We start from the raw sequence: 138,491 nt of genomic DNA on the forward strand, positions 1-138,491 counted from the left end.
TGGAGATTTGGGCAAGGTACAAAAGGTCCCACTAGGCTCCCATAGCCCCCCTTCATGAGTCAGTACTTTCATAAGAGGAGTTAATTAAATTAGAAGAGGAAGACTAGGGGCTAGATCCTCCCTGGTTGCGGGTAATGTGCAAATCGGGTGCAAAAGGCAGGAAAATGCGGCAGAGAAGGTTTGTACCAAGTCTCCACCAGTCCTGGAGGGTTTTCTGATTTTCCTCCGCTCTCATCGCAGCACCTGCCAAAAACCCACTGGCAGCATTAAAAGTGTAATGAATGTGCAATGTGCAACCTTCAATTTCACTCCCCAACACTGGGTTACTGTCCTCAAAAATCACGGCTACTATAAAAGTGCCATTGCAGTTTGTTTGAGGGGCCAGCAAACTGGGAAATGCTTTTTGGTGGCCATTTTGGTTTTTATTTGCTTTGTTGAACCATTTACTGTGGTAATTTATTGGCCTGGAGATTCATTAAACCTAATTTAAGGAATTGCTGGTTTGTTGCTGATTTTGGTATCTTTACTGTAGCAACCAATGCCTCACCTCCAAAAACATCCTTTCCGCTAAGCATTCCTCTGTTTTGAGGAGGAGAATGGTGAGGATCAGGAGGAAGCACTCGAGAGATGCCAGATTGATAGGGCACCATAGGCACATTCCGGCACTAATCCACGGGTACTCACCGCACAATGTCTGCAGACCTAGGTGCCCCTTTCTGACTTTCTCATTAGCAGAGCTGTAATTCCTACAGGAGCCCATCACAGAGTCTGCCAGCTGCTTGCCCAGACATACATCAACCACGACGCTACCAGTAGCAGTGAAATTGACAGTGACATTCAATTTCTCCTCCATAGGCTTGTTTCAGTCAACATGTGATATGCTTCACCTTAGCCAATTGACAGTTCACCTCTGCATAAAGCAAATCATGGATGCCCTGTTTCAGAGAGGGGCCCAGTTCATTTCCTTCTCACTGATGATGATGCAAACAAGGCAAGGGAATACACAATAAATGGGAGGATACTGAGAGGCGTAGCTTGGAGTGCATGTCCACAGACCCCGAAAGGTATCAAGACAGGTAGATAAGGTGGTTAAGAAGGCAGACAGGATACTTTCCTTTATTAGCTGAGGCATAGAATGTAAGAGCTGGGAGGTTATGCTGGAACTGTATAAAACACTAGTTAGGCCACAGCTTGAGTACTGTGTACAGTTCTGGTCACCACATTACAGGAAAGATGTAATTGCACTAGAGAGGGTTCAGAGGAGATTTACGAGGATGTTGCCAGGACTGGAGAATTTTAGCTATGAGGAAAGATTGGATAGGCTGGGGTTGTTTTCTTTGGAACAGAGGAGGCTGAGGGATGATTTAATTGAGGTGCACAACATTATAAAGGGCCTAGATAGAGTGGACAGGAAAGACCTATTTCCCTTAGCAGAGGGGTCAACAACCAGGGGGCATAGATTTAAAGTGATTGGTAGAAGGATTAGAGGGAAGCTGAGGAAAACATTTTTCACACAGAGGGTGGTGGGAGTCTGGAACTCACTGCCTGAAAGGTGGTAGAGGCAGAAACCCTCATCACATTTAAAAAGTACTTGGAAATGCACTTGAAGTGCCGTAACCTACAAGGCTACGGACTAAGTGCTGGAAAGTGGGATTAGGCTAGGTAGCTCATTTTCAGCCGGTGCGGACATGATGGGCTGAATGGCCTCCTTCTGTGCCATAAATTTTCTATGATTCTGTGATTCTATGGCTTGTCCATCCTTTGTCCATTGTTGTTGATGATGACAGCCTAGGATCACATAGAATTACATAAAATTTACAGCACAGAAACAGGCCATTCGGCCCAACAGGTCTATGCCAGTGTTTATGCTCCACAAGAACCTCCTCCTACCTTACTTCATCTAACCCTTTCAACGTAACCTTCTATTCCTTTCTCCCCCATGTGTTTATCTAGATTCCCCTTAAATGTATCTATGCTATTCGCCTCAACTACTCCTTGTGGTAGCGAGTTCCACATTCTCACCTCTCTCTGAGTAAAGACATTTCTCCTGAATTCCTTATTGGATTTATTAGTGACTATTTTATATTTATGGCCCCTAGTTTTGGACTCCCCCATAAGTGGAAACATCTTCTCCACGTCTATCCTATCAGAATTTTAAAGACCTCTATCAGGTCACTTCTTAGCCTTCTCTTTTCTAGAGAAAAGAGCCCCAGCCTGTTCACTCTTTCCTGATAGTTGTACCCTTTCAGTTCTGATATCATCCTTGTAAATCTTTTTTGCACTTTCTCCAGTGCCTCTATATCCTTGATTCATTTCCTTTCCTTTCCAATACATGTAGCCCATTAGCAGGAAAGGGCAACACGGTTTTAAAGAGTGGCAGGATTTCCCCAGGTCCAGGGAGCCATTGTCAGGACACACACCACTATACGTGTGCAATTGCAGAATCCAATGAACGATGCGGACAGAAGCGTTTCATTCCCTTAATGTACAGCTCATATGTGATGCCAGACACATCATCATACATGTAAATCCCTGATACCCAGGGAGCTGTCACAATTCATTCATCTTAAGACAGTCAAGAATCCCAGCACTGTTCACTGCCCCAGGCCAAGGGTCCAATTGGCTGCTCAGGGATAAAGGCTACACCTTGTAGCAGTGGTTCATAATCCCACTGCAAAATGCCAGAGCCCCCCAAACAGATAAGATATAATGAGGCTTATTATACCACAAGGATAGCTATGGAGCAGACCACTAGCATCCTAAAGGATCGATTCAGGTGCCTTAACCAATGAAGGAACACCCTCCAATATAGTTCTGCCAGGGTCACCAGGGTCATTGTCTCCTGCAGCATACTCCACAATTCAGCCATCAGAAAAGGACTTACTCTAACAGATTCAAGAAGAATTTAACCAAGATGGCCCAGGTCCAACCAATTTTTGGGACAAAATTAATTTTCACTTGGGAAAACATGGGTTAATTAATAACAGCCAACACAGATTTGTTAAAGGCAAGTCATGTCTGACAAACTTGATTGAGTTCTTCGATGGAATAACGGAGAGGGCTGATGAAGGATTTAATTCCCTTGGTTACCAAAAATCCAGCTTCGCCATCTCCAAATTTCTACCAGTGGGAAATCCACTGATGGAGTCCATAAACCTTTGTACGCTCTGGCCCGATGAACCCAACTCTTGACATTTTTTTTCTTTTTTCGCATGATGAAACTGGCTGGATCCTAATAAAGGGCACTGATAGTGCTAGGAGCCATCCCAAAATCAAGCAAGGGGTGGAGCACAGGACAATTGGACAGAGTTATCATAGCCCACAGAAGTCCAGTCTAGACGTTATTTTGACACTAAACCCCACGCTGAGAAAAATCTAGCACCACATGCAGTAATAGAGGCTGTCTTATAGAAGAGAGTTTGTGAGGGGCTGAAGTACAAGCCATTATTACACTATGGGCTGAATTTATGAGTTTTAAAGGACGGAAAATCATGGGGAGTGCGCCCAGAATTTCCCGATATATGCTCCTGTCAGGCAAGGTTCGGACACCAGGAGTACAGATTCAGATAATCAGCCCTTTGTGGGCTGTGGCACTCCAGTAAGAATTATACTCAACAACACTCTTTGTTAATAGAAGTAATGCTGATTCCAGATCTTGAGGGTCATGAGTGTTATAATCCATTTTATATATATATATATATATATATATATATATAACATTAATGTTTCCTGCAAAACAACAGTGACTACACTTCAAAAGTTCTTAATTGGCGGTAAAGCACTTTGGGATGTCCTGAGGTCATGAAAGGTGCTACATAAATGCAAGTTCTTTTTTTTATTACATTTTCTGAAATAATACAAGTTTTAGTACCACTCTGTAATATAGTTTAAATAAAATGACTGATTTGGAACCTATTGTACATATTAATGGCAACACAGTGAGTGAAAATATTCCAGTTCCACCTTACCCTTTGGCCCCACCTTGCCCTTTGGACTGATTGGTTATGTCTTCTGGATGTCATTTGCTGTCCAATTTTTGCGTGTCCCACCTATTGCCCATCAGTTACTCTACTAAAGCTAAATGGAATCTGTGTGAGAATCAACGTATGACACTTAAGAGATGACTGTGGACTGAGATAGCTTACATCAGATCTAGCAGATCAAAGGAGCAGAAACCTAGATGTTTAATCACAGATGAAACCCCCAAGTTTGAAAATATTTTTCTTTCCTATCATATTGTCATGTTCGTTCAATTAATACAAATTCTATCTGGTAAACTATTTATAACCATTGATTGCGAAATCATTAAAACGCCCCTTATTTTTCCTGCTTTCTTTTTTTTTTGAAGGATCCATTAATGGCGCATTCTATAAAACATACTTCAAATGTGTTATTTCTTTTGCAGTGTCTCGTAACACCACCTTTTTGGATCAATGGAATTTTTAATTTTCAGTGGGATCTTTTTCATATAATTCAATCCAATTTTAAATTTCCTTGATCTAGAAAAAAGTGTGTCATGTTGGATAAGGTACCCGACAATGGAATGAAAGCACACCTTAGCAATTAATATAGTTTTTACAGCAGGCAACTGCCTAATGAAGACTACAATACGCTTGAATTTAAACTAATTCCAACTGTACTTGCAGAGCTCTGATTTTAATATGTATTTTTTTTTTAACTGGCATTCATTCAGCATCGCACTGTGTCTTATAATTTAAGATAGATATCTTTGACAGCTTTCCTTGACTTGGGCATTAAATTGTTGCCCCAAGGAATTCTTATCCTTGCCATTCCTTACTCATGCACTGTCATCACCCTCTCACATTAGCTATCATTCTTGACATGATTGAATCAAAATTAATCATCACATGCAAACATAAATTCTTCGACAGTGAAGAAGAATAATGAGTTGTAAAAAAAAAATGCCCAAATGTCATAAAAAGAGTTTTGCCGATGCACCCTCTCACATAATTCTGATTGCAATGATAAGGGGCAGAAGGCGTTTATTAAACAAAGTAATAGGCAGGGATGAGCTCCAAAGTCTCTCTGAATCCGAATCAGCCCAATTTAAATCTGCTAGGAATACAGAGTGCCTGGTAGTTTCAGGTTTTTGGAGCACAAACGTAGATTATTGAGTAACTCGAAGCTGTAGAAAGTTCACAAAGCAACCTGGTCTGTAAAATGGAGCCGAAGTGTCATATCGTCGATGAATGTTCCATTCATCGACGATTTGACACTTCAACCACTCCTTGATCGGGTATAACTTGGGTTAAGTGCAAAGTAAAGCTTTCTGTATTCTCCCACAGGAATATGCCTGAACCCCAATCTCAAAGTAGCACCCCTGTGGCATTTCCATTGCTAGCACCAAGCATCCATGTAACCTTGCTGAGTGAGATTGCCAATTTAATACCCATTTGCACCAAACTATGGGCAGTTTTGTGTTCTTTGCCTCAATTACACTAGGACGTTCTTGCCACCTTTTAGCTTGCAATGGCATAAATGTAGTCCAAAAATCCCAAAACAAAGTCATTAAATTCAAGTAACTCTGTTGACTCCACCAAGACCATGGCTGTGGTCTGACAGAAGAATAACATTATTTCAGCACCTGAGTTCCACATAACTTCCAACAAGCACCATGACATGCAAAGGAGCTATTTACTGGCGTGAGGCCAACCATTTAGGATGGGAAGTGATGAACCATTCAGTAATGCCCTTGACCAGGTTATGTTGGCTGCACAGCCTGATACTCTGGCTTCCTCCCAAACATGAGGGTGGGGGGGTCGGGGGGGTGGGGTGCCTGTCTACATTTGCATAATTGCACACTGGTGTTTGGAGTAAAGCTATTATAACCGAACTAATGCAACGCAGGCAGCACTATTCAATACTCCACACTCTCAGCTGTAGGTTAAATATTACACGGGGAAATGGATTGAGATTGCCCACTGGGTTCAGACTCCCTTAAACACTTCTCTCCTGGGACTTTACAGCCATCTGAGAAGGGAGACTTTCTTCCTTCAGTCTGGAACAGATTGAACCAGAACCTAGAGGTATAAAAAAAGAGACTGTGCCACAATGCTCCCCAACGAGCTCCAATTCAAAGTTGTGCGACGTAGTCAAGTCTACAAGCAGCAATTTCAGCAAATGTTGTTGTAAAAGGAACAAATTCAGTTAGTGAAACAAAATCGTAAAACAAACCAACAAAAAAGATACACATCAGGAAACATGCAGGAGGAGACAAAGTGCCAGTTATCAGTGCAGTTAAATTAGATCTACCGAGTTGTCTTGTCATACCTGTGATTAAAAAAAGTCCTATTAAAAACAAAAAATCTATGACAGCAGCTATCATTGTTAACCTCAAGGGGCATAGCAGGTAAACTATATTCAAGAATAAATTTAAGAAACACAATCCATATAAGCAGGAATTATTTTCCCAAGGCCCAAATAAGATAATTGATGTGTGCATTTTATTAACTGTTGAACAGCTGCCGTTTCATAAATTATTAAAATTCCATTGTAACATTTCTAAAATCCGTTTCATTGCAAGAGTCTTTTCTTTTATCGGAGCCTGAAAATGCAACAAGTTAGAATTTGTTGCAAACAAATACTTTTTTGAAAAATTATTTTATTTCTAACAATACGTTTCCACAAACCATTGCAGTCTCAGCCCAGATCTTAGTGGGCTAAGTACACAGCATTAAAACTGTTCCTAATTCAGCTCTAAGTTGACATTAAATTGTCATTCACACAGATGGCTGCTGTGGGAAATGGAAATGTCGCACTGGTGTAATAGGGGCGAGAGCGCATTGTTAGGGTATTGTAGAGAAAGATTTATTCTGTATCTGCCATGTCAGCCGAGGCTCAGCGGTAGCACTCTCGCCTCAGATTCAGAAGGTTGTGGGTTCAAGCTCCACTACAGGGCGGTCAATCCACGCTGACACTCCAGTGCAGTACCGAGGGAGTGCTGCACTGTCGATGGTGCCGTCTTTCAGGTGAGACGTTAAACCAAGGCCCAGTCTGCCCTCTCAGGTGGATGTAAATGATCCCCGTAGCAAAGCAGGGGAGTTCTCCCTGATGTCCTAGTCAATATTTATCCCTCAACCAATATCATCACTAAAGCAGATTTTCTGGTCGTTAACTCATTGCTGTTTGTGGGACCTTACTGTGCACAAATTGTCTGCCACGTTTCCTACATTACAAGAGTGACCACACTACAAAAGTACTTAATTGGCTGTAAAGGGTTTTGGGATGTTCTGAGGTCATGAAAGGCACTATATAAATGCACGTCTTTCTTTCTATCTAGCTTGGTCTATATCTGTGTTGTCCAATAGAAATTGCTGACTAGTCACAGATCTGGCTATAATGACACCATTTTAGCCACATGCACTAATTTTAGTAGAAAATGCCTTACATGCACTCACACAATACAGGTAAATGTACTTTATATGTGTATATTTACTTCACAAACATATACCACCATTCAGTAACCAAGGAAGTAAATCAATCACAACAATCAAAAAGCACTTGCACACACTAGTTTTCATCATTCCCTTTTACCAACAAACGCACAGAAAGGTTAAAGTTCACATGCATACGCCATGTGAATATGAGTATTGAGATCACATGCCCAACGACTGTGTCTATTACCCATCTTTTATTTACTAATCAGAAATACAATTAGCCATAGCTCAATTCCCAATTAGCCGCATGTGGCTAGTGGCTAATGTATTGAACAACACTGGTCTATACAAGGTGCCAATGAGGGTGATTGCGTTATGTGAGGAATTGGTTTAGAGAGTTATTGAGGTTATCAGTACAAGGAAGCTGAACTAATATGAACTGCTGAAGTGGTAACTTTATTAAATTCCTGACTTTAATCGTTACCTTTATTGATGTTAACATAGCTCTTCTTTTGTCCTGCTGGGCATTTCCAAATTATTGACCAATGATGAGGGAAAGTTCCACTGTTTCTAGTGAATTCATAAATATGCTGGTGTTTACATTTTTGCTACAAAAAGCAAACAGAGGAAAACTTCCTCCAATGTCACCAACACTCACTGTTTAAACAAAAGCATGCTAAAAATGGACATGAAAAAAAATGATATAGGAAATCATACTCCTTTACGTTGCTGTCAATTTTAGCAAGAATCTTGGTAACAACGCTCCACTTTAAATGTAAGTGAAATCATCAGAGAATCAAGGAGTGTAAAGGTCAAGATGAAACATGACTGATCTGGGAAAAGGTACATTTTTTTCACACTGTATATAGAGACCAAGACAGTAGTAAACACTCCTAGGTTATGTATCACATAGATCATCAGTGATACTGCATTGACCTGCATGGCGCTCAATGATATAACCTCAAGTTTAAGTTCAGTAATGGTTTTTCTTTTCCACTGTTGTTCCGGTTGATGGCTTTCATGATTCCCACTGACAGTCTTGGGCTTGTCAGAGATGACATTGCTAAGTGAGTTGCTGCAACTTTATGGTGTTCTCTAATATATCGCTAGGGTCCTCTAGTAATTTGTAATAGTTCCCAGCCATTGGAGAAAGGATATGTTCACCTGCTTCCTTAATCTGGATTTAAATTTGGGTTGCCAGAGATGACAGCAATGATTCTGATTAGTGCCTTCTCCAACCGAGCCAAAGGTATGGAATTTATAAACAATTAATTTGGATTATATTTCAATTCGATCCTAATTTTGCATGAAAATACAACACTAATCGGTTTCTGGCATTTGTGGGTAACACCAAATCCTTGATAATTAAATGGGAGATTAGAAAAAAAATTCTTTACCAAGAGAGGGATTAGGATGTGGAATTCTCTGCCACAACCCATTGTTCAAGCAGAATTCTGAAACTCTTTTCATAAAGAATCGTTGCTCGAAAAATAGATTATTAAAGGGGGATGAGCAGCGAGCTGGAGAGTGGGATTAGATGAGGTGGTTTACGTGCACAAAAATAGAGATACAGCCTTGATGGGATATCGCCTATTTCCATGCTGTAACATTCAATGTTTCTATAATTCTAACGTATTGATAGCTAAAGGAAGGTTTTCTCGAAAGGAAAGACGGTGCATTCAGTTATGAGCGTCAGCTTGGGTCAATTGGTAGCACTTTCGCCTCTGGGTCAGAACATTGGCGTTCAAGCCCCATTCCAATAATTAAATACAACGTCTCAGCTGAACTCCAGTGCAAAAGGAGTGCTGCATCATCAGAGATGTGGTACTCGGGATGAAATGCTAACCTCAGGTCTTGTCTGCTTGTTCAGATGAACAAGTGTAGTAGGAAGGCATTAAGGATTGGCATTCTGGAAGGATGAGATCAAATGGGCCAGAGGTCCTCCTTCATCTGAATTGATGTCCCATCTTAATATGTGCACAGTTAGTAATTTGTGGAACACATAACATCCACAGATTACAATTGGCATGATCAAAGCCCTGTGATGGAGTACAGTTACCTCCATAAGTACTTCACTGCTTCTTCTACTGTATTTGATGATCTATTCTATTGTGTGTCAAACATGCAATGATGGTGCCAAGACCATTTATTTTATAACTTAAAGTGTGGCATTGAAGAAAATATTATAAACAGTTGCCTTAGGAGTTAGGCAACACAGAAATTCATTGCATATGTTTCCATGCAATGCCTTCCTAAATTTTACCAGCTGTTATCCAGATATAGTCTCAACTATAGAAAACCAAGAAATAGGGTGTTTTTTTAAAAATTCTGTTAATAATCCATGAGATTATCAATAGAACCACTTCACATAATCAAAATCATTCATTGCAAAACAAGCCAACATACAGGAAACAAGAGTGATTCTAATTAGATCTGTTAACTGATGCAAAATATTAACCTTTTAAGTGTTGAGTGTCCCTGGAAGATTTCCATGAATCTGTACCTGTGATCCCCTACAAGGTGGGTTGCTGAAAAGTGAAGACGAGGAATTTCTTTTCGGTAGTAGTGATGTTCAAAGGGCAAATCAGCCCATGCAAATCTTGACTACTGCACAGAATATAGTTATTGCATAGTATTGGCACAGTCCTGGGAAAGGTGTGCTCTTGATCACAAAATGTTATCTGGGACTTAGGAATGCAAGACTGGGAGGTGGGGAATAAATAAAAAGAGTAACAATTTTTATAATGGGGCAGCAATTTTCAAAGCATAACAAATCTTGTGAAGTAGAACTGAAGATATTTTGCAGAACTATGGAATATTTTTGACTCACACAATTTTCTGAATAGCCAGAGATGCGATACTGATAGAAATCATTAACTCTTCATTGTTTTTTATTTCTGTTCTGACATTTGGTCCTGTCCAAAAATGGATTCAAGAAAATTAGCTATTTTTTATCCAAGACACACATTTTTGCTTGTTATGGCTTTGTTAGGGGCTAAGCATGAACAACTCCTGCATAACTCTGCAAGGGAGTGGGGGATAGGAACCAAAAGTGAATTCTGAACTCCAAGTCAGACCTGGGACCCCGGTTTTAACTCACGGCAGGTTTTGGATGGGTGTGTAGCATGGTAAATTGGAACCTCACCTGCTGCTGCAGAAATAAGGATGCCCTAACTCTATACATATCCTGACACCTATGGAGGAAGTGGCCGTCATTGGCAGAGAGAGCATTAGAGATGACTAGGCATGACTTCATCCAGGGTCCCCAGATTCTCTGATGCGTCCATGGAGGTGCTCATAGTCAGCAACAAGAAGGAGGTGTTCCTTCCCTCCAATGGATGACAGATGCCCAGACAAATGGCTTAGCAGCAATGGAGAGAAGTAACAGAGCAAGTCAATTGTTCCCAGGAACTGGCTGCGGTGAAGGAAGAAATTTAATGACCTGACCAGGACTGTCAAGGTAATACTCCCCTTCACATCTCTCTTACTCCCTACATAGACCTGCACCACCCTACTTTAGCCCCAACACTATCAATCTTCACCTTCCCATGCCTGTCCTCCAATCAGAATGGGACACTTCAATGCACCTCCTTCTAATTGTACTCACACCTTCAAAACCTCCTACTGCCCTCACAATTACTTGCCTCTCCTGGCCACACTCGTTGCTTCTCCCTCTCTTCAGACACACTATGCTAAGCTGCCTCAATCAACTTGAAAATCCTTCAACGGGGCACATGCGAACCCACTTCCACTCTTTTTGCAGGCGATGTTGTCGTACAACAGAAGGGAGAGTACCAAAGAGCAGGAGGAGTCCTTGCCTCTATATATATCCTGACACCAATGGAGGTCATGGCCACCATTGGGAGAGAAAGCATTAGAGATGACCAGATTGGAAGCCATACACAGCAGCGTGTTTGGGAATCTTCCTTTGCTTATTTCTTTCTACTTAACTCTCGCTCACACACTCAACATGACAATCTGGTGATGCATTGCGCTGGCACTCATCTGCCTACTAGATGCTAACTCTTATCCCTCTCCCGATTTTCTAGATCCATTAGACATCTCAGGCCTTGCAGCAACACTGACTGAGGGGAATGAACCCTGCTGAAGATGCTTGCTCTCACCCTTCCAAGAGCAAGAAGAAAAAAAATTTGCACCCTGCTAAGATAGAGCTAGAGGGGTCTGCAATGGGTAATTCACCAAGCAAATGTGATCAGCATCAAATGCCGGTGGAAAGGACGGCCCAGTAAACAGCTCACCAGAAGATGGCTTGTGTACTAGCTCTGCTGAAGAGTATAGAGATTCAGACTTCAGGGGCCCAGCTTTTAAAGAGGCTTTTTTGTGCATCAGCAATTGTTTATTGCATTGGACTGCCTGCCAGGGAACTTCCAAAACATTCTGGAGAGTGTCCTCTGGTATCCACTACCAACTCGTGTGGGGTTCTGGTGCACAGCATCGACACTCTGCAGGCAACCATGGAGCTCGACCTCAATAAGCATTGCCGTTGGGCCCTCCCTGCAGGAGTCTGTGGCAGCAGTAAAAGCCGTTCTCAGGGAAACTCGTACTGGCCCGATGCAGGTTCTGAGCTCCACTATCTTCAACAGTCCAGGAAACCGCATGGATAGGGGCTTCAGTCGGATTATGGATCTGCAACAGTCCGCTGTCCCGCGCATCAGTGGGAGTGCTGAGTCGCAGCCCGATAACAGGGGCGATCGTACAGTGGGAAGTCAACGTACTGCCATCTCTCGGGATGACAGTGCATATGGGCCCCTCACCCCCCCCCCCCCCCCCAACCAGTGCCTGCCCTGGTGCCAGAAAACCAGCTGGGCCAGATTGCCCCAGCGCCCGTCGAATTGCTGCTGTCTACAGCCAGGCCCTCTCAGGCCCGAGCTCCTAGAGGTTGTCCATCACGAGCAGCTCAAAAGTTCTTGATTGAGCCGCAGCAGCCTTCTACCTCTCAAGTTACAGTCACTGGGGGACCACCTCATAGGAGCACTAGACTAGGTAAGAGAACACTTAAGACAGGCGCTAGGCTGATAATTAGTGTTACGCATTTGTATAGGACTCTAAAATTATAACCCTTTTGGAAAACTTTTGTGTGCCGAGAATGTTTGTGTAGTAGCTGGTGACCCTAGAATGTTAATTGACATGAATATCAGTGTTGGGCCGATACAGTTTATTTGAGGGTAGAAGGATTAGGAGGGATGTTGGACATGACTGTTAATGCAGGGGAGCAGGGATTGTTCAGCTGAAGCGCTCTTTAATGAGCTGTATCACGAGCTCTGGCGGCAGGCAAGTGTTGGAGATCTCCCACTTCCTCACCATGCTCAATATTATCTCCCTCATCATGCTAAAAGTCCTCATCTAAAGGTAGTTCCGGGTGTTAGCCCTGTTGCAGAGCAAAGTTATACAGCATGCAGCAAATCACAATCATATGAGACATTCTTTGTGGGCTGTAATGCAGGAAGCTACCAGGCCTGCCCAGCACCTGGTGGCTTCCCACAATACAGCCCACAAAGAGTGTCAGGCAGCTATTTGCTGTGCAGGGGAAAAGAGTGGGGGAAATGGAGGATTGCTGCAATGTAAAAGCATCATTAAAGCTACCAGGAAAGTGGTCAGAGACCTGTGTGACGCACTGCTGGTTATCACGCACCAGTTGTACATTAAAGGACCAGAAGCTCTTTTGAATCATCAAGGCAGTGGCACCGTGTTAAAGAGCCCACAGGGCGTTGTGGGTGCAGTCAATTAGGCCCAGGACTTGAGGGGAAGCTTTCAATCCGTGTGAACCCCAGAGCCCTATCCTGCTGCTTCCGGGTGTCCATGGGGAAAGTGATGAAAGTGCTTGCTCTAGCAAACATGGCATCAGTCACATACTTAATGCAAGCATAAACTGAATACTGACTGATGTTACTGATATCCCCTCTGGCAGCCTGGAAGGAGCTGAAGACAAAGAAAGTTGAGGGCAGCGGTGACGTTGATTGTAACAGGTAATGCTGTGCTAGCTGTCACAGTTGGCAATAGGTGACACAACTCTGTCACTGCCTCCCTAGAGAAGCAAAGCCTCCTTATGCGCTGCTCCTCAGGTATGTTGTCCTGGGTCTATGAAATCTGTCAGGAGGTTAAGGATTCCTGCGAGCATGCCTCCTTGAGTTTGCTCCTTCCTCCTCCTGCTGCTCATCCTCCTCCTGCCACAGTAAAATTGCCAGAAGGACCTCTGTGACAAAAAAGTGCGTTGTTTCTTAAGAGTTCAGATCATTCGGTAAGCACTACAAGCACTCAGAAGTGGTCTAAGTAGCAAAAGTAATACATGCAAAATGTCTCCCAAAACTTTCTAGCATTTTACTTGAGGGCAGCTGAGGGTCCCTTCAAGTACCAGAAAGGCCCCTCTTGACTTGCACCACCTACAGTGGGCAGGATGAGGGACTGGCACCAAAGCATGGGTAAAGACAAAAATGGTGCAGGGATCTCCCAAGAATCAGAACAGGTGGACAACCAGCAGTAACTTGGTGGTTGTTCTCCACATGATTTTCATCTGACTACTGCCACATTTTGAGGCATAAACAGGGCAGTAGCGAGACAAAAATCGCCTTGAGCATAATGTCAATGGCGCTATGGCTGATGGTTGGTACGCCTGAAGAGACCAGGCACACCAGGCTGTCAACCAGCTTATGTGAGCCCCACCTGCGGGTACAGGCCTGAATCATGGCCTGGGCTCTGAAGAAAAAAAATGAAGACATTTTTAAGTTGTTTTAAATTCATTACTCATAATGGAGGCACACTGTATCACTTTTGTGCAGAGTCCTAGACCCTTCCCTCATTCCCCCCACCCCCCCAGACCAGGCTGAGATGGCTGATTTTCTTTTCTCTGGGGGCAGGCAGGTACCCTTGATATGTTTCCCAGGTGGTGTAAGCCACTGCTATTTGGAAGCAAATCAAGAGTCCTCCCCTTGGAGCTTTGGTAGGGTCAACAGTGAAGGTCCAGAGTGGGCACATCCCAGCTGGGTTTTGCCCCCTCCCACCACCCTATGGATTGTCTTCCCCCATATATTCTGTTAGCTTTGGACAACTGCTGTTTTCTTTTCTGCATAATAAAAGAGCAATAGGTTGACAACGACCTGGATTCAGAAACACAATGTAAGTTGGTCAGATTCACAGGTGACACTAAACTGGGGGTTGGGGTGGGGAGGGGACAACAGAGTCAATTGAAGCAGCTAAAGAATTGCAGAAAGACCTAGGCAATATTTGCAATTGAGCAGAATTATGCCACATAGAATTCAATACAGATACGTGCGAGGTCTTCAACAGTGGAAGAAAAAATGGGGGCCATGGTTATTTAATAAATGGCGTTGAACTAACTGAAAGATATCTGGGCGTGGTATTGGATTGAAATATGACCATGGTCTATCATTGTAGAGCAGCAATGAACGATGGAAACAGAATGCTGAGCTGTAGTGATTAATTAGTAGAGTTTAAGTCTGAGGACGTCCTGCTGAAGCTGTATAATGCCCCGGTCAGCTCAGATCTTGAATACTGCATTCAGTTCTGATAACCAAGGCACAAAGAAAACATTCAAGCCCTGGAACTGGTGCAGAGTGATGAGACTGATCACTGATGTCAGAAGAATAAGCCAAGGGGAGAAAACATTCAAAATACTTGGAGGTGGATTCTTGTCTTAAAGGGGAGGGCCGGACAGATCGAGGGGGAAACCGTGGAGGACATAATTTAAGGAGCTGAGGACTTTGCAGAAGGAGCATGGAGTGCAATTCAAAAAATCCTGAAGGCTCAAAATTGCCCAGTCAATGAATTAATAAAATCCCCAGACCAGCTTCCAGCGCTCCCTTTAACTTATGTTGGACCTGGCCATTTCCTGCCCTGTATTCCCATGGATAGTGGAATGCTTTACCACTGAACAGGCACCTCGCTGCTGACAATGAAAATGGCATCAGAACCCTAAAGATGTCATTGGACCCCATTTTACATGGAATGATGAGGTTCCCACCTGCTTTCCAAGGGAGCGCTGGCTGCTTAAATCGAGGCCCTCTTGACAATCGCATTGGACGGGCCTCAGGCTGTTGGTCAGCTGTAAGTTTATTTTTACTGTTTACATCTCGCTACCACCCCATTCATGCTGAGAAACGGGTTGGCAGAGAGACAAAAATGTCGCCCCATAATGTGCGGGTTTTAGTTTTAACATAAGAACAGTGTGGATTAACAGAGGGTGATTTAACCAAAGAATTATAGAATGGTACAGCACAGTAAGAGGCCATTCAGCCCATTGTGCCTGCACCGGCTCTTTGAAAGAGCTGTACAATTAGTCCCACTTCCCTGCTGTCTCCCCATAGCCCTGAAAATTTTTCCCCTTCAAGTATTTATCGAATTCCTTTTTGAAAGTTATTATTGAATCTGCTTCCACCACCCTTTCAGACAGTGCATCCCAGATCATAATAACTCACTGCGTACGGTGCGAGTTGCCATTATTCGTGAACGCTACACTTAAACACTGGATAAATAACACTGACATTTGAAAAATTGTGACTTATCAATTTCAGTAAACAGATAGCGGATTTAAAAAACAAACTTCTGGACACAGGTAAAAATGGCACTGCTACAGTCTTAAAACACCAAAAGCATGATTTTAGCCTGGAAATACGGGTGGGTTGGGGCAGGGGGGCATTAAAAATTGCAACAATTACAAACACGCCCCCAACCCGCCTATTTCTGGTTTTCACGGGGGTGGGTCGAGGGGTAGGCAACCAACCCACTCTCACGAGGCGGGTTGGTCACTAAAACCTTCCAAGGAGGCTGCAGGCCTCCATTTTTTCAGGTTTTGTGATTTTAGCCCCTGGGGGCCGGGATTCCCGGGCCTTCTCATTCACGCCACGTGAGAGGAGGCGAGAAGGCCCGAAACTTTATAGCACTGCTTGTGGGCCCGGAGGAGAAGGAGTGCTTCCCCCAGGCCCAACAAGCCTACCTGCAGCGACCTCCCCAAAGATCGCCAATGCCCCCCCAATGATCGTGACCCCCCCCAACAATCGCGACCCCCCCCCCCCCCCCGGCAATGATCGCGACCCCCCGATGACCCCTAATCCCGACCTCCTCCCTCGGTGACTGACACCCCCCAGTGACTGACCCCGATCCCCCAAATGACCCCTGATCCCCCTCCCGATGACCCCCAATCCCCCTCCCGATGACTAACCGCCCCTCCGATGAGTAACTGCCCCTCGATGACTGACCCCCCTCGATGACTAATTCCTCCCACAATGACTGACCACCCCCGATGACTAACTCCCCCCAATGACTGACTCCCCCCCCAGCTGACTAACTCCCCTCCGTTAACTAACTCCCCCAATGACTGAACCCCCGATGACTGACCCCCCCGATGACTGACTTCCGATGACTGACCTCCGATGACTAACACCCCCCGTGACCCCCATGCCTGTCAATGCCCCCATGCCACCCGATGCCCCTTAGCCCCCCCTCACACCCTGACCCCTCCCCCATCCATCCAGTCTAAGACTTAACTGAACACTTACCTTTTCCTTGTTCTTCTCCCGTCTGACTGAGACCAGCCGTCAAAAAATAAATTAAAGACGACGTTACGTCAAAATCGTCGTAAAGACATCCAGGAAACCCGTACTACTGGGATTCCCATCCTCAATTCGACCCCCCCGACCCCTTCCCAGCTCCGGGCTAAAATTACCCCCCTAGTGATAGTCCTGTAATTTTTGCCTTTGCTCAGGAACCAAATATTATATTAATGTGTCACTGTTCAGCTTATTGGCAATTACCTGGACAAATACTGCAAATTTTTCCTTGAAGCAAATTAAAATTAATGAGATAGAGGGATAGAATGCAGTTTTTTTTTAAATGTACTGTTGCTGCAGTCAGACTCTATTTGGAGTATCGTGTTCAATTCTGGTCACCTAATCAGGATGTAGGACTTCACATTTCTAGTAACATAGGAACACAGGAACAAGAGTAGGCCATTTAGCCCCTCGAGCCCGTCCTACCATTCAATGAGATCATGGCTGATCTGTGATCTAACTCCAAATACCCACCGTATATCCTAGCCCTATATCCCTTCATTCCGTTAGTTAACAAATCTATCATTCTCAGATTTAAAATTAACAATTAAGTAGCATCAACTGCCGTATGCGGAAGAGAGTTCCAAACTTCTACCACCCTTTGTATGTAGAAGTGTTTCCTAACTTCACTCCTGAAAGTCCTGGCTCTAATTTTTAGACTATGTCCCCTCGTCCTAGACTCCCCAACCAGCAGAAATAGTTTCTCTCTATCTACCCTATCAGTTCCCCTTAATATCTTGAAAACTTCCATCATATCACCCCTTAATCTTCTAAATTCCAGGGAATACAACCCTAGTTTGTGTAATCTCTCTTCGTAATTTAACCCTTGGGGTCCAGGTGTCATTCTAGTAAATCTACGTTGCATTCCCTCCAAGGACAATTTATATTCCTTCCTAAGATGCGGTGCCCAGAACTGAATACAGTACTCCAGGTGTGGTCAAACAGGACTTTGTATAGCTGTAGCATAAGTTCTACCCCCTTGTATTCTACTCCTCTAGATACAAAGGCCAGCATTCGATTAGTCTTTTTGATTATTTTCTGCACCTGTCCATGACATTTTAATGATCTGTGTACATGGACCTCCACTGTCTGAAGCTTTTCACCATTTATAAAGTACTCTGATCTATACTTTTTGGTCCAAAGTGGATGATCTCACACTTGCCTACATTGAAATCCATTTGCCATAGTTTTGCCCATTCACTTAATCTATTAATATCTCTGTAATTTTATGCTTCCATCTACGCTGCTTACAATGCTGCCTATCTTTGTGTCATTGGCAAATTTGGATATGTGGCTCTCTATCCCGTCATCTAAGTCGTTAATGAATATAGTGAATAGTTGAGGCCCCAACACAGATCCCTGTGGGACACCACTAGTCACATCAATTTGAATACCTGCCCATTATCCCTACTCTCCGTCTCCTGCCGCTCAGCTAATTTCCTAACCAGGTCAATAATTTGCCCTTAATTCCATGAGCTTCAACTTTAGCTGACAGTCTCTTATGAGGGACTTTATCGAATGCCTTCTGGAAGTCCATATAAACAACATCCATAGCATTCCCCTGTCCACTACTTTAGTCACCTCTTCAAAAATTCAATCAGGTTCGTCAGGCATGACCTACCCTTTACAAATCCATGCTGGCTCTCTCTGATCAGCTGAAAATTTTCAAGGTGTTCAGTCGCTCTATCCTTAATTATAGACTCTAGTAATTTCCCGACAACAGATGTTAGGCTGACTGGTCCATAATTCTGTGGTTTCCCTCTATCACCTTTCTCAAATAATGGAGTGACATGTGAAATTTTCCAATCTAAAGGAACGGTTCCTGAATTGAGAGAACTTTGGAAGATTATAGTTAGGGCATCTACAATATTCTCACCTACTCCCTTTAAAACCCTGGGATGGAAACCTCTTTAGTGCCATTATTTTCTTCATTACTGTTAATTTGCTGATGTTAATTACTGTGTGTCCCCATCCCTGATTCAAAATTAGTTTCCTTGGGAGAACGGCAAGCTATCCTCTTACTCTACTGTAAATACTGAGGCAAACTAATTATTTAATATGTCCACCATTTCCTTATTTTCATTTACAATATCACCATTATCAGTTTTTAAGGAGCCCACATTGCTCTTGACCACCCTCTTTTTCCTAATATAATTGTAAAAATTTTTCTGTTGATTTTGATATCCCTTGCAAGTTTCTTTTCATTCTCCCTTTTTGCAGCTCTAACTATCTGTTTTGTCACCCTTTGCTGTTCTTTCTATCTCTCCCAGTAACCAGGATCTGTGCTATTTTTTGCATTTTTCTATGCTTTTTCTTTTAGTTTTGTGTTGTCCCTTTCCTCTTTTGTCGTCCATGGCTGTTTTTTTTTGACAAGTCGAGCTCTTGCCCCTTAGGGGTATAAATTGGTTCTGTGTCACATCAAATACTTTTTTGAACACCTCCCACTGATCTTCTGTCATTTTACCCATTAACAGATTTGCCCAGTTTACTGTGGGCAGTCTCTGCCTCATCCCGTTGAAATCGGCCTTACCTAAATTTAGAATCTTAGTAGCTGTTACAGATTTCTCCCTTTCAAACATAAGGTTGAACTCGATCATATTATGGTCGCTGTTAAATAAATGTTCACGCACTATTAGGCTGTTAACTAAATCTGGCTCATTACTCATTATTAAATCTAATATGGCCTGCCCCGAGTTGGATCCAGGACATATTGTTGCAGAAAGCTATCCTGAACACACTCAAGAAATTCACTGCCTTTCTGACATGAGCCCGTCTGCTTATCCCAATCTATATAAAAGTTAAAATCCCCCATTAAAACCACACTGTCTTTGCTACATGCTTGTCTAATCTCTGCATTTATACATTCTCTCACTTCACTGCTGCTACCAGGGGGCTCGTACACAATTCCCATTACAGTCTTAAATCCTTTTCTATTTCTTAATTCTACCCATAAAGTCTCCACTGTCTGCTTACCTCTCGTTATATCCTCTCTTATCATTGAAGCAATTTCATCCTTAATCACTAAGGCTACTCCTCCCCCTGTACCAGTTTCCCTATCCTTCCTGTACACTTTATAACCTGGTATATTCAGTTCCCGGTCCTGACCTTCTTGCAGCCATGTCGTACCCTCTAGGTTGAATTTGCACCCGCAATTCATTCAATTTGTTCCTTATACTCTGTGCATTTGTATATGGACCCCTTGTTTGGGCCACACACCCTAACCTGTCCTTCTGCTCCAATGCTATTTTTCTCACACATTTCTTATTTCTCTCTCCTGATTTAATTACTATACATCTTTTAGTTTTCCCTTTACCTATAGTGCCTAAAGCATAATTTCTGACTATCACCCTATTCTCTTCCTTTTCATTTGTTTTAGAATTATTATTTATACTACCTTTTCCACCTGAACCCTCCATTTACTAGTTTAACGTCCTTGTGACCCCCACCTTATTTATCCTTTCGCTAGGATCCTGGTCCCAGCCCAGTTCAGGTGGAGCCCGTCCCAACGGTACAGTTCCTCCCTGTCCCAGTAATGGGTACCAAAGTCCCATGAAATGGAACCCCTCTTTCCCACACCACTCCTTCAGCTATGTATTCACCTCCCAAACCTGCTTATCCCTACACCAATTTGCATGTGGCTTGGATAATAATCCAGAGAATAATCCTTGAGGTCCTGTTTTTTAATTCAACTCCTAGCTCCTGGTACTCTCTGAACAGGACCTCTACCTACTCTTTCCTGTGTTGTTAATCCCAATATGGACCACAATGACTGGATCCTCCCCCTCCCTCTCCAATATCCCTTCAAGTCGGTTCACCCTGGCACCAGACAGGCAACATACCATATGGGACTCTCGATCCTGCTTACAAAGGATGCTATCTGTCCCCCAAATTATTCAATCCCCTACAACTACATCATCACACTTCCCCTCATCCTCCCTTTGGACAGCCTCCTGCTCCTGTCCTTCCGACAGTCTTTATCCTTATCCTCACAAGTAGCAAGTACATTGTACCTGTTGGATAGGATCAGTTTCTGAGGATCCTCGTTCTCTATCTCACCTGGGTTCCCCTTACTCTGTACACTATCGGTCACACCAACCCCATTCTGATCCTGTATCTCTCTACGAGGTGTGACCGAGATCTGGAGTAAACTGTCCAGATACTCCTCCCCCTCCCTTATGTGTCGGAGTGTCTCCAACTCGCACTCCAGCTCAATGACTCTGAGCTGGAGAGATTCGAGGCAGAGTCATCTACTGCAAATGTGTTCACTTGGGACATTCTCGCTGTCCACAAACTCCCATGTACTGCAGTCCAGACACACAACCTGCTCTGCCATATCATACACTATATTTATTTATAGATAATTACTTTTTAGTCTGTTTTGGGTTTTTATGGCTTTTAAAAAAAAAATTAGCACCTCCTTCCCCCTCTATGCCTAATTCCCACTCTCACCAAATTCTCAAGCTCTCACTCGGTTCACGATCCACTCTGACAGCAATGCGCTTTGTACTTCAGCGTTAAATTTCATCTGCCATGTGTCTGCCCATCTCACCAATCTGTCTATGTCCTCCTGAAGTCTATTACTATCTTCCTCATTGTTTACTACATTTCCAAGTTTCGTGTCATCTGCAAACTTTGAAATTATATGTCCTGCACGCTCAAGTCTAGGTCATTAACATATATCAAAAAGAGCAGTGGTCTTAATACCGACCCCCACGGAACACCACTGTATACCTCCCTCCAGTCTGAAAAACAACCGTTTACCACTACACTCTGGTTTCTGTCCCTTAGGCAATTTCGTATCCATGCTGCCACTGCCCCTTTAATCCCATGGTCTTCAATTTTACTAACAAGTCTATTATGTGGTACTTTATCAAATGCCTTTTCAAAGTCCATAAACACATCAATCACACTACCCTCATCAATTCTCTGTTAATTCATCGAAGAACTCAATCAAGTTAGTCAAACTCGCTTTGCCTTTAACAAATCTGTGCTTGCTTTCATTAATTAACCCATAATTTTTCAAGTGCTAATTATTTTTGTTCCGGATTATTGTCTAAAAGTTTCCAAAGCGCCGACATTAGACTGACTGGCCTGTAATTGTCAGATTTATTCCTCTCCACTTTTTTGAACAGGGGTGTAACATTTGCAATCCTACAGTTCTCTGGCACCATCCCCATATCTAGTGAGGATTGGAAGATAGTGGCCAGAGCCTCTGCAATTTCTACCTTTGCTTCCCTCAGTAACCTAGGATGCATCCCACCCAGACTGGGTGACTTTTCTACTTTGAGTACTGCCAACCTATTAAGTACCTCCTCTTTATCTATTTTTATCCTATCCAATATCTCTACTACATCCTCCTTTACTGTGACATTGGAGCATCCTCTTCTTTCATGAAGACAGATGCAAAGCACTCATTTAGTCCCTCAGCCATGCTCTCTGCTTCCACAAGAAGATCTCCTTTTTGGTCCCTAATCCTCCCCACTCTTCCTCTGACTACCATTTTACTATTTTTTATGTTTTTAAAAGACTTTTGGGCTCCCTTTATGTTAGCCACTAATCTATTCTCATATTCCCTCTTTGCCCCTCTTATTTCCCTTTTCAGTTTTCCTCTGTACTTTCTGTATTCAGCCTGGTTCTCTACAGTATTATGAACCTAACATTTATCATAAGTCTCCTTTTCTGTTTCATTTTAATGTCCATATCTTTATTCATCCAGTGAGCTCTAGCTTTGGATGCCCTTCCTTTCCCCCTTGTGGGAACGTGTCTAGTCTGTACATGAACTATCTCCTCTTTGAAGGCCTCCCATTATTCAATTAATGTTTTACCTGGGCCGGTCCCTTTTCAACTCACTGAAATTAGCCTTTCTCCAGTTAAATATTTTCACACCTGAATGTTCTTTTTCCTTTTCCAAAAATATTCTAAATCTGATTATGTTATGATCAGTGTTCCCCAAATGCTCCCCCACTGAAACATGCTCCACTTTTCCCACTTCATTCCCCTGAACTAGATCCAGCACTGCTTCCTTCCTTGTTGGGCTGGAAACATACTGATCAAGAGCCAATGGAAATTCCTTCCTACAGTACACAATCTTTCTCATCATGGCATAATGATGACATGGCATGTCAATTATATAAGCTTCACTTTTACCTGCATCCTTGCTACATTTTTGTTAACATTTGAGCACAGTATTTTTGCATATGTAGCTAACAGCTATGATTTTCCTTCATGTCCATACATGTGTGTTGCTATTCAATTAGTAATATTCTTGTCTTACCTTTGTGCTCTTCCTGAAGTCATGCAACTTTTATCCAACCAGATTTGCATGTTCTGTTACATATGTCCCCATGTCTTGTCGTTCTCTCCCGCTAAACATTTCTTAATTACGGACTCCACGAGGACGTTTTAATACGTTAAAGGCGCTATATAAATGCAAGTTGTTGTTGTTGCTGACAGTCAGGTGGTAGTCACCAAAACTGCTTTGCAACCTTTTCAGCCAACTATTTCTCAACTATCTTTGCTCCATAGCTGAATTCACAAACTTTTCATCATTTGGTTAAGTGGTTTGTTAGCTGCTTAAGAAGTGTTATTGCAGGTGCGACGAGATTGGCTGATTCTTTTTCACCCCATTTAAAAATTGTGCACGGCCACCATTTTGCTAGTTGATCATAAAAAAGGATAATTAACCTTTAAAGAACTATAGACCTGCAATTGAGAATGTAAGTATAACATATATCGATCAACTGTAGGAAAATATGGCCCAATATTTTTGACCTATTGAAATTAAATGAATTGTTTCAGAACATAAGGGCGTAAACTTCAGACTATTTAACCTTGACCACATTACTTGTCCCAGGACAACTATTTTCCACACAAGGCACAGTCCCCAAGAGAAAACAGGTTTAGGACTGCATCTTACTCTCTGTATTTATCATAACCTACAATTCTCTATGATAGCTCATTTAAGTTAGAAGAACGAGGGACTAGATTTTTTTTTGAAATGACATACACAAAGGAGGTTAGTAACTGTCACATAGGCCAATTTCCAGATTAAGGATCATATCCGAATTCCAGTGAATAACACACAGCGGGTTAGTGAAACCCGATAGTCTTGTTACTCCTCTTAATGCACTATGACAATCCGCTGTATTTTAATGTTGGCAGAGCTCCTTGTGTCTGAGAACATAAGCATCTTGTTTGGATCTTCTTGGACGACTTGAGCTCCTTCAGTTTGTATTAGCACGGAGATTTTACCAGAAGTGTTATAGTCTGACTTGTAGGCCCACAACTCTTTATATTTATATCATATACACAAGGAAAAAAACAGACTGATGTCCTTCAACCCTTTTTTTTGCCCATATCACCGCAGTCATGAACAAATATGATTTCTGATTAAACATCACTCTGTTTGCAGGTTCTGTGGTCTCTTCTCATCTTGTTACACACTTCTCAGGCTTTGTGCTTAAATTATGTATTAAGGTCAATGTCAAAACATGGAAGATGTGTAATCTACAGGGAGCTCCCTTTTATTCGTTAATACAGTGAAGTCTGAGCGCAACTGTCAGCAATCTGTGGATGTGCTCAGCATGCGAACCTTGCTGCACAGCGGGTCCATGCAAAGTCTACCTCCTTGTTCTCCCGGGATAGACCCTTGATAGATTCTCCCAGATAGACTAGCTCACATAAAAGTTCCGCCGCCTTTGCTGCAATCTGAAAGCTGTCAAACGTACATATATAGTTATGTCATGAATCACTGATAAAATGCTCACACTGGAGACATCAAAAACTGTCTTACAGATATTTTTGTTGTATTTGGGGACTTTTCTAAAGTCAAATGTTTTTCGAAAACGGAAGCCAAAAAGGCACGCACTCGCCTTGAAAAAAACATAAATATTTTAATTGGCGATAATCCTTCATGGGACATATTCAATAGGAAAAAAAATCCAATCCTTTTTTGCCGTGTCTGCATAAGAGATTTATATATATTTTAGGCTTAGTATCTTGTCATTCGGGCACCCTCACCTTTGTTAAATTGGCTTTTGAATCGGGTGTTTGCTAAAGTTCTGTAGTTCTTTTTAATTTTTGTGCTTCAGTACAGAAGCAGTCGTGCGTATTTTCTCTTTTTTTAAATCCCCGTTTATAGATTAGCGAAGATGGCATCTGACTACGAGGCCCTAATTACAGACATGGCTCTGACCTCTGCATCCTGCCCTTATCAAAAACGTTACACTACAGCTGATTCAACATGAACTGCGCACCAGGCAAAAACCCAGTCCTAATGAATAATAATGAATAATAATTACAGGAACCGAGGGCAGAGAGACTCTGGTACATCGAAATATGCTAATATGGCTTTTAGAAAAAAAATACCTTGCAGAGTTTTCAGCTGCAGCATACAAATCCGAGTGGAGAAAGTGGGTAGAAATTATACAAACAAATAATGTAAGGTGACCAAAGTATCACTGCACCCTTCAAAAAAAATCGAGTCGCTAATTGAGTAATTATTTCAAATTCTCCCAGAATCGACACCTTCGTGACTTAATACCAGAAATCGCATTGAGGGAGTCGAATTAGTGTGGTTCATAATAATGCCTTGGAATCGTGCCAACTGCACAGCAAGCAGATTCCTGCTGTCACATTTGCTACACAGACTTGCAAATATTTCTTTCAGAAGTGACATGTTGTGGCCCTGTTAGGTGTACATGTGTTTTTATTATTGCATTTTACAGGATCAGACACAAGGTTTGTGAAAATGTTCAAGCATCCTCAATAGTTGCCAGCATGCTTTTAGTACTGATCAGCAGTCGTGTTTCTTAAATGCTGCAAGTCACCATTTTTACATTTACTATCTTGAGTCAGTATCAGAACTGCAGTTATAAAATGTTTCCCCCCCCCCACTTTAAAGGATAGTTAATGCTATTTTTAAAAAATTCACAGCACTATCTATTATGAAAACATTTACGATTTCACAATCAGGAACGCCTGATTTGCACACTCACAACCGTTGATTTCTGTTCTTCGGCTCCCTAATTTTGGGTCTGTGAACTCCGGAGCAAAGGGACCCCCCCTGGAGCAAAGGGTAGAGGTCAGAAGCAGTGTGGGTACCAAAAAGAAACTGCTCGTTCAGGAACTTGATCTACTCTGTGAAGACCCAACTGTCTTCACAATGTGAAGAATTTAAGCACCAACCTAGAACATAATTTTGCAACAGCTACAGTCAATGCTCTTCTGTGTTTCATCTTATTTGTTGTATTATTTTGTGGGCTGGGTGCTGCAATGGGTTGGACACTGCCCTTTTGCATTAGGAAGCTGGGTTCGATCTAACTCAGTCTGATGGGATGAGAGGTTCCTCTGTCAGCTGCCTGTCAGGGTCTGATGTGAAATGAGTTTAGCGAGCTCTCAATTCCAGTACCCGGTGATGGGACACAGGACAAAACTGTCTCTAATTTGACTCTAGCAGACACTAAACTCACCATCTACAAGGCACAAGTCAGGAGTGTGATGGAATACTCTCCACTTGCTTGGATGAGTGCAGCTCCAACAACACTCAAGAAGCTCGACACCATCCAAGATAAAGCAGCCCGCTTGATCGGCACCCCATCCACCACACTAAACCTTCACTCCCTTCACCACCGGCGCACAGTGGCTGCAGTGTGTACCATCCACAGGATGCACTGCAGCAACTCGCCAAGGCTTCTTCGACAGCACCTCCCAAACCCGCGACCTCTACCACCTAGGAGGACAAGAGCAGCAGGCACATGGGAACAACACCACCTGCACGTTCCCCTCCAAGTCACACACCATCCCAACTTGGAAATATATCGCCGTTCCTTCATTGTCGCTGGGTCAAAATCCTGGAACTCCCTTCCTAACAGCACTGTGGGAGAACCGTCACCACACGGACTGCAGCGCTTCAAGAAGGCGGCTCACCACCACCTTCTCGAGGGCAATTAGGGATGGGCAATAAATGCTGGCCTCGACAGCGACGCCCACATCCCGTGAACGAATAAAAAAAAATAGGATGTCTGGGAGGCAACTTTTCAGACAATGCAGCCGAGACTGGAAACTCACTCTTGTAGGATTTTGTGGTGTGAGGGGGGACACAATTATAATACAATGTCCAGGCAACAGAACTTGTGCACCATGAGCCGATTAAATCAAGGTTCAAATAACAGATGATGCAGTCCGAAGCAAAAGTCACAAGAGAACAATGCGGCTAATTTTTGACTTGCTGCCTCCCCGTTTTTCCGTCAGGAAAGAGCCATAGCAAGACGAAAATGGCAAAAAGAAAGCTTCGCGCTGACTTTGTGCCCATTGCAGTCTTGGAGTGGGGGCCAGGGCTCCCGCCGGAAACAGGCGAGAGCCTCATTAATATATTTAAATAAGGGTCCTACGACATACATAGGATCCAGATGCGATTTGGATGTCCAAGCTCATTGGCACCTGCACTGCACAAGCCCTGCCCACTCAATCGCTCACAAAAGGCCAAAAAACAGGCTTATGGTGGATTCCTGGGGTGAGGGGGGGGGGGGAGGCAGTGGGGAGCAAGAGGAACCTCTCCTATGTGGCTGGACAATGTTCAGTTCCCAGGCATAAAGAAGGAAAAGGGTAGGAGAACCATGACACCAGCTCTCCACCCCCTTTACATTGCCCTGGGATTTTGGGATTTTGGGATTGTGGTCTGAGGGCAGGGTGAGCAGCTACATCCGGATGGAAATCCAAACAGGGTAATGAGGAGGCAGGGGGCGTTCCTGGCCCTCCTGCCTCACATTTCTCTCCAATCGCTGGGAAGGAGCCCCTTTTGGACACACACCCAGAAGAAGTGCACCTTAGGCCCTTCACCCAGCCCCGCTCAGATCCTCCAATCTAAGCGGGGCCTTGGTGCCACTTGAAGTGTCTACTAGGTGGTAAGTTTCTTCCTTTGCAGGTTTTTCAAGAGGATCTTCGGGCCTGGCAACCTTCTGGCTGCTGTGTTTTTAGACAGCAGCCAGAAGCTCCTGCATCAAGCAGCCACACTGATGTTACAGGCCTCTTGGACCCCTAAGACTTGGTGGGCCTATGCTGGAGGGACATCAAGGGCATTATAATGTCCTGAACCTGGAAGTATAGAGACTTCTAGTGTGCACCAGCTGCCCGGTGCACAGGTGGAGGAAAGGGAGGAAAATTGCCCCTTAAAAGGTCCAAAATCACCCAAGAACAGGATTTGTATAAGGTCAAGGTCCATAATGCAAGACACTTTCTAGATTGAAAAGAGTAAAATCGAAGACAAGATAAATCAGAAAGTAGTGATTAGGGAATGTCTGACTTGGATTTTAAAAGATTGTAGAAGGAAGGAGGGACTGAGTGAGGAAAGGAGTACCACAGTTTTGAAGTCCTAAGAAACAGGGAGTTAGAGTAGGAGACTGCAATGAGTTATGATTTCAATATAGAGGGGACGCAGAGTGCCATAAGAAAGTGTAGGATGAACTATTTGCTACTTTGGAGGAACTAGAGGAGAACTGACTAGCTTTGAGATAAATATGGAAATTCAGAATACAATGTCAGAGCTTTTGGCAATCAGTGCTAGCTGTAAGTTTAAGTCTTATTGAAATTAATAATGACTAAAATCACAGCAGTTCTATTAAATAAAAGATTCCCCTATAGGGAAAGCTATATCTTAATCCAATGATCAGATTTATATATGGTCACTTGTCTGAAATATTAGGCTAGATGTAAGTTTAATGAATGGAGTAGCATACCCTTCAGACACCAGGGAAGGGAAGAATTCATCATGACTGGGTTTTCAATTGATTCTATAGCAAGAAAGGAGATCCAAAGCTGACAACTACTCCCAAAATACTAATTAGCTGGGGTCTCATTTAGATTAAAGCTCCACTGCCTGCCCTCAAGTTATAGACACAGTTTGTAAAAAAAAACATTGATGAGTGGGTCACTAAACAGGTTGGACAGCAGACTGTATATAAATTCCTTGTTCTGATATCACATTGGAACTATTTCTAAAAATCATTTTTTCAAAAGGGAGGCACAATTTGGAACTGGAGGCGCTCACACTATGTAAGTCAATACTAAATAGGCATTTTAAAGATAGGAACACAGCAGAGTGGGGCCTCATTATGGACAAACACTTTTTCCCCATTCCCAATGGAAGTGTCACTATCATCAGTTGAGGATCTGAAACCTAATAAGATGAAACCTTGATGATTAATTAGTTGCTCCCCCATTACTTTGTAGTAATAAGACGTGATTGCACTAGGCAAATAATATTTTTTTGGCCTCTGCAGCAAAAACACTAAATAATTCCTTTTTTTGGCTATTTGTTTTCTGCTCCAGTTTTCTCCCCTTCTACCCTGGCGACGCTAATTGGTACCGGGGTGTCTTTCTACAGGTGCTGGATGCCCTCCAGTATCTAACACAAATGGCCATTCTTCATCTGTAAAGCTAGACAATGAAAACCAGCAGGCTGTTTGAGCACAGAGGGTGCCACAGTCCCAACTCATTCCCCATTTCACACCCACACACACGTGCATTTTGCAAAAAATGGTCACTTGATAACAATCAGGAACTGAGACCCTAACTCATTTTTCCCCTCCCTAGTCCACGCACGCTGAGGCCAATTGATGCCCTATTGCTGGCTGGACTGAGATCCAGCACTGACTGGGATAGCAGCTGGGACCTTCTTGGTCAGTAGCGCTCAGTACACCAGTGGCTGTTGCATTGACCAATGTAGCCTGAGTTTATTTCCATTGTGAGTCTACAGACTAGTGCACATTTAAAAGAAAACTTTTCACATAAGCAACTAGCAACGTAACATAACTAAACAAAATAAAGGCAAACACTAGTGCAAAGCTAACTAAAGCACAGGACAAAGTGATATGAATATTCCAGCATCCATTACAAGAACAAAAAAAAGTAACAATTTACATTAATATAGCATCTTTAACAGAGTAACACGTCTCAAGGTCCTTCACAGGAGCATTATTTGATACCAAGCCACATAAGGAAATATTAGGACAGGTGACCAAAAGTTTGGTCAAAGAGATAGTTTTTATGGAGCGTCTTAAAGGAGGAGACAGAGGTAGAGAGGCGGAGAGGTTTAGGGTGGGAATTCCAGAGCTTATGGCCTAGGCAGCTGGCCGCCAGTGGTGGAGTGATGAAAATCGGGGATGCGCAAAAGGCCAGAATTGAGGAATGCAGAGATCTACTCGCATTTATATAGCAACTTCACATAGAAGAATGCCTCAGAGTGCTTTATGAGGGAGGGTGCCAAACAAGACACAGGAAGAGGTTAAGGGGCCACTGAGCCAATAGTATGATTACTTAGATAGGTCTTAAGGAGCTTTTAAAGAAAAGGGAGTGGTAGAAAGGCAAAATGGTATTGGGAGACAGTTTGAAAGAGCAGGGGCGTAGCAGCTAAGAGTTTATCCTCTGACGGTGGAGCGGAAGATCGTCAGTAATTTGGAGTTGGAGGACTGGAGGCTGCAAGCTGTGACATACAGCTGAAGGAGAGCTCTGAGGTAAGGTGGAGCAAGACCACGGAGGGATTTGAATACAAGAAGGAGAACCATGCAATCAAAGCGCCTTGGGACATTTTACTGCGTCAAAGGTGCTATATAAATTGCAAGTTATTGTTAGTGGTACACTGAGAGATGGGAAATTAGAGGAGTATGACAAGGCAGGGAAAATGGGTTTGTGGAACTTTGTGTGACTGAGAACCCAGGCTACGTAGTATTTGAATTAAATATATTTTATGAAGGATGGAGGAAGATAGATTAACAAGTGGAGTGTTCTAGAATTCAATCGTGTAGGTGATGGAGAATTAATGGAGGAATGCAGGAGATGGAACTCTCACTTTCTCCTCCTCCAATATTTAAAGTGGAACATGCACAAAGAGCAGCAGATAGCTGTATATGTAATAACCAAGGAAAGATGAAGTAGAACCCACCGGTTTCATATCCTCAGGGAACTAATTGGCAAATGTAAAATGGGATGAAGGAAGCACCAAAATGAGACAGGTGCAATTCTGATCCAATAGGGAACCAAATGCGATCTGAATTGGAAATAAGCTTCAGAGCAGTTCATAGAATCATAGAATCATAGAATGATACAGCACAGAAAAAGGCCATTCAGCCCATCGTGCCTGTGCCAGCTCTTTGAAAGAGCCATCCAATTAGTCCCACTCCCCTGCTCTTTCCCCGCAGCCCAACAAATTTTTCCCCTTCAAGTAATTATCCAATTCGCTTTTGAAGGCTCTTATTAGAATCATAGAATCAAAGAAAGGTTACAGCACAGAAGGAGGCCATTTGGCCCATCGAGTCCGCGCCGGCTCTATGCAAGAGCAATCCAGCTAGTCCCACTCCCCCGCCCTATCCCCGTAGCAGTGCAATTTTTTTTCCTTTCAAGTACTTATCCAGTTCCCTTTTGATGGCCATGATTGAATCTGCCTCCACCACCCCCTCACGCAGTGCATTCCAGATCCTAATCACTCGCTGTGTAAAAAAGTTTTTCCTCATGTCACCTTTGGTTCTTTTGCCAATCACCTTAAATCACCTTATTGAATCTGCTTCCACCGTCCCTTCAGACCGTGCATTCCAAATCATAACAACTCACTGCGTAAATTATTTTTTCCTCATGTCGCATTTGGTTCTTTTGCCAATTACCTTAAATCTGTGTCCTTTGGTTACCGAGCCTTCTGCCGGTGGAGTTGAACTACTATGAGGGAAAGTCAAATGCATCTCCACCTCAATGGTGGATCAATGAGTGAATCAGAATCCTGAAACCAAATCCCTCACTAGCCCCCACCATAGATGAACATGGAAGTGCTCCCTATGGACAGTGCAAAGTACAGATTTACTTGCGGAAATGTGAAGCATCTATTCCAAAAAGATAGATGCTGTATTACCTCAAGGAATGTGACTGATTTAATCCCACATATTCCTCTCTGAACAAATGATTTTCCAGAGCATCTGGATTAAGACAGATCCTCAAAGGCATCGCTGCCTATTACCACATGAACAGGATTCGTCGATGCACTTTTTTTTAATACAAAATCTCAAGCGGGAATAACTGTCAAGAAAAGCGAATGTTTTCAGACAAACCATAAAGAACACTGAATAGTGTACATCTGATCAAAAGCATACAACGCTACTTTTGATGTTAATACTGAATGTAGCAAGTTACCTGCGTCAGACAATGGATCTGCCTCAGATAGCTCAAAGCACTTAGTGTGTATGCGTGAAGGTGTTTTTAATTGGTCGCTCTTTCAAATATTGGTGCAGTTTCCTTTGAGGATTTTTCTGATCTTCCCAGATTGATGACAAATTGTTGTGGCAGTTAAATGGTGCTGCAGCAAGTGAAAGAGAAACTCCAGTTCCGTGGGCTGCTGTGTGTCTACACCATACCAATGGTCTGTGAAGCTCTGATGGACCATCAGCCTCACAATATAAGCTGACACTTCACTGCCAGCGGTGGCTATTGAGTCTGGCCAGTAAAGGTTTCTGTTCTTTCAATTAATGTAATATATAAACAGATATGACGAAAGGTCTTCGATCTGAAACATTAACTCTGTTTCTTTCTCCACAGATGCTGCCTGACTTGCTGAGCTTCTGTTTTTATATCATATTATTAGATTTGCTGTCTTGCTGTTGTATGACCTCAACAGGTCGCACAGATTATCATTCCCAGATTGCTTTAAATACTGTACATATGTTTCTAAATCATGAAGTGTTTTGATAGGGTAAATAGGAGAAACTGTTTCCACTGGCTGAAGGGTTGGTAACCAGAGGACACAGATTCAATAGAAACTTTCAAAAGGGAATTGGATAAATATCTGAAGGAGAGAAATTTGCTGGGCTAGGGGGAAAGAGCAGGGGACTGGGACTAATTGGATAGCTCTGTCAAAGAGGCAACACAGGCACGATGGGCCGAATGGCCACCTGCAGTGCTGTAACATTCTATGATTCAATGCCCCATCCAGGTCAATGGAGGGGTGCAACCCGGTCCCGCAGACGGTCCAAGCTTCGGTACTTGGCCTGCCGCATCCCAAAAGACTTGTCAGGCACTGTTGTCAGGCACAGTGAAATCCCTTATACAGGGGCCAATTCCCAAAGTTGGTGGCAGTTTTAGCCAGTTGCGCCAGCTTCTCTCCTGAGTGGCGTATCTTTCCAGTAGCGTATCTCCCTACCTCCCTGACCCCAAGGCGCTTCTCAGCAGCAATTATCAAACAAAATTTGACACTGAGCCACATAAAGTAAAGAGGTAGAAATGCTGAGAGGTTTAGAGAGGGAATTCCAAAGCTTAAGGTCTAGGCAGCTGAAGGCATGGCCGCCAATGGGGGATCGAAGAAAATCGAGGATGCGCAAGAGGCGAGAATTGGAGGAGTGCAGAGAAGTCAGAGGGTTGTAGGACTGGAGGCGGTTACAGAGATAGGGAGGGATTTGAACACAATTATAAGAATTTTAAATTCGAGACGTTGCTGGACCTGGACCCAATGTAGATGAGTGAGCACAGGGGTGATGGGTGAATGGGACTTGGTGCGAGTAAGGGTAACGGCAGCAGAGTTCTCATTGAGCTGCATTTTACAGAGGGTGGAAGGTAGGATGCCAGCCAGGAGAGCATTTGAATTTTGCCGTAACCAAAACTACTGATTGACAGAGTCACTCAGGACTCAAATTTGAATGTCTCGCTGCAATTATCATCTTGTCAACTTCCCAAACATTGTTCATTCAACTCCAGAATCTGTGGCCAACCTTGATTTTCACAGACAATTGAACAGCTTATAGCTACCATCTGAGAATGCCAACTACTTTGCAATCCTCTCCAAGATTAACTTTACTCCTCAATAGTAAAACTGGAAGCCAAATGTACAGAATCCTCCATTAAATGATTGACTGACAAGATACTTTCAAAAGCCAAGCTACTGATACCAGCTGCATTGATAGGCCAAGAAAATTTACATGGTTTCATCAAAGTAAATTCCAACAAAGACCAAAAAGGTTTAAAATAGCATAAAACCTAAAACTAGAGACCAAGAATGGAAACAGTAATGGGATCAAGTGATCTAAAGATACTTCTATATTTTCTAAACGTCTACATCTGGCAGGTGCATCGACTAACAGCTAAACCAGGCAGGTTTACTGTTAATGTTGTTTCAATTAGATCTGTTTTTATTACAGGCCTTTTAAGAGATACAGAACCGGCAAGTTTTTAGACAGGAATTTCACAAGTCTATTTCTGTGCTGACTCTGAGCAATCTTTTAGCTAATACTTACATTCTAATGTGCAGTAATTTCCTGAGATTCTCACTGGGAATATACTGTGCTTTCAGATTGGCCATATAAAATGGGCTTTGAGGTCAAGCATGTTTTGAGTTGACAGAGTGCCAACATCGAAAAGAGGGCCTGCTCTTTTTGAAGAAGAATACCTGAAATTTACCTTTAGAATTGTGCTGAGTGTTATTTTCAATGTTACTTTGTGTCCAGTTATTTTCATAGATTTTTGCTCAACAGTTTCGGCAGCCTCATTTTTAGTTGCTGCAATCGTAATTTTGAAAAAGGGAATTCCATTGGGGATTCCTCTATTTTTGACTTATTTTGGAGAATGAGGATCAGCATGAAAGAAGTAGATATGAGGCAGGTCAAATAGCATCAGGGCAGACACACCTTTACCCAGGTAGCTATGGCTATAGGCAGAGACACACATATCTGGGACTATCAGAGGATAACTAACTTCACAGGCTTTGCTTCTCTAGGGAGGCAATGATAACATCTCCTGGAATCTGAACTCCAATGCAGGTACAGCACAGCCAATGCCTGCGAAGGTGACCATTGCCGTAATTTTTTTATGTATGAGGCTCGTTCCAAGCTGCCATAAGGGACATCAGCAGAATCAGTCAATCTGTAACTGACAGATGGATCAAGCTGTTGATTGATGTTCACCAGGTCAAACAATTTCAGGTGCATGGACAAATCCGAGGGCTTCTAACATTGTAGCCCCCCACCCCCACACCAACCAACGGTCTCCAAGATGATCATTGCCTGCTGAATACTCCACAACTTTGCCATCCAAAAAGGCAAGTGTGGAGCAGTTAGAGGAGGACATGATCTGCAGTCAAGAGTACAGCAAGACAAAGATAAGGAGCCTGAAGAGATTCCTGCTAAACACTCTTGGAGGAAGCAAGAGCTCTCATTGATGAAACCTTCACCTAAGTGCACCATCTGCCCACTGTATAACAGTCCTCTACAATGTGCACAATGCAGGGGCCAACATCGACATCAGCAGATCCCCTTCTGTTCATCCTTATTCTTTTTCTTCTGCAGAAAACTGTCTCAACAAAAAAGTGCAACCAAATTTCAGAACCTCCTAGTGATTTGTATATATGCTTTGTGTTCTTGCACTGGTGCGTCCCCTGATGGCAGTGTATGTTTGTGAGTGAGTGACTGAGTGGATTAACATGAAAAAGATGATAGTAGTCCTCAGCTTCTGGCAGTAATCTAACTTCACCATAACACAATCCTTCTATATTCTCAAATGCCACCATACCCAACATGGCCTGTTTCAGACTGAGGGTGGTCTGAATTGAGAGAGCTCTACTCTGGTTTGGGTTTGTTCCCTCCTTTTATGTGTTGCTTTGTCTGGCAAGCAGAGAAATAGTACTGAGATGATGGAAGCTTGAACAAATTGTAGTTGAGTGAGAACCAACAGGATAGGCTGCAATGTGTGTTAAGCTTGCTATGTGGGGATCGTGTGACAGCAGTTGCAGTTTGCAGTGGCTGTAATAAAGTGTGACTCTTGGAAAGGGCTGTTTTCTGGGGGCTTAGCATACTACTACTACTACTACTACTACTACAACAACAACAACTTGCATTTATATAGCACCTTTTAACATGGTGAAAAGTCCCAAGGCAGGAGCGATTTTCAAACAAAGTTTGGCACCGAGCCACGTAAGGAGATATTGGGACAGGTGGTCAAAGAGGTAGGTTTTAAGGAGCGTCTTAAAGGAGGAGAGAGAGGTAGAGAGGCGGTGAGGTTTAGGGAGGGATTTCAGAGCCTAAGCCTAGGCAGCTGAAGGCACGGCCGCCAATGGTTGGGCAATTAAAATTAGAGATGCGCAAGAGGCAAGAATTGGAGGAACGCAGAGATCTCGGAGAGTTGTAGGGCTGGAGGAGGTTACAGAGATAGGGAGGGGCGAGCCATGGAGGATTTGAAAACAAGGATGAAAATTTTAAAATCGAGACGTTCCTGGACCAGGAGCCAATGTAGCTCAGTGAGCACAGGGGTGATGGGTGAACAGGTCTTGGTGCGAGTTAGGATATGGGCAGCAGAGTTTTGGATGAGCTTAAGTTTAAGGAGTGTGAAAGATGGGAGGCCGACCAGGAGAGTATTGGAATAGTCAAGTAGTCAAGTCTAGAGGTAACAAAGGCATGGATGAGGGTTTCAGCAGCAGATGAACTGAGGCAGAGGCGGAAACGGGCAATGTTATAGAGGTGGAAGTAGGCAGTCTTGTGGATGGAGCGGATATGTGGTCGGAAGCTCATCTCAGGGTCTCAAATAGGACACCAAGGTTGTGAACAGTCTGCTTCAGCCTTAGACAGTGGCCAGGGAGAGGGATGGATTTAGTGGCTAGGGAATGGAGTTTGTGGCGGGGACTGAATACAATGGCTTCGGTCTTCCCAATAGAAGAATTGGAAGAAATTTTTGCTCATCCAGCACTGGATGTCGGACAAGCAGTGTGACAAATCAGAGACAGTGGAGGGGTAGAGGGAGGTAGTGGTGAGGTAGAGCTGGGTGTCGTCAGCGTTCATGTGGAACCTGGCGTTGTGTTTTTGGATGATGTCGCCGTGGGGGCAGCATGTAGATGAGAAATAGGAGAGGGCCAAGGATAGATCCTTGGGGGACTCCAGAGGTAATGGTGCGGGAGCAAGAAGAGAAGGTATTGCAGGTGATTCTCTGGTTACGACTGGAAAGATAAGAATGGAACCAGGCAAGCGAAGTCCCACCCAACTGGATGACGGAGGAGAGGCGTTGGAGGAGGATGGTGTGGTCAACCGTGTCAAAGGCTGCAGACAGGTCGAAAAGGATGAGGAGGGATAATTTACCATGATCACAATCACATAGGATGTCATTTGATAAGGGCCGTTTCAGTACTGTGGTAGAGACGGAAACCAGACCGGAGGGATTCAAACATGGAGTTGCGGGAAAGATGGGCACGGATTTGGGAAGCGACGACACAGTTCACGGACTTTGAAGAGAAAGGGGACTTTTGAGATGGGGCGGTAGTTTGCAAGGACAAAGAGGCCAAGGGTAATTTTTTTTTGAGGAGGGAGGTGATGACAGCAGGTTTGAAGGGGAGGGGGCAGTACCTGAGGAGAGGGAACCATTAACAATATCAGCTAACATGGGGGCCAGGAAGGGAAGTTGGGTGGTCAGCAGTTTAGTGGGAATAGGGTCGAGGGAGCAGGAAGTGGGTCTCAGGGTCAAGATGAGCTTGGCTTGGTGGGCTAGGGGAACGGAGGGAAGCGGTAGAGGCAACTGAACGGATGGTCTCAATCTTAGTGACAAAGTAGCCCATGAGCTCCTCGCACTTGTTATTGGAGGTGAGGATGGAGGAGGCAGAGGAGAAGGGTTTAAGAAGACTGTTTGTAGTGGAGAAGAGAAACCGGGGGTTATCTTTGCATCCCAGGATGATCCTGGAATAGTGAGCAGTTTTGGCCGAGGAGACCAGGGCCCAATAGTGCTTTATGTGGTCCAGCCAGATATGGCAATGAATGGCTAAACCAGTTTTCCACCATTAACGTTCAAGTCTGCATCCCTTGGAGCAGAGATGAGGGTCATACCAGGGGGAACGACCAGGGCCGGAGACAGGAATGATTTTAATGGGGACAAGGACATCAAAGGTGGAGGTGAGGGTGTGATTGAGCAGACTGGTAACTGCAGAAATGTCATGGTGAATGGAGGGCCAAAGGCTAGACAGTTGGGAATTTGGAAGTGCCGTTATAAATTACTTGGGGAAAGAGTTTTTTCCAGGGACGGACAAATAAGGAAGTGGGTTTAGGAGGGGAAAGGGGGATGTGGGTGGAGAGGGATACCAGGAAGTAATCAGAGATGGCCTTATCGTGATCGATACGATGGGAGTAGAGAGGCCATGTGAGATGGTAAGGTCAAGGGGGTGGCTGTGAATATGCAGTCCAAGTCAAGGTGTAACAGGGTGAAATGAAACTGTTAGTGCCTTGCATACCTTGCCCATCTACTTGATATAGTATATAGTACTGGCTAGCTTTACTTAGGCAGACTTCCTGAGGCAATTAACCTGATTACACATCTGCCTCCAGACCCTCTGGATGTTGGGGAGTACATTTACCCTGACAGCCAACTCCTGCCAAGCAGTCTGCTCATTTGTAAAGAGAGGATGGTGCCCTGGGATGCCAAAGAGGGTAACCCTCCTTTGTTGCACTTCCTCTACGAGTACTTCCAAACACATATCCAACAATGGGGCAGATCTGCTCCCTTCCTGCAACAATTTCTCTTTCTCTGCCCTGCAACAATTAATATTTTTTTTTTATTCGTTCATGGGATGTGGACATCGCTGGCGAGGCCGGCATTTATTGCCCATCCCTAATTGCCCTTGAGAACATGGTGGTGAGCCGCCTTCTTGAACCGCTGCAGTCCGTGTGGTGATAGTTCTCCCACAGTGCTGTTAGGAAAGGAGTTCTTTGTATAGACGCTGCAATCTTCATGGACCTCAGCTTTGTACAAGTTCCTGCCCCCACAAGCTTGTGAGCTCCTGTAGGTAAAGCCCAATCCAGGCTGGAGGCTTGGTGTGCATATATAATTAGGCAGACCTCTGAAAATCGCACAAGGTTGTCCCAGTGACATCTTGGCAACGGCAAAGCCCATCACTCCCTAACAGAGCCAGTTTCTCTTCCAAAATGGAAAATATACCCTCTACTATCTTCCTCGACAACAACAACGAATACTATCTTCCTTGACCAATGAATCCTCTCTATAGCTTAGCGCACTCTTTCTATTCAGCAGTCAAGCACTGCTTATTGCTTGTGCCATCACAGTAGGAGACCACACGCTATCTACTATCAGCACTGTCCTGTGCTGTAGACAGATATGCAGATTGACTTAATTCATAGAAAGTGAACCAAGTGAGATAACATTTCACAATGGTCTTAACTCTTAAACAAATATAAAAATTGCTCGTAAATGTTTAATGTTGCTCTGAGTCATTGTGCATTTAACCTGGCGTGGCTCTGATGCTTGAATTAAGGTTGGGCTAAGCCAGATTGTACTACTCATTAGGTCGGAAGGCTCACATTTATGGATCATTAAGCTACAGAAACACAACTACATGTCCAAAATGTAGGAACATTGTGGTAGAAATCTATGTAACCGTAGCTCTTGCTGAAAGTGAAGTTGTCTAAGCATGTCAAAAGAAAATAGCAAAAATGGACAGAGGCATAGATTCTTATTAAGGCAGATGTCAAGAGGATGGCAGCCAAGCACAGATGTCCCACAACTGCTACTTGTGATAAGGTGATGCTATTACTGCAGAGGGTGTTAAAAATGGTTCATCACTTAACCCACTGAAGTTTGAAAAGATCAAACTGGGAGGAGAGAGGCTGCCCTTTCATCTTTGGAACTTGGATAGAATCCAGCTCTTCTTAAGATAAAAGACTCATCTTCCTGGTAGTTGTAAGATTCCTCTGTGAAATAAGTTGGGTAGTCTCAAGCGAATTCTTTGTGGGGCTGGGTGCCCATATTCAGCATTAATTGGCATTAAATTGACCTGGATTTCCCTCATAGAAGCCGTAACGATAGCGGTCTGGAAAATTGAAGTGCTACTCTGGTGCTCTAGGGGGCCCTCTTCTGAGGTAAGGGTTAAGGCATCTCATTGGGCCGCTATGGAATAAGTTTTATCCAGCATCTGAATCTGACCTAGAAGTGCTTGATGTTGACACTGTTTGCAAAACGTAGAAACAACATTCTATTTCTCAGCACTGACATTCCCTCACCTTAATGAGCACAAAATGCCCCCCAGCAAAATAGAAAGAATCAAGTGCCAAAGACACAAAGATGTGCTATTACTGGCTTGTTGGCTTGCAATGGACAAAGTTCATTTTATTCTCATCGATCACGTCAGGTCGTCCTTCAATATTTCCAAACTATAGTAAAACCAATTTAACCATTTTGATTAGGCAGCCATCTGTCTCAAACAGTGAACTTGTATTAGAACCAATATTTTATTCTATTAAATATAATATGCGAACCTGGATTAAATGCACTTAATCAATACTTAAAGTTAAGTTCGGGTTCAGGCATTCTTAATCTCAGGTTGTACTCAATATTTAATAACAGTCACCTGTCTTGAGCAGTTAACATAAGGCTGCACTGTTAAATAAGATGAGGCCAGATCAATTTAAACTGTGAAAAATATATTCCTGTCACTAATCTATTACTGGCACAGAAATTAGGCGGCTATTTATTCATTTGTAGTAATCAGAAAGCCAGGAGAAAATTATTTCAGGTGAATACATGAGAAAAGGATTTGATGGAGAGAAACTATTTCCTCTGGTGGGGGACTCCAGAACAAGGGGGCATAACCTTAAAATTAGAGCTAGGCCGTTCAGGGATCAGGAAGCATTTCTTCACACAAAGGGTAGTGGAAATCTGAAACTCGGTTCCCCAAAAAGCTGCTGAGGCTGGGGGTCAATTGAAAATTTTAAAACTGAGATTGATAGATTTTTGTCAGGCAGGGGTATTAAAGGTTACGGAAACAAGTCGGGTAGATGGAGTTAAGATACAGATCAGCCATGATCTAATTGAATAGCAAAACAGGCTCGAGGGGCTGAATGGCCCACTCCTGTTCCGATGTTTCCTATGTTTCCTAAAACCAACATGACAGCAACCAACACTCAGTCAAGCCCTCTAAGTCCCAACTCTTTTGCAATAATCTATGCATTTATATTATGCTGCGTCTTTGTCTGTTATCCTTTCATCTGCTTCAATATTTCTGCATCTTTGAATACAAAGAATGTGCTCTTTTCTTCTTTTTCTCTCAGCAGTCGCACTCCATACTGTCTACTCTTAAAGTTGTATCATTACATCAGACGGCATCGATTCTGAAGGTATATTAAGAAATCTAAAGCAAAGAACTAATAGAGGTTTACAATATTATGAACAGTTTGGAGAAAGTAGACAGTGAAGGATTGTTTCCACCAGCTGGTGAATGGATAACAAGGGAACGTAAACTCAGAATAATCGCTAGAAGAACAAAAGAGGAAGTTAGAAGTATTGTTTTCAATATTGTTACAGAGTTATTAGAACATGGGATGCTTTACCACAGTTGGCTCTTGAGGCAAATACTGCAACATCCTTTAAAGGGAATTGGATAAGTATTTGAAAAGGAAGAATATGCAATAATACAGGAATACAGTCAAAGGCCTAGAAATTGGATCGCAGCCGATTCGAAGCCGCGATCCAGGTGTAGCGCACGCTACACACGCCTAATGTGGCCAACAGCAGGACCATGGCAAATCGGCCTGCCAGCCTCATTGGTACAGTACCGGCAAGCTGCGGACATGAGTCGCAGCTCGCTGGCCATTTAGAGCTGAACTCCATTTTGAGAGCGCTTTTCAGGCAGTTTGCAGGGTGTTTCCCCTAAGAATCACCTTTTCCTCCAAACCTCAACATTTCCACTCCAATGAAAGGTTCCACCTTCAACGTTAACCTATCTTCCTCTCTCAGATGCTGACCTCCGTGCTGTGCATTCCCAGCATTTCGCTGTTTAAATTTCAGATATCCGGCGTTTACAGGTTTTTCCTTTGCTTCCCCTCAATGTTGGCCCCACTGACATGTTGTTACTCATGTCTTAGGCATTCACAAGTTAGGGAACAACTTTAACAATGCATCATCACTGCCGCAATATCCTATAGCTATTCTTCTCATGAAAATATATATATTATTCATACACTTGAGATTTTTATGCAAATGCTAAGTAATTGCTTTCATGAACTAAAGACAACCAACCTGATGCCACAACAGGGGGTGGGGGGCAGTTATCTCAAAGGCCTGAATTATATTTAGAATGGACCAATTATTCCAAGGAAATTCCTTTTATGTTATCCTCAATTAAGTTTGCTCTGAAATCCTTCCTCTCTGCTACTTTAAATTGTGTAGATGTCAGTAATGCAGATCAAAGAAAGGATGTTGCAATCGGCAAATCATAGATAACAGAATTTTAAATAATAAATTGTCACACTGAAGATAATCTAAGAGTGTGCAATCGAGATTTATCACCCGGTTTCAGTAACACTATAAAGTTATGTGTCAATGGGGAGAGGAAGATGAAATCTTATAATGTATATTTTAAGGAGTTTACTGGAACTTTAAAAGCATGCAGAATAAATATGCAAATTAAAATGTTACACTCGGTAGCATATATAGTTTACTATCTCCCTCTAAAGTACAGCTTCTCTCAAATTTTCTGTGGACCAATTGAGTACACTACACCCATTGGTGCTGAGAGGGTTGAAATTGTGCTGTGCGATTTTAGCAATAATTTATTTTAAATAGGTTTACACTTTCGTCAAAATAGAGGAGTGAGAAAAAACACACAAGACACATTGGTTCCTGGTGCTGTACTGTGCGATCTCAGCCCCCAACAACCTTTAGAAACAGGAATAGGTCATTGGGCCCAACCACTGCATGATGAAACATTGACCCTGAATTGTCGTTCAACTTCCAACTCTGTTCGATGAACCAAATGGCCATTTCTCACCTTGCGCTGTTTTATTTGAATCAGGTGCATCAGAAAAATGTATCTCAATCTATTTTGACACTGAGGTTCCAGAGTAACATGTCTTGGAAACAAAAATTTAACCCAACAGTGAGGAAATTGAAAACTTAAATTACAAAATGAAAGGAAATTGTGCTCATAACAAAGTCATTTCCTACATGACAGCAGTGAATGCACTTCAAAATTATTTCATTGGCTATAAAGCGCTTTGGGCTGTGAACGACGCTATATAAATGCAGGTTCTTTCTTTAATTGTAATTACAAACTTGTAACTGCACAAAGGTTAGTTGAAAATCTGGTACATTTGGAGGCCAGGAAGTAATATAATCTAATGTAATTAAAGGAAAAGTCAACAACACACTCTGTTCTCCTTTATTCCCACAGTTGGGTATCTTGTTAGAATCCAATTCTGGCTCCTCTTGAACCTGAAATAAAAACAGAAAAAGCTGAAAATATACTGCACCTGAAGAGCAATGTTTCATGTGAGTCCTGAGAATAGGAGTATGTAAATCCTACATAAGAGCAGTCACTGCACTTCAAAGTTCATTGGACATAAAGAGCTTTCAGAGATACTGGGGGTGAGTATCCACAGGGCAACTCTCGCTCATCCGCCGTTAACTTCAGCGGAAGAGTCAGGAAAATCCCGGAAAAATGGCATGAACAGAATTTACACCATTTTTCAGGGGTTTCTGCAGCCCTTCCGCCGAAGTTACGGCAGACGAACAGGAAAACCCCCATAGCCTTAGAACTCGAGTTAAGCTGATCAAAAGCAAATCCTGGGTAAGCATTCTTCATATAAAGGGTTGTGAGAATTTGGAACACACTGCCCCAAAGGCCATAGATGCAAAGCCAATTGTAATTAAAGGGGAAACAGATACTTACTTGGGGAGTAAGGGTATTAAGGGATATGATGATGAGGCAGGAAATTGGGATTAGAAAGACGGAGCTGCCATAAGTACCAAAAGACTCACTGAGCCAACTGGCCACTTGCTGTTCCTACGATGTTATATAATTACTTTAAAATCAGCATAGAAGAGTTTACCTTTATTTCAAAGTTCTAGTGACCAAGGAGACAATAGAAAAGTTGTGTGGACAAGGACTCCCTTCTTCCCCATCATCTTCCCTCCACTCACTCCCAATACCCTACTCTGGTAAGGTACCAGGAAGCAGTGAAAACTATTTCATATATAAAACGTACTTTAGCCAAAATTCAAAGTTCTAACCTGATGCTAAGTAACAGATGTAATTTTGAGGTATGAACAGATATAAAAACCAAAACCGACCATGATGATGCCTAAACTACTCAAGTCTCTAGAATATCCTGATGAATGGCTGAGGTGAGGGAAGTGACGTCTAGATGTTAGATAATAGTACATTTTCTTACATTGGTCCCAGGGACTATTTTATTGGTGAGGTTAGTTTGTCTCAGAGCCATGTAACTCTTGACACGAGATGTCGTAAACTGTAGGTGTGAAAATACTGGGTCACAAAGCCCAAAACACAGTGACACTCATTGGAAATAAACCAGCCCAGAGAACTTAACCTGCTGGATAAGCAGAAACTCCATCGGATTAGAAGTCCTCTGGTTGCTATGTGTAGTGACATCATCAACGTGCGACGATGCTGTCTGCTCTTTATTTCTTTTTTTTATGCGTTCATGGGATGTGGGCATCGCTGGCGAGGCCGGCATTTATTGCCCTTCCCTAATTGCCCTTGAGAAGGTGGTGGTGAGCCGCCTTCTTGAACCGCTGCAGTCCGTGTGGTGAAGGTTCTCCCACAGTGCTGTTAGGAAGGGAGTTCCAGGATTTTGACCCAGCGACGATGAAGGAACGGCGATATATTTCCAAGTTGGGATGGTGTGTGACTTGGAGGGGAACATGCAGGTGGTGTTGTTCCCATGTGCCTGCTGATCTTGCCCTTCTAGGTGGTGGAGGGTTTGGGAGGTGCTGTCGAAGAAGCCTTGGCGAGTTGCTGCAATGCATCCTGTGGATGGTACACACTGCAGCCAAGGTGTGTCGGTGGTGAAGGGAGTGTATGTTAAGGGTGGTGGATGTTGTGCCAATCAAGTGGGCTGCTTTGTCCTGGATGGTGTCGAGCTTCTTGAGTGTTGTTGGAACTGCACTCATCCAGGCAAGTGGAGAGTATTCCATCACACTCCTGACTTGTGCCTTGTAGATCTAAGTACATTTTAAAAGAAACTCATTTTTAGACTTCCGAGGAACACCAGGTAGTATCATCAGCAAAGCACTTATGAGCTCAGAGTAACCAAAGGAGCTCTTACTCCCGTGCAGTAACCACGACAAATAGCTTGACTGGTGCTTCAAGGGTTAAGCTCTACCAGCTCTCTTTACACCGCCTGAAGTGCCTTGTCCTTCCCCTGTGCCGCATGTGGTCTAATGGCATAAATAAGTCTGCAGGGAGCATCCCCAGTGACTAATGAAGCGGCAGCTTCCACATTATGCCTAAAAGTGATATCACCGATTGAGAAAGAAGGAATTTTCACCCCATCAATCTGCTCGCACAATATTTTACTTTTGGACCTTGAGTCCTGTAGCGATGGCGGTTATTAATAAAATTGTGTGTGGAAAAAACAAAATTAATATTTTTATACATTGCACTTACAGCCTGGCAGGGATTTGGTGGTGAAGTGTTTTAGAGTGCTGTCCCTTTACCTTTGGGAACTGAGTTCAAAATAAGCCTCCTTTTGCTCTGACAGCTGTTAGGGGCCCTAAGTGAAATGAATTTAGACAATCGCAAATCAGTTCCCTGTGGACATGAGTTCACAGTACAAAACTGCCCTCAAATTTGTTGCAATTGGCATCTATTCAGCATTCTCAGGACATGAGAATAAACAGTGATAGTGTGAAAACGTGAGAGGTGCTACAGGTGCAGGAGGGACTGCTCTACTGAGGCTAGAGTTTAGGAACAGTCTCAGTGCAATGCAGGAGTAGCCGGGCATAGAAACTGGCCTGGGAGCGTCCTGGGAGTTAAGTTAAAAATAATTGTTCCATCCCTTCGCAATGACACATCTCTCTGCGACGAGCACAAAGGGAGCCGAAAATCAGCCGCAAGTCAGGCAGTGGAAGGCCTAAAAAAATTAGGCCAGGGTGTGATATGCTGGGTCCTGACCTTCGTACTGAGTGCCCGCAAGGCATTGTTTGAGGCGCATCTTCTGTTCACCACAAACGAAGGCCCCGGTTGGCGGAAGGGACCACAGGGGAGCGGAAGGGTTGCCATCCCTCCAGGATTGTAGCGGAGTCTCCGGGAATTAAAGATTAACCCCTTGGACACTGCTGAGAGCAAAACCCAGGAGAAAAAAAATCATAGGGGCATTAAAAAAATTGTGTTGGTTTTTCCAATCTCTTTGAACACTTCAGTTTATTAGTTATAAAAATATTGGACAAGGGGAAAAAAAGGCTGCTTGACTGGACAGGGTGGTTGGAGGCAGGAGGTCATGTGATGAGATCTCCAGGAATATATCCAACCAGAGTTGGTAACCCTAGGGGGAGTTGTGGTGGGCGAGGAGATGGACAGATTCCCAGACTGGCAGTTTTCCCTGCCCAGGCCTGGCAGAAGACTGGTAGCTGGTACGCTCAGCTGAATGACCCATACTGACGGACGGCAGGCCAGAAATGGGGCCCACCCCTGGGGCATGGACTGGACCCCACAATTTATTTATATTTTTCAAATGCTTTTTTTTTCAGAGGCTCACAAAGGGGATCAAAGGGACATTGAAGTTGAGAGGGAGGTGCATTGGCAGCAACTTTCAATTGCCACATTTTCTGGCTTCTCTGATCATGTAGGTCTCCAAGATAATGTATGAACATCAATCTATTGACCATGTCTTCTCTCTCCTTTAATCTTTCCCAACTCCGGTTGCGAATCCTCCTCTTCCACCACCCCCCCCTCCCCACCCCCCACCCCCACCTTATAACATATTCCAACACATGATGAATGTATTATAAATGCAAGTTGTTTTTTTAAGACTGTTGTCTCTGAAAATATCCCTCATTTGAATACTTTCTACACCACACACTGTCAAAATCTATGAAATCCAGTAATTACACTGCAGGAACCAACCAATAAATCATGGAAACCACAATCCTAGCAACTTCACATCTGCAAGGAAGTGATTGTTGAATAAAGAGGAAAGCTTTGGCACTTTGTGCAACCATTGCAGGAATCCCACTGCCACTGATTTTGAGAACTTAGTGACCCTGCAGTTATTGTTGAGCAAATAGGGTCAATTATGACTTGATTACACTTGACTGATGGGCATGAGAAGGCTCAAGTGATGTTTGCATTTATTTATTTGCCATGTCGGCAGAAGCAGAGACCTCAATCGGATGGACTCGGAGCATTCCTTGTTCTGAAGCTGCTGACACAATTCGTTCTTTTTTGCACAGACCCAGAGGATAAGAAGTGACACATGCGGTGATATCAGCAACGTTGGTGTGTGTGGTCCAGACCCTGAGAGGGGGTGGGGGGAAGGAGTGTGTAATGTTAGGGTGTAGGGACAGAGAATCTGTATGAACTTCAAATGGCTAGTTGCACTCCTGAATTGAATAACTTTTGAATCATAGTTGGAAAGAACGCCTTTAAACTCTAATTCATACACAGGCACGAATAATACTACCATTCTGAATTCAACTGAAGTATTTCAGGTCTTAAGTGTAGTCCAAGTATAACAAAAGAATGGTGTTAATATGTAGATAGCGTCTCCATCTAGTGGTCATTGGTGTCTAGCCGATATAATGGGGACAGTAAACATGTGCCTGTACACTGTACATTGCTGTTTTGCAAGATATATTTAATTGCCTTGAATTGAAAGGCATTCTGTGAAGAGAAGTGTCATTCTTTTTTTAATCAGTTTGCAGTTTTCAGTTTCGTGCTTAGTTTTACACCACAACAGTGTAAGGGAGTTTGGGCCAGATATGTAAGAACATGACCCTAGTCAGTAAGAGCTACAAAAAGAGAATATGAAAAGAAACTTGCAAGGGATATCAAAACCAATACAAAGAACTTTTATAGTTATATTAGGAAAAAGAGGGTGGTCAGAAGCAGTGTTGGCCCCTTAAAAACTGAAAGTGGGGATATTGTCATTGACAATGGGGAAATGGCGGACATGTTGAATAATTACTTTGCATCAGTATTTACAGTAGAAAAAGAGGATAGCATGCCGGAAATCCCAAGAAAACTAATATTGAACAGGGACAGGGACTCAATAAAATTAACATAAGTAAAACAACAGTAATGAAGAAAATAATAGCACTAAAGAGTGACAAATCCCCAGGACCAGGTGGTTTCCATCCCAGGGTTTTAAAGGAAGTAGATGAGCACATTGCAGATGCCCTAACTATAATCTTTCAAAGTTCTCTGGATTCAGGAACTGTCCCTCTAGATTGGAAAATTGCACATGTCACTCCACTTTTTAAGAAAGGAGAGAGAGGGAAATCAGGGAATTATGGACCAGTTAGCCTAACATCTGTTGTGGGGAAAATGCTGGAGTCTATAATTAAGGATAGGGTGACTGAACACCTCGAGAATTTTCAGTTAATCAGGGAGAGCCAGCATGGATTTGTGAAAGATAGGTCATGCCTGACAAACCTGATTAAATTTTTTGAAGAGGTGACTAAAGTAATGGACAGGGGAATGTCAATGGATGTTATTTATATGGACTTCCAGAAGGCATTTGATAAAGTCCCACATAAGAGACTGTTAGCTAAGATAGAAGCCCATGGAATCGAGGGAAAAGTATGGACTTGGTTAGGAAGTTGGCTGAGCGAAAGACGACAGAGAGTAGGGATAATGAGTAGGTACTCACTTTGGCAGGATGTGACTAGTGGAGTCCCGCAGGGATCTGTCTTGGGGCCTCAATTATTCACAATATTTATTAACGACTTAGATGAAGGCATAGAAAGTCTTATATCTAAGTTTGCTGATGACGCAAAGATTGGTGGCATTGTAAGCAGTGTAGATGAAAACATAAAATTAAAAAGGGATATTGATAGATTAGGTGAATGGGCAAAACTGTGGCAAATGGAATTCAATGTAGGCAAATGTGAGGTCATCCACTTTGGATCAAAAAAGGATAGAACAGGGTACTTTCTAAATGGTAAAAAGTTAATAACAGTGGATGTCCAAAGAGACTTAGGGGTTCAGGTACATAGATCATTGAAGTGTCATGAACAGGTGCAGAAAATAATCATGAAGGCTAATGGAATGCTGGCCTTTATATCTAGAGGACTAGAGTACAAGGGGGAAGAAGTTATGCTGCAGCTAGACAAAACCCTGGTTAGACCGCACCTGGAGTACTGTGAGCAGTTCTGGGCACCGCACCTTCGGAAGGACATATTGGCCTTGGAGGGAGTGCAGCGTAGGTTTACCAGAATGATACTCGGACTTCAAGGGTTAAGTTACGAGGAGAGATTACACAAATTGGGGTTGTATTCTCTAGAGTTTAAAAGGCTAAGGGGTGGTCTGATCAAAGTTTATAAGATATTAAGGGGAACAGATAGGGTGGATAGAGAGAAACTATTTCCGCTGGTTGGGGATTCTAGGGCTAGGGGGCACAGTCTAAAAATTAGAGCCAGACCTTTCAGGAGTGAGATTAGAAAACACTTCTACACACAAAGGATGGTAGACGTTTGGAACTCTCTTCCGCAAACGGCAATTGATACTAGCTCAATTGCTAATTTTACATCTGAGATAGATAGCTTTTTGGCAACCAAAGGTATTAAGGGATATGGGCCAAAGGCAGGTCTATGGAGTTAGATCACAGATCAGCCATGATCTTATCATATGGCGGAGCAGGCTTGAAGGGCTGAATGGCCTATTCCTGTTCCTATGTTCCTATGTCATCATTTAGGCTACCAAGTGGTAACAGATAAGACTACAACATTGAAATGGCTTTCTCTTTTTGTCACATTGACAGTCCCAGTTACTCTGTACACATGAAGTCATTATGTGGTGACAAATGCACTCTTAAAAGGCTCATTGACAAGTTATAGGCCCTGAAATTCCTTGAGGACCCCTCCCCCCCCCCCAGGAAGTATGCAGGAGCAGAACCACCTCCCACTCTAGCCCCAGATCGGACACCCTACCACAGAGTGGGTGCCAGCGCCTAAAGGGATGCATCAGCAGTGCCCTCCCCGATTTGCCCTTATAAGGCAAAGCGACCCACAGCTGTTCCACAACAACAACTTGCATTTATATAGCACCTTTAACATGGTAAAATGATCCAAGGCACTTCACAGGAGCGTTTTCAAACAAAATGTGGCACCAAGCCACATAAGGAGATATTAGGACAGGTGACCAAAAGCTTGGTCAAAGAGGTGGGCTTTAAGGACCATCTTAAAGGAGGAGAGAGAGGTAGAGAGGCGGAGAGGCTTAGGGAGGGAATTCCAGAGCTAGGGCCTAAGCAGCTGAAGGCACGGCCGCTAATGGTGGAGTGAAGAAAATCGGGGGTGCACAAGAGGCAAGAATTGGAGGAGTGCAGAGATTTCAGAGAGTTGTAGGGCTGGAGGAAGTTACACAGATAGAGATGGGCGAGGCCATGGAAAGATTTGAAAAAAAGGATGAGAATTTTAAAATCGAGGCATTCCCAGACCGGGATCCAATGTAGGTCAGCGAACACAGGGGTGATGGGTGAAAAGGACTTGGTGCAAGTTAGGATATGGGCAGCAGAGTTTTGGATTAGCTCAAGTTTATGGAGGGTGGAGGATGGGAAGCCGGCCAGCAGAACATTGGAATAATCAAGTCTAGAGGTAACAAGGGTAGGGCTCAGGGTTTTAGCAGCACAAAGCCAAACAGGATAATGAAAGAGAAAGTAAACTTTTTGGAGTCTTTGGCTTCAAAAGGAACCATTTCACCTCCAGACAAAGTAATCTATACCCTCTGGGATCGATAACCTAAGTCTGGGTAAGATTTAGGACTTTTCATAAGGCTTCAAAGGGACTCAGCTCTTAACCTTTCAAGGACATAGGGGCCAGAATTCCTGGGATGGTACAGGAACTCCCCCCAACATAGCCCCTTGACGTTGGGAGGGACAAACGGAAGATCCGCCCACAGCCCAGTTGACTGGAATTTAAAGGGCTACAGGAAATGGGCAAAATCCTGGTATAACTGGGTCCCACCCACACTCTGAGCCCAAGGAATTTCACTTTCCACACTCTCCAGGACCAGGAATTGTGAGGCCTTAGAACTTTAGGGGTCTGATTTGTGCATGATTTTTGTGGCACCACTCGATTTATTCTGATGTTCCTAGCACCTCTCCACAAATTTTGTACGGCGTTAGCAAGGGGCCCGCACGGTAACAGTTTTTTCTGATGAAAGAACTTATTAAGTGTCTGTGCAAAAACGATTACAAACATATTTTCCATGACTTCCAAGTTGTTTCCTTTCTCTCAAGCTTCACGCCAAGTGTGGGTGCCGACTCGCTGCGTGCCTTCACATTTACCTGAGGAAGGAGGAAGCCCCCGAAAGCTTGTAGATTTCAAATAAAATCGTTGGACTATAACTTGGTGTTGTAAAATTGTTTACAATTGCCTTCAAGAGGGAGCTGGACTGGATCTTGGCTGGAGCAGAGATCACATCATATAGAAGGTAAGTGGTTTTACAGGTTTTTACACATGGCCCATGTGATCTCCGGGACTGGTTTTGATCGCTTGTGGGGGTCGGAGAGGAATTTTCCAGGGTATTTTTTTCCCTTATTGGCCCTGGGTTTTTCTCTGTTTTCTTGCCGGGAGGCTACATGGCTGCAGCGGGGGGAGGATGGGAGGCGTCTAGTCAAGATGTGCCAACCATCATGAGTGTGGGGCAGGCTTGATGGACCAGCTGATTGTGACCTGCCCGTCATTTTCGTTATGTTCGTATTAGAGAGGCTGCAGTAGTGCAACCTGAGGATGGAGTGCCAATTCCATGGTAGTGGGAGATTTACTCCTGCGCAGGCTTGGGTATGGGTTCCTCAGTCGGGCACAATCTGATGTTATTTCCGGATAAGGAAGAGCAGGAGAGTGTGGCTGGAGGACAAAGAGGACTTTGGAGATCTGCACAGTGTCTATCATGCCTGGGCTCTGCTGAGGAACTATGCCAAATCATAGATTCATAGAAAGGTTACAGCATGAAAGGAGGCCATTCCGCCCACCTAGTCCGTGCCAGCTCTTTGCAAGGGCAATCCAGCTAATTTCACTCCCCCACCCTATCCCCGTAGCCCTGCAAATTTTTTCCTTACCAGTATTTACCCAGTTCCCTTTTGAAGGCCATGAGTGAATCTGTCTCCACCACCCCCTCGGGCAGTGCATTCCAGATCCTAACCACTCGCAGGGTAAAAAAGTTTTTCCTTTTTTGTTATTCGTTCATGGGATGTGGGCGTCGCTGGCAAGGCCGGCATTTATTGCCCATCCCTAATTGCCCTCATGTCACCTTTGGTTCTTTTGCCAATCACCTTAAATCTATGTCCTCTGATTCTTGACCCTTCAGCCAATGGGAACAGTTTCTCTCTATCTACTGTGTCTAGACCCTTCATGATTTTGAACACTTCTATCAAATCTTCTCTCAACCTTCTCTGTTCCAAGGAGAACAACCCCAGCTTCTCCAGTCTATCCGCATAACTAAAGTCCCCTCAGCCCTGGAATCATTATAATAAATTTCTTCTGCACCCTTTCTAAGGCCTTCACATCCTTCCTAAAGTGCAGTGCCCAGAACTGGACATAGTACTCCAGTTGTGACCGAACCAGTGTTTTATAAAGGTTCATCATGACTTCCTTGCTTTTGTACTCTATGCCTCTATTCATAAAGCCCAGGATCCCGTATGCTTTTTTAACCGCTTTCTCAACATGCCCTGCCACATTCAACGATTTGTGTACATGTACCCCCAGGTCTCTCTATCCCTCTACCCCTTTTAGAATTGTGCCTTTAGTTTAGATTGCCTCTCCTCATTCTTCCTACCGAAATGTATCACCTCTCATTTTTCTGCGTTAAATTTCATCTGCCACGTGTCCGCCCGTGCCACCAGCCTGTCTATATCCTCTTGAAGTCTATCACTATCCTCCTCACTGTTCACTACATTTCCAAGTTTTGTTTTATCTGCATATTTTGAAATTGTGCCCTGTACACCCAAGTCCAAGTCACTAATATATATCAAGAAAAGCGGTGGTCCCAGCACTGACCCCTGAGGAACACCACTGTGCACCTCCCTCCAGTCTGAAAAACAACCGTTCAATTCTCTGTTTCCTATTACATAGCCAATTCTGTATCCATGCTGCTATTGCTATAAGGAGGAAAATTACCTGTATAAAATCCTGCAGGAAGAAAGGTGAAGGATCCACTTGGATGAGCCTAGGAGCATTAAGAAACATGCATGGGGCAAAGAGTAACCTGAAAAAAAGCACGGGGCTGAAAATCCAAACATCGTTTTTCACAGATCTGGGCTGCTATCAGGATGGGTGGGGTAGATTTTGGGTTGCGACCTATCTCCACCCTGTTTGACAAATGCCGAGGTCTCTTGGGCAGGTTTCTGTGCAGCTCACGGACTCCTGGAGTCTGGGAATATTTTTGGCAAACCCTTAATGACTTCTTCATGGAAAGCAGAGATCAACAAATGCATAGATGTCTGCAGATAGCCCTCATAACCGGCATCCAAATATCAGTGAAATCCTTAATAAAGAGCAGCCTGGTTTGATTTATAAGAATGTTTGCCTCTGAGTCAAAAGGCTTATGAGTTCAAATTATTGTATAATCAAGGCTCACACTCTAGTACAGTACTGAGGAAGTACTGTAATTTGGATGAGTCATGAAACTGAGGGCTTGTCGACCTATTCTGATGGATATTAAAAATTTATATTTGATGAAGAGCACCAAAGATTTGACCTGGTCAATGTTCCTCCTTCAACCAATACCGCTGATAAATAATCTAATGGGAGTTTTCTGCGTGCATGAAATAGCCAGGCTTTCCCACATAACATTAGTCACTGCACTTCAAAGTAACTCAGTGTATGCACAGAGCTTTGATAGATGCTACATGGGAATATTGTACATATGTTAATGAACATTTAGGCCTTAACTGCTACTGTGATGTTCTTCTCTAATTTCACATCCAGCAGCCTTGTTGCACTGTTACTTATGATGTATTGATTTTAACATTAATTTAATATTTATCCTTTCATAATATTTACAATCCCAGTGAGTCATAGAGTTGGAGATTTAAACAAGCCCCATGACCCGTTATTCAAAATGCAAAGTGTTTAGAGCTGTGGACACTGAAGAAGTGGTTGGTAGCAAAGTAGTCCTACACCCTGATTCTGAATAATTAACGCAAATAATTTCCATACTTTCAATACTCTTCTGGACTCTAGCAGAATAATTAACAAGGCAGACTACTACTACTACTACTACTACTACAACAACAACAACAACAACGACTTGCATTTATAAAGCCACTTTAATGTAGTGAAACGTCCAAAGGCACTTCACAGGAGCGACTATCAGACAAAAATTAACACCGCGCCAAAGAAGGAGATATTAGAACAGATGAGTAAAAGCTTGGTCATTTTTGTGTTTTAAGGAGCGCCTTAAAGCAAGAGAGAGAGGTGGAGAGGCAGAGAGGTTTAGGAAAGGAATTCCAGAGCTTAGGGCCTAGACAACTGAAAGCACAGCTGCCAGTGGTAGGGTGAAGGGAGTCGGGGATGGACAAGAGGCCAGATTGGAGGAATGCAGAGTTCTCGGAGGATTATAAGGCTGGAGGTGGTTACAAAGATAAGGGGGAGGGGCAAGACCATGAAGGAACTTGAACACATCAATGAGAATTTTAAAATGGAGGCATTCTGGGACTGGGAGCCAATGCAAATCAGCGAGCGTGGAGGTGATGGGTAAACGGGACTTGGGTGCGAGTTAGCAGAGTTTTGGATGATCTTAAATTTATGGAGGGTGGAAGATGGGCAGCTGGCCAGGAAAGCTTTGGAATAATGTTCCATTGGAATAGACCAGCCCTTGTATACAGTTCTCATTTCACTCATAAAAAGAACTGCCGTGATACACTCTATTTTTTCAGTAATTAGTAATGAAGTCCTCTACAAAATAAAAAAAAAGGTTTTTTTTGATTGACAGTCACCAATTTGAAGAATTCCACTTAGAATTTATGGTGCTGGCTTTCCTTCCCTCCTTTTCAACCAGCAACACCAAGTGCATACATGCCACTTATCAGCGTGTCATTGTTTGCTGACAAAAATCATCATGGATCAGGCCCATCTCCCCTCAGAGCTGCTCCTCGGAGAGTCCAGCTGCTAATGGAAGTGATCCCAGCTGCTGTATACTGTAGGCTGGAACTCTCATGAGAACAGAAGTTCCTGCCTGCAGTATGCTGTAGCCAGAATCCTTTCCTTTAACAGTGAGATTCAGATAGGAGAGGCACCCAGAAAGGGGTGGGGGGGTGGGAGGAGATGGACGCCAACAAAGGGAAAAAGGAAGGAGAAAATGCATGGCAATGAAGGGAGTGAATGACAATGAAGAGAAGAGGGAAGGACAGGGTGAAATGGATGGCAATGAAGGGAAGGGGAGGAATGAACGACAATGAAGGGTAGAGGGAAGTGGATGGTAATGAAGAGAAGGGGAAATGAGAAAATGGATGGCAAGAAAGGGAAGGGGGTGTTGAAGACAATAAAGGGAAAGGTGAAAATAGATGGCAATGAAGGGGAGAGGGAAGGGGATAGGAGCTGAGAGTGGTGCTTTTGGCAGATGGGGGAGAAGCTGAGCAGCACTTTGGACTGGAAGAGTGCCAGGATGATGTGAGTAGGAGTGCGGAGAGAGAGTGCCAACAATGACTGAAGAGGGAAGAGTGAAAGCTCGATGTAGGCAGAAAAAAATTACTAACTTGACTGGGGGGGTGGAAAAAGAAGAGTGCAAGTTGAATGGGGATAGAATAGTGCCAACTTGAGCTGAGTTGGAGGGGGAGAAGAGTGCCAGGTTGAATTGAAGGGAGGGAACAGAAAAGTGCCAGATTAAATTGTGAGGAGATAGGAAGAAGAGTGCGAGTATGAACTGGGAGGATAGAGGACAAGAAAATATCTCTGTGGAAGAGCAGGGAGTTGATCGGTACAATGTGTCTCTAATCTGAGACAGGCGGGTTTGGAGTTGGGAGTGTGATAGTTGTGACTTTTGAGGAATGGTCGAAAATCCAAATGCCACTCTGTTTTATATTACTTTAATGTAAAAATCTATCAATTGTGAAGTATAAAATTAACCAAATGCATCATTTTCTAATGTAAAATTCGAAATTTTCCAGGGGATCGTGGCCTAGAACCCCAAATTTCAACATTTGGATTTGCCCCTTTAAGCCTTCATATATTTATTGAAGAAACTCTGGATATACCTTCAGCTTGGGTTACAAAACCCATGTAACTACTTAACGTAATCCATGACACTGCACGTTATAGGCTTATAAACAAAACTGTTCTTGAACTTTGAGGCTGTTTACACCTTTTTTGAAGCTGTTGATCAACTTTTGCTAGACTTCTAGGTTGGCATGTATGCAGGTGTCCATAGGGTAAATTTACTGACTCCAGATCATCTGTTTTAGTGATGTCGGTTGAGGGATAAATTTGGCCAGGACACTGGGGAGAACTCCTCAGCTCTTCCTTGAATAGTGCCATGGGATCTTTTACATCCATCTAAGAGGGAAGACAGGGCCTCAGTTTAACGCCTCATCTGAAAGACGGCACCTCCGACAGTACAACACCTCATCACTACTGCACTGGAGTGTCAGCCTAGATTATAGGCTCAACTCTCTGATTGAATCCACAACCTTCTGACTCAGAGGCAAGGGTGCTTCCGCTGAGCCACGGCTAACAGCTATGTCTAGGTACTTTAAACAGTAACGTGATGATTAAGTGCACACTTAGGGGTAGATGTTCAACTTGCTGCCCACGCATTAAACTGGCTTTGCAGATCAGCTGCCCCCATTATAGAAACCACCTGATTTTACATTGAAATCATTGAAAATGAAAATCAGACGGTTTCTATAACAGGCAGCTGATCCACAATGCCAGTTTTTTACCCAGGCGGCAAGTTGAAAATCTACCTCTTATTAACTTAAGGTTTTCAGGTTTCAGTGATCTCCACAGAAAAAAAATGATTATACAGGGCTTCGCAATAAGAAGTGCCTAACTTTGTTTACAAGGAAACCTAATGGACGAAGAGACAGGTGAAGCTAATCGATGACAGAGAGACTGATCATACAGCTTGGACAACCCTTTCACAGGGTGGGAGGAGCCTCCTTTGGAGCATAAACACCAGCACAGACCAGTTGGACCGAATGGCCTTTCTCTGTGCAGTAAATTCTATGGGAATACTGGTTAAATGATTCACTAGCTGCTTGCAAAGCATCAAAAGATTATTGTTACAGATATGCCATAATGGCATAGTTTCTATTATTTGTAACAAAATCATATTGTCAGGAATTGCATGCTTTAAAACTCCCACAATTTTGTTAGCATATGATAAACCACAATGATAAATGGGCATTTCCTGTGTTTTTGTCAAACAGAGGACTATATGGCCCATTGTATGAGCTATATAACAATCACCGCACATCATAGTCATTCATTGTATGTGACGTGCTTTCAGACATTTCTGAGAGATAAAGTACTGCTTAAATCCAAATCTTATGTTTAATTATAAAGTCCAAATGGATCATGATTCTAATTTTATTGGTTAGGCTACTCAAGACCATGCCCACAGTCAAATCCTACCTGAAATTAAATCAACATGTGCAAACAAAAGAAGGACATGTGTAAGCATTTTGAACGGAAGTTTAGTTCATTTCCTAATCTGATCAATTACACGAGGTTTGGCCGACCAATTGCAGAGGATTACATTCACCTTAATTAACCCATTTACTACTGAATAAGACTTTTATCCAGAAACATTACTGTATATTTTATACAAATCCCAGGACCCACCCGAGGGCCGCAGCCTGTGGAGGCACGACCAGTGCCGGCAACTCACCCCAAATATTGATGAGGCCCCGAGGAACAATTTCTATGGTTCCTCAGACGCCCTTGGTTTGGGTGTGCACTGCCTGAAGTCACAAAGATCCTTCCAGGGCGCCACCGGTGACATCACCAGGGTGTCTCAGTCGTCTGCACATAAGTGTATGCGACAGGTGACAGATGGCGTGTTTTCCAGGACATCCGATTACGTCAACTTCCCCCGCAACGACACCAGCCATTCTGAGAGGACAGTGGGTTTCAACTCTTTAGCGGGCTTCCCACGGGTACAGGGCACAATTGATTGCACACACGTAGCAATCCGAGCACCTCCACATGAGCCAGGAGTGTTCACCAACCGAAAGGGATGTCACTCCATCAATGACCACCGGAGGAGGTTTCTGCAGGTGTGTGCCAGATTCCCTGGCAGCTGCCATGATTCATTCATTTTGTGTGAGTCCAACATCCCGGCCCTCTTCCATACAGAAGGCAGACTTAAGGGCTGGCTCATTGGAGCAAGAGATACCCCCTGCAGACATGGCTTATGACACCTGTGAGAAACCCCATCAATGAGGCACAGCAGCATTACAATCAGAGCCACATCAGCACCAAGTCTGTCATTGAACAAGCCAAAGGAATGTTGAAGATGCATTTCAGGTGCCTGAATAGGTCTGGGGGAGCCCTTCGGTACTCACCAGCGAGGGTGTGCAGAATAATCGTTGTGTGCTGCAGACGCATTGCGGGTGCTGGTTGAGGGGGGAGCAATGGGTGAGACGTGGGAGCGTTTTGAGCGGAGTCCCCACTTCCATGTCCCCTTTCACCATCATCCCTCTCCCGGGCCAGTGCAACACCACTCCTACCACTCTGCTGGCCTGCAGATATGCCACGTTCTAAGGCCACGGCTAAAGTATCTGTCTGCCTGTTTAAGGCGGCAGACATATTGGCATCCAGAGTGCACACGGCTGTTTTCATGGCCTGCATGGACTCATTTCAGAGCCGTACTCGAAGGTCAATGGAGGATAGCATTCTCTCCATCGCAGACATTCCTGCACTTACCCGTGCCACCAATTCACTAGCGGTGGAGTTGGACTCTTCCATCCATTCCGCTATTGTGGAGAGTGTGGGTGGCATTTTTTCCATTACCTCACAAAGTTGCTGCTGCACATCTAGCATTCTCATTCTCAATGATGGCCCTCCTGTTTCAGCATCTATGTCCAGCTGAGCAGAGCTTGGAGAAGAGTGTGCCCTCAGACACAGACTCTCCACAGCTGCCCCTGCCACCAGTGTCTGCTCATGCTCACTTGTGAGTGGTGAATTACCAGGTGACAACCCAACTAACTGTCTAACAGGACCCACTGAAGTGCCGGTATCTGCGCTGGTGCATGGCTGTATGTCATGTGACGGTGCACCCTCAGAAGGAATGAGATCCTCCGAGGAATCACTTTCTTCCATTGTGGCTGATTGTTGTTGAAGCCATGAAGGCCGTGGAAGACAATAGAAACCAATATTAATTACTCATCGGAAAAGTGATAATCTTTCCGATCACCATACTGAGGTCCGGATCAGTTCAATCATTGTTAAAATCAAATCATCATGTGTATGAAGGATGTTAAAGTTCTGTCACAGCCATCTGCCAGTCTCTCCATCTCTGACGGATAGGCATGCAACGGTGCGACTGATCTCCATGGTCTCCTCCTCTGCATCTGTCGGCTGGACTATTTGTGGTGGTCCACCTCCAGATTTGCTCCTCTCCTTTGTATTTTGCGCTTTCTTCTCCAACAAGGGGAGAAAGAACAGACGTGTGAGTGACTGGAGGCGACGTCTTTACCCGATGGATGCGTTGCTTTCGGTGAGGCTGACAATGAAACAGATGCATCAGAGGGTGACTATCACACAGATATATCACATTGCATCACGATTGGGGTGAGTGGCAGTGGTGGGTTCACAAATGGGGAGGTGAGGAAGTGCATAGAAAGTGAAGGTTAGTTGATGCTGAAACTCAAGTGGGTGTGAGGAGTGATGTGATGGAGTAGGCATGCCAACACAGAGTGAGAGTGGGGCGGGGGGGCATATCACAGCATGTGGGTGAATCAGCAAATGTACTCACTTTTCCTGACCTGGTTAGGTCATTAAACCTCTCCTTGCATTGAACCCAAGACCTGGGCACCGTGCTCCTGCTGCTCAGCTCTTCTGCCACCTCCAGCCACACCTTTTTGGTGGAAGAAGCAGGTCTCTTCCTCCTGCCAGCTGGGTAGACGACGCCCCTCCTACTTCACGCACCAGCCGCTAGAACCTCAAGGGATGCGTCGGTGAACCTGGGTCCTGCCTTCGCTCTGTGTTCTTCCATTTCACTTGTTGCTCCTTTCTCCTTCAAAATCCATTTTTGCATTGGCCCTTTAAATACTCGAGTTCCCATCACGTCATGCAGGTGCGCAGAATGCCCACTGCGCAGCTTGGAGACGCGAAACCCGAAAGTAAAATCAAGTGCCTTCAATTGAGTTGTGATCGCTCAATCCAACTTGCTAAAATTATTTCCGGGTTTCCCACGTGACTATTTACCCACCCGCTGAATTCCCGCCGCCATGCTAAAATCATGCCCTTGATTTCTCAATCCTTCAATCTGATCGGTTAAGGAGATACCCAGTTGTTTGCCCTGTTCACTCAGGTCCCAGATGCCCTGTTTCGCTCGCTGCGATGTTATCAGCTCGCACTTTCAGCAACTTGCTACGCAAAAAATTTAAAAACCTACATGTGCAGGGGCAAGTCTAATTAACGGCTGACATCGTTAGGTGCCATGAGCTTTTTGGGTCTAATCATGTTAGGCCCATTCACATTCACTCCCTTCACCGCCAGTGCAACGTGACTGCAGTGTGTACCATCTACAGGATGCACAGCATCAACTCGCCAAGGCTTCTTCGACAGCACCTCCCAAACCCGCGACCTCTACCACCTAGAAGGACAAGGGCAGCAGGCACATGGGAACAACACCACCTGCACATTCCCCTCCAAGTCACACACCATCCCGACTTGGAAATATATCGCCGTTCCTTCATCGTCGCTGGGTCAAAATCCTGGAACTCCCTACCTAACAGCACTGTGGGAGAACCTTCACCACACGGACTGCAGCGGTTCAAGGAGGCGGCTCACCACCACCTTCTCAAGGGCAATTAGGGATGGGCAATAAATGCTGGCCTTGCCAAGTGACGCCCACATCCCATGAACAAATATAAAAAAACAATTTTGTGCTCAAAAGCAAACAAAACAATATTAATCTGAATCAATTTGTGAAGTTTCATACCCACTTTTTTGTTAATATTCTTTTTTGATGCCTGATTAAATTATCGAAAAAGATTCTCAGACTTCTTCCCCCTCTTAACATAAATCAGCCTCTGCCCTTAAACACAACAGTTTTATGTCTTTGAATGTTCAAAGTCTAAACCAAATTAAATGAAACCTTATTGAAACCAACTTTAATTCACAAGTGTAGCCATTAGGAACGATCATTTGTGTACCTTTATTCACAAAAAAACTGTTGTTTTAACATGTTGGTAGCTAAGGGAATAAAATTCCCTCTTGTGTATAGGGTGCACATCAGGTTAAATGCATCAATTCATAGGAATCTGGTAGAATTCAGACATAGCTGAGTACTTTGTGTGGTTAGCCTGTGTTTTAGTATCAACTCCTGTATGTACAGCACATGTTTTCTGTCATTTTAAGTGGGTAAGCTGGATTCCTGCCACAGCAGATGAGACATCATTTGAAAGTGGGTCAGGCTGCTTTGGTACCAGAGAAGCTGGTATTGATTTGTCCAATATCTCGGCAGCTGTACAAATGAGTTTTCTTTTTCAAATGAACATCCTGTACCCTCCCCCCGCATTCAAGGGCACGTCATCCACATTATCCCCATTATCTTTCGATATGGAAGCACCCTTATAATGAAGAACAAGACGGCTTTCCAAAGTATCACCACAACTTGGCACATCGGTCCCCCTGAACTTATGACTCCCCTCCCCCAAATAGAGAACAAGGCAATAAAAGTTCAGCTCTTTATTCAAAGCTTACACAAACACTAATTCCTCATTTACAGTTCCAAACATCTGGGGGGAAAAAGTGTGATTTAGCTTCTGTTTCATGACAAAAACATTATGAATTAATTCCATTCTGTAGAGCCAGGGCCAGCCTGCACTCTTGGAGTGCGTGTTATTTGTAGTACTGGCCTCGACTCGGCTTTTTGATATTCACAGGCACAGGGACACAGCAGGCCACTGGGATTAGTGTAGATAGCTCCAGCAGGGGATCTAAGAATGGCACAGGCAAGATGTGCTGAATGGCCTCCTTCTGTACCAAAATGTAATGATTCGATGATAAACCATTTCAGAATAAAATGTAACCGTTTTAACAGTCTGTACATGTTTCAACACACCATGGGGGTAATTTTGACTTTGTGTGATGGTGTAAAACAGGCAATTGCTTGAATGGAATGACTTCAGTGGAAATAAAAATCGGGAGAGATGTAAACCAGGCTGCCGACTCGCTAGCACCCGTTTTACTCAATCGCACAAAGTCAAGATCTATCCCCATGTGTCAGAGTGTGCACAGGGTTTTTTTTTTTAATTTTAATGTTGAAAGAATAAAAGCTAGAAAAAAAACATGGAAATGACAAGAAGTAGGATAACCAAAGCTAACAATAATTTTAACCCTTCTTTACCACCTCAAATTATAAAGTGATGGAGCTAGAGCTCAGTTTACCTAAATTCCACAGATTAGATTAGATAGCAGAAGGGTCGGTAACCAAGAAGATAGATTTAAGGTAATTGGCATAAGAACCAGAGGCGAGAGGAGGAGAAATTTTTTTACGCAGCGAATTGTAATGATCTGGAATGCACTGCCTGGAAGGAGATTCAGTAGTAACTTTCAAAAGGGAATTGGATAAATATTTGAACGGGAAAAATTTGCAGAGCTATGGGGAAAGAGAAGGGGAATGGGAATAATTGGAGAGCTCTTTCAAAGAGCCGGCACAGGCACGATGGGCCAAATGGCCTCCTTCTGTGCTGTATCATTCTATGATTAGATTAGATTAGATTAGATGAGATTACATTAGATTATTTTACATAGCAAAATTTAAATTTTAGAAGGAGGCCATTTGGCCCATCGTGCCTGTGCCGGCTCTTTAAAAGAGCTCTCCAATTATTGGAAAGAACAAGGCATCCAAAACATTAAATGGGGCAGATCAGGTAAACCCTGAATATTATTTAAGATTAAGGAAAACTGGATTGGAGGACATAAATTTGCATTAGTAAGAATTAGTTTCAAAACAGATATCAGGAGGAACTTCTCTAATAAAAGGGGTGATAATGTTTGGAACAAGCTGCAGGCAGGGTAGTGGAGGGAAAAAAAACATAGGGACGATCAAGATGAGGCTGGATGCTATATTAGGAAAGTTACGGTATTAGAGGAATGAGCTACATTGGCTGAATGGGTGTTTTCTTGCCTTTTCTTGTCCTTGAATATGCTCATGTTCTTGTGATGTTGAAAACCGACACTTTAACCACTCATACTGAACAAAAAGACCCCTTCCCCACCCAGCAAATAACCTGTGTGCTTTTTCTCCATGCCGTTTTCGTCACATTTTTAATCACAGTGAATAACTACACTCCTTAACCACGCATCAGTACAACAGGATAGACATGGCAAGTTCCCACTCCAGGCCCAGCATTCTGCAATCCAGCAGCATATATCGGGAATTCAGACACGGAGATCAGTGGTAATAGAAACAGAAAATGCTGGAAATACTCAGCAAGTGAGGCAGCGTCTGTGGAGAAAGAAACAAGAGTTCACGTTTCAGGTCGATGACCCTTCGTCAGAACCGGAAGATGTTAAAAGAGTTAAAGTTTTAAGCAAGTACAGAGCTAGAGAAAGGGGTGGAGGGGAGGAAAGAACAAAAGGGAAGGTCTGTGATAGGGTGGAGGGCAAGAGTGATTAAATGACAAAAGGGATGATGGTGCAAGGCAAGGAGGGTGGTAATGGGACAAGTAAAGAGACAAAAGATCGGTCTAGATTAGCTGTAAACGGCAACAGCAGAACCATTAACAGAACTTGCTGTCCAAAAAAATGGGAGCAGTGCCTATGATCTGAAGTTATTGAAATCAATGTTGAGTCCAGAAGGTTGTAAAGTGCCTAAACGAAAGAAGAGGTGCTGTTCCTCGAGCTTACATTGAGCTTCATTGGAACAGTGTAAGAGGCCGAGGACAGAGAGATCAGAGTGGGAGTGGGACAGGGGAATTAAAACATCAAGTGACCGGCAGGTCAGGGTCACGCTTGGGGACAGAGTGGAGGTGTTCAACAAAGTGATCATCCAATCTGCGTTTGGTCTCCCCGATGTAGGGGAGACCGCGTTGTGAGCAGCGAAGACAGTACACTAAATTGAAAGAAGTACAAGTAAATTGCTGTTTCACCTGGAAGGAGTGTTTGGGACCCTGGACAGTGGAAAGGGAGGAGGTGAAGGGTCAGGTGTTACATCTCTCCTGAGCTCTCACGAGAAGGTGTCGTGAGGAGGAGGGTGGGTATTGGGGGTGATGGACGAGTGGACCAGGGTGTTGCAGAGGGAGCGGTCCCTTTGGAATGCTGAAAGGGGAGGGGAGGGGAAGATGGGTTTGGTGGTGGCATCGCTGGAGCTGGCGGAAATGGCGGAGGATGATACGTTGAATGTGGAGGCTGGTGGGGTGGAAGGTGAGGACAAGGGGGACGCTAGCATGGTTCTGGGAGGGAAGGGAAGGGGTGAGGGCAGAAGTGCAGGAAATGGGACGGACACGGCCAAGGGGCCTGTCAATTACAGTGGAGGGGAATCCTCGGTTGAGGAAAAAGGAAGACATATCGGAAGCAGTGGTGCGGAAGATGGCATCGTCAGAACAGATGCGACGGAGACGGAGAAACTGGGAGAAGGGAATCGAGTCGTTACAGGAAGCTGGGTGGGAGGAAGTGTAATCAAGGTAGCCATGGGAGTCGGTGGGCTTATAATAGATATTGGCTGACAGCCCATCCCCAGAAATGGAGATAGACAAGTCGAGGAAGAGAAGGGAAGAGTCGGAGATGGACCATGTGAGGGAAGGGTGGAAATTGGAAGCAAAGTTGATGAAATTTTCCAGTTCTGGGCGAGAGCAGAAAGCAGCATCAATACAGTCATCAATGTACCGGAAGAAGAGGTGAGGAAGGGGATCTGAGTAGGACTTGAACAGGAAATGTTCCATGTATCCCACAAAAAGGCAGGGATAGCTGGGACCCGTACGGGTTCCCATAGCGACACTTTTAATTTGGAGGAAATGAGTGGAGTCAAAGGAGAAATTGTTCAGCATAAGAACAAGTTCAGCCAGGCGGAGGAGGGTGGTGGTCGATGGGGATTGGTTGGGTCTCCGTTCAAGGAAGAAGCGGAGGGCCTGCAGGCTGTCCTGGTGGGGGATGGAGGTGTAGAGAGACTGGTCGTCCATGGTGAAAAGGAGGCGGTTAGCGCTGGGGAACTGGAAACTGTTAAAGTGGCGGAGAGCGTCAGAAGAGTCATGGATGTGAGTTGGAAGAGACTGGACAAGGGGAGAAAAAATAGAGTCAAGATAGGAAGAAATAAGTTCCGTGGGGCAAGAACAGGCTGAAACGATGGGTCTCCCAGGGCAGTTCTGTTTGTGGATCTTGGGAAGGAGGTAGAAGTGGGCTGTGCGGGGTCAGGGCTCTATGAGGTTGGAGGCCATGGAGGGGAAGATCTCCAGAGGAGATGAGGTCAGTGACGGTCTGGGAAACTATGGCTTGATGTTCGGCAGCGGGGTCATGGTCCGGGGGAGGTAGGAGGAAGTGTTGGAGAATTAGCGTTCAGCCTCTTTAAGGTAGAGGTCTGTTCACCAGACAACAATAGCACCGCCCTTGTCAGCAGGTTTAATGACAATGTCCGGGTTGGACCCGAGAGAACGGAGTGCTGCAGGTTCAGAGGTAGGGAGGTTAGAATGAGTGAGGGGTGCAGAGAAATTGAGACGGCCGATGTCATGCCGGCAGTTCGCAATGAAAAGATCAAGAAGGGTAACAGGCAAGAGGGAGGGGTCCAGATGGAACGAGAATTCTGAAGACGGGAGAATGGGCCTGCTGTGCGGGGGAAAGACTCCTGGCCAAAGAAGTGGGCGCGGAGGCGACGGAAGGAGAGCTCAGCACGTGTCGAGCTCGAAATTCATTGAGGTGGGGAAGTAAGGGGATGAAGTTGAGGCCTTTGCTGAGGACTGATCGTTTGGGGTCAGAGAGGGGAAGGTCAGAGGGAAAGGTGAAAACACGGCAAAGGGTGAGATTGGAGGGAGGGATGGGATCAGAGGAAAGTGAAGGGGAAGAAGGATCAGGATGGTTGTTGGTATCTAAGATTTGTTGAAGCTTGCGGTCCCTGACACCTGAAAGGAAGTGGGTCCCGCAGGATTTTTTGTCTATAATGCTAACTTCCGCACCTGAATTCCCAATATATACTCCCAATGCGTGAAGCTCCACATTGGGAGCGCAGTGTTGTAAAAGCTACCCTAATATGTCCGCCAATTCCTTGGGGCTTCCACTGATCTCCCAACGGAGTTATGGCAGGAGACTAGTGCAACCCCACGGAATATCTGTCTGCTTATCTTCTTCAGCTGTTATATTTAGAGCATGGAACACAGGAAATTCGGAACATATGAAAAGGAGTAAGCCATTCAGCCCCTTGAGCCTGTACCGCTATTTAATTAGATCATGGCTGATCTGTATCTTAACTCCATCACCCCGACTTGGTTCCATATCTCTTAATACACTTATCTAACAAAAATCCAACAATCTCAAATTAATAATTGGCCCCAAGCCTCAACAGCTTTTTGGGAGAGAGGGTTCCAGATTTCCACTACTCTTTGTGGGAGGTGCTTCCCGACATCACCTCTGAACAGCCTAGCTCTAATTTTACCATTATGCCCCCCTGGTTCTGGACTCCCCCACCAGAGGAAATAGTTTCTCTTTATCTACCCTCTCAACTCCTTTAATCATCTTAACCACCTCAATTAGATCACCCCTTAATCTTCTATACTCAAGGGAATACAAGCCTAGTCTATGCAACGTGTCTTCATAATTTAACCATTCACTCATGGATTATGGATCATACCATATAAAGCATTATTATAATGGATGATTTTTCATTACTGTAACCTCAATGATTATGATGAAAAGTAATAACTGGGCTCGAATTGAGCAGTTAAAACGTTGTGGGGCGTGGTGATATAAAAAAATAAGAAGTATTCGTGACCATTTCAAAGACTTAAAGCTATTTTTGTTGCTCCAATTTCGTCCCTTCTCCGAAACCACTTACATGTGATGAGGTTCAAATTAGCCAGTTTCTCCCATTTTCTTCGCCTTCCCACCTATGAAGTTTCAGAGACACAGAGAGATGTGTTATTTCACCAGGAATTAACACCACCTGCTTCTGCCTCAATATATTCCACTATCAGCTGACAGGAAGCTCATCCCTCACTTTACCACTTTGCCAGCGTTCCCTTCCCAAGATAAAGCATTTCGCCATTAGTAATATGCAATGTTAAAAAATGTTACCAGCAATACAGAGTGTCCCATCATTAACACACTTGCCATCTGCTATGATTTTGCCAGGACAATCACGATTTTTATGCCTTTGTCAAAAAAATAAAAGGCACGATTTTGATCCCAAGCCGGGAAGAGGACGGGGGGGTCAAACTGCAGACTGGAAACCCGGAAGTACGGATTTCCCGGACGTCCTTACGATTTTGACGTAAGGACGTCTTTTATTTTTTTTGTCGGTTTGCCATCCTGATTGACAGGCTGGTCTCAGTCAGACGGGAGAGCAGCCAGGGAGAGGGCGTGTTCAGGTAAGTCTTCAGGTAAGTCTTTGTTTGTATGGACGGGGGGGGGAAGCATGGGGGTATGGGTGGGCATGGGGCCTGGGTTGGCACAGGGCATAGGTTGGCTCAGTGCATAGGTTGGCACGGGGGTCGTCAGTTATGGGGGAAGGATCGGGGTTCAGCGATCGTTGGGGGAGGGATCGGGGATCGGGGTCGAGGGTCTGCGATCGGGGATCGGAGGGGTCCACAATCGGGGGGACGGTCCGCGATCGTTGGGGGATCACTACAGGTAGGTTTATTGGGCCTGGAGGAAGCACTCCTGTTCCTTCCGGCCCACAAGCTGTGCCAGAAAGGCAGCTACCTGTTAGTCTCAGGCCTTCTCGCCTCCTTTCATGGGGTTGAAATCGGAAACTGTGGGAAAATGGAGACCCAAAGCCTCCTTGAAAGTTTTTAAGGCCCGACCCGCCTCCTGGGAGCGGGTTGGTCACCCGCCCCTCACCCCGCCCCGGTGAAAACCAGAAATGGGCGGGTTGGAGGTGTTTTTCACTGTTAAAATAGTGGCCAAAATGTCTGCTGTACAAGAGTGACCTTAGGCACCAACTGGTATGTCACATGTTCAGGGATACAGAGTAATTAAAGGAACAAAACACTGACAAAGAAAAATCTACTAATATACAAAAACAACATTTAAGCAGCAGAAAATATTTCATTCCAAGATAATTCTTTCATGATTCAAAGGCTGGAGACTCCTCTGTGGCAATCTTGCTGCAGTCATCTGCCAAGTACTTCCATGTACTCTCTCTCTTCCTGCAAATCTACAGAAAAGGAAACTATTAGAATTGTATAATGGAGTGGTTTAAATAATTAAGTATAAACGGTTTTGATAAAGTAGATGGGAAGAAACTGCTTCCACTGACAGGAGGGTCGATAACCAGAGGACACAGATTTAAGATAATTGGCAAAAGAACCAGGGGGGAGATGAGGAGAAATTTTTTTTACACAGCGAGTTGTTATGATCTGGAATGCACTGCCTGAAAGGGTGGTGGAAGCAGATTCAATGGTAACTTTCAGAAGGGATATATATTTGAAAAGGAAAAATTTGCAGGGCTACGGGGAAAGAGCAGGGGTGTGAGACAAATTGGATAGCTCTTCCAAAGACCTGGCACAGGCACGATGGGCCGAATGACCTCCTTCTGTTCTGTAAGATTCTAGGATTCTATGAAATATCATAACTCATTGAACATGGGGTGAAATCTCCTCCTTCCACTATTTCTCGTCAAATTGTAAACCCATTCATTTAGTCATTGGTACCATTTTGCTAGAAATAACAAACAGAGGAAATCTTCCCGCTATTTTTACGATGTCACAATCACCTGAACAGGAAGTGTGATAGTTGAGGCAAGATTAGAAGGCCGTAAAGGAGCAGCGAGTTATACGTGTCCCATAACCACCAGTTGAACAAAATATTTTAATTTCATTGCTTTCATAACTTTCTCATTGAATTTTATTTCAGACTGTACACAGGGCAGCAGACAGAATGGAAATGTAAATAAGAAGGATACTTTAACAGGCGGAGCAATCCGTGTGCTGAAGGTGAAAACTACCCCCATTGTCTTTGCCTGGAATTCTATCCCTTGTGTGCAGTACATTTAAATGTGGAGTTAGACCATCACTTTCTGAATCGACGTTGTCAGAGCATGCACTAGAGTATAGGGGAAACTGTCGGTGGCCTGTTGGTATCCCAGCACAAGTCTATTTGTATTCTCATCAATCACTAGGCTCAATTTTGTGAAACATCCTTGCTCACTACAGTTTACTCCAGCAATGCCTTGTTGTTCTGCCATCTTTAAAGATAAGTCTTTGCTGGATATCATTTATGAACGTAATCGGGAAAAGAAAAAATGCAAATGCTGCCAATGTGAAATGAAGGATTCGACTAGCACCTCCCAAACCCACGACCTCTACCACATAGGAGGACAAGGGCAGCAGGTGCATGGGAACACCATCACCCCCAAGTTCCCCTCCAAGTCACACAACATCCTGGCTTGGACATATATCAGCCCTTCCGTCATCGTCACTGGGTCAAAATTCTGGAACTCCCGACCTAATAGCACTATGGGAGCACCTTCACCACACGGACTGCAGAGGTTTAAGAAGGGGGCCCACCACCACCTTCTCAGGGACAACAAGGGGTGGGCAATAATTGCCGGCCTTGCTGGTGACGCCCACATCCCAAGAATGAATGAAAAAAAGTGCTAGCCAATCTTCCTCTTCCTCCTCTTGTCTGACCTGCTATGCATTTTCTGTTTCTCTGCAAAGAAAATGAATTATTATCCCTCCCTGCAAGAGGAGGTAAACTGGAGAAAACACAAAGAGAAAAATAAATAGGAGGGTTAGGAGGAGGGAGGAACTCTCAGATCACTGCTCTCTCTGCTGCTGGGACTTCTCATACTGATGTAATTCATAATAACAAATGAAAATCAATATAATAGAAAAATATTGACAAATTAAATTGATCTGACTGACACTGACTGCTACAGAGTGTAGGCATCCTAACAGATATAAATGAAATGTAATCTAATTGACTCTCTGTATGAAAAGATGAAATTTGTAAGTTACCTGACAATTATAAAAAACAAGGCAAGCAGAAAACACAACCACAAAGTGTCTTGATATATGAACTTAAATCGAGGCCTAATTGAATTTATTTTATTTATTTTTAAAGACCAGAGCTTGAATGTTTGTGTAATAAAGAGAGCAGCGTCTGTGCTAAATGAATCAGATAAGTTGATAAAAGAAATTGGTTTGAGAAATGAATTGAAAGATTTTTCTAGAAAAGCCCAGATCAATCAGAAGACCAGTCTGCACCTGTTTGGCATGGGCTCCAGTGCATACTGATTTGTGTGCGATCTGAAAGAATGGCGCTCCAGACACCAACCTATTTGCACATCATCGTATGGAAGTTACGTGCGATACAGAGCTGGTAAAATCAGCTCACCCCAGACAGTAATGAATCCGTGAGCTGAAAGTAGTGTGATTTCACCAGGTTTCAAACAGAATTATCTAATTGAAGTTTTCAAGACGCTGCCTTGCCTCAGTTGGTAGTGCTCTCACCGCTAGGTTAGAAAGTTATGGCTTTGAACCCCATGCCAGGGGATTGAACTCATAATCTAAACTGAGGTTCCTATGCCGTATTGAGGGAATACTTTCCTGTCAGAAATGCCAATCTTCAGATGGTGCATGTTAAAGGCACCATTGCACCGTTCAAACAGTAGTGCACTCTCAGAGTATCCTGACCAACATTCCTCCCTCAACCAAAAACACCCAAAATGGAATAACTGGTCAATCACCTCATTGCCGATTGTGAGACTTAGATGGCATAAAAAAAATAGTCACTGCACTACATTAACAGTCACTGGACTCCAAACAAAAATTCTGACATGGCAAAGGTTTAACGTAAATGAAAATATTGTTACAAGATTATGACCAAAACTGACAAAATTTAATCAAGGCAAATTGTTCATTGTGGCAAAAGGGTTCTAGAGCAACGAGACACAAGTAAAACATTAGGAAATCTAGGAGAAGGGAAGGGAAGGCAGGTGGAATTTTTTTATAGTCAGAGTAATAAAGTCGGGAATAAGTTAGCAGGGAAAGAATTTGAAATTTGAAAGTGTAAATGAGATCAAGAGGCAACTGGATGGAGAGAGAAAGGATTGAGAGACGGTGAGATCATGAGTAAATGAGGTTTATCAAAAAAAGGTTGAACTTGTGCCTTTTGCTGTTCCAAAATATTCCGATGTTCTGACAGGTTCATGTTAGCTCTTTGCACAGACATAAGCACAAATAAAACTGAACTAGAAACATTTAGCCATCACCCCAGGTAGACATCTGCATGTTATTTCAGCAACCAAGAGCAATAATGTGTATTATTTATTCGTGCCTTCCTTAAACCACTGGTCACACAATTTGTAACAAAATCCCTTCAGTGAAAGCTGCTTCTGTGTGAGAGATAAACATTCATGGTTTGGAGCACAGGGAAAGTAAAATAAAATAAAAACTATTGCCAGAAGTTCTTATGTGAGCACATTTAAATTACATTACAATCCTAGTTGCAAATTATCATCCTGGATATAAATCTGCTTTCTGTGAGGAGCAAATGGGAATTAAAATAAAAGCAGTTGTCAGGAACTTTCAGAGCATTAAGTGAATTTGCTTCTAAAGGTTCTACGTTCAAAGGAATTTATTGCTGTACCGCCATTGTTACTTCAGACCAATGGTACTAATAATCTGCTTCAGGGACAGCTTGCAGCCTCCTTCTAACTCACCTGTGGCCCAGTGAAGTGCTAGAAAAGCCTCACCACATTATGTTCAAGTCCTGGACATAAGAACATAAGCAATGGGAGCCGGAGTAGGCCACACAGCCTTTCGAGCCTGCATTCAATAAGATCATGGCTGATCTTCTATCTCAACTCCACTTTCCCACCCTATCCCCATATCCCTTGATTCCCTTAGTGCCCTAAAATCTAGCGATCTCAGTCTTGAATATTCCCAACGACTGAGCATCCATAGCCCCCTGGGGTAGAGAATTCCAAAGATTCACAACCCTCTGAGTGAAGAAACTTTTCCTCACCTCGGTCCTAAATGGCCGACCCCTTATCTTGAGACTATGACCCCTAGTTCTAGACTCTCCAGCCAGGGGAAACAGCCTCTCAGCATCTATCCTATCAAGCCCTCTAAGAATTTTATACATTTCAATGAGATCAGCTCTCATTCTTCTAAACTCCAGAGAGTATAGGGCAACTCTACTCAATCTTTCCTCATAGGACAACCCTCTAATCCCAGGAATCAATCTAGTGAACCTTCGTGGCACCCCCTCTAACGCAAGCATATCCTTCCTTAGGAAAGGAGACCAAAACTGTACACAGTACTCCAGGTGTGGTCTCAAAAAAGCCCTATATAATTGTAGCAAGACTTCCTTACTTTTATACTCCAACATATCATTTGCCTTCCTAATTGCTTGCTGCACCTGCATGTTAACTTTCTGTGATTCGTGTACAAGGACACCCAAATCCCTCTGAACACCGACATTTACTAGTCTCTCAGCTTTTTAAAAATATTCTGCTTTTCTATTCCTACCAAAGTGGATAATTTCACATTTCGACACATTATACCCCATCTGCCACCTTCTTGCCCAATCACTTAACCTGCCTATATCCCTTTTTCTATATCACCATGGCAGTCCCAGCAAGGAAAGCGGTAGCTTCAGGGAACCTAGTGGCAACATTTGAGACAGAAGTAGCAGCCTCTGGGAAGGCACTACCAGCCTCAGAGAGGGTACTCCAGTCACAGGAAGGCTACTGTGTCCCTCAGATCTTGTTTTATTTGCATGTTGTTTTATTTAATCTTTGTGGCCTAATTTGCAATTCACCAATCCTATGAATGTTATTCATCTGAGGAAAGAATTATCATTTTCTGTGAATTTTACTTGTCAGCTTCCTTTAAAAAGATTTTTTTTTTCTGCGGGCCTGCTGAATATGAGTTGGGTTTAAATGTGTTTTTTTTTATAAAGGCTGCAATAAAGACTGGCATTTTAATTTGCAACTGTCATTCGAGATCATAAGGGAACTGACTGCTTCTACTTGTGGTTGCACTGATTTCCAAGCTATTTTTTTCTGTGATGCGTCATACATGGTAGGTTTATTGCTGCTATGTTCTCTATTTCTGCACGCTCTCGATTTGAGAAAAGATAAATCAGCACTGGCTATAATTCCCTGTTGAAATCAAACCCATTCCCAGCAGACACTTTTTGAAGATGTGAAGATGGTGCTCGAATGGCAACCATGTGCACCGCTGTAGCTCCCCACATACATAAGAAATAGGAGCAGGAGTAGGCCAATCGGCCCCTCGAGCCTGCTCCACCATTCAATAAGATCATGGCTGATCTGATCCTAACCTCAAATTTAAATTCATGTCCAATTTCCTGCCCGCTCCCCGTAACCCCTAATTCCCTTTACTTCTAGGAAACTGTCTATTTCTGTTTTAAATTCTGACTTGGAAATATATCGCCGTTCCTTCATCATCACTGGGTCAAGATCCTGGAACTCCCTCCCTAACAGCATTGTGGGAGAACCTTCACCACACGGACTGCTGCAGTTCAATAAGGCGACTCCCCGCCACCTTCTCGAGGGCAACTAGGGAATGGGCAATAAATGCCAGCCTTGCCAGCGACGCCCATAAATATATATATATATATGCAAATTTGCTGCTGTGAAGGTTCACACATGAAAACCAGCCACTTTGGCAAGGCACTAGGAGGGTGCTGACACTCCTGGACTATATCCCGCCATGGGTCAGCACTATCAACACAGGTGGGAAGAAATTAGGAACATAAAGCCACCAGATAGTAGTAGCAATGGAAAACGGAGAGGGGAGTTTTTAAAAAAGGGGAAAAAGCCATTAAAGTTATTAGGCAAGTCAGTTGACACCAAATTTGTTGCCACATTGACTTCAGATAAATAGGCTCAAGTACAAGATCTGAGCTGAAATCCCTGTGTTGACTGATTTGCAAATAAAGTTCACAGAAGAAATAACTTAACCAATCTGTCAGGCGAGGTAGAGAGGGAAACCTGGTTGGGAACAGGGTCTCTCTTCCTGCATATCTCATGCACACTTCTCCTAGCAGGTTGACCAGGCAACAGCTTAAAAGCATCCAGGGACTAGAGCCTCTGACTGAGAAGGATATCAGGTGGAAAAGGAAATAACTGTGAACACTGGGTAACTGGGTGGCAAAGTAGATTAACATACCACTAGGCTCTAAATTCAAATGCAGCCCATACCGAGCCCATATTTAGAGAAGAAAAGTCTCCCCTCTCTGTCGCTTTTCAGGGTCCAATGTGAAATCAGTTTGGGCCGTCTCATCCCATTTCTTTGCGTGTGAATCCACAGTATAAAACCACCCATATCTCAGCACCAATTGGCACTCTCACTCATTGGTGCAGTACAGGATGTTCTTGTGGGTGTGGGTATCATTCTAGGGATAAAGTAATGGTAGCTTTAATCTGCCTTCAACCATAGGCCACGGTTCACTGAGCTAAGGGTGCTTGATGTCAAGGGATGAAATTCCTCATGTTGATAATTTTACTGAAAACATTGTACTCGGACTGACATTTTTTGAATGGCAGAAGTGGAAATGTTGGGGGTTAAATTAGATAACCCCCAAAAACAGGCATGGGGATCCCGGTACATGATTAACCCACGCCCGTTCATAGCGATGCAGGCAGCATGTTAAATTTGTGCAGCCTGCTGATTTAAATGATTGCTGCGTGCAGCCAGCGCTACCTGCGCTGGTCATTGCCTGCACATATCAGCAGGGGTCCCAACATATTTCCTGGTGTATATGAGTAAAAACTACGGTTTCAAAATAACACCAACTAGTCAATCAATAAACTGACCAGTCCCATCAGTTGCTGGACACTGCATTTCACCATGAGATATGTTCACGTCTCCACTTAATGCATGAAAATACTACTGAACTACACAATGAAAATAGTTCTTAAAATCAAATCTGCTAACTTGCACTTTATTTATGATCACTTATCAGTCTGATTGGGGAAGGAGAAAGTAGGCTGTTCCCCAAGATCTTTCCAAAAATACTACTCCAATGTCTGGAATATATAATGCTAGCGCTGCTTAAAGGCAGCCTGCACCTCTTAAAGGGGAGGCTCACTATGGCTGATGGAATTGGTGTCAGAAAGTAGATTGCTTTGGAAGACATTTTGTGAAGATGTCTCAACCTGTGAGAGAGCGTGCCCCAACGTTTTCTGATAATGCACTGGAGGCCTTGGTGCAAGAGGTGGAGAGGAGGAGGGACATCCTGTATCCACAGGGGGGCAGGAGGCCCTCCAGACATATGCTCATGAGGCAGTGGGTGGCAGAAGCAGCAAAGGTCAATGCCAGGAGCAATAGCTCCAAGAACATGAATGCAGTACAGGAAGAAGTGCAATGATCTGACACAAGTTGTCAAGGTGATTGCGTTCAATCATCACATGGCATATCCTATCAACTGCACCAGTAGCCCCATCCACTGCTCAATTCACTACATCACCATTACCCACTTACCAACAATCTCTATCAATCAGTACTCAACCCTTCAATTCATACCTCACCCTCACACACATAACTCACACTGGCAGCTATTCAACCATGGCAGCCACATCACCAAAACATCTTGCAGGACACTCACTGACACACTTCCCTCTTTCTTGCAGGAGAAAGTGGTGCATAACAGGAGGCAGCAACAAACAACTGGAGGTGGACAAGCACGCCTACACATTTTAACTCCCATGGAGGAGACAGTGATGGCCACTATGGGAAGGGGCATCACTGAGGCCGTGGCCACTGACGGCACTGGAGGGATCGATGATGAGGGTCTCTGCATACTTAATCCTCCTTCTCTCTTCCCACTACTCCCTCATCCTACAATCTTTTCTGACTACAAGCTGCAGATGGTGTACGCACGCGCTTCTGACTTTCTCCTCTCCCCTCACCACAACTCAACCCTTGTCCCTTTTTCATTTCAGATCCCCAAGAACTGGAACCTTCCCAGCCAGAGAAGGAAGAGGAAGAAGACAGTGTTGATGAAGAGACACCGTCCCTCGATTTTACACTTGCAGACACCAGCTCAGAGCTCAGAGACTGACACTACTTTATAGGCTAGGATAGAGGAGGGATCTGCACGTGGTGAGACTCTGGGCACAGGTGCACAGGAGCCAGGGCGGGAGGAAAGGATACCGCAGGTGCCAGCTCGCCGGAAGGGGAGGTCACACACCAGTTCTGCTGCAGAGGATTCCGATGAGGACTTTGGTGGACCAGGCTACAGAAGAAGGCTGATGGGCGTACACAACCAAATGCTTGGTGCACTGGAAAGCCTGCCAGAAAGCCTGCGCACGATGTCAAGGAGCATGGGGGTGTCCAGCTCCAACTTGGCACAGGGCTTCGCACAGAGTTTGGAGCCCATCCTTTCAAATATGGAGTGGGTGGTCACCTCCATCAACAGACCTGTGGTACCAATCATGTTGCAACGTCTGATGACCGATATAACATCTTCCATCAAAGGTCTGACTGCTGCCATCATGGCTCTGGGTGCCACTGTTGAAAGGGGCTTGCAGGGTGTCACAGCAGTCAGCAATCTGTTCTCCAGCAGATCACTAGGATTGCTGGGGCACTGGCCCGGGAGAGTGACAGTAGCTCCATGGAATACGAACCTGCTGTCCTCTCTCATGATGATAGCATTCCTGCTCCCACCCCTGCCATTCCACCCGTGCCCTTGCTGTTGCCTGTCAGCCAGCCAGCCAGCCCACTCCCTGTAGAGTATTGAAACTTTATCCAAGTGTAGGAAACCTCTAAAAACACGTGCAAATGCACCAGCAGCCAGGGAAAATAATCTATCAACTAACCTGTAGCTACTTCATCAGCCCTTTAAATAGCACTGGTGGAGGGTCCTTCATGCCATTTATGTCATGTTCAGCTGTGCGAGGTAAGGCAGTGCATTGGATGGAGTGTGGAGTTCGAAGATAGCAGCAGTGCCTTCAAATCAGCAGAGTATTTTCAATGTAAATTATTACCCCCATAGACCCTGTTCATTCAAAGGTTTTTTACTATTTCGATCAGTTATGAGGGAAAATGTCTTTTTTTTTTCCAGTTGCAGTGCAGAATTTTTAAGATCCACCACTAGGCCATCAGGAGAGCATGTAAATATATTTAAAGACTAAGTGGGTGAAATTGGTCTTGTGCAAAACGGGTGATAGTGAATTGGCAGCCTGACTTAAACGCCACCCAAAACCAATTTCACCCCCTTACTCTTTAAATCTGTTCTCCCCATGGCCTAGTGGGTAAATGCACTGCCGTTGTGGTACAAAGCCATATGGACCAAAAGATTCCCAGCTCTGGAGACTGATCTCTGCTGAGGTATCTGATTTTACCCAGGCCAGCGATTGAGGTGCTGGCGTTGGTCTCAGAAACTCTGGTCTAGATAGCGGGGGGGGGGGGGGGGGGAAGAAATCAGCCAACGTTCCCATTCTTCACCGTTGTCAAGTGATAACTATTGGAAAGTGCATTGTGAACATTAGGCGAGGACAAGATCAGGCTAGCGTACCAACAATTACTGCTCAGATTCAGAAGTGAAGGATAGACACTTGGGTGAGATATTGGCGAGTTGCCAACACCTGCGGCACCATAATCCAGCAAAGAGTCATCAATTTCATTGAAAGGGAGGAGAACATCTATGGGGGGCAAAAGATAGATACATTGAGCTGCCAGAGAGACCAAGCGGTGAATTAAGTAGATTATTTTTCATACCATTTTCTGAGCAATCACAGCACAGCTAAACAATTGATACATTTCCCGTTTTACTAAAACCCTTTTCTCCTATTGTTTATTTGCCCAGTTTAACCCTGTGAGATAGAGCAAGCACGCCATCAATAAGTAGTCTGAAAACTACCTCAATTGCAGTATGAGCAAGAGGGCTTGATGCAGATAAGAGGCACAATATGTAAACACTTTCGATGATGTGAGGAGTGCATGATCTGAAACACAGAAACCAAAAGTATCTAGAGTAAAAAGTACAAAAAGACCCAAAAACTTAACAGCGAGCTCAAACTTCCTGTCATCAGGTGCTATTATGAAGATGAACATCAATAGATGGACTGATAAGCACAGCAAAGTTGTCATTTGTGTCTGCTGAGGTTTTATTAATGGGTGGGGAAAATTACAAGGTTTTGTTGTTTATATTTTTCGCTCTTCCTCTGATGAAGGACCTACCAGCCCCCGGTACCTCATCCCAGTGCATAATCTATACATGTGAGCTCCGAGAATGAGTATCGACAGGCTGGTCAACTGTGGATGGGATTGCAGCCCTCACCAAACATCCACACGTGCACACTTGTGTGTGACATCATTGCGACAGCAATTATCTTCATCTTCTTTTGCTTCTCCACACAAATAAAGATTTGCCAAAAACCTTTTTGCATGAAGCCAGTTCCCCTTTAATTAAGGGATAGTATCTGAATACTTGGCAACACTAGCAATACCTTGGGGAGATTGCATTACACAGAATTCACGGCACTGAAACTGGCCATTTGGCACAACTGGTCTATGCCGGTGTCTACACGAGCCTCCTCCCACTCTACTTCATCTAACCCTGTCAGCATATCCTTCTATTCTTTTTTCCATCGTGCACTTATTTATCTTGCCCTTAAAAGTAAATGTGCTGTTCGCCTCAACTACTCCATGAGATGGATAACTCTACTGTTTTTTAAAAGGAGCAGTAAGCCACATTTTCTGCTACTCTTAGGATGTAGTTATAATACAGTTGCCAGTCCGAGAGCAGTAACTGCTGGCTGCAATAAGCAGCTGGCACACCTCTGTTAGACTTCGAACAGACCTCAGTTTGACCAGCACTGAGATGTACTGAGACGGAGCTCTGAGAATATATGCTTCAACCAAGTTCCCCTTCTCCTCAGTTTTGCTGTTAAGAGGGGAAAATGTTCTCTCATAAGATTAAAAAGATTCTGTGCCATGACTTGGAAGGATCCAGGCAGTCCAGAAAACTCTTAAAATGAGGCTTCACACCAGACCAGAGTTATACTTCGGTACTGCGAGTTGGCCTTTTGGTGGAAGTCTCACACCAACATACTGGAATGTCTGAATGGCGACCTGACGGCCTAGATACACTGCTATGTTTGCAGTGAAGCATAACCTGAAATGCTTCACATCAACACAAAGCTGTGATATTACTGCACCCTTAGAAGGAAGGGGGACTTGGACCACGGGCGATTTTAACTGCCCACCCACCCAGTTTCCACTGAGCGGACAGGGTTAAAATGGCCCCTCAAGTTTGCCTTTTGGCAGCAATGCTTCCACTGCCTGTATGTGACCACAACCACCCGAATCACCAACTTGAATCCTGGCTCTCACCTGCACCCAGCATGTAGTAATGTCAACATACTTCACCATACCATTTTATTTGTACCTAACACAGGTTCCTGGCAGGTTTAAACAAACTCAGCTGTACCTGGGAGGGCCTGCAGTAGAGACCATGAACACAAGGCTCTTTCACATGCTCCACCACATATTCCGTCAATGGTGCCTCCCTCTAGCCACTGCAGACACGCTCTGCCAAAGTGGCCCCAGTCAAGACATTCCTCTATGCATCTCCTCATGTGTGAGAGTCACTGCAAACGCACCCTACAGTATCCAACAAGGCCTCAAGCACAAGGCTGCACCATGCAGCTTCTTAGTGCCTGATATTTAGAAATCAACAGCTACTGCATGCCTTTCCTTCCACTTCAAATAACAATTATAAACAATTTTACAACACCAAGTTATAGTCCAACAAATTTATTTTAAATTCCACAAGCTTTCGGAGGCTTCCTCCTTCGTCAGGTGAACGGTGTGGAAATAACAAGTGGGCTGGATTTAACAGCAGGAGGGTGAATCCCAAATTTATAGAATTGTTTTCTGAAGTGATTCTGTATGACAAAAGACCCATTAAAGAGACAAACGCTCGACAAGCTGCTGAATATTTTATTCACTTCAAGCAATAAGCAAATAGATTTGGGGTATCATTTCAAAAGGCTTTTTCTATTGCCAAGTTTAAGAACTGTTCTGCTCGTTTTCACACATAGGAAAGACTTAATGGAAATGCTTTACTGTTATTTTAGACTTTTCCTAAATTACCATGAAGTAAAGTGGCTTTAGCAATAACTAGCAGTCAAGGGACAAAGAAACCTGATGGCAGTAATCTGTGCTTAAAGTGTCACTGATAGCCCACCGAAGTCTTCAGGACAGCTACTCCCAAGTTCAAAACAAAGAGGTTGAAATTGTGCTGTCAATATTAGCAATCAATGTGTTAGGATGTTCGTGTGAAATTCATCTGCTGTTATTATTTTTAAACAGGTTAATGCATTCATTAAATTAGAGAACACAGGAACTTCATAAGAACGTGATAACTCATTCATTACATAATTGAACTTGGGCATCTAGAACATCAAAGTGTCTGGCACGGTGCAAACTGTCTTGAATAGGTCCTTCCTTCAAGCTGAAGCTGGATGTCCATCATATAGCTGATGAGGAAACTAAGATTTGGAATGAAAACTGCTGTAAGACATTGCTGAGAAGCTGGGTATGAGAATATGCGCTCATACATCCAGGGTTTGGTGACTACTATTATTGGGCTGCAGAGAGGCAATTAGTTGCTGCTGAAGTTCTGCACCACCAACTGGGGGAACGACTGTTTAATGGAAGATGGAGAATGGTGTTAATGCACTCACACATTTTATGGTGAGTTATGTTAATAACCATGCTAGTTGTGTGGAGTTCCTAGGCACCTGCTATCCACCTAGTGAGAGCTTGTCATTTGACTATCCTCCTTGAGGGGGAAGTAAGGGGGTAAAGCATAGTGGCTGATGGTACATTGAGAGCAAATCAACCCAAGTGGCACACTCAATAATCAGATACCTGGGCTGAGCAGGCCCACAGCACTTCATAACACAGCTGATGATCGATAAATCAACATGTTTCACTAATTGGGGGGGGGGGGGGTTACACCTGAGACTGGGATTGTTCTGAGTCTGGATAAACCTGCAAACAATTGTCATAACAACTAATAAAAACATAAAATGCAGGAAACGCTCAGCAAGCCAGGCAGCATCGATGGAGAGAGAGAGAGACAGAGTTAACGTTTCAGGTCGATGACCTTTCGTCAGAACTACAAGTTGTTGAAGATTAAACAGTTTTTAAGCAAGTACAGAGATGGGAGGGAGGGAGAGATGGGAGGGAGGGAGGGAGGGAGGGAGGGAGGAGGGGGGGGGGGGAGGGAGGGGGGGGGGGGGGAGGGAGGGAGGGGGGGGGGGAGGGAGGGAGGGAGGGGGAGGGAGGGGGGGGGAGGGAGGGAGGGAGGGAGGGGGGGAGGAAAGAACAAGAGGGAAGGTCTGTGATAGAGTGGAGGGGAGGAGTGATTAAATGACAAAAGGGATGATGGTGCAAGGCAAGGAGGGTGGTAATGGGACAAGTAATTTGACAAAAGATGGGTCTAGAGGAGCTGTAAATGGTAACATCAGAACCATTACCAGCACCTGCTTTCTGAAAAAAAATGGAAAATGGGAGCAGTGGTTATGATCCGAAATTATTGAAATCAACGTTGAGTCCAGAAGGTTGTAAAATGCCTAATCGAAAGATGAGGTGCTGTTCCTCGAGCTTCATTGGAACAGTGTAAGAGGCCGAGGACAGGCAGGTCAGAGTGGGAGTGGGAAGGGGAATTAAAATGTCAAGCGACCGGCAGGTCAGGGTCACACTTGTGGACAGAGCGGAGGTGATCAACAAAGCGATCACCCAATCTGCATTTGGTCTCCCCAATTTAGAGGAGGCCGCGTTGTGAGCAGCGAATACAGTATACTAAACTGATAGAAGTACAGGCTAATCGCTGATTCGCTTTGTTGAACACCTCCGCTCAGTCCGCCTGCCGGTCGCTTGACATTTTAATTCCCCATCCAACTCCTACTCTGGCTTCTCCGTCCTTGACCTCCTACATTGTTCCAATGAAGTTCAACGGAAGCTCGAGGAACAGCACCTCATCTTTCGATTAGGCACTTTACAACCTTCTGGACTCAACACTGATTTCAATAACTTTAGATCATAACCACTGCTCCCATTTTTTGGACAGCAGGTGCTGGTAATGGTTCGGATGTTGCCATTTACAGCTCCTCTAGACCCATCTTTTGTTTCTTTACTTGTTCCATTATCACCCTCCTTGCCTTGCACCATCATCCCTTTTGCCATTTAATCACTCCATGCCCTCCACCCTATCAGAGACCTTCCCTTTTGTTCTTTTCTCCTCTCCCCTTCCTCCCCCCCGCAACCTTTCCCTGGTTCTGTACTTCCTTAAAAATTGTCTAATCTTCAACTTCTTCCAGTTCTGATGAAGGGTCATCGACCTGAAACATTAACTCTGTTTCTTTCTCCACAGATGCTGTCTGACTTGCTGAGTATTTCCAGCATTTTCTGTTTTTATTTCAGATTTCCAGCATCCACAGTATTTTGCTTTTGATTTAGTGTCATAACAAGTAAGGTGGTCCTAACTGGGCATACAGCAGGAAGCTTACAATTCACATCTTCCATAGATACATTTAAAGATTCAGTGGCACCAATCACTTCCATAAGAGGTTTGAGCATCTTACTTCTCAAGTAATGAGTTGACCCACACAGCCTTATATCTACTTGTACCACAGCATAACCCAAGGATGGAACAATAGCCTCCTCCCCTTGCGATCTAGACTGGATACTTATGTCTTTTGCACATGTGTTTCTTCAATCCCCCTTAGGTAGACCAAGTTAGCACTAGATGAGACAAAGTTTGGTTTGAATTGTAAACTGCTTTATTCCACAGTAAGGTGAAACATATAAATCAGCAGCTATGACCACTTAGTTCAAACAGTGCATTTATATTCCCTTTGCTTTCTTTAAAAAGCCTGGCTCCAGTGTCAGTTTTTAATCACAGCTGACTAATGGACTACCCCCCTCCCTGCTAAGAATGGAGTCTACCCGCCTAACTTGACAATGATGCCTGCTGAGTACAAATCAATAGAATTGCCACAGCAGCAACGAGTGACAAATTATCTATCATTGTCTCCAGGCTGCTGGTTTCAAACACCCCGTCTGAAACCCAATATAAACCTGGAGACCTTAATGTTGTGTGAGTTTAACTCATTTAAAGCAAGCTTTAACTTAAAAACACATTTTGAGGTAATTAATATCTTGATCCTTTCTGTGGAAAAATGGTCAAAAAAATTCAGGAAAATGATAGCACCATATACGAACAATGACAGACAGAAAAAGACCCTCTGGTCCATCTAGCCTGTCCCTCACTATTGCAATACCTTATATACTCTCCACCCATTCCAAAATCATGTAATCTCCTGGGAGAAGCAAGAAACCAGATAAAAACCCAGGCCAATTTGGGGGGAAAAAATATGGGAAATTCTTCTCCGACCCTCTCCCACCCCAGACGATCGAAACGAGTCCATATAAATGCAAGTTATTCCTTGATATTCTTAAACATGGACATAGACACTGGCTGACCAACACAAAAGCTGTACCTGCCTGCATATAATACAGTAAATTATATTAACATGAACACATACACATATAAGGATCTTATTCTCACCTTCATTCTGTCTTTGGATTTTATAGGTTTCATATTCCACTGGATGCAGTAATGGTACAACCGTACCTTGGCCCGGCTTTTCATAAGCCTTAATGAGTTTTTCTATGCTGCTGAAAAACCGAGGAAGAACTCCTCTAGACGTCTGTAGTGTGAAAAAATAAAATTTTAAAAATTAGATTTTGATATCTGGTACTGCAGTATAAGCCAGTCAGAGTATTTAAGTTCACCAGGTTGGCTGTTTATATTTAACTAATCAGAGCCCAGCACCTCCCAAACCCGCGACCTCCAGAAGGACAAGGGCAGCAGGCGCATGGGTACACCACCACCTCCACATTCCCCTCCAAGTCACACGTCACCCCGACTTGGACAGATATCGGTGTTCCTTTATCGTCACTGGGTCAAAATCCTGGCACTCCCTACCTAACAGCACTGTGGGAGAACCTTCACCACACGGACTGCAGCGGTTCAAGAAGACGGCTCACCACCACCTTCTCAAGGGCAATTAGGGATGGACAATAAAGGCCGGCCTTGCTAGCGACGCCCATATTCCCAGAATATTTTTTTAATGTTGATGACTCTACCACAGGTTCCTTGCATGTTACATTCATTTTGCAATTAAAAATTATTCTGTATGGCCCAATAAATTTATCGGTTTGCTTTGTCTAAAATATTGTACTCTAAATAGGATTGGGTAATTTGCCAATGCTTGGCAGTTAGCATGTGACAATATGGGAACTAAATGTATTGTGTTGGGACGCTACCTGTCATATACTTTGAGATGATATTGCAGTCACTGTGGACTTAAGAGCAGTTTTATCCACTTGCTCTCTTTTAATTCAATCCTGGAAAACTATCTGTAAAGGTTTTACTGGGGGTGCATTCTCAGAAAGTTACTTGACTTGCCTATGGAACCAGCTGCTCTAGAGTTCCAGACTTATTTCTGTTTATTTGAATCTGCCCTTCTATTCACTTACAACCCTCCGAGATCTCTGCGTTCTTCCAATTCTGGCCTCTTGCGCATCCCCGATTTTCATTGCTCAGACGTTGGCGGCGGTGTCTACAGCTGCCTAGGCCCTAAGCTCTGGAATTCGCTCCCTGAACCTCTCCACCTCTCTACCTCTCTCTCCTCAACATCAATAACAACTTGCATTTATATAGCACCTTTAACGTAGTAAAATGTCCCAAGGCGCTTCACAGGAGCATTATGAGACAAAACCGAGCAACATCAGGAGATATTAGGACAGGTGACCAAAAGCTTGGTTAAAGAGGTAGGTTTTAAGGAGCGCCTTAAAGGAGGAGAGAGAGGTAGAGAGGCGGAGAGGTTTAGGGAGGGAATTCCAGAGCTTAGGGCCTAGGCAGCTGAAGGCACGGCCGCTAGTGGTGGAGCGATTAAAATCGGGGATACGTAAGTGGCAAAAATTGGAGGAGCGCAGAGATCCCAGAGGGTTGTAGGGCTGGAGGAGGTCACAGAGATAGGGAGGGGCGAGGCCATGGAGGGATTTGAAAACAAGGTGTTCCTTAAAAGATGCTCCTTAAAACCTACCTCTTTGGCCTAGCTTTTGGTCACCTGTCCTAATGTCTCCTTATGTGGCTCGGTGTCAAATTCTGTTTGATTACGCCCCTGTGAAGTCCCTTAGGATGTTTTACTACGTTAAAGACGCTATATAAATGCAAGTTGTTGTTGTTATTTTATTCAGAACATCCCGACATTAAACAGGGCTGCTGAGAAAAGTAGCAGGACCATACAAGATTCCCAAGCTGGCAAATCAGCTGATTACCCAGGACTGCAGAATACTGTACTCAACACATGACCCGAATTTCACCATTTCAAGACATTGTAGGTTCAGGGGTGTGATTGAAATGCAGTATCTGTTTGATTAACATTATTACACCCTGTTCAAAATTCAAGGCTAAAGTATTTTTTCCTTCACATTTTGATCTTTTTATTCTATTAAAAAATTATCTGTTCCCTCTGCCCATTCTTTAGATCATCCCCTTGTGCCACATAGCAGTCCCCTGGAATCAGACTGGGCACAAGACCTGCTCCCAGTGTCCCATGCCACTCTGTAACCAGCCACTAGGAAGCTTGCAAGGATGATCTAGGAGCAAATCTGACGACCGTTACCGTGGAGAAATGCCTGTTCTGTGCAAGCTTATGGGTTATTAAGGTTACAGGGCTTTGTTAATTCGTGATTCATATTCAGGGGCCGCAGTGAGGAGCTTTCGGAGAGGCGGTTGCAGCATTAGCACGGTGCTGCATGTTCTAATTTTTGTGTTATTAAAATTTGTGTGGTTATGGCAAAGAGAACAGTTACTTTGTTGTCTAAGTTGGACTAGAAGGTACCAAGGCCATAATCTGCACCTCCCCTTCAATGGCTCAACCATGATCAAGACGTACCTAAGGGTCACATTGAAATCAGGTCCACTAACTGTGCTTTCCTGTAGTACACCACTGCCAGCTTGTTTAGAACCCATGTAAGGATGCCACCTTTGGCAAAGTGCAAAAGCAGACATGGGCATATAGAGGTCCTGAATGGATATGGGGGAGGGTGCTACAATAACAGCTCTTGGTAAAATCAATCATTCAACTCACACATTAAATCACATATCCTGCAGTCTTACTTGCAGCAGCATCACTCATCATTACTTCAAGCCAACTACACAGTGCCCATTCCATATTTATAACACTGTGCACTATGATCGACAGCTTGTCCAAACATTCAGCACCTCTGTGAACTTTAGTGCCAAGGCAGTAATTTGACTGACACCCAATCGAACCAGTTTACATTCTTTCACACAGTTGAGCTACTTTATTCAACCAATCTAAATTACAGGAGGTAATTGACACTTCAGCTGACCAATCACAATTTCCTCCTGCAGTAACATTAGGAACCAGAGCAACAGCTCAATGTGCCTGTTATGTTTTGGGGTTTTTAACTCAAGATATTTTTCTCATCCTCGGTGAGAAAGGCCACTCCTGTAAGTGAGCTGGAACGTGCCTTTGTAGGACTTGAACAGGAAGCTCTGGTTTCACAGCATTTTCCTTACTGGATATGTTACGAGCCCTCTTACGAGCTCCTAGGCTTCAGAAAGTGGTAGAACAGACATCCTATCAGACCATGGCCTAAGCTATAAACTACAGAACAGATTTATTAACAGTAATAAATAAACAGTAGCAAAGGCACTCTGCAGATTTACTTTGTAAGCTATACAGAATATGTCAGCTTATATTTTTCTCTGCTGGTCACCTGCTTCTTGAAAATTCTCATCCTTGTTTTTAAATCCCTCCATGGCCCTACCGCTCCCTATCTCTGTAACCTCCTCCAACCCTACAACCCTCCGAGATCTCTGCGCTCCTCCAATTCTGGCCCCTTGCACATCCCTGATTTTCATCACTCCACCATTGGCGGCCGTGCCTTCAGCTGCCTAGGCCCTAAGCTCTGGAATTCCCTCCCTAAATCTCTCCGCCTCTCCACCACTCTCTCCTCCTTTAAGACACTCCTTAAAACCTACCTCTTTGACCAAGCTTTTGGTCACCTGTTCTGATATTTTGTCACGTGGCTCGATTATGTTTCACAACGCTCCTGTGAAGCGCCTTAGGACGTTTTGTTACGTTAGAGGCGCTATATAAATGCAAGTTGTTGTTGTGGTGTAAATCAGGAGGCCAGTAGCGGAAAATGAGCAGGAGTTCCGCCTCACCAGATCTACATCAAATTTCAACTGCGGCATTGTTTCCAGAGGGAAGGAACTCGTGGCATACGAGGTGCCCACCTCAAACAGGTGGGTGCTTCATTTAAATATTTATTTGGGGGTTGGAAGTCCTGCACGCCATTTCCCCGATTTTTGGGAGTGCGGGATGTTGTCTCTAAAAGACTCCCCTGTGAAATGGCCATCCAAGGGTCGCTAGGGAATCAGCTGCGGCATTGACTGGTTTAAAGGGCACAAAGAAATACATCGAATCTGTAATATTTCAGTCATTTGTTGACCATTTTCTTTCATTTTTTTTTTGTTTTTTTTCTCTTTCCTGCAGTTCTGAGCCTTTCCAGAGGTTTTACTTTTACACAATTTTCTGCTCGCACCACTAACGTACACCAATAGCAGAAAATCTATTCCTCCGTGAATATAGAAAACAATAAATAGTCACAATCCTGCATAAATACTAGCAAAAAGGCTGGACCAAAGATACAGTTCCTTAGCAATAACTCTACATGTGGTTCATTATCTAATTTCCCATAAGGTCTCCTGCCTCTCTTTTGATGGCCTTAGAAAAATTGGTGAACTGGGATAGAATGTTGACACCCTTTCAAGTTTAACAAGGAACACAGATAAACAGATGAAATAAAGCTGCCATTGTGTCAGCCTTGGCTCAGTGGTAGCACTGAGTCAGAAGGTTCTGGGTTCAAGCCCCACTCCAGAGTCTTGAGCACATAATCCAGGCTAACACTTCAGTGCAGTACTGAGGGAGTGCTGCATTGTCGGAGCTACCATCTTTCTGATGAGACATCAAACTTCTAAACCAAGATCCCGTCTGCCCTCTCAGGCGGACATATAAAATCCCACGGCACTTTTCAAAAAGAGGAGTTGAGTTCTCCCAGTGTCCTGGCCAACATTTATCCCTCAATCAACATCTAAAAACAGATGGTCTGGTAATTTAACACACTATAGTTTGTGGGAGCTTGCTGTGTGCAAATTGGCTGCTACATTTCGTACATTATAACAGTGACTACACTTCAAAAGTACTTCATCGGCTGTAAAGCGCTTTGTGACATCCTGAGGTCATGAAAGGCGCTATATAAATGCAAGTCTTTCTTTTTTCTTCTTATGTACACAGAGGGTGTCTGCAGTAACCATTTAATAGGTATTGCATACTGAATCCACTTGTCACCTAATTGCAACTTCTTTTACTCTGAATGAACCATTCATAAAGTATAGCAAGCCACTGTGCTGATAGTTCTCAGCTAAAGAACATCTACTCTTAATGAGATTTTGCAAATTAAATGATTGTGCATGGCAAGAATGTCCTGTCTACTCAATTGAATACCAAAGCCCTCTGCAGCGGCTTGTGTATTTTGAGCAGAATCCTGACTGCGATTAAAATTTAAACTGGCTATCAGTTTCCTGGACATAGATATCAAAATACGTAGATTTACTTATGATTAGAATTGAGACTGAACTTCCCTGTTCTTCACACTGCCCGATAGCTCCGAGAGGATTGTTCAGTTAGACAACATTTTGTGTGGCCTGCTCTCTCTTGTGGAAAAGTGCCTCCATGGTGCTAACTCTCCAACCACCCCCCACACACCGCACTCCAGCCCAGAGACCCTCAGCTAATTTACCTCATTTAAGTGAGCCATACAGACTAGGAAGATCCTGATTTCAGTTCACGTCTGTACTGAATTAACTTATCTCAACTGGGACAATGGGGAGAGGGTTACAATTGCATCCTTCCCCCTCCATGGAGAGGGTGTTTGTGTACAAATCAAGTTTTTTTTTATTCGTTCATGGGATGTGGGCATCACTGGCAAGGCCAGCATTTATTGCCCATCCCTAATTGCCCTTGAGAAGGTGGTGGTGAGCCGCATTCTTGAACTGCTGCAGTCCGTGTGGTGAAGGTTCTCCCACAGTGCTGTCAGGAAGGAAGTTCCAGGATTTTGACCCAGCGACGATGAAGGAACGGCGATATATTTCCAAGTCGGGATGGTGTGTGACTTGGAAGGGAACGTGCAGGTTGTGTTGTTCCCATGTGCCTGCTGCCTTTGTCCTTCTAGGTGGTAGAGGTCGCGGGTTTGGGAGGTGCTGTCGAAGAAGCCTTGGCGAGTTGCTGCAGTGCATCCTGTGGATGGTACACACTGCAGCCGCGATGCACCGGTGGTGAAGGGAGTGCATGTTTAGGGTGGTGGAAGGGGTGCCAATCATACAGGCTGCTCTGTGAAGACTGGATCAAGTTCTCCCACATTAGAAATGGTTACAAGGAGGGTTGAGGAGGCTACTGCTGCCAATGGAATTGTATCACCACTGAGAGGACTCTTTTTTAATGCTAATGCAAAAAACAGATGCCCATCTCATGTAACTTTCCGTACGAAACATAAATCACTTGAATTGCGTGCCTTAAAATTAAAGTCAACTGACAAAAAGAAAACATTGGAAATCTATTGAGCACCGGCAAGGAAAAGAACAAAATGCCTTCAGCACATGGCTTTCCTGACCTTGCCCGGCAGTAAGGGTTAAGGAAGGATGTCTGAAGTGGTATAAATAGAGACAACACATTAGAGAGGGCCGGAACCACATCATATGCATGAAACTGGTCCCACGACATTAATAAATCTTTGCAAATGACCCATTACTCACCGTGTCACACCTGGGGTATAAACCCGTGTTATGATTTGAGAGAACAGCAGCTCTTTCTCATGCACGGTAATGAAAGCTGTCATCTGTGTAGTACTGCAAGTGCCCAGCCAATGGAAAACAGGTGCAATTCAGTTATTATGTGCCTTAAAGAGTGATTGCTCAGCCATCTGGGTCAAAGACTTTTGACTCTCTGAAGCAGCTGCTCGGAATGTGTGCTCAGTCTTGAGGAATGGTGACCCCCCCCCCCCGCCCACCCCGGCTCCCTTCATCGGTATGCAGATGTTTTAACGGCTCTTTTGGCTCATGAAGGCAAGGCTACTGATTGTTCATCAATTCATTCCGCAACAGGAAGAAAAACTGCTGCAAAATGAGGGATATTGTTCCACCCGAGTACCTCTGGGCTGCTTCTGACTGTTGTGATTATTACATGAGGATTTGAGTTCCAGTATGGCAGTGTCTGATCTCGTCCAAGTCACCATTGTTCATGTGTGAGTGTAAGCTGGCTACTTAAGGAAATGTCAAGGGGCGATTTTAACCCTCCCTGCCCCCGGCAGAAACCGGGCGGGTGGGCAGTTGAAGTCTCCCCAAGTCTCCTCGAGCAGCCAGATGCTGACCATTCCCGAATTTAACCTGCTCAACTGAGCAGACAGCAAGGACACCTGCCCAAAGACGGCAGGTCCTTTTTTTAAACACATGCAGGTCGGGTCTCAATGACATCATCGGGACCCAATGCAATTTTAACTTGGCGGCCTGCGCTGGAAGACACAGTGACTTTCCTGCCAGGTGAAGACAGCGGGAAGACAATCTGGGCCAGAATAGGTCCAAACTGGTAAGATTTTTAACTTTATTTTTTTTTCTTTCCTTGTGGAGCTCAGAAGTGTTCCTCCTGGACCCACAAGGAAAGCTTTGGCCTCCCCTGCCACGGACTTGCCCCCCCCCCAACCAACATTCCCGATCAGAAGACCCCCATGGGACGGCCCTGGCAGCCAACCCCTCTACTTATCTTTTGTCCTGGGGCAGCATCTGGGCCATGCAATTTTCCACTGGTTTCTGCCGACATCCTGCCCAGAACAGGCAGGAAGTGGCAGACGGGATTTATATGAGGCCCGGGAGTTAAAATACCTTAGCCTCACACCGCTACTCACCCGTCCCAATCCAGCCCAGAGTTAAAATCAGGGCATTCTTCATTCTTGCTATTAGGCAAATTTAAATTTGCACACACTTCTTCTAAATGATGATTCTGTGCGCCCAACCCCCGCTCACCCCCCCCCACCCTCAGAATGCTTCCCTTGAATTACTGATGGGTGCAGTCAGGAGCAGGAGGGAGGTCATTTTCCCCAGCAATGGGAGGAAGAAACCAGCTGCTCTCACCAAGGGGTGATTGGAGGTGGCTGAGGAGGTGAGCAGCAGAAGCATTGTATTCCATTCTTGGATAGTGCAGGAAGCAGTTTAATGACCTAGCCAGGTCTGGAAAAGTGTGTATAGTTGCTGATTCATCTACATCCTGTGGTATACAACCGCCCCCCCCCCCACCCCCCTACCCCACTCTGTCTTGCCAAGTGTACTCCATCACATCACTGCTTACACCCACTCAAGTTTCAAGAGCTCCCATGGTTCACTTTTTATGCACTTTCTCAACTCCCCATTTATCCATCACTGCCACTCATCCCAATCCTTATGCAATGTAATACATCAATCTCATAGTCACCCTCATCGAATGCACAGCATCCATCGGGTGTCTACATGACCTACAGTCACTCATAGATCTGTTCTTTCATCCCTTGTAGGAGAAGAGAGTGCAAAACACAAGGGAGAGGGAGAGGACTGGAGTTGGCCATTACAAATTGTGCAGCTGACAGATGCAGAGGAGGAGGCCATGGAGTAAGGCCTTCAATAAAGTCCCGCACAGGAGACTGGTCAAGAAGGTACGAGCCCATGGAGTCCAGGGTGCCTTGGCACTTTGGATACAAAACTGGCTTAGTGGCAGAAGGCAGAGGGTGATGGTCGAAGGTTGTTTTTGTGACTGGAAGCCTGTGGCCAGTGGGGTACCACAGGGATCTGTGCTGGGGCCCTTGCTGTTTGTGGTCTACATTAACGACTTGGATATGAATGTAAAAGGTATGATCAGTAAGTTCGCTGATGATACAAAATTGGTAGGGTGGTAAATAGCGAGGAGGATAGCCTCAGTCTGCAGGACGATATAGATGGGTTGGTCAGATGGGCGGAACAGTGGCAAATGGAATTTAACCCGGAAAAGTGCGAGGTGATGCACTTTGGAGGGACTAACAAGGCAAGGGAATACACAATGAATGGGAAGACCCTAGGCAAGACAGAGGGTCAGAGGGATCTTGGTGTGCAAGTTCACAGATCCCTGAAGGCGGCGGAACAGGTAGATAAGGTGGTAAAGAAGGCATATGGGATACTTGCCTTTATTAGCCGAGGCATAGTATATAAGAGCAAGGAGGTTATGATGGAGCTGTATAAAACACTGGTTAGGCCACAGCTGGAGTACTGTGTGCAGTTCTGGTCGCCGTACTACAGGAAGGATGTGATCGCTTTGGAGAGGGTGCAGAGGAGATTCACCAGGATGTTACCAGGGCTGGAGCGCTTCAGCTATGAAGAGAGACTGGGAAGATTGCGTTTGTTTTCCTTGGAGCAGAGGAGGCTGAGGGGGGACATGATTGAGGTGTACAAAATTATGAGGGGCACAGATAGGATGGATACTAAGGAGCTTTTTCCCTTCGTTGAGGGTTCTATAACAAGGGGACATAGATTCAAGGTAAAAGGCGGGAGGTTTAGAGGGGATTTGAGAAAGAACTTTTTCACCCAGAGGGTGGTTGGAGTCTGGAACTCACTGCCTGAGAGGGTTGTGGAGGCAGGAACCCTCACAACATTCAAGAAGCATTTGGATGAGCACTTGAAATGCCATAGCATACAAGGCTACGGACCAAATGCTGGAATATGGGATTAGATTAGACTGGGCTTGATGGCCGGCGTGGACACGATGGGCTGAAGGGCCTCTATCCATGCTGTATAACTCTATGACTCTATGACTCTATGAGATAAGTGGCACCTCTGCGTCCATGATAATAGGAGATGGAGGACTGGGAACTTGCAGATGCCTGGCGACAGAATTAAAAATATCTCTAACACACATGTTGACTTTATTTCATAAATGACTGAACTATGAGAAGCCTGAGTATGCTGGTTGGCAAGATTGTTACTTTGCTAGGACTAATTCATATCTGTTTCCTTTGTCTTCCAGGGTCTTCACGTGTACAACAACAGTTTGTGGACATCCCTGACGACGATTCCTCAGAGGAGCTCATTCCTTCTGAGGGTGCACCGTCACAGGACATGCAGCCATGCACCAGCACAAATACTCGCACTTCGGAGGGTCCAGTTAGACAGATAGTTGGTTTTTCACCTGGTGATTCACCACTCACAAGTGAGCACGAGCAAACACTGGTGGCAGGGGCAGCTGTAGAGAGTCCGCGTCAGGGGGCCGCACTCCTCTCCAAGCTCTGTTCAGTTAGACACAGATGCTGAGCCCTGGGGGCCATCGTTGAAAATGAGAATGATGGAGGGGCAGCAACAAATTTGTGAGGTACTGGCAAATATGCCATGCACACTCTCCAAAATAGCAGAGAGGATGGAGAGGTCCACTTCCAGCATTAGTGGATTGGTGTCGCAGGTAATTGCGAGAATGTCTGCCATGAAGAGAGTGGCCGCCTCCATGGAGCTTCAAGCATGGCTCTCAAACAAGTCTATGCAGGCCATGACCATGGCCATGCGGGAGATGTCTGCCGCCTTAAACAGGATGACAGATACTTAATCCGTGGCCTGACAACGCGTCAATGATCTGCACCAAGCTGCTCCCCAGCAAAATGGTAGGAGTGATGTGGCACTGGCCCAGGAGAGGGATGGTGGCGAAAGGGGACATGGAAGTGTGAACTCCACTCAAAGTGCTCACACTTCTCACCCGTTGCCCCACCCCCAACCCATCCTCCCGCACCCCCCCCCCCCCCCGCGCAACCCACCTCAGCCAGAGGAATTCATTTTTTGTTTTTTTGCAGTCTGACTAACTAACTCAACCTTCGAGCTATTATGGCATCCCTGGCATCCCGAGCAACAATGTACACGACTGGTCTGGCGATGGGTGCTCATCTTCATATTGCTCCTCGTTCTTCTCCTCTTCTTCAATGATCTCTCCATCAGAATATCATTGATGAGCGCCATGCTCGTCCTCCACCTCTAACCCTCGCTGCAGGACGCAACACACCACTATGATTCTGGAGCCCCTCGCTGGTGAGTCTGAAGGGTGCCTCCAGACCTGTCTAGGCACCTGAAGCACATTTTCAACATGCCGATGGGTTGCTCGATGACACATCATGCGGTTCTTGTTGTAGCGCTTTTGTGCCTCATGGGTGGGGTTCCTCACGGGTGTCATGAGCCAAGTTTGAAGAGGGTATCCTTTGTCTCCTATGAGCCAACACTTAAGACCATTTCCTGTTTCAAAGAACTCTGGGATATTGGACTGCCGCGGTATAAAAGCATCATGGCAGCGCCCAGGGAATCTGGTGCACACCTGCATGAACCTTTTCTTGTGGTTGCACACCAGCTGCACATTGATGGAATGGAATCCCTTGCGGGTGATAAATACTCCTGGTTGATCTGGTGATCCTCGGATTGCCACGTGCGTGCAATCAATGGCACCCTGTACCTGTGGGAAGCCAGCCAGAGACGAAAATCCAACTGCCCGCTCATTCTGGTTATTGTCCTCATGGGGAAAGTTGACATAAGTCGACACCCTGGAAAACAACCCATCTGTGATCTGCCTTACACATTTATGTGCAACCGACTGAGAGAACTTCGAGATGTCTCTGGCGCCCTGGAAGGAGCCAGAGGCAAAGAAATTGGAGGCAGTGGTGACTTTGACAGCGACTGGCAATGCATGGTCACCACGTCCAGCAGGGAGCAGCTCTTCTTCTGGGACGCTGCAGATGTCTGTGACCACCTGCCATGTCAATCTGAGCCTGCAGAGGCACTACTCTTCGGATAGGTCAAGGAAGCTGACCCGTTATCTGTACACCCTGTTACGTGGGTAGTGCCTCCTGTGACCTCGGCCCCTCTATTGCCCTCCACTCTGCTGTTCTTCATTCTGTTCTCCTCTCTCTTGTGCACCTGCAGCTCCCACCGCAGCACGGCCTTGCCGCTGTGGAAGGTGATTGTCTTCCTCGTCCGAATTCCAATCGATAGCACCCATGGTGGCCACCCACCCCCCCATCCTGCTGTGATCTGTTTGAAAGCCTCCAAACTTCTGAAACAGGTGTGTCACCACAAGAGCTCTCAGCAAAACGTTTGCCAGAGGAAACTGAGAAAGCAGCTGTAAGCACTGAGCCTTTATATTCATATCGGGGAATCAGAAGTTTAAACATCCCCATGTAGTGCCGCTCATTCTCATCTCCGTTTCACTGACGAGTTTCCCGAGCCCCGGGAAACCTGTGCTGGAGGCGTTAATTTTAAATCCCGGGTAAAATCTCTTCAAATGAGCCACATTAGCATATGATTAATGAGCGACCCGCCTCCAGCAAGCAGGTTACTGTACACGTCACGTTAAAATTGGAAGTGGGTGCGTTGGAGGTGGGTTGGGGTCAGGTTTGTGAATTTTAAAACTTTTAGCTTCCCACTCGTTCCCAACCCACCTGTTCTTGGAAGTTAAAATTACCCCCACGGTCTCTGACTTGATGAGTCAACTAGAGATGTGACCCTTACAGCATATAAAGCAACAAAGTGACTCATGGGTCATACTGTCAAACCACTCACAACCTTCATGCGCAATCATTCACTGCTATACATCCCATGCCAGGACATCCTGCACTTTAGGGAGACCTGCCATCTGGTAAAAGTGCTGGGCCCTCTTATTCTGCTGTTTGTTCCCACAAAGAAAGTGACAATCGTGACCCCTGGTAAATAAGGCTCCTATAACCTCTTTGATGCACTAATGGTCCAAACTCCAACTAATGTGGACAACGTCAACGGTGATGGCTTAAAGTAATGGACATTGTAAACCTGTGGTAGACCTTGTTTTCAGGTCAGGCTTCACTAAGCGGAAGAACTCTGTCACAGCTTTCCTGGTGAAACAGGGATGGAGAAGGCAGGTATCCTCAGACACAGCCGAGTAGGTGTTCTTGGGTTGGAGAACCTAGTTCCTTGGCTGATTGAAGGTGGGCTGCAGATCCCTGAGATGCAAGAGCACTGGCTTTCTTCTCTTTGCTGGAACTCCTCTTCCTCCTCCAAATCCAGCACAGCTATTGGAAGACCCAGTGCAATGGCCACGCTCAGCGATGTGGTTGTAGCTGAGTTGACAGCAAGAACACTGTGGCTGCAGGTCTGTGCAGAAAATTAACAGCAAACAGGGTATTATGGAGATCAGGCGGGAAAGTGGAGTTGAGGCCAAAGATCAGCCATGATCTTACTGAATGGTGGAGCAGGCTTGAGGGGTCGTATGGCCTACTCCTGCTCCTATTTCTTATGTTCTTACATTCTTATGTATCCTCCAACTTAAAAGGAACAGTGCTCATTTGAATTACATAGAATTTACAGCACAGAAACAGGCCATTCAGCCCAACTGGTCTATGCCGGTGTTTATGCTCCTCCCATTCTACTTCATCTAACCCTTTCAGCATATCTTTCTATTCCTTTCTTCCTCATGTACCTATCTAGCTTCCACTTAAATTGAAGGTGTATAAAAATAATAAAATCTAACCTTTTGTTACACTAAAAAGACTAGTTAAAGTTTAAAAGTCCAACATGCAGGAAAGAACCTAAGCTGAAAAGGTAGGACAGAAGATGAGGTGAATAATTTTTTTTATATTTGTTCATGGGATGTGGGCATTGCTGGCAAGGCCAGCATTTATTGCCCATCCCAAATTGCTCTTGTTGAAGGCGGTGGTGAGCCACCTTCTTGAACAACTGAGTGGCTAGCTAGGCCATTTCAGAATCAACCCTGTTGCTGTGGATCTGGAGTCACATATAGGCCAGAATGGGTAAGGGCAGCAAGTTTCCTTTCCTAAAGGACATTAGTGAACCAGATGGGTTTTTATGACAATCTTGTAGTTTCATAGCCACCATTACTGATACTAGTTTTTTTTGTTCCAGATTTTTATGTTATTAATTGAATTTAAATTCCCCTACTACCATGGCAGGATTTGAACTCATGACTCTGGAATATTAATCTGGGCCATAACTAGAATATCTAATCTTGTAACGTAACCACTATGCTACCATGCCCAGTGCTAGGCTCAGGTGGAAACAACGGGACATAGAACAAGCCACACATTGGACATTAAAGGGAGTAGCTGACCTTGCACCAAAATACAATGTCATTATAATGTAATTACATTTTTTGTGGCTCTCCCAGTGCTTACTATAATTTTTTTAGCTGCCAACATCAAAGTGATCTGAATGCAAACTTCTGGCAAGGATTAGTGGAATTAAATATGGACCAGTAACAAGGTCAGCCCAGTTTTCTGTTTTTGCACAAATGTTGTTTTATAGTTGGTGTACATCTCACAAAAGAATTAGATGTGCACCTGCCTCTCATATGCGTCACCAAACACAAGCCAAGTGCAGGGATTTTTGTGCCCATGAAGTTAGAGCACTGGGAATCCCATGGGGATTGGGGAAATGGATTATCAGATTCCATCAGATATCAAAGGACTGCTGGCTACCTTTAAAAATATGACCATTTTTGGGAGACAAAAAAGGTGTCACGGTGGCAGAGCGCATTGAAGCTCTAACACAGTAGGACGTAGGTACACGCCTACAATGCCCTTCACCACTCCTGGCCTCATTGTTGGGTAGGTGTTGAGTAGCAACCAGATGCTGGGAAAGTAGGAAATATTACCAAATTAACCAAGAAATTCTTGCACATCACCTACTAGACCTTATAGAGCAGCGTTTACACAGGTCTGGGAACAGGCCGTCTACATGCTGTCTCAGCCTGACTCAATGGAGCAGAGAGATCTAGAGAAGGGAAACTTGAAGAAAACAATCATAATACCTTTCAATAAAAAAGGTAAGAAATAATGTAACTTAAGAAGCACTAATTCTCTCTATTTTTTCTTTATACATTCATTCTTGGGTTGTTGGCGTCGCTGGCATGGCCAATATTTATTGCCTGGTTGTCCTTGAGAGGGTGGTGATGGGCCTAATTGTTGCAACAGATTCCAATAGAATGTTAATGTTACATGTAAACTTTTTTAACTCCTCGATTTCATATAAGCTATCGAACATTTGAACAAATGTTGGAATATAATCAGTCTATCTCAAAATTTGGCCACAATGTGCAGTGTGACAGTAGTGTGGGATTTATCCATGGATAGCAAAAACATTATTTATATGCCAAACATTGGCAAAGTAACAATTGTCATAATTTTCTTTCAAAAAGTCCAATGTAAGGAATTCAGATGCTGCTCCTAACATTATACACATTATGCACATTGTTGTTTTAACAGAGATGCAGGTCAGAGGTGAGAGGTTGAGTTAAATCAGCAAAATAGAATTCCCTTCTCCCAGTACAAATCCCACAGCGCACGTTGGACCTTTGCACTTTAACTAGTCCTTTTATGTTCAATGAAGGCATTATTATATAATTTTTGAATGTGTCTAGAAATTATAGACACAATAATGGGTCACTAGGTATTACAATGCAGTAATCCAATTCTTTAGAAAGATTGAATATTTATTTTCCCTTTTTAATCTTTTTTATCCTCCTAGCCATATACCTCATTAAAAAAAAGAGAAAAAACTCAAGAAAACAAGAAGACTCTTGAGAATTACTGGCACAGATCTTAAACATGGAAGGCTGCAATACGTTAGAAAGAAAGAACTTGCATTTATATAGCACCTTTCACAACCTCAGGATGTCCCAAAGCGCTTTACTTCTGAAGTTTAGTCGCTGTTGTAGTGTACGTTAGTAGGAGATCAAGACTTCCCACCAAATGCAGGACAGTTAGTAAGCCTGACTAACCGTATATGTTTTAAAATGTTTGTTTTATCTCCCTTTTTGTTGCAGCTGCGAATGCCACTGGGCAATTTATCAGCCAACACCTCTTGTAGAGATATTTATCAGGGCGCAATGGTGGCAAGGACATATCCGCAATTTATAAATATTGGACAACTCTGGAGACTTGACTAGATGTGACTGCAGAATATTTCGACAGCACCTCCCTCCCCTGCATCCTTTACTACAAAGAAGGACAAAAGCAGCAATGTTGTGGGAATTCCATCATCATCAAATTTCCTTCCACACCACACAGCATTCTGATTTGGACACCGATCATCATTCCTTGATTGTCACTGGGTCACTATCCTGGAATTCCCTACCTAACACCATTGTGGGACCACCGTTACCACAAGGACTACAGCAGTTCAAGGAGACGGCCTACCACCACCTTATCAGGACATCTAGGGATGGGCAATAAATGGGACCTTGCCAGCATCGGCCATATCACGAGTACAAATAAAAAGTTAATTTGACTGGAATAAATAAAAAGTTATGATCTAAATAACATAATTCGTCATAAGAACATTCTTCTATGAAATCATCTCAGAAACTTGTAAATAATGCAATTGTGGAGGCAGTGAAGAAACAGAAATCAAAAAAAGGCCTTTTGATCCATCAAGCCCAGACCTTCCACAGGCCAGGCTGAACTATTCAATCAGGAACTCTGCTACACTCATTTAATCTTCTGAGGGGGAAGGTTTTACACAAACAACTCCTGATCCCATTTGGTTATCAAGCAAAACTCCAAAATATTTGTCCATCATCACATCTTTACTATTTGCCTCTAACCTATTATCCTCCATACAACAAATCCCCCAGTCTCAGCAACACTGGAACCATGGTGTCCCATTTGATCATCTCAGTCTATAGCTGACTATATACAACCATTAATTATATTACCAATCAGATATTTATCCATTTTTGTTTTAATTGTCTCAATCTCAACTGCTTTTGCTGGGGGTCTGTTCAATATATCCGCTACTATGTGGAAAAAATGTTTCTTCTAACCTCTAGTCTTGCTTGAAAGTAACTAATTTTAAACTTGTCCCCTCTAATTATGTGTTCATATTCTAAGTCAAGTAGTCTGCTCACAACTACATTACAGCAAGTTAAATTACTAAACTGAAGCAACTATCGCCACATAGATATTACCTCCAAGTGTAGTATAGTTCAGTGCACAAGCTATTACATGTATATATAGCACCAACAATTGTGAGTGCTGGGGAGAAGTGATTGAGTCTGCAAGCAGTGACTGAACGAAAGCCCCAAAAATAATTTGTTCTAGTTTGAAATACAGCCTGACTTCTCCTCTGAATAACTTAAAAGAAGCAGAGTGGCAAAGTATACATCATCTCTGTCTCTCCACATTTTAGAAACCTTTTCAGAGCAAAGTGCTGGAGATGTTGTCGTGAGTTGTGGGAATACGAATTCCCTGAAGGCATAGAATATGCTTATTGGGCTATCTCTTGCAATCCGAGAGGAGTAGTTACGTGAAGCTTAAGCTATTGACTTTTATAGCAACAACTGAGATGAACAGTTGCGATTTGGAAGGGATCGCAATCCTAAACAGTTCAGCATTGGGTGAATGCATTGAAGTCTATAAAATTGGAGGGAATTTCTTTCAAATGAAAAAGATTTATTTGAAGTATTTAATTTGGCTTGAGATCCAATTGAGCAACACAATCAAAGGAGTTTAACATGACGTCATTTTGAACACTTAGGCCTTGAAATTAAGCTGTGTGGATACCAATGTAATAACACTTAAAACGTTCATTGTTTTGTTCCTTTCCCTTCACCATTTAACAGTATCCTTAACCTGTCATTTAAAGGACTTTCAGCTTTAATAGGATTGGTTTCTGCTTAATAGAAGGTGTTCTAAGCTGAAGAAGAGTTAGGTCTGCACAGATATTGAAACAATATGTATTATTGAATTATATCTTTAATCTATAAAATGCAATGATATCACTGAAACACTTGTAAATTTATTGTTCAAAAAAAATCAAGAGAAATGCAAAACCGAACAAGAAATAATGGTCCAGAAATTTCTTTTAAAATAACGGTGAGCCCAACAGCATTCACCGTTATTAAGGGTGAAATTGAAGAGCAAGTTCCAGTGACCGCACATGCCCAGTTAAACGCGGAAATTCCTGGCTCGCTGGCGACGTGACAACTTCACCTTAAAGGGATATCACTGGCTGCAATCAATGGAATCCACCTCTCTTTCTCCTCCTTTAAGACGCTTCTTAAAACCTACCTCTTTGACCAAGCTTTTGGTCACCTTTCCTAATATCTCCTTATGTGCCTCGGTGTCAACTTTTGTCTGATAACGCTCCTGTGAAACACCTTGGGACATTTTGCTACGTTACAGGCACTATATAAATGCAAGTTGTTATTGTTGTTGTACGATCTGGACCATCTGAAAGACCAGTCTAATAAGGAGGTACTCATATTTTCAGCAGACAAGTGGACATTATATATGCAGGAGGATAAAAATCAGAAAATCAGGGAAAAATACACAAGCAATAATATGGAGGGAGGAAGGCACAGGTGCAGTTGGGCATTGGTTGCACCTTTGTTTTGTTTTGTTTTTTCTCTGCCTTATGCAGCTTGGCTTTCTTTGGGCTAAGCTTGGGTCTGTCCAATTTTCCTCTCCTCTGCTAGGCAATGCTATGCTGTGGTGGCCATATTAAAGTAAGCAGTACAGACCTTCATTTATATTTTATCATTTATATTTTTAAGATATTTTAGTTTTTTCTCTCTTCCCCCTTCCACTGTCTTTGAATGCGTCATGTATCTTCCCTAACTGAGGGAATGGGAAGTTGATCTGCTCTCAGGACTCTGTCTACGCAGCTCTATCATTGAATACCCTGTACCACAGAGCATCTATGTTTTATAATACAATTAAACAATTGGTTGAAACCCATCATACAGTTTTTTTTAAATGTAAAGCAAAAAGGTAAAATTTAGAAATATTGCGCATTTTTGATGTTGTTTTGCCTAAATTTAGAGTGAATGCAAAACAGAAAGCTCAATTCTCTTTAAATATGAATATTGTGCTATAGGACTGGAGAACAGCTGTTGCAACACCCTTATTCAAGAAGGCAGAGAAGGATAAATTGGGTAACTATACACCAGTTAGTCTAATGTCAGTTATGAGCAAACTCCTAGAATCCATACTTCAAATTAAATTAGAAATTATTTTCAAATCCATGGGTTTATCAAGTATTTGTTAAAGTCAAGTGGTATTTCACAACACCACAAACCTATTTCACCGTTCAATCAGATCATTGCTGATCTTTACCTCACCTCCATTTACCCACCTTTGATCCATATCCCTTGATACTCTTACCTAACAAAAATCTATAATCTCAGTCTTGAACATTTCAATTGACTCCGTATTCACAGCCTTTTGGGGGAGAGAGTTCCAGACTTCTACTACCATTTCTGTGAAAAAGTGCTTTCTGATTTCACCCCTGAATGGCCTAGCTGTATTTTCAGGATTGCGTTCCCTTGTTCTGGACTCCCCCAGCAGAGGAATTAGTTTCTCTGTATCTACCCTATCAAATCCCTTTATCATTATAAACCTCAATTAGATCACACCTCATAAGCCCCGTTATTTCTGGTGACATTGTTTGAAGTTACCAATTATTGTACTGTGGATAGATTGAGGGGCTGTGGTAAATGTAGCGTGTATGGATTTTCAGAAGGTGTACGATAAGGTGTCTCTTGACAGGCTTCTTAGAAGGTATAAGAGGAAATGTAGTGACAGTGATAGAAAGTTCGTTGATAAATAGGAAACAAAAAGGTAGGGTAAATAAGTATTGCTCAGACTGGAGAAGGGTGGATGTGGTACACTCCAGGGTCAGCACTGGGTCCACTTTTGTTCTCAGTATATATAGATGATTGAGACTTGGGTATAAAGAACATAATCCCAAATTTGCCGATGACACAAAAGTAGCAGATTTTGCAGTGAGCAGGACTGTAAAAGAGTTTAGGAAGACATAGATAGGTTAGCAGAATGGGCAGGCAGGTAGCAGATGCAATTTAATGCAGGTAAGATTGATCTAATACATTTTGGGAGAAAAAACAAGGAATAGGAATATATACTTAACGGAAAGGTACGGAAAGGTGTGGATGAAGGGAGAGACCTAGGGGTTTAAATTACAGAATTACCTGAGAGTGTCAAGGCAGATAGGTTAAGCCATAAAAAGGCCAATAGAATTTTGAGATTCATAAATAAGGGCATAGAGTACAAGAGAAAAGAAATAATCAATAATCTATACAAAATATTGGTTAGGCCAAGTTTCACGACTGGGTGCAGATTTGGACACTCCATTATGAAAAGGACATTAAACCCACAGGAAGATTCCAGCACAGATTCACCAAAATGATGCCAGGAATGGAAAAATATAGTTATGAAGAGAGATGTGAGATACTGGGACTATTTCCACAAGAACAAAGAAGGTTAAGAAGAGATTTAGTAGAGGTTTTTAAAATTATAAAGAGTTTTGATAAAGTGAATAGGGAAAGATTACTTCCTCTAGTTAGGGAGTCTGTGACAAGGGGTTATCATGTTAAAGTTGTCATGGAGAGAATGATAGGAGAAAGGTTAAAAGAAAATCCTTTACACTAATTGTTGTTGGATTATGGAATACTTTGCTATAGGGTGTAGTTGAGGCAGAGACCATTTCTTCATTTAAGGGAAATTGTTAAATGTTTGAAGCATATATTTGAAACATTATTATGGGGAGAGAGCAAGGCAGTAGGATTAGTTTGGGTTGTTCTAGCAAAAGGCCAGCACAGACATTTTGAGCCGAATGGTCCCCTTCTGTGCTTCTATGGTTCCATGGTTCAAAATACGATGGGCGTTGCCCTTAAGGCTAAAGTTATACTGTGCTACTGGTCCAAAATCACTAACTGCAGAATTCAAAGTTTAGGCTGTCAAGTTCTATTGCCTGTGTTCAGATCACACACTGCGTGCTAGATGAGAGCTCTGCTCATTTGTGCTTAAATGCATAATGCAAAGTTAAACTCTCTGTCAATAAATGCTGAATGTTTAGAGAGCACAGGCAGGAGCAGCTATTTCCTTAAAACATTAAAGGAAGACTCTGCTGTAGCTTTATGAAGTGCAGAGAAGCCTTTATAGGCCACCTGACTACCAGCCTGACACTGTTCTGGAGCTATACTCCACAAATTACTAAGCCCAAGTGATGCACAAGCTCCCTGAGAGGTTTCTCACACCACTATATTCCAGACACAGATTGGGACCCAACTGTAGTTATACTGCCTCTTGCACCTTGATGCACAGCAGAAGCCACTGTGCATTGACATGAAAGTGGCCGTATAACTACCCTATGAATTAAGTTAAATTCTTTAATATTATAATGACCCTCTCAATTCAAATGCACATAATCTAGTCTAATAGGGGGATAGAAAGCAGTCCCAAAGGATGTGTTGCCTACCTGGTGCCAGGGTAAGAGATATCTCAATGCGGCTGGAAAGGAATTTGGAAAGAGAGGGGAAGATCCAGTTGTCATGGTTCATGTTGGGACCAATGACATAGGGAAGAAAATGGAGGAGGTCCTGCTGAGGGAGTCCCAGGAGTTAGGAGCTAAATTAAAAAGCAGGACCTCAAGGGTGGTAAACTCAGGATTATTACCCAAATCACGTGCTAATTGGCATAGGGACAAACAGATCAGGAAGGTGAACATGTAGCTAAAGGAGTGGTGTGGGAAGGAGGAGTTCCATTTCATGGGACACTGGCACCAGTACAGGGACAGGAGCGAGATGTATCGTTGGGACGGGCTGCGCCTGAACCGGGCTGGAAAGGTCCTAGCGGAGAGGGTGGTAAAAAGACTTTAAACTAATAAATGGGGAGGAGGGCTCAGTCAGAAGCAACAATACAAATGATAGTTCAAAGATTTAAAAAAAGGATTAAGAGCAGAGATCAGGGGGGTAATTTTAACTCCCAAAAATGGATGTATTGGGGGGAAGAGGGCAGTAAAAATACTTAGTTTTTGGAGCAGGACCACATCCCAGCTCCAACATGACCACTTCCAGGTTTAACTCAGACGCATTTGGATGCACACACGCAACAGAAACCCAGAAGTCCCTGCCAACGGGTGGATTGTTAATGGGGCAATTTACCTCGTTGAAATAGTTACAGTAGGTTTCTTTTATTGAATGTTACTCACCTTTACATTTAAAGTCTCCAGGACGGCTTTCCCGCGTCGCTTGAATCACGCCAGGTGAAAGTAGGTGAGATGGCGGATCCGTGAGGTGAGTGCTCTTATAGCACTACTTACGGGCCAGGAGAAGCAGGAGTGCTCCCTTCTGGCCCATCAAGCTTACCTGCCGCGATCGGCCAACCTCCGCCTCCCCGATGGGAGACACCCCGCCCAATGTCCGACCCCTCCCCCACCTCCAATTCTACCTGACCTCCAATGTTCTGCATGGCTCCGATTCCTCCCGGCCTCCGACCTTCTGCGTGGCTCTGATTCCTCCCGACCTCCGAACTTCTGCGTGGCTCTGATTCCTCCCGACCTCCGACCTTCTGCGTGGCTCCGATTCCTCCCGACCTCTGAACTTCTGCATGGCTCTGATCTTCTGCCGACCTGATCGCCTCCTGGCCCGCAATCTTCTCCACGGCCCCCCAACCCCCATATCCTCCATGGCCCAAAATCTCGCCCTCCCTCCCTCCTCTCCGATTCCAGGCTGCGTTCCCTCCAGACAGGCAGCCAGCCTGTCAATGTGGCTGGCTGTCGCATGGGAAACCTGGAAGCAAAATTAATTGCCTTCAATTGAGTTGTGATCGCAGATTCCGATGCACTCAATACGCTTCCGGGTTTCCCACACAAACATCTACCCACCCGCTCAATTCCCGGCGCCATGCTAAAATCATGCTCCAGGTCACAAAGAGAGATACAGATACTCCAGGTGAAGGGAATACTAAAATAACTAAAGTAGTTACAGCAGGAGTGACAAGTAAGAAATGTGTTAACTTAAATGGTGTGAGAAAGACAGCATCAGGGCAGGAGGACAGGTTACAGTCTCTGGCCCAGATAAGAGTTCTATATACTAATACACGTAGTATAAGAAATAAATTGAGTGAATTAGAGGCTCAAATACAGCATAAAGGGTATGACATGGTGGCCATTACTGAGACATGGCTGTAAGCTGGTCATGATTGGGAGTTAAATAGTCCAGGTTATATTTATCTAACAGGGATCATAATATGATCGAATTCAATGTTAGGTTTGAAAAGGAGAAACTTATCACAGTTACTAAGGTTCTAGATTTTAGTAAGGCTAACTTTAATGAGATGAGACAGAGACAGAGATAGACGACAACAAACTGGTCAAAACTGTTCTCGGGTAAAACTACTGATGAACAATGGAAGGTGTTCAAAAAAGTATTTAGCTTAGGGAAACTAATAATGAATCAAGGACTGGAAATCACTGCAGTTAATGTAGGCAAGAAAACATTATTAGAAAAAATAAAGGTAGTAAAGACTGACAAATCCCTAGGACCTGATGGTTTCCACCCCAGGGTTTTAAAGGAATTAGGTGAGGAAATTGCAGATGCTTTAGCCATAATCTTCCAAAGCTCTCGTGATTCAGGAATTGGAAAATTGCAAATGTAACTCCATTATTTAAGAAAGGTGAGAGAGAGAAACCAGGAAAGTATAGACTGTTAGTTTAACATCTGTTGTGGGGAAGTTATTGGAATATATAATTAAGGAACGGGTGACTGAGCACTTCGAGAAATTTGAGCTGATTAGAGAGAGCCAACATGGATTTGTAAAGGGTAGGTCATGTCTAATGAACCTAATTGAATTTTTTGAGGAAGTAACTAAGGTCGTAGACAGAGGACTGTCCATGGATGTAGTTTATATGGACTTCCAGAAGGCATTCGATAAGGTTCCACATAAGAGGGTGCTAGCTAAAATTAAAGCTCATGAAATTGAAGGCAAATTATTGACCTGGTTAGGAGATTGATAGGTGGTAGAAGACAGAGAGTAGGGGTAATAGGTATGTACTCAAATTGGAAGGAAGTGACTAGTGGTGTCACACAAGGGTCTGTGCTAGGGCCTCAACTATTCACTATATTTATTAATGACTTAGATAACACAATAGAAAGCCATATATCCAAGTTTGCTGTGACACAAAGATTGATGGCATAGTAAGTAGTGTAAACGGGAGCATAAAATTACAAAGAGAATGGGCCAAACTTTGGCAGATGGATTTCAACGAAGGTAAGTCTGAGGTCATCTATTTTGGACCAAAAAAGAATAGATCCGAGTATTTTTTAATGGTGAATAGCTAGGAACAGTGGAGGTCCAAAGAGATTTAGGGGTCCATGTACACAGCTTATTAAAATGTGTGTCAGGTACAAAAAAAATCAAAAAGGCTAATGGAATGTTAGTCTTTATAACTAGAGGGCTGGAATATTAAGGGGAGGAGGTTTTGCTACAGCTATACAAAGCCCTGATTAGACCACATCTGGATTACTGTGTACAGCTCTGGGCACCGCATCTTAGAAAGGATATATTGGCCTTGGAAAGAGTGCAGCGCAGATTCACCAGAATATTACCAGGACTCCAAGGTTTAGATTATGAGGAGGGATTACATAAACTAGGCTTGTATTCCCAAAATATTGAAGGTTAAGGGGTGATTTGATTGAGGTTTTTAGAATTTTGAAAGGAATTTATAGGGTAGATAGAGAGAAACTCTTTCCACTGGTGGGGAGTCTAGGACAAGGGGACATAATCTTAAAATTAGAGCCAAGCCATTGAGGAGAGAAATTAGGAAACACTTCTTCATGTAAAAGGTGGTAGAAGTGTGGAACTCTCTCCCACAAAAAGCAGTAGATGCTAGTTCAATTAATAATTTCACATCTGAGATCGATAAGTTTTTTGCTAGCAAGGGTATTAAGGTATATAGACCCAAGTCGAGTGGATGGAGTTAGAATACAGATCAGCCATGATCTCACTGAATGGCAGAACAGGCTTGAGGGCCGAATGGCCTAATAGTTGCTGATAGTTGCTATATTTCACTTAAATATATATCAACTGATGTGTTTTATCCTATTGTTTATCATTTCCACCTTTAATATCTATATCTATTGGACATTATGGGATATTTAATGATGGTCCTACAGAATCAAATGCTTTTTGCAAAACAGTTGTGAGTTCTATTGAAGGGGTCAGTCAAGATGTTAATTATACAGTTCACAACGTGTGGTTAGGACGGTGTTGGAATGAATTTCAAAATCGGTGGTTCGAGCTTAAGCATGTCACCAATCCATGAGTAAACACAATACTTCTGCATTGGTCGCTGGGCTTCTCAAAACCGCAGCGAGTGCGAAATGACACGTCTTCACTTTGTAGTTTCTGTAAATTTGCTCATCCAAGCAGACGTCAAACAGGTCCTCAAACACCAAGATCTGAAATCTCGACTGTACAATGGACTGTTCTGAGGAGAAAAAAACTTTTTACCCAACGTAACTCAGTGCACTTTACAATACATTAGGCTCCCTATTTTTAATAAATAGAGTTGAGCTGCAATGAAACTCCGTGCCTTAAAAAAGTTGAATTTGATTCAGTGCCTGTCATTGATTTATATTTTTAAAATCACTCGCGATCAGCAGGAGGGTGGACAGGTCATGGTTTAGTATCTTGTGCTTAACTGGATTGTAATGTGTGTGAACCAATAATGTGTTGACTACCGTCAACCTCATCATATGATGCTCCAAATCCCAACAGTTGGCTTTCTTGTACCTGTGAACGATGGCATCTACACACGGGACATCTTAGCTATGTTGCTTTCGCACCCAGTCCGTTTCTTGGGAGTGCTACCAATCCGTTATTAAATTGTTGGCCCCTGTGCTTCAAAGCCCATTCAGGGAATATTTTAACTGTTCGCCTATGAGTCCCATCGCATCCATTTAAAAGCAATGGAAGCAGATACTTCAGATGAATAGCAAAATTTTGAAGATAGAGTTGCCACTTTCTGCTAATCGCAAACCCCAACAGGGAACAGGGTGCGGATGAGGCAAGGGTGGGATCATAACCACCTGAATTGTGATATTTTATTTGCTTCTGATGAAATACATAGGACACCTTAATAACCAATGCCTCCACACCATAATGGACCGCATCGGTCTCGCGGCGGACACAGAGGAATTCATCAGGAGAATGAGGCTCCAGGAATTTTACCACAAACCCCAAGATTTCAACAGTGAACCCAATGAGACAATCAATGATCCAGAACAGCAGACAGAGGGATCCACGGTACATCAACCGAAGAGGAAAGAGTCAAACTGGACTCCTCCGGAGGGTCGCTACCCTCAGCTTGACATGTATGCCCAAGCTGTCAGGAAATGCGTCAATGCCAGATTCATCAGGCGCACTCAGAAGACAGTCCAGAATGTCACCCGAGCACAACGCAACGCCATCAACGCTCTCAAGACCAACCGAAACATCGTCATCAAACCAGCGGACAAAGGAGGAGCCATTGTCATACAGAACAGAACGGACTATTGCAAAGAAGCATACCGACAACTGGACAACCAGGAACACTACAGACGGTTACCCGCAGATCCGACCAAAGAACACACTCACCAGCTCAACAAACTGATCAAGACCTTCGATCCAGACCTTCAAAGCATCCTACGCACTCTCATCCCACGTACTCCCCGCGTGGGAGACTTCTACTGCCTCCCAAAGATACACAAAGCCAACACACCCGGACGTCCTATCGTATCAGGCAACGGAACCCTGTGTGAGAACCTCTCTGGATACGTCGAGGGCATCCTGAAACCCATCGTACAGGGAACCCCCAGCTTCTGTCGCGACACTACAGACTTCCTACAAAAACTCAGTACCCACGGACCAGTTGAACCAGGAACACTTCTCACCACGATGGACGTCTCGGCACTATACACCAGTATCCCCCACGATGACGGCATCGCTGCAACAGCCTCAGTACTCAACACCAACAACAGCCAATCTCCAGACGCCATCCTACAACTCATCCGCTTCATCCTGGATCACAATGTCTTCACCTTCAATAACCAGTTCTTTACCCAAACACACGGAACAGCCATGGGGACCAAATTCGCACCCCAATACGCCAACATTTTCATGCACAAGTTCGAGCACGACTTCTTCACTGCACAGGACCTCCAACCAACACTATACACCAGATACATCGACGACATTTTCTTCCTATGGAACCACGGCGAAGAATCACTGAAGAGACTACACGATAACATCAACAAGTTCCATCCCACCATCAAACTCACCATGGACTACTCCTCAGAATCGGTTTCTTTCTTGGACACACAAATCTCCATCAAAGACGGGCACCTCAGCACCTCACTCTACCGCAAGCCCACGGACAACCTCACGATGCTCCACTTTTCCAGCTTCCACCCCAACCACGTCAAAGAGGCCATCCCCTATGGACAGGCCCTACGAATACACAGGATCTGCTCAGACGAGGAGGAACGCGATGGACACCTACAGACGCTGAAAGACGCCCTCGTAAGAACGGGATATGACGCTCGACTTGTCGATCGACAGTTCCGACGGGCCACAGCGAAGAATCGCATAGACCTCCTCAGAAGACAAACACGGGACGCAACCAACAGAGTACCCTTCGTCGTCCAGTACTTCCCTGGAGCGGAGAAACTACACCATGTTCTCCGCAGCCTTCAACATGTCATCGATGACGACGAACGCCTCGCTAAGGCCATCCCCACGCCTCCACTACTCGCCTTTAAACAGCCACCCAACCTCAAACAGACCATCGTTCGCAGCAAGTTACCCAGTTTTCAGGAGAACAGCATCCACGACACCACACAACCCTGCCACGGCAACCTCTGCAAGACTTGCCAGATCATCGACACGGATACCACCATCACACGAGAGGACACCACCCACCAGGTACATGGTTCATACTCCTGTGACTCGGCCAACGTTGTTTACCTCATACGTTGCAGGAAAGGATGCCCCGGAGCATGGTACATTGGCGAGACCATGCAGACGCTGCGACAACGGATGAACGGACACCGCGCAACAATCGCCAAACAGGAGAGTTCCCTCCCAGTCGGGGAACACTTTAGCAGTCAAGGACATTCAGCCACCGATCTTCGGTTAAGCGTTCTCCAAGGCGGCCTTCGAGACACACGACAACGCAAAATCGTCGAGCAGAAGTTGATAGCCAAGTTCCGCACCCATGAGGACGGCCTCAACCGGGATCTTGGATTCATGTCACGCTACACGTAACCCCACCAGCAAAAAGGGGGAAAAAATTTATATGTTTTTTAAAATTCTCTCTCTCTCTCTGCCATTTTGAGTTTCTTTCTGCCTGCCTGTGTAATAGACACAATGTATATCGAGTGTACTGGGACGTGCTGTTCTCCGTGACTGGCCTGTTTGAATAACAACGACACCTTTTGATTGGTGTGATGCTGTCCCAACATAGTATAAGATATGCGATTTGAGAACCTTTTCATTCATTCATCTGACGAAGGAGATAATCTCCGAAAGCTTGTGATTTTAAAATAAATTTGTTGGACTATAACCTGGTGTTGTAAGATTCCTTACATTTGTCCACCCCAGTCCATCACCGGCATCTCCACCTCATCCACACCATAAGAGAGAGAAATTGAAAGTATTTTATCAATAAGACTTCTGGCGTTGGTGCTTTACATCTTACTTATTTCCAGACGGAAGACTCAAAAACAGACTATTCGGTGCAGGCGAGGCAAGGGTGGGATCACAACCACCTGAATTGTGATATTTTATTTGCTTCTGATGAAATACATAGGACACCTACTTGAATAGCTCCAAGAAAAGTGTAAGCTCATGAGTCATACATCGTGGTTTTCAGATGCCCAAGCACAAATGCAAAAAGCATCTGAAAAAGACAAAGCAGCCTGCTTGATTGGCACCCCATCCACCACCTTAAACATTCACTCCCTTCACCACCGGCGCACTGTGGTTGCAGTGTGTACCATCCACAGGATGCACTGCAACAACTTCTTCAACACTACCTCCCAAACCTGCGACCTCTACCACCTAGAAGGACAAGGGCAGCAGGCACATGGGAACAACACCACCTGCACGTTCCCCTCCAAGTCACACACCATCCTGACTTGGAAATATATCGCCATTCCTTCATCGTCGCTGGGTCAAAATCCTGGAACTCCCTTCCTAACAGCACTGTGGGAGAATCTTCACCACACGGACTGCAGCAGTTCAAGGTGGCGGCTCACCATCACCTTCTCAAGGGCAATTAGGGATGGGCAATAAATGCTGGCCTTGCCAGTGATGTCCACATCCCAGGAATGAATTTTTAAAAATTCCTGGAGATTGGCAGTTGTTTGTAAATCCTGTCCTTGAGGAGAGGCCAAGTTATCCAGGTCAGAAAAATAAACAGGAAATAACTGCATTTTTAATAATGTTTTTCAATTTTTGCCATCAGAAGTGTGAGACACGCACTAAATGCAAGATTTTTATATATACTAGCTGATCACATGTGGCGTTGCTCTGGGGCAATCTGAAGTTCCGTTCTAATATTTAGCTGCTAAGAAAGCAAGGTGTTTAAGGCCACTGTTCGTTTGTGCCTTGTGCGGAAGTGACCTAAATGGACAAGTTCAGTTACTTGGGTATTCATGGGGTCAATTAGAAAGCGACTGTTGTTGCCTGTAAATTTCTATTTCCAGATCAGAAGAAGCCTGCATGAAATGGCTGTCTTTCTCTTTTTAAAACATGTTTTGCATCTGTAGCAAGCATGTCACTTTGGAGTTAACTGCTAGATGCAAATCTTTTCCATTATTAGATGTGATGCAGACTTATGTGCACTGATTTCAAATGTTATTACAAGAGGACTCAAAAGGACTGGAGTTTATATTAGTTCTGGTGTTTATACATGGGGTTCCAAACGTTATCTTTCTGATCAACAGATTAACTGGCCACTTATCTTATTGGTGTATGTGGGAGCTTGCTGTGCCACATTGGCTCCTTGGCCTATATAACAATGACTACAGTTCAAAAGTACTTCCTTAGCTGTAAAGCGCTTTGCAACGTCCAGGGGATGTGAAAGGCTCTATATAAATGCAAGTGCTTCCTTTACCCTTTTAACAATCAACTATCAGCCGACCTCAGAGTCCAGTATAAACATCCTGTATCAGAGCTGAGATGCTGCCAAGTTTACTTGCGGCCAGGCTTGTTTTATCTTTAAACTAAAATAAAAATCCCCCGTGAGTGTAGTCAGGTGTCAGTGCTCAAAACAACGCCCAAGAAATAAGTATACGCAGCTATTGTGGAAACAGGAAAAGCTTCCCACACCCATCAATATCGACCTCCGGGGTATGCATTCTGACAGAAGTCTCTATAAGTTGGTAAAATAGCAGTATTTTGTACCCCATGATTAGGCAAAAAAGGGGTATACAGTCAAACTGGTGTTAGATACGCAGTCTTCGAGTGTTGATAAATAAGTGTTTGTATTTGCATATAGGCAATGGCGCTGTACAAGATTTTGCAACAATTGCAGATTTGATGAAGTATAGCACTACGACAAGCCCACAACACAAGCGATAACTGAACATAAGGACTGCGTGCTTCGTGTCTTTGTTTATTTAATTGTAAAACTGCATCAAATAGAGTATCATATTAATAGCATCTTTAAACTCTGACCAGTTTCTACTGTGAGTCAAAGGTTAGGGTCAATCAATCCCTCTCGTAACATCAATATTTTAATAGTTTACATTTCTCTAGGTTTTCCACCAGCAAGTTTCCCCCCCCCCCCTTAAACTTTTTTTCCCCTTTAAAGATAATTTGGTAAAGTTATGTTCGTCTTTTGAAATTTGAAGTGTTGTTACTTCTTGTCGCTATAATGCGCCTGAATAATTAAGTTAGTTGATGTTTTCAGAGGTTTAGAGTTTAAGTCGTTTTATAAGTAATTCTCTTCTGACATTCCTTATCCACTTCAGGAGCTCTCATGCTTCCCTATATTTCCTCTGTTACTGTGTTCTGAGATACCTGTCTTTCTGTGTAAAAGGCGTCCTATTTTACCGCAGGTCAGGCAGTAGAATTGACAAACTTTCTCGGAACTGGGATTCAGTATGTTGTGAATAGCTCAAACAAGTTGTATTCCTTACCTGAACTGACCAAGTTCCAGAAGTTTCAGAAATCCGGTAAGTATGAACAAATGTTTGATTCCTGGAAAAAAAAACACACATTTTAAGCAACCAGCTAATAATATTTTAAAACCGAAATTCCCATCCCACAAACATCAGTGCGCCTTAAAACACGTGACGCGTGGGTTCGAGTCAACTTTATTGTTTTGAGATTCCATTTCCTGTGAAATCCATACGTGCATCTTACCGTACACTAATGAAATATCCTGGGAACTTAACGGTACCAGGTGGGAAAAGAAACTAAAGTGTTTTAAATATTTGTGTAAAGTTAAACTGTATTAAACACCCTCAATCCCCCTAAGCAGTGAAGGGTGTCTTAGCAATCTGTAAAGTTACTCGCTAGCTATCAGTCTCTTTCAGCTACTGACGGATTTGTTGTGCACTTTGCAGCATTCCCATTTTTGTTGTGTGTGTTTCATTCGCTGTTTTCTTTTTACCACAGCAAGCTGATTTTGTTAATGGGCAGTCCCTCTTTTGTCTTTTCTCTGGCGCTCTACGGTTACTTAAAAATGGGGTACATTGATCTGAAGTTGAAATTGTTTTTGCATCAGTTCCTGTGTGTAACCTGCAAGAACAAGAGCTCTTAGCTGAAAAAAATATACAATTGCATGCGGTTCACGCCTTGCTCTGTTCTCCTCTTAAACCTTGCGTTGACTGCAGTCCCGCGGACGTTCAGAACAGCACTGAGAATACACCCAAAAAACACTCCCCAGAAATATCTGTAAGCACATTCAACCTAACCACATTAAAAATCGACTTCGCAGCAGCAAGCGGAATTGGTGAACAAATTGTGGAAAATGGTAAGTTGATGAGAGGCGGTAAAAGGTAAACCGCGGCTCAGTATGTAGTGGACTGCTGACACTTAAACCTTCAAATGGTGCTGTGTACAATTGTTTTTAGAAAGTTCATGTATTCAGCACTGTTCGTATTAATGCAGCAAAAAGAGTTTTAAACATCTGAATGATTCTATTTGAGATCACCAATTGAAATATTTCAAGCTGATTTATAAAGCGACAGTATAAACCTTGAACTAAAGCACAAGACAGTGGTGCAGTCCTGTTGATCACTGTCTTAGTTATTGTTTTTTTTAAATGGACAACATGCCATCCTATAATAATTTAAAATAAGAGATCTGCGATTTTGGTTAACCTCAGCCCTAGTGCTGGGGCCGACGTTGAAAGAGCGGGCGAGTTAAATGGGTAACGCGACGAATCTCTGGATCCTGGGTATATTTGCTCAGGAGATCGGTGGGTAGCCAGGGGAGTGGTATCCGCTCTGAGAACTGCTCTCTGCAATCAAGCGTAGATATTTTGAAAACAACAGACAGCGGCTAATAAAAGTGTGACTCTTGCAAATGCCCCTTACCCATGCCCCCACCTCCAGTCCTTCGCCTACCTCAACCCCTGAAATGAAGACATGAACGAATTTCATTTTTTTTGAAGGAATGCGAGGGTGCATTTTTTGCAAATTTTAGTTGTGCGTCCCTCCGTTTTACCGCTCGTGAACTATCGCTCCGACTGGTTGTGTGATTTGTATCACAACTCTCGTTTTCAGCGGAAGGAACTAAAACGTCCTCACATGTAAAACTAGTTTCAATCAAGGTGGAAAATGATCCAGCCCCTCTAACTCGCAGTCATGGGTCTAGATCAAAAGACGCCTTAAAATGCAATCTCTGCTGCCCCAAGGGTCGACGGAACATCAAAGAGTAAAATTCTCCACTAAATAATATTTTAGATAAATCTAATTTTGAGATAAAGAAAACTCTCCTACTTTTATTCTAAATTGATACTTTCCCTCTCATAAAGTTCCGCAGCACCTAGCTGTCACCAGTTAATATCCACGTATCTAAGCGTGCAGCTCTACACATGTGCAATATTGGATGAAATGTACAGTCCTGAAATGGGATTTGTTTTACATGATATTCAATTACAATTCTGATGAAGAAAATGGTGGCGGGAGTTGAGGGGGGCAGTAATTCCAGGCACTGATCAGGAGAATATATTTCCTCGTCCCTAATTGTTCTTATGTGTCCAAAATCTCATTACAGCAAGCAGTGCATCCGTGGTGAGTGCTCTAGAAGTTGCAAAAAATAGCAACATGTTTGAAACTAACTCCGCCCTCTATTGCTTCCCCCCTCCCCCACCTTTGCCCTTTACACGGCTCTCGAGCGAGTTATGAAAATAATAGTTTTTGCGGGACAAAACTGAACCGTCAGCTTTCAAAAGTCAAGCCTGCAGTATGTATAATTAAAGCGTGAAGTGGGAGATTGGTGCAAAGATCCGTTTGCTGCTTACTTCCCTTCATTAAAGCAACTTTTGGATTTCAAGGCCGCTGATACAGTAGTAAACTTTGTAAAAATACTCTTTTAAAGTTCACAAGTTAAACATATAGACCGACACTAGTTTAAAGCCCAAATCTTTTCCCCAAAATAAGATCCATTTTTACTGTGTGTGCATGGTGTAATTCACAAAATTTTAAATCAGCCAAAGACTTTCTGCTGATCCCGATGAAATTGTCCAAACAATGAGGAATGGATAAACAGATCAGGTCACATCTGAAGAATTTCATTGGGGAAAGATACATGACTGCTGTAAAAGACTTCGACAGAATTCGAGCGGAATTCCCCACAGCTTTCCTGGTATTTTTATCAACTTTTTTAAAACGTCTTAAAGCTTTTGAAGCATTATTTTTAAAATTTGCTATGAAGATGATATTTGGGATTATTTTTAGATGCCGCACTCCGACCCTATTCGTCTGTTAAACTAGGAAGCGAGTTATGAAAGTGCAGCTTTCTTATTTTCATTTTTATTAAATTCTCTCTGGACCTTCTATTCCCTGTGGCCATTGAGGGTCCCAAAGGCGAGGAGTAAAATATTGTTACTTTTAGTAACGTAATTTCCCTGCTTGCCTTCAGCGACCTCGTGGTTCATTTTCCACCTCCTCCCCCGAGACACTGTATATTGTAACATTATTATATATACCACAGAAAAGCTGGCGTATTCATGCATTGCTGAGACCACTTGACTATTCAACGGGTTCTTTTTTTTTTGCATGCAGCAAAACAACGTGATGGATGCAAGGCTAAATGTTTTGACTCGTGTACACCAAAAAGAAGACGATTTGAATATTTATTGGAGAGAGAGAGATTTTATAACCTGCTCCATCTTATACCTAATTCTACTCTAGCAAAGTGTCGAATCGATTTAAAAAACATTCGCGCTGCCCACTTGGCTTAACTATACTTCAAAATAGATTTTTTTTTAAAAAAATCATCCCTACACATCAATTTCGTTAATGTTTTCCGAAATTGGAGGAAGGTTCGATCTTGTCATTAAGGTGACATTTGTGTTTTACATAAAGGTTCCATTTTTCCCGTGATGTCAGTTATGGGTTTGTAAATTCATGTCAAATTAGAATGGAAAAGAAAATAAAAATCGGCAAATAGGGGAGAAGTGAAGAAACACATTTGGAAAAAAGTGGTTTTTTGTTAAGTGGAACAGATAACAACAAATTTGGCACCGGTCAGTGGGCACCCTCTCAGCTAAAGACTTACACAAAGTAACAGGCAAGATTAAGTGTTGGAATTATCCTAAATTTCTATCCCAAAACTAAAGTATTTGTGTAACTTCATAATAACCCAGTGACCAAAGATGATATCCACAGATTTTCCCTAACGTGGTAAGTGTAGGAAGCAATGCGCTTTACACTGGTACTTAATAAGAAAACGGATCCAGCACGGCGCCTTTCTGAATCTGTTTCTGATTCTGTTTTGAAACAAACAGAATCATAACGATTCACTAGACTTCCTCTTTAAAAGAAAAAAAACAGTTGTGTCTGAATTAAGCGGGTTGTACTTGTACTTAAAATATATATTGTCTAAAGTTAGATCATGAGAACACTGAACAAATGATATGCCGTCATCGGTAAACGATACCAAACCTATACTAAACTGACCCCTCAATACCCACAGTGTGTGCGGATCCTTGTTCGAGACGGTGCGTTTAACAGGTTAATAGCCTTGATATATACAAGGGGATTAATGACTGGGATGTGATTGGGACCGGGTGATATCGTCTGTCTCTCAGTCAATAACACTTCTGAAATTGGTACTCCCAAGTACACCTCAACGAGATGCAACCTGTCCGCCAGGTAGAATACAAATGCAGTTCATCCATCCAACGGAGAAGGACTGACCTCGGATGTCCGCTCTTCAGCCACGGGCCGGTAAAATAAATAAGCTCTCTCAAGAGGACCCTCGTTTTCCATTCGTTCCTATTTCGTTCCTCAAAACTCAATGCAAAACGCTGAGTTAGCACCGTCCCAGTTCATTTGATCCTCGTCATTTTCTTGTCTCAAAGTGGTTGACTTGATCATTTTTTTAAACAGGCAATTAATATTTACGTCTATATTTAATAAACTCACCCCCCCCTCCTCTTTATCTGCCAACTTGTCCTTCAATTTCCATACTTACAGCACACACAGGCAATAGATCCCCGGCACGGTCTCGCTGTCTCGGATCAGGTAGCTGCCGTATTTGCCTGACGATGCCAGCAGATCTTCAGTGTCTGCCTGGCTGATTCTCCCGTGATAGACGGGCGATCTCATGGTTTCTATGGAGGGGCTCTGAGCGGCAAGGGTGCTCTCTCGTCCTTGCTTCACTGCATGAGGTGGGTGGGGGGCTTTGGAGTATTTTCTGCTGTGTGTGGTGTTTGCTGACCCGCCTGACTTCCTGAGTGATAACAATACCCTGTACAGAGAAGTGTAGAGACACTTCCCCATTCTGTACGTCTGTAAGGAGGCTACCGTTCACATGTTTATCTCCTCACAATCAATGTCAAACATCCGGCTGCTCGACAATTCGACAGGAAACACATGAGTGCCGTTAATTTGCAACTTGCACTAATGCGAGTGTTTTGGTTTATACTATCTGTGCAGCGACCTAACTATTAGATCATTTAAAAACAGCTACACTTTGTGTTCGGGAGTTTGAAACAGATTTGTACTGTTGAGGGTGCACCAGTTGGGATAATGGGAATCGGCGATGAATCATAGCATCTTACAGCACAGAAGGAGACCATTCGGCCCATCGTGCCTGTACCTGCTCTTTCCCTGTAAATTCCACCCCCACCCCCCTTCCCAAGTATGCCAATTGTTATTAAAATAATCTGATCAGATTATTGTAGTGGTGCAGAAAGCCCCGACCTAACGTGAACCCCAGCGCCTGGTAATAATGTACAGCCGCCCAGTCTCTGTATCTGGCACAGCTCTTTACTGAAGTTTTAACCGATTGCTTGAGCAGTAAGAGTGAGCGTAATTGGATCTTACCGAGCCAATTTAGGCAGCAATAGAGTGCGGGGACCTCTAGTGGCACAGCCGAGGTAACAAAAAACACATCAACCAAACTGTAATTCCGGTATAAAGTCAAGTATTTGTAGCAAATAGAGTTGATGTTTTGAAACAGTTAGTCCAATTGAAGGTTCCTTTAAATCACTGGAGGCACACGCGCAATGGGCCGAATGACCTCTTGTACTGTAATTTCTGTAATTGATGGAGGCGCAAATTAGCATGGCTAATAGAGCCCTGAGCTCGAAACCCCTTTGTAAAAGTAGTTACCTTTGATATAATGATACTGAATACTAACAAGATGGGCCTAGTGGGGAACTTCCAGTCTTAAAGCACCAACCGCAACATATTACAAACAAACACTTATTAATGTGATGGCTGTTAAATTAGCACAAGAAGGTGAAGAATACAACAAACATACAAGGGTATAGAGTGCTATGAAAGGAACTCGTTTAGTCTTTGAATGAGGTAATTCTTTAATTTTAGGGCTCCTGGCCCAGGGCTTTGTGAAATGAGAACCGATATCAGGAATTCAGGCATGGAGCTCAGCTCACCCAATTCGTTCGTGGCTTGCATGATTTCCCATCTGGGAGCGCAAAATCATGAAATTTACCCCTATATGTCAGAGACTTCTGAGAGGATAAGAAAATAGATCAAATGGGACATGGAGAGCTACCAAACAAACAAGGCTGGTTGGACATTTTTAACGTGAAAAGAGCAAACTCTATGCCACAAAGTCTCAGGTTAGGATAAGAGAGACAGTCTATGAAGAGATAAGAGGTCGACATGGAAACAATTGTAAACAATTTTACAACACCAAGTTATAGTCCAGCAATTTTATTTTAAATTCACAAGCTTTCGGAGGCTTCCTCCTTCCTCAGGTAAATGTTTGCCTGAGGAAGGAGGAAGCCTCCGAAAGCTTGTGAATTTAAAATAAAATTGCTGGACTATAACTTGGTGTTGTAAAATTGTTTACAATTGTCAACCCCAGTCCATCACCGGCATCTCCACATCATGACATGGAAACAGAAAGTTTATCAAAAGCAAAATACTGCGGATGCTGGAAAACTGAAATAAAAACAGAAAATGCTGGAAAAGCTCAGCAAGTGAGGCAGCATCTGTGGAGAAGGAAACAGAGTTAACGTTTCAGGTCGAAGATCTTTCATCAGAAAGTTTTAAAGCAAGTACAGAGTCAGGGAAAGGGGGTGGGGGAAGAAAGAACAAAAGGGAAGGTCTGTGATAGGGTAGAGGACAAGAGTGATTAAATGACAAAAGGGATGATGGTGCAAGGCAAGGAGGGTGGTAATGGGACTGGTTAAGAAACAAAAGATGGGTCTGGAGGAGCTGTAAATGGCAACAGCAGAACCATTACCAGCATTTGCTGTCCGAAAAAATGGGAGCAGTGGTTATGGTCTGAAGTTATCGAAATCAATGTTGAGGCCAAAGGGTTGAAAAGTGCCTAAACGAAAGATGAGGTGCTGTTCCTCGAGCTTACGTTGAGCTTCATTGGAACAGTGTAAGAGGCCAAGGACAGAGAGGTCAGAGTGGGAGTGGAAGTGGGATAGGGAATTAAAATGGCAAGCCACCGGCAGGTCACGCTTGCGGACTGAGCGGAGGTGTTCAGCAAAGTGATCACCCAGTCTGCGTTCGGTCTCCCCAGTGTAGAGGAGACCGCATTTTGAGCAGCGAATACAGTATACTAAATTGAAAGAAGTACAAGTAAATTGCTCTTTCACCTGGAAGGAGTGTTTGAGGCCCTGAATGATGGGAAGGGAGGAGGTGAAGGGGCAGGTGTTGCATCTCCTACACTCACACGGGAAGGTGCCGTGGGGAGGAGAGAGGGTGTTGGGGGTGATGGAAGAGTGGACCAGGGTGTAGTGGAGGGAGCGGTCCCTTTGGGATGTTGAAAGGGGAGGAGAGAGGAAGATGTGTTTGGTGGTGGGATCACGTTGGAGGTGGCGGAAATGGCGGAGGATGATATGTTGAATGTGGAGACTGGTGGGGTGGAAGGTGAGGACAAGGGGGACCCTATCATGGTTCAGGGAGGGAAGGAAAGGGGTGATGGCAGAAATGCGGGAAATAGGACGGACATGGTTGAGGAAAAAGGAAGACATATCGGAAGAATTGGTGTGGAAGGTGGCATCATCAGAACAGATAAGAACATAAGAAATAGGATCAGGAGTAGGCCATCTGGCCCCTCGAGCCTGCTCCGCCATTCAACAAGATCATGGCTGATCTTCTACCTCAATGCCATTTTCCTGCACCATCCTCATATCCCTTGATGCCTTCAATATCTAGAAATATATCGATCTCTGTTTTGAATGTACTCAATGACTGAGCCTCCACAGCCCTCTGGGGTAGAGAATTCCAAAGATTCACCACCCTCATCTCAGTCCTAAATGGCCTACCCCTTATTCTTTTTTTTTATTAGTTCATGGGATGTGGGCGTCGCTGGCAAGGCCAGCATTTATTGTCCATCCCTAATTGCCCTTGAGAAGGTGGTGGTGAGCCTCCTTCTTGAACCACTGCAGTCCGTGTGATGAAGGTTCTCCCACAGTGCTGTTAGGTAGGGAGTTCCAGGATTTTGACGCAGTGACGATGAAGCAACGGCGATATATTTCCAAGTAGGGAGACTGTGATCCCTGGTTCTAGACTCGCAGCCAGGGGAAACATCCTCCTGCATCTACTCTGTCGAGTCCTGTAAGAATTTTGTATGTTTCAATTAGATCCCTCTCATTCTTCTAAACTCTAGAGAATACAGGCCTAGTCTACTCAATCTCTCCTCGTACGACAATGCCGCCATCCCAGGAATCAGTCTGGTGAACCTTCATTGCACTCCCTCTATGGCAAGTTTATCCTTTCTTAGGTAAGGAGACCAAAATTGTATACAATACTCCAGGTGCCGTCTCACCAAGGCCCAGACTCCTGTACTCAAATCCTCCTGTAATAAAGGCCAACATACCATTTGCCTTCTAATTGCTTGCTGCACCTGCATGTTAGCTTTCAGTGACTCATGTACAAGGACACCCAGGTCCCTTTGAACATCAACATTTCCCAATCTCTCACCATTTAAAAAAATACTCTGTATTTCTGTTTTTTCTACCAGAGTAGATAACTTCACATTTTTCCACATTATATTCCATCTGCCATGTTCTTGCCCACTCACTTAGCCTGTCTATATCCCCTTGAAGCCTCTTTGCATCTGCCTCACAACTCACATTCCCACCTAGTTTTGTGTCATCAGCAAACTTGGGAATATTACATTTGGTCCCCTCATCCAAATCATTGACATAGATTGTGAATAGCTGGGGCCCAAGCAGCTATCCCCGCTGTACCCCATTAGTCACAGTCTGCCAACCTGAAAAAGACCCATTTATTCCTACTCTCTGATTTCTGACTCTTAACCAATTCTCAATCCTTGCCAGTATATTACCCCCAATTCCATGTGCTCTAACTTTGTTCACCAACCTCCTGTATGGGACCTTATCAAAAACCTTCTGAAAATCCAAATACACCACATCCACTGGTTCCCCCTTATCTATTGTACTAGTTACATCCTCAAAGAACTCCAATAGGTTTGTCAAACATGATTTCCCTTCCATAAATCCATGTTGACTCTGCCAAATCTAAGTGTCCTGTTATCACATCCTTTACAATAGATTCTAGCATTTTCCCTACTAACGATGTCAGGCTAACAGGTCTGTAGTTCCCTGTTTTCTCTCTCCCTCCTTTCTTAAATAGTGGGGTTACATTTGCTGCCCTCCAATCTGCAGGAACCATTCCAGAATCTATAGAATTTTGGAAGATGACAACCAAGGCATCCACTAGCTCTATAGCCACCTCTTTAAAAACCCTGGGATGTAGATCATCAGGTCCTTGGGATTTATCGACTTTCAGTCCCATTAATTTCTCTAGTACTATCTTTTTACTATTACGAATTTCTTTCAGTTCCTCATTCTCGCCAGACTCGTGGTTCTCTAGTATTTCTGGGAGATTTTTTGTGTCTTCTTCCATGAAGACAGACACAAAGTATTTGTTTAATTTCTCTGCCATTTCCTTATTCCCCATTATAAATTCTCCTATCTCTGTCTATAAGGGACCCACATTTCGCCAGTCTTTTCCTTTTTACATACCTATAGAAGCTTTTACAGTCCATTTTTATGTTTCTTGCTAGTTTACTCTCATATTCTATTTTCCCTTTCTTTATCAAATTCTTGGTCCTCCTTCACTGAATTCTAAAATGCTCCCAATCCTCAGGCTTACTGCTTTTTCTGGCAACTTTATATGCCTTTGATTTAATACTATCTTTAATTTCTCTTGTTAGCCACGGTTGGACCACTTTTCCTGTTGGGTTTTTGTGCCTTAAAGGAATATATATTTGTTGCAAATTATGTATTAATTCAAATTCAAATGTGGGAAAAGCTAATTTATAATTGAGCACATAACATATATTAGTTGAAAGTTATCAGACATATCTTCCCCTATCGGAAAATTAGCTTAGGATTTACCATTTATGTTTCCTATATGTTGCCTAAATTAGCTTGCTTCTCACAGTCCTACATAACTCTATCAAAAAGATTGTGATTATTGATTAAGCCTGGATTGTCAACAGCAGGAGCATTCCTATTTCTCATCTACATGCTGCCCCTCGGCGACATCATCTGAAAACACATGGTCAAGTTTCACATGTACGCTGGCGGCACCCAGCTCTACCTCACCACCGCCTCTCTCGAGCCCTTCACTGCTTCTAATTTGTCACGCTGCTTGTACAACATCCAGTATTAGATGAGCAGAAATTTCTAACCATTAAATACTGGGAAGAACAAAGCCATTGTCTTTGGTCCCTGCCACAAACTCCCCTAGCCAACGACACCGTTCCTCTCCCTATCCTCTGTCTGAGGCTGAACTGGACAGTTTGCAACCTTGGTGTCCTATGTGACCCTGAGCTGACCTTCCGACCCCATATCCTCTCCATCACAAAGACCGCCTACTTCCACATCCGTAACATTGCCCATCTCCACCCCTGCTTTAGCTCATCTGCGGCTGAAATACTTATCCATGCCTTTGTTACCTCTGGACTTGACTATTCCAACGCTCTCCTGGCCGGCCTCCCACCTTGCACCCTCTGTAAACGTGAGCTTATCCAAATCTCGGCTGCCTGTATCTAGCTCAATATCCCATTCACCCATCACCCCGTGTTTGCTGACCTACATTGTCTCCCGGTCCGTTAACACCTCAATTTTAAAATTCTCATCCTTGTTTTCAAATCTCTCCATGGTCTCACCCTCTCCCTATCTCTGTAACCGCCTCCAGCCCTACAACCGTCCAAGATCTCCATGCTCCTCCAATTCTGGCCTCTTACACTTCTCCGATTTTCTTCGCTCCGCCATTGGCGGCCGTGTCTTCAGCTGCCTAGGCCCTAAGCTCTGTAATTACTTCCCTAAACCTTTCCGCCTCTCTACCTCTCTCGCCTCCTTTAAGACGCATTTTAAAACCTACCTCTAACACTTCTTTATGTGGCTTGGTATAAGATTTTGTTTGCTAATCGCTCCTATGAAGCATCTTGGGACTTCTTACTATGTTACCAGGCTATATAAATCCAAGTTGTTGTTATTGTTGCAGTGAGTGAAGGACAACTTAACTTCTGCTTGTCAGCAACATCAAAGAGTAAATTGAACGCTCTACTATGACCAACCTGGAAAGATGAGATTGTATAAAATCCAGGAATACTATTGTCAAACCTTGTAGCTTACCAGCAGTGCACTGAAATAGACATTAAATGTATTTGGATAGAATTGTTATCTAAAGTTGTTAACCAGTCACCTTTATAACTAATTATCTTGCTGACATTATATAAACTGGTACAATTAGCATAACCCTGTGTTGTGTTAGGTAGAGTCCAGCTGATCATAAATTGTTTTGATTCATTTAAACTACATTTGAGCCTGTAATTATTGGACCCTGTCAATTAACAAATAAAGTGATGTTAGTTCAATGTACATCTGCATCTGACTTTACATAGGATTACATAGAATTTACAGCACAGAAACATGCCATTTGGCCCAACTGGACTTGTTTTTGATGACTGACTAGAAGTTAGCTAATTCACTTGGTGGTGTGCAGTGCCCCAGCTGTAATTAGTTTGGTTTGTGTAACTGTTAATATACGTTGAACTGGTTAATGTAAAACAATTTCACTGAACTAGACTTAAGCATCTAATATACCTTAGGTCTGGAAGGTAAATCTCCAAACCTATTCTCTGATGTGGAGTTGAAGGAAACCTTTTGACCAATACACTTAACATGGCTTACGGATCTAACACTACAATGTTCTTACATTCCCAATATTATTAGGGGCATTGCTAAACTGGGTCTGTTAAGGCATGATTTTTTGATACCACTGTACTAATACCACTTCTACAACTTGTATTTATATAGCACCCTTAATATAGTAAAAACATCCCAAGACGTTTTACAGGAGCATTATCAGACAAAGTTTGACACCGAGCCACATAAGGAGATATTAGGACAGGTGACCAAAAGCTTGGTCAAAGAGGCAGGTTTTAAGGAACGACTTAAAGGAGGAGAGAGAGGTAGAGAGGCGGAGAATTCTGTAAAAGAATTTACTACCCAATTAAGTCCAACTGAATAAATTTTAGGTTGAACCCTTGCCGAGAAATTAAAGACTGAAGAGGAATTTTTTTTTAAATTGTGATACTGTATTGTGCTGAAGTTTTGACAAAGCAGGAGAATGGGACCAACGGGATTGCTCTTACAAAGAGCCGGCATGGGCTCGATGGGCTGAATGGCCTCCTTCTGTGCTGTAACCATTCTATGATTCTAAGCCAGGAAACTGCTCACTCAAAGTTAAGGATTAAAAGCAGCCTTGCTGAATTGTCTGTGAGAAAGCGAGTGAAGCTCGACCTAGCACAAGCTGCCAAGAGAGCAAAGCTTGCAACAGCATTCTCTAGTTACAAGTAAATTTAAAGAGACAGTCCACTGAATTGACTTAAATCTTAAATATAGTTCTTAACCAGAGTTCAAACTTGAATGGCCTAGAAATTACTCGCCTAGGGATGCCGTTCCATAACGGCGTCCTCTCCGACCGCCGGCAAATCGATGGAGTAAGTTCGCGAATGCGCACATACGCACTAAAACACAGAAATCGCAAATTTGCTCCTATTGGTTTGACGGCGGTTTGACAGTGCCGAATTAAAGGGACATGGTACGTTAAAATCATAGAAATCATTAAACATTCGTAAACTTACCCATCTGTCCTGCTGGAACAAAGATACCTGCACCACCAAAAGGTACACTGGAAAATACCAGCCCTACACTACTTTTTAAAAGCGTGGTGACTGTTAATGACTGTGAAACAAAAAAAAATTAAAGATGTGGAATGTCAAATTACTCTTATTTTGATATTTTTTGATCATTAAAAAAAATTTTAAAATTGACATTTTTTTTTACTTTTAGCTTCTGTAAGTTTCATTAAATTAAATCATTTGCTTGGATTTTTATAAAAAGATATGTTAATGTTTTATTTACACTATCTTGGAGAAATTCACTTTAAATGAATGATTTCTACTTGCCTGCTTGTGGGCAGGGGCTTCCGTTCTCACTGACATTTCCCAAGCACATCAACCCACGCTGTTCACAGGCTGGGCTGATGTCGTGATTTTTTTGAAATCTTCAAATTCATGCAAGTATACACCTCGGATCCACGGTAAGTAAATTCGTACCTTTTATTCGTAGGAGCTGCTGCAGATGTTGCCATGCCGATGTGAGCAATTTCCAGCCCTTTGAGGTAGTCATCATGAATTGTTGCAAGTGGAGATATTGTCCCCTAAAATTTTAAAACAGTTGTATGTTGCTACTTAAGAGTGGCCTAATAGTGAAACTTGTGAAAAGTTTACTTCATAGGAAAATATACTGTTAGACTGTGTGAAGATGCAGATTTCACCTTTCTTTAAGATTCACGACAGCGTCCTCTTCCATATGGAGGAGGCCCCTCCAGTTATGCAATCATGGAGAAAGCCCATAATTTCTCGTTGGCAAACAGCCTCCAGAAGGGCTTTTGTAGGCAAGAGAGAAAAACCCACCTATGGAGGTATATTCTGTTACCACCACACCTGCCCTTCTACAGATAGCGGGGGGAGCAAGACCGAAACAAACAAAACTAACCAAAAAAAAGGCTGCAATTTAACATTCAGGTTCCCAGTCATAAGACCACGAGGGCAACATCCAATAAAAATTATAGGAGGTGTGAGACGATCTTTAAGTAGCCTAAACAATGGAATCATTGCTTTACTATCCCGATGGGTGTATTCCACAGAAACAAAGGCGGTTGAATGGGCCTTAATGTATCTGTACTCCGCTGCTGTGTAGGGATTTCCAATCGGGTTGTTCAGCCGTGGCTGCAAAACATAGCCCTGGTATTCCAAGAAACATCTGTTCATTCAGACAAATAATGCAGGTTCTTTAATGAAAGCATCAAAGCTGTCGCATTAAATTTCTGTGGTCTGAAACCACCTGCACATTTCCATGTAATAGAATGGTACATTTTTCTGTTGATGTATGCATACGGGTTGATATTTGGAGTACTGGATAGCCACATAGGTACCATCAGTAATGCTCTAGACTCTTGGGAAGCCTTTCAGATGGTAAAAGTTCTGTGTTCTCTCCAGTTGGTGTCTCCCTTCCCCAGAACAGTGAAGAGGGTGTTTTCCTTGGCAAATATAGCATCAGCCTTTGCTTTGCACAGGAATGAACTGCAGACTGGTTTGGTTGGCAGATATCCTCCACTGTGTCCTGGGGAAAAAAAGTTAAGCTTCAACATTAAATGAAACAGCAGCAAATCTTGCTTTAAGAGCTTGAAGAGACGCTCCGAAGCAGGTCGGGCTCATTTCTGTAATGAACTCAGTTTATATGTGCAATGTGCATGCCCAGAATGGTGCATCATCATATGCCATATCATTCAACGCCGGCCTAATTTGAATTCAGTTTTGATTTAAATGAAGCTCACGCATGTCACAGTGTGGTCTTTTTGCTCACCCTAAATTTGCGCTTGTAATATTAGGCACACCATGAAATAGGCGCATGAGATTGGACGCCCAATTTTCCAACTGGTGTCTGCCACCATTGGGGTTCCACACTACTATTGGAACCTTGGGAAACCAGGGTCTTAGTGCTCGCTGCCATTGCTACAAGATGGTGGCAATGTTTAATTACACATTGTAATGTTGTGTGCCGACAATATGATGACCTTTACAAGAGGTGAATACCTTATGGCCACATGTACAGCTCTAAAGGGAGATAATAAATTAGACCACTTCAAACATTCAGCAATACAGTATATTTTTAACTTTAGAAAGAAAGATTTGCATTTAGAAAGCGCTTTTCACAACATCCCAAAGCACTTTGCAGCCAATGAAATATTTTTGAATTGTAGTCACTATTGTAATGTAGGAAATGCAGCAGCCAATTTGCACACAGCAAGCTCCCACAAACAGCAATTTGATAACAACCAGTTAATCTGTTTTAGTGATGTTGGTTGAGGGATAAATATTGGCCAGGACACTGGGGATAACTCCCCTGCTCTTTCACATCCACCTAAGAGGACAAACAGGGCCTCAGTTTAACATTTCATCCAAAAGATGGCACCTCCAACAATACAGCACTCCCTCAGTACTGCACTGGAGTATCAGCCTAGATGTTATACTCATATCTCTGGCATAGGACTCGAATCCATGACCTTCTAACTCAGAGGCCAGTGTGCGTCCAACTGAGCCACAGCTGACACTCTAGTCCTATGGGCACACCTTTAACCTGAGTTCCAAAATTGAAAAATTGTTCCCTTGTCTAAACTTAAATCTTCCCAACATCTATCGGATGTTCAGCAGAAGTAGACAACTGGATTTTAAAACAAAAGCAAAATATTACACAGAGAAGCAACAAATCAAATAACAGCAGAAGAGAGAATAGCAAAATAATGTAAGAGTGCTCATTTCATAATCTGCAATCATGACACTGTCTGACAGTCCATGTTATCAGCCTCAGTTGTAAATAGTATTCAGCTGAACTGCGAGGTGCAGGAACTCAAAAACAGCGGAGCATTCTACCTTGAGGTGGGGAAAAGTTACATTGCCTGTAATGACTCACTGCAAGTATGCTTCTTATTTCCAAACCTGGAATTGGATTTCTGTAGTCACAGCGAAGCCCTGGACTGCCATATCGTTCTAGTGAAAGAGACTGTACAAAGAGTAAGGTGCATTTTAGGAAACAACAGTAACAAGGAACCTGTTCTGAAGCTGTTCTGATGAAGGGTCCCACCTGAAACATAAACCCGCTTTTTCCCTTCCAGATACTGATTGTCATGTTGTGTACTTTGTAACAAGGTGATTAAAGGCCGGTATGTCAACTGTAAGCTGATGAGGGCCCTGATCCCAGAGTAAGGGTATTGCCTCTTTAAGAACCTCTTTTTTTATGTTTTTATAAAAACCCACAAATCGGAACCAAATAAACAAGGCCAAATAATAATTCCATTTCTCCGATCGACGACGCACTCTAGTCCCTGGGATACCCACTGGTTGCAGAAAGCTTCAAGCCTACCGGCAGACGCCGCAAGCTCCTTCTTCAGGGTTACCTGGATGCAGAGAATGCCACGGAAGAGAGGCAGACAGTCAGAGCGACAGCCCCCATGGGCCGCGTCTAACCTGGACCTGTGGATGGCAACTTTAGCCTGACCCAGGAGCAGACCCACGAGGACGTCCTCCGACGTGCCCACCCCCCTCCTCACCGGGTGGCCAAAGATCAGGAGGGTGGGACTGAAGTGTAACCAGAACTTGAGGATCAGCCCCCCTCAAATAACAAAACAGGGGCTGCAACCTCACACAACCCATATATGCATGAGACATGGACTCATCCAGGCCGCAGAAATTACAGGCGGCCTGGGAGTTTGTGAAATGGCTCAAACATTTGTTTATGGGGACCGCTCCATGCAACACTCTCCACCTCAAGATCCCCAATGGCACAGGGGAGGACTCCTACATAGAGAGCCCTCCATTGGGGACCTCCACCGGACGGCAAGATGGTATCCAAGACATGTCCGGACGGGAGATGAGGGCAATGAAATGGAGAGTGTTTGGGAGCAGCCCGTACAGAAAACCTGTCCGCACAGAGTGAAATGTCACAGAGGGGATTTCCGAGAGACGGCTCAAGTTGTGAAGCACAGCCCCCCGAGGGAGGTTTCGGGGCTGGCGCCCAATGAGAAATTCCGTTCGAACGGGGGTCAGATTGGACTGGATTGCTCCAAACGCTTGAGCCTTCTCGACACACCGAGTGGAGTCAGGGCTGAGTGCCGCTTTTAACACCTGGATGGCTCTGGCCGCGGTCACGACAAAGGGCCAGGACATCCTTGGCGCCAATGCCCCCAGCGTCATCCAGCCCACTCTTTCGCCATCCAGGACATCCCTGACTCTGGTTACCTTACCAGCCAGGGCCCTCCACTCCGTCAGCCACGTAACGCCAAGGCCAACACCGCGGAGGTGCGGATTCCTGAGCAGCGGCTCCCGTAGGATGGCCGCCCCCCCCCGTGACGGGGGAGAGCTCCCAGCTGGAGGCAACCATATTCCAGGCCCTGATCAGATCCTGGTAAAAGGCAGGCAGCTCCGGCAAAGACGCGCAGCCGCCCTGCAACGTGATAAACAGGAGCTGCGTGTCATAATTCAGGCCGTGCAGCTGGCGGAAGAAATACGTCACCAGAGCACACCATCTAGGAGGATCCTCAACGTCCAGGTATCACTCCAGGGTCTGAAGGCGGAAAGTCGCTACCTGCGTGCGAACGCACACCAGCCCCTGACCGCCTTCCCTAAAGGACCTCGTGTTTAAGAGGAAGGATAGTGCCCCTTTATGAACCTCGCCTTTAAGAAGTAATTTCTATTGGAGTAAGCAAAGACCTTCCCCAGCCAGGAGAGCATAAAAGGGCAAGGTTCAACAGAAGTAAGAGAACTGGAAGAGTAAGAAGAGTTTTCTTGATCCTGCTGAACTGAAAGTAATGTGCAGTTGTGTTTTGTGTTCTGTAAACTAATAAAAGTGTTTTAAGTGTGAATTGTTCTGGGACTACTGTTTGTCGGATAAAGGAAGCTCTACAGTAGTGCCATATAACACGTGGTGTCAGAAGTGAAATCGGTGTCTCTAATAGAGAAAGAGACTCACCCATAATGGAGGACATGTTTAGAGAACTGATGCGGGCCCACTGGGCCGCACAAGAGAGGACCACTCAGATCCTTGAGGCCCACTGGGCCGCAGAAGAGAGGACCATTGAGATCCTTAAGACCCAGCAGGAGATCACCCAACTATAATTGAACTAGGCTGCCCAGAGTCGGGTAGAGATCACTGAATTGAGGCAGCAGCGGAGCCATATGGAGGGTCAGGAATCCCCCATCCAACCTATTCCAGCCAGTCTAGTGCTACAGAAAATGGCTCCAGAGATGACATGGAGGCATGCCTCTTGGCCTTTGAAAGGTGTGCTGAGCGGGAGAGATAGTCACAAGACTAATGGGCTGGCATTGTGGCACCCTTAGTGGGCGATGCTCAGAAGGCCTACTTTGACCTGGAGCTGCTGGTGGTTGCCAAATAGCCACAGTTGAAGGTGGGTAGGGCTGGCATCACCTTAACTGTGCAGGCTCAGAGGATCATCGACTGGTCCTACCAGGAGGGCAAGGCACCCCACTCTCAAATGTTTGACTTGATCCATATGGTCAGGCGGTGACTTCAACCTGACACAACTCCCCTGTAAGGATGGTTGAGTTGCTGGTACTGGACCACTACCTACGAGCCCTACCACCCCAGATCAGGAAGTGGGTAGTTCAAGGGGAGCTGGCCAATGCCCAAGAGTTGATTGTGCTAGTTGAAAGACAACTTGCTGCAGAGGAACTGGTCAGATTCACGTCGTCCTCCAGGCCACACAACCCTGGGCGACTCCCTGAGTCCGAAGAATGGGACTGGATCAAAGGCGGATAAATCTCTAGGGGGCGCTGAAGAGCTGCAAAGGGCCGTGAAGGGACTTATAGGTGCAGCCAGTGTAAATACAAATCTTGGGGTAAACAGGAAACCATGGAGAAGGTACCGGTGTTACCATTGGGCCATATAGCTCAAACCAGGTGGAGCCCATTCAATGCAGCCTTGGGATATCTGGGGCTGCCAGCATGGATTATCCGAGTTGGGTAGTTCAGCTTGTGAGCCACATGAAAGCTGTTCACCCCTTCCTAGAAAAAGTATGGGATAATGGAAAGGAGGTGATGGCCCTTCCTGACTTGGGGAGTGCAGTAACCTTGGTTTCCTCGACCCCAGTATGCCCTTCAGATCTAGACCATTTGAACAAAATGGAAATAAAGTATGCACATAGGGACATGTTTTATGACCCCACCACTTGGGTCATGGTGGAAGTGAAGGAAGGTACCTGGGAGATATCGGTGGGCTGGCAACAAAACTTTCTCTGCCTGTAATACTGCAGAGGGATTTCCTGGGGTTTAATATCCTGATTCAAAAATAGGGAGGTGATACAGACTGCCTACAGGAAAAGGGACAGATTGAGAGCCTCTCCCAAGTGTTTCCCTCCTCCAATCCAGAGTGGTATCTGGGAAACCCAGAAAATCAAAAAGGGAACGGAAGAGAGACAAAGCACGAGGAAGTAGGGCAGAGGTTCTTAAAGTAATCCCTCTGCTTCTCCAGCTCCAGAGGTGGAAACAGGGCCTGGTACGAGTGGGGGGAGAGGAGCTCCTCAGTCTGACCTCCCAGGGGAGGAAGGGATAAATTTTGAGGGACTGAGATGTATGTAATTTAGACTTTCAACAGGAGCAGGTAAATGATCCAGTCCTACAAAATGTGAAGCAAGAGGTAGTAATGATAAATGGGCACCCCGTTGAGGGTAAAATAAAGGTCCTGAGTGAAGACTGACCTTCTATACAGAGTGACTCAAGGGCATTGGGAGGAAGTGGAGTAATTGCTGGTGCCACCGACACATAGGCAGATAGTCCTTGACTTGGCCCACAAACATCTGTTCGGAGGACACCTGGGGATGGAGAAGGCTGTGGAGCGGCTGTTGAGGCAGTTCTTCTGGCCAGGGGTGTATGAAGAAGTATACTGGTTCTGTATCTCCTGTCCAGAGTGTCAGCTGTGTGGACCCAGGCCTCACTATCGCACTCCATTAGTCCCTCTTCCAATTGTTGAGGTGCCCTTCAAAAGGGTCGCTATGGACCTAGTGGGACCGCTGGAGAGGTCAGCGCGAGGATACGAATATATTTTAGTAGTTGTTGACTATGCCACCCGCCATCCCACTGAGGAATACAACCTCTAAAACCATAGCAGGCGAGTTAGTGAGAATGTTCTCCCGGGTAGGGATCCCAAAGGAGATCTTAACAGACCAGGGGACTCCCTTTGTCTCCAAACTGATGAAAGACGTCTGTACCCTGAGGAGCTCCGTGTACCATCCTCAAACCGATAGCCTTGTGGAGAGGTTCAATAGAATCTTCAAGAGTATGTTAAAGGTTTTGGATAAGGATGGGAGAAATTGGGATACCTTACTGCCATAGCTCATGTTTGCAGTCAAGGAAGTGCCTCAGTCCTCTACAGGGTTTTCCCTGTTTGAGCTGCTGTCTGAGCGGCAGCCTTGGGGAATCCTCGACATAGCTAAAGAGCAATGGGAGGAACAAAACCGTTCCTCCAAAAATGCTGTTGAACATGTAGTTAAGTTGAGAGAGCAGATCGAGGCGGTTACTCCCAATAGTGAGGGCTCATTTAGAGAAGGCACAGGCAAACCAGAGAGTCCAGTACAATAGAGAGGCTGTGGTCAGGAGGTTCTAACCAGGCGACCGAGTTATGGTCCTTGTCTCCATAACTGAAAGCAAGCTCTTTGTACGGTGGCACGGCCTTATGAGGTTATAGAGGCTGTTGGCCCGGTGAACTATAAGGTCAGGCAACCTCAGAAAAGGAAGTCTGAACAGATATACTACATGACCCTCCTGAGGCCATGGAGGGAGAGGGAGGCCCTCCCAGTGGTGGCGGAACCACTAGAGGGCTCTAACTCTAAGGAACAAAGAACTATTTACCTCTCTAGTGAACTGGCTGAGGATCAGTAAAGGCACTTAGAACATGGCAGATCAAAACCACGATGGCCCAAAACTTACTTACCTTGGACGGCACTCCGTAATGGCGTCCATCCCAACCACCGTCGAATCCATCGGAGCAAGTTTGCGAACGCACGCATGCACATTAAAACCCGGAAATCACGATCTTGCTCTGATTGGTTCAGTGGCGTTTTGACAGTCCCAAATTAACGGGCCAACCACGCCGCAATCATTACAATCAAACACAATCACCAATCTTGCCCATCTGCCCAGCTGGAACAAAGATACTTAAGCCACGAGAAGGTACACTTGAAAATACCAGCCCTACACTACTTTTTAAAAGCATGGAGACTTATAATGACTGCAAAACAACAAAAAAATTACATTTTAAAAATATGGAATGTCTAATTATTCCTATTTTAATATTTTTGATTAAAAAAAATATTAAATAAAAATGTTATTTTTTTAACTTTTAATTTCTGTATGTTTCAGTACATTATAAATCATTTCTTTGCCTTTTTATAACAAGGTATGTTATGTTAAATTTTTATTTCGCCTAACGTAGGGAATGTCACTTTAAATGAATGAGTATTACTTGTCTGCTTGTGGGTGGGGCTTCCATTCTCACAGTCTTTGCATGCGCACGTGGCCTGCGCCGATCTCGGAGCGCACGTGGCCTGCGCCGATCTCGGAGCGCACGTGGCCTGCGCCGATCTCGGCGCGCACGTGGCCTGCGCCGATCTCGGAGCGCACGTGGCCTGCGCCGATCTCGGAATGCACTGCTGGAGAAGATTTCAAAATTAAGCAAATGGACATCGTGGCCTATACAGTGAGTACATTCGTATTTTTTATCCGCAGGATGTGCGGAGAGCCTTGCCACGCTGGTCAGAGGAAGTTCCGGCCTGATGTGTTCACATATCGACCAGGGAGGACAAGGGCGATCTGCCATGACCTGGTGACTCCGGGTTGACCATAATGATAAGACCTTACAGAATCCCAGAAGCCAAATGGAGGGAAGTTAGCTAAGAGCATGTTGGAACTAGGTGTGATTGAAGAATCATAGTGACTGGGGTGCCCCATTGTTTTGGTTCCGAAACCTGACAGCAACTGGCGGTTCAGTAGTAACTTTCAGAAACTGAATGAGGTATCTCAATTCGATGCTTACCAGAGGTCCCGGGTGGATGAGTTGATTGGGGAAAGCCAATTATCTTACCACCTTAGATTTGACCAAAGGGTACTGACCCTTAACAGAGTCCGCAAAAGAGAAAACTGCTTTCACAGTTCCCGAGGGGCTCTGCCAGAACATCATCATGCCATTTGGATAGCATGGGGCCTCAGCCACCTTCCAAAGACTCATGGACCAATTGTTGAGGCCCCATACCCGGTATGCAGCAGCATACTTGGATGATATCATCATCTATAGTACGGATTGGAGTTCCCATTTATGTAAAGTAGAGGCTGTATTAGACAGCCTAAGGATATTTGGGCTCACAGCAAACCCAGAGAAGTGCCACGTTGGGTTGTCAGAGACCAAATACCTAGGGTACACTATAGGGGGCAGGTTGGTGAAGCCTCAGGTAAGAAAAGTTGAAGCTATAAAAGCCTAGCCCCGATTGGTGAATAAGAAGCAAGTCAGGGCCTTTTTGGATACCGTCGGTTACTACCGACTATTTATTGCTGACTTTGCTTCCTGAGCCTGACTAAAGCGAAAGCACCAAACATGGTATGGTGGAACCCTGAAGCGGAGGCTGCTTTCAGGGACTTGAGCCAGGCGCTATATAATGATCCTGTGCGCATGGTCCCAGACTTTAGCCAAAAGTTCATTCTGCAGACTATTGTCTGAGGTGGGTTTGGGAGCTGTACTTTCTCAAATAATTGAGGGAGAGGAACATCTCATGTTCTACCTTAGCAGAAAACGGTTGCGGAGGGAGCAACGATACGCTAAGGTAGAGATGGAGCGCCTGTTAATTAAATGGGCGATAGAAACTGCCCATTTCTGCTGGGTCTTGTTAGTCCGCATCAGGTGGATGCGGACTAACAAAGAAAAGCATGCTCGTGTTACCCAGGGGTTTTTGTCGCTCCAGCCCTATTGTTTTGAGTTGGGACACCGGGCAGGAGCGGCTCATGGGAATGCCAATGCCCTCTCCCGAGTGTACTACCTCGCAGTGCAGGCTGCTAGGAGGGGTGATGTGTGACAAGGTGATCAAGGGCCAGCCTGTCAGCCACAGGCTGATGAGGGCCCTGATCCCAGAGTAAAGGTATTGCCCCTTTAAGAACCTCGCCTTTAAAAGGAAGGGTAGTCCCCTTTTAAGAATCTTGTCTTTAAGAGATAATTGCTACTGGAGTAGGTGGAGATTGTCCCCCAGGCAGGTGAGCATAAAAGGGTGGGGCTCAACAGAAGTAAGAGAGGCTGGGAGTTGGAGAGTGTTTTTGGTCCTGCTGAATTGAATGTATGGTGTAGTTGTGTTTTATAAACTGAAAGAAGTGTTTTAAGTACAAATTGTTTCAGACTACTGTTTGTAGGGCAAAGGAGGCTCTGAGATGGTGGTGCTGTGTAACAACTTCTAACATTTCCTTTATCTTAATATGAGTATTCATAGCTTTTCTTTTTAACTTCAATAGTGAGAACTATTTCTATTTTAATTGGCTGTGAATGACTTTGGGATGTCACAAGGATGATGCTAGATAAGTGCATGTTTTTTTCTATTTATATTTTCTAAGAATGGGGAATTCTTCCCCAGTTACAGCTGATGTTCTTTACCAATGGGTTTATGATGGTTACATGTAGCACAAAAGGGAGATCCTTCTCTCTTCCATAGACTCCTCCCTGATTAGCAATTTGGTGGAACTGAATATGAAACCGATTAAGTGCTGTAAATAACTACAAGTAAAATGTGACAAAATATTATCAGGTCCTGGGAATGCTAGGCCATCCAATCCATAGAGAATTGTCAGGATGGAGCAAGTCAGGACTTTAGATGATACAGCTTGTAGATTTTATCAGATTTAAAATACAGATTTTATGGAGCTTCTTAGTAGAATGCCTTCCTGGGAATAATTGATTACAGATGGAACAAAAAGGAAGTGTAGACACAATTGGTGATTTCCCAGACAGGCATTATGGACAAATGAGAACAGTTCAGACAAGAAACATTGACTACTACAAGGAGAAACTTGGGAAGAAGTGACTTCAGATTGCATTCTTAAAGACAGACATGTTCATAAATTCATGGGAAACTCACTGAGGGTGAACTCTTCTGCTTGTCCACTGTAACTTTGGCAGAAGAGCTGCAGAAGCTCTGGGGAAAATGGTGTAAATGTTTATATGGCTCTTTTGCTGAAATTATTGTGGATTGGTTGGAGCATACCTGTGGAAATATGTCCCAATAAATTAAATGGCAACTTAATTATATCAATATTAATAGTATCTACTCTAGGATCATTCTGCAGGGCAGACACAAATCCAGGCTCTCTTTTTATACTGCCAACTGTCTTGTTAAATGCCTGTCCCCTGTCCCTTCCACCCTCACCTATAACAACAAATGTGAATTGTTCAAAGATATCTTCAT

At 44.0% G+C, this 138,491-nt stretch overlaps 1 protein-coding gene across 3 annotated transcripts; it reads right to left on the reverse strand.

Moving 5' to 3' along the window:
- Positions 1–42,494: 42,494 nt before the first annotated feature.
- LOC137322739 (SH2 domain-containing protein 1A-like) lies at positions 42,495–119,275 on the reverse strand. 3 transcript variants are annotated; one of them, XR_010963226.1, is made up of 5 exons: positions 118,924–119,275; positions 114,414–114,474; positions 83,828–83,969; positions 67,104–68,423; positions 42,495–43,201 (listed from the first exon to the last, which is right to left on the reverse strand). XR_010963226.1 is itself a non-coding variant. In XM_067985745.1 (4 exons), exons 1-4 carry the CDS (start codon positions 119,229–119,231, stop codon positions 43,173–43,175), a joined length of 540 nt encoding a protein of 179 aa, XP_067841846.1. In that variant the 5' UTR covers positions 119,232–119,275; the 3' UTR covers positions 42,498–43,172. The 3 variants fall into 3 exon arrangements, 1 of the variants encoding a protein (XP_067841846.1); XR_010963225.1 differs by lacking the exon at positions 42,495–43,201 and adding an exon at positions 61,790–63,569; XM_067985745.1 differs by lacking the exon at positions 67,104–68,423 and having other exon boundaries at positions 42,498–43,201.
- Between the last annotated feature and the right edge of the window lie 19,216 nt (positions 119,276–138,491).

Source organism: Heptranchias perlo, chromosome 6 (assembly GCF_035084215.1).
Source record: "Heptranchias perlo isolate sHepPer1 chromosome 6, sHepPer1.hap1, whole genome shotgun sequence".
NCBI classification, from domain to species: domain Eukaryota; kingdom Metazoa; phylum Chordata; class Chondrichthyes; order Hexanchiformes; family Hexanchidae; genus Heptranchias; species Heptranchias perlo.

Coding starts and splice junctions, on each gene's coding strand:
- LOC137322739 (XM_067985745.1), bottom strand. CDS start 119,231: ATGGGGAAGTGTCTCTACACTTCTCTGTACAGGGTATTGTTATCACTC. Junction 83,970..114,413: donor CTGGAACTTGGTCAGTTCAG/GTAAGGAATACA, acceptor TTCACACTACAG/ACGTCTAGAGGAGTTCTTCC. Junction 43,202..83,827: donor AATCCAAAGACAGAATGAAG/GTGAGAATAAGA, acceptor TTTTTATTTCAG/GTTCAAGAGGAGCCAGAATT.